Genomic DNA, 113188 nt, shown 5'->3' on the forward strand with positions numbered 1-113188 from the left:
ATGGATCTTAAAAGTGACACGGGTGTACTGTAAGAGGATGTAAGGTCAGGAAGTCTGGCATCGGCTATGGAATAATTTGGGTGGTATAAATGGCCTGTTTTGTGGCTAAGACACATGGACAAAGCAATGGGTCTGCTTGCATGAGGAGAGGATAGGATTCCTCTGACGGGCTTTCTCCAGGATGGTGTCTGCTGGGAAAGGGAAAGGCGAGCTGAATAACCTAGTCCTTTCATTTGATGTAGAATGTCTTACAGAGATTTTTAATAAAAGCCAATTCCCACTTAACATTTTAATACTGAGATTTTTCCAGGGAAGTATCCTTCTTTCAAAAGCAGGAAAGACCAGTTTTACAAGAAACACAAGTAGATGATTCTGAGCTGTGACTGCTCCACCTGAATTGGTTCATAAACATTTAACAGAGATATAAATTGATAAAGACAGGAAATGAAGGGATATATTTTTGTCTTTGGGGCAGAGATGCTCATGTCCATTGGAAATATCTTTTGGTCTGTCTTTCAAGGAATCTTTCAAATCCTGGAAGTTCAGGTTTGTCGCTGAACCATTTTGCTTTGATTTCATCTTGGATCCATTTTTATGGAAGTATCAGGTAGTACTGCTGTGTATTTTGGACAATGCCTTATGAACAATCATCACATGCACATCACAGACATCAATAGGGAAGAAACTGGATCCATTTTTATGGAAGTATCAGGTAGTACTGCTGTGTATTTTGGACAATGCCTTATGAACAATCATCACATGCACATCACAGACATCAATAGGGAAGAAACTGGCTTGTTTGTAAGAAGAGAATTTTATTCTGGCTATGTTCCTTGGACAACATTCTCCCTCTTCCTTCCATCCATAGTGTCTTTGATACTGTCCGCTGTGGTACAGGGGAGTGCATGTAGGTGGCATTATCTGTAGTTTGCAAGGTCACTTTCTTTACCCACATGAAGTGAAGTAGCCATCAATATGAATGAGACTGATTTGGAAAGGTGTGCAAGATACAAAATCTTTACCACCACGTGCTCTGTGCCCTGCTTGGATCATCTGGTGATGCAGGAGTGAGCACTGGCTCCCTCCTTTCATTGAGCAGTGAGGAGGGAAGAGGCAGTGGAGCCAGCGTCTGGCCTTGCATGCTGCAGATGCTGCTGGCCTGCACGCATACATGCTAGCTCAGGGCTCCTGTAATGCACTACTGTTCAAGGCAGTGGGTCACCATCTGCCAGAGTAGCAAGGGGCCAAGGAGGACATGGTGCTCAGATGTTTCTCAAGCACAGTTGGCCTGTTGGGCCTGCTGTGAAAGTGGGCACATACAAGAGCCCTTTGAAGTAAATGCTGAAGATGGGTGAATTGCGGTCTCTAGGTTCTGAGGTTCTCCACGCAGAAGAGCACAACCCTCTCCCCTGCCTCACCCTTCTGCCCCCAAGTTCTCATCTCCTGCCTAACTCCTCCCTTCCCTGTCATTGCATCTAAAATCAAGCTGTAAGCTTTTTCTGAACGGGGTTTATGTTTTTCTAGCTATACTGTAAACACCCAATGTTCTTTGGGTATATGGTGAGGTCACTAAGTGTGGCACAGAAATGCATCTCTAGAACAGTATGGGTCCTGCGAACTGTAGCACAGCAAGGAGTTAATTTACCTTGCCCCTCAGGCAAACAGCCCGTGCTGAACTGCATGCTGCCACAAGAAGACTGCTAGAAGTATCTGAGTTCCTTGTTTGGAAGGTAGTTGATATCTCTCCCCACTACCCTGTAGCACTGCAGTGGCAGTGTAAAGATACTCAGGGAGCTGTAAAATAGCTAGCCACAAGTGCTCTGGTATCCCTTGTGGGTTAGCTGTGTTGCATAAATATAAAAGTTTTTACTAGTAGTAAAATGTGAGTAGTATTTTCTAGAAAGCAGTCTGTGGGCAGAAAGAAATTTTGGCATTCCCCCCCCCCCCAAATCACAGTAGGTAGAAAAGAAATTGCTCTTTATTCTGCTGACTCAATTGACTTGCCCTAATAGGCTGCAGGAAGCAGGGAGGGGATAATTTAATGACTGGAAATAACAAAGGGGTGGAGCAGCTGAGCCTTGTCATAAAATCCCTATTCCTCCACCCCTAATCTGCATGAAGAGGTCCTACCAGCTGTAGGACTCCGTATCTTTTAACGTTGGATTTACATGCAACAGAGGCTGCAATGGGATCGAATTTAAGTTCAAATGAGGTAAGCCAAAGGAGTCCATAGCTGACAAAGTAGTTAAAATTGCCTGATAATCTAGTTCAGTCGATCACAGCAGACAACATGCTGTTTCTGGTACAGGGGCAATCCACGGACAGCGAGTTTGCTGCTCCTCGGATCCCATGGTTGCAAAGACTGTTCTGCTAGTCTAGCTTTATACAGAACCTTGCGGCATGTCTCTGTTTTGGAGTTATGTCTTAGGGTTAGCAATGCCGCATACTGTGCTTCCTTAGCAAATCCTTCGTGTCAAGGAAACCAGAAGATGGCACAGAATTGTTGTTATGGGGTTGGGGGGAAGTATTAGTTAACCCCTAATGACTGTTGTTAATGAGCATAGCTCTAAGTATGGTTTTAAATATGAGATTTTTAAATGCCAGCCTAAAATAAAAGTTGAAAAAGCTGTAGTTTAGTTTTGTCTTTTAACTCTTCCTTGTATTGTTTTTTCTAGACTCTTACCAGCACCTCAGCGCAAGCAGTGAGAGCGGTAGGTAGTTATTAGATGGCCCTTCATTAAATGCTGTCCAGTGCTGAATATAGATCGCAAGGAAAAATGTTAGGAATTCAATGGCTTAGGGGAAAAACGCACTGGGATATTTACTGAACACTGAAAGGCTGAGCCGCAACTTTGGTTATATAGATGAAATATTGCCTTGTTTCTCAGTAAACTGTCAAGTCTGACCTCTGTTTCTGATGCTTATGATGCCGCCAGTAAATGTTGCACTATATCTGGGCATGTTCATGTTTACCCCCCACTTTCATATTTTGATTTCTTTGCATGAAAAACCCACTTGTCTTGTGCATCGTTGTTTCATAGGAAAGATGTGTTTAAGTGGATCTTTCAATTATTTTTGCTGCTTTTATGTTCCTTGTCTTTTTTCTTTTCATTAGAATGCTCTGCCGTAGAATTTGAAATTCACTATGCAATACTGTGTTTAAAAGTACAATGTCAGAACAAGTAAAGCTGTGGAATAAACATATTAAGTTCTGTCTTCTGACATGCCTGATCTCCTTAGCCTGGTAGGAGTTCGAGTGATGCCAAATGAGAACCTTTCTGAATGAACAAGAATGTGAAAAAGAGCAACAGGATATTTTGCAAAGACTGAGCTGAGGGCCAGCTCTTCATTCAGACGAATGAAAACCTCCCAGGCAATTAGCAGACACTCATATGAATGAGTATTAGAATAATGGAAAATGTCAGATAAGGCATTATGCCCCAGGGAGTGGGAACAGTGGCAGTGACAACAGGATGGGGCTGTCCTGGGATATTTTAAATGGGTTCAGTGCTGCCGGTAGCTGTAGCAGGCTCTCTGGGGATGTGCAGTAGGAAGGTGAGCTCTTGCCCCCGCTTCGGTGACTATTGTGGTTTCTCAGCATGGTTTGTTCTGAGTTTTGGTTCTGTGTGGTCCTACCATGGGGATTGCTGCCGTATGAGCTCTCCCCAACACCAGTGATTCGTCCTTGCCTCATGAAGGTTTGCTGTTATTGACAGTATCTCATGTCTGTGCCTGAGAGCCGTTAGGTGCCTTCTCTGTTCAGCTGAAGTGAAATGCTATGATACAGCAAAGACTCTGCAGAATTTTTTCAGAAATACCTCTTAAAAATGATACTTTAGGGCTCTGGGTACGGTCCCCAAATCCTAATCAAGTGTGGTAGTATCATCAAATTGTAATTGTCACTCCTGTAAATTCAGCCTGCATTTAGAAAATCAAGCTGTGTTTTGGGTTTTTTTTCCCCCCTACTGCTTTTTTCATTGTTAATGGGTCTCTAGGCACAAGACCTTTTGCAGTTCACTGGCCTTAAATTGTACCGCCTGTCTAAAAAAAGGAACTTGGAGTGGCAGAATTGACCTGAATATAGTAAATACAATGTACAGTAAGACCCAGAGTCCTATCTTTTGGTATTGATTCTTCAAGGCTGACAGAAACAGAAATGACTAAGAACCTGACTCTTTCTTTTTTTTCTTTTTTTCTTTCTTTTTTTTTTTTTTTTTAAACCATGGAATTCTGTAGTGATGACAATAAATACATAAACATAGTATATTTAATTTTTTTTTAAATGTTACTCCATAGTTTAAGGGAACCACAGTTTTTGTTATCAGAGACAGTTTCAGGGCAACTCATGCAATATGTATGATTTAAATATCCATCTAAATTAAATGGTTAGCGTAAAATATTTTATGGAAAAATCTTGGTAATGCTATTAAACTGAGAGGCCAAGAAATCACTACTTTTTTAATTACTCAAAGTACTCAAAGATTACTCATATCAAAATAATATAGGCTATCGTGGTATTGACATAAAGCCATTTTGAACTATGGAAATGTTCAATTCAGTTTCTCTTCTAATATTTTAACTTATTTTGATGTGGAACTGCAGTGGTGGAGTTGCAAATATGAAGAAAAGAAAAATCATGTGAAAACTGCAGTCTGAAGCCACAGAATTTTACATAGCTCTCAGAAAGAAATGCCTTGATTCACTGCTGTTTCATTTACATTTATTCTGGGATGACTCTAGTGAGTTCCACTGATTTAATAAGATCCAGCTGTGGAATATTTTAAAACAGATGAAATAAATATAAAACATGTAGTACAAGGAGAGTGGTTTTTATGCATCTGACCTTGCCTGAGATCAGAGACATGGTAAAATAATGAAATCCTGCCTGTCCTTGAGGCTCCAAAACTCTTTGAAGTTAATAGGTGCCACATACCTGACAGAGGTCAGAAACAAGTCTGGATCTGTGTATTATAGTTCAGTCAGTCTCTCTGACAGGACTGAGTATTTTCTTTGTAAGTCTTCATGGTTTTTAAATTAGTAGTAAGATTTTTATTCCTTTTTTGAAAAGAATACTAGGGAAAGAGTACTCTGGCCCAAATATTATATTGGACATGGTGTTTTACTTTGCTATTTCTCTTGATAAAGCTTGGAAATGTCTGTGCTTCACTCTGTTCTCCTCATGAAAAAATTGTCTATATAAGAAAGCTTTTGAAATAGTATAAGCCTGGAGTTTTACTGAAATAGAGCACTTACAGATCCCAGTTGGATAACTCTCATTCATACGGGTGAGTACTCGCATATGTGAACAGTCCCATTGACTTCACTGGGAATAGATATGTAAGGATTGCACAAATGTGCCACAGGACTTAATTGAGCTTCTATTTGACGTAAGGAGCATAGTGTGACCAGTTCCTGCATTTGTAATCTCATATGTTTAAATAGTTTCAACAGTGATTATTAAAATGCCTGGCTTGTGTTTCCGGTTTATGAGGTAACAATCATGTCTCAGCCCAAATAAACACAGCAGCTGAAAGTCGAAGTGTCCCGAACAACTGACCTCAGAGGCTTCTGGCTCCAGAATTTACTTAGCCTGCGATATGGTCATCATCAGATTAAAGGGAAAGACACAAAGTCATTGACTATTAATAGCAGATGATGCAGTTTAAGATGAGCCCCGCTACAGCTTTCGTGTGCGACTTTGAGCAAGTCACTGAGAGCAAGATCCAATAAAGCATTCACGTGTCGAGAAGTCAGGAGCTACCAGGCCTGACCTATAGGTGCCTAGTGCAGGAATGGGGTCTGTAGCCCTGCGTGAGGCACTGAGGATTGATTTCATGTGTTGGAGAGTTAGATTCACTGGAATGGGAATTGTATTTATGCAGTTCCCTGCTCAGCTGTTACAGGTAAATATGTTCAGCTAGTACAGAGAGCTGTGCACAGGAACACCAGTCTTGTATCCCAGCTCTCTGTATGCCACTTGCTCAGGAGGTACCACTATCTATCTGAAAAGCACAAGCAAAATAGAGGTCTAGACCCTTCTTTTCAAAGACCTGAGCAAAGGTTATTCATTTAAAATGGTGTCCTTTTACAATACATCCTTTATTATTACGATATATAGCATTTCCCTGGGATGGGGGATACTTCTGCTCAAGTCCATTTTTCTATATTAAGGGATGCAAGTCCCAGCTTTCCTGGGTAAAGATATCTTCTATCTCTTCTGCTGAAACAGCACTGCTGGGGACAAAAACATTCAGGAATTATTGGGTGGGAGAGCAGGGACCAAGCACAAACCTAATGGTAGGAAAAAGGTCAGTTCATCTGGCAGGGACAGACAAGCATTGGTTGTTGGTCTCTGTGCCTATGACTGCTCCTGTGTTTTACCCTGTCTGACTGAATGCACATACAAAAGCAGTCTAACTCCTGCATAGCTCTGTGTGTGATGTCTTTTCATTATTTTTGACCAAAAACTGCAATCTTTCTTCCAAAAGACATAAGCTGTTTCTTTCAGAGTGTGTTTGTCCAAGTTCTCCTTTGTAGCCATAGAGATGCTGGAGACAGCAGAGCAGGTAGAGGTGTGAAGTGCTCTTTGGGACAGCTGAAATGTCCCACAGCTGACACTTAGGGTGCTTTTAATCTGTGCTCTGTAAAGCTGGGCCCTGCAGTGAGTATGGACAGGTTGAGGTAGTGCAGAACAAATGTGCTGGTATCAGCGACTGTCTGACCCTACTGCTGGTAACTCAGGGTTGCCAACCTGTGCTGTCCTTCAGTGCTGCCTCCTCAGGCCCTTTGCTGACCCAAGGGGAAGTGTGAGAGGGATATGCCAGGGGCTACTGATGCCTCCTTAGAGGCTGTTTTCTATCTCTGCTTATCAGAGTGTTCTCCATTATCAGAGTGGTTGGGGGCTTCACTGGTGAGGATGAGGATCAGCTTCATTACACTGTGTTAGAATCCAAAGTCATATAAGGGGTGCATTTGCTTAACACTGTGCCAGGTGTTGTCAAACACTTAAAAATAAGACTTCTACTGCAGCTGAAAGATGAAGGGTCCTGCAAAATGTATAGCATGTGTGAAAGAACAGTGGCAAGGTACATTTTTAGCAAACATCAGTAGATAGTTTTCACTTTTGCTGCTTATACAGGCGCTGCATAAGCAACATAATACAACATATTAGTATAGGCCGTGGAAGTTACAAGGTATTGTAGAATTAAGGCCCCTGATGAGCCCAAGGTGTCTGATATCCAGTAGAATTAAGAGCTAATTCCCAGGATCATCTCTGGAAAACATTTTGTGGCTTTCTGTTGGGCATCAGGGCTGAAGATCAGAGATGGATCCAGAGATTCTTTGTAAGAAAAATTTACTTGCTGGTAAATCTGTTTCTGTTCTTTTAGATGGTCTCTGAGAGTTTATCCTGGTGTGCAATGGTCACTCACTTCTACCTACACAATTACTGTGGTGGCATTTGGTGTCTCAGAGACAGGATATTATATTGCAGGCAGCGGGCGTGTGAGACCTGGGGATACTGATGCCTGTGCTGCAGGGGTGTTTTTTGTGATGAATGTGGCATGGTGTTAGGAAGATCTGGTACATATCTAACTGAACGCTGAGCTTCTGTTCTCAACTGGTATGTGGTTTTGAAACCTGTTGCTTCTATTCCAGGCCTGATAAGGCTTCTGTGCCAAAAATTTATCCAGTTTTTCCAACTGCTCCAATTGGTTTGATTAAAAGATAATGACTTAACCTTAAAAATCTTGTTTTACTCATTTTCTTAGAACTTTAGGGCTACAGTATACATTAGTCTATGACTATGAACTGTAATACTCATATTCATCCCAGTGTTTTTTGTTTGTTTGTTTTTGAATTGTTGTGCAGAGACCGGTATCTCCCTTCAACTTGCTCACTGTAAAAGTACTAAGAGTGAAGAATGCCCGGAAGGCAGATCTGCGTGAGTACTTCTGCTATTATCAGATATTTCTTGTAGTTCCTCAAAGCAATGAAAATATTTGAAAGTTATTGGCCTTAAATAGTGTAGAAATACCAAGATATATTGCTGCAAGTTCACAAGAAGTATTTTTATTGTGATACTGAAGCCATGCTTTCTGCTCCTACATGTAAAGAGGCCAATTCAAGCAATGTTGATGCATTTTTTTTCCTCAGGATTTCAAACCTCACTGTATGAGACTTATTTCATAGCCCTGTGATATCAGGCCTAGCTGCTGATCAGAAGGCTGCTCATTTAACAATGAAATTTTTTGTACTTTTCAGTGAGAAACCTGAGTTTCCCTACAGAATTCCTGGGCAGAAGATAGAAGACTAATCATGCAAATGTCAAATCAGTAGTAGTGGGAAAGCTTATGAAATAACAGAAATACAAGCATGTGTGTTATATTACAACTGGAGACTTTGTAAATACACAAGAAGAAATGATAAAATTCAGTATGCCTGGAAATTTACTTAACCCAGGGTACCAAACAATTTACAAATCAGAAAAAAATATACTACCATGTACTGCTGTGAAAGTCTTGAAGAGAATTTGAGAGGAACAGTGAGGGGAAGCGAGAGAAAGATGTGCAAAATAGAGGCTGCAAGGGAAATATCACAGCTACATCATGCAACAAGACTTAACAGTGAAAGGAGCCCAAGATAGAAATCTCCCCAGTAGAGAAGTCTATAGAGTGCTAATGCTATCTGGCAGGGGAACCCCTTTTAATGACTCATGTTGTCTTTCACAGCAGCCTAGCGAGCATCAGCTTGTTGAATGAGAGCGTGGCAGCAGATTTAAAATGAAAAGCCTCAAATAGAACAGGACTCACAATGTGTGGAAAGAGCAATTTGTTCCCTGGCCAGATGTGAAGCTGTCTCACCCAGCAAAGGAACTGGTTTCATGCTGTGTTTTGAAAAGTTCCAGTCACTGGAGAGATTTTGAATGGTGAAGCCTCTGTGGAAAAGAGGCTGGAAAGGCATGAAAGAAAAAGGCAAAATAATGACAGGGAATAAGAAAATTCCAAATCTAAAGACCACAAGAACAAAATGGAAAGATGTAAAACTGAGGAGAAAATGCACAATATTTTCACCAAAACCATGCTGAACATGGCTCAAAATTGTTTCGGTAGACTCAGAGGCTGAGGTAGCACATCATGGTCTCTAAGAAAATCAACTGTAAATTTTATTTAAGGTATTAATATTTTGAGATCTTAACCAGTATGCTGGGTCAAGGGGTAAAGGGAAACTGTATCTGAAGTTGAATTTGGTGGTTGCTGGTTAGAAGAATGTGATTAGAACTTGTAGAAATAGTGCTTATCAGCGAGAGTATTTTTGAATGAATGCTCACCACCAGGGAGCAAATCTCTACTGCAGTCACTTGTGGTATTCTGTGCTACTTGCTCCTGCATCTTTTGCAATGTAATGCTAGCATAATTCTTTATTGGATACCTCTTATTTTCCAACTTTGTAGAATCTGCTATGATTTGCTGCGTACTTTATTTACTCTATAATCTTAATACTTTTTTACTCTAGAAATGACAGATAATCCAACTTCTTCTTTTAGAATATTTATAATATTATAATATTTCATTTTGAATATAGGATTCGATTTGTTAGATGAAATGAGAAAGCCTTATAAAATGTAAAGTTCTGAATTTTTTAGAGATTAAAGACCTGTCTGCATATACAGAAACATACGCTTAGTTGTGGGATTATAATTGCATGCACTGACTTTTATTTCACAAAAACCAGATGCTGGAATGCCTAAGTGGTGATTTCCATGAACCAAATACGTGATCTGAGCAGGCAGACACTGCAATTGTGTCTGCAAACCTGCATGCACAATTGTGTATGCATTTGTGTACTGCAGCAGGTTGACGGTGTATGCCTCAGTTCAGTGTGATTGCTTGTCCTTCTCCAGGACAAATTGCTCACAGTTGCTCCTTACCACAGTGAACAATAAATTCTTTCCTCCTGAAGCCTCCTGGTTTGTCTGCTACGATGTGTTACCTTACTTCCTTGTGCTCCGATCTCAGGAATAGATGAACAACTGCTTTATCTTTATCCCCTTGGCATGCAAAGTTCAGAATTTGGGGCTGGCTTCCCAGGGATTTTTTTAGAGTGGTTTTGGCAGAGAGTAACTTTCAAGCAAAAGTATTTTCTCAACAAAAAATTTATTTTCTAAGGAAACTTGACTGATTGTAAAAATATTCAGTTTTTTTGTCTGCAATAGGAAGGATATGGCAGACAAGCTTTACCTTTTCTGAGACTTTAAAATAGCATTTCCTCAAAACACCAGTGTTTTCAACTGCAGGAAAAATACCCCTTTTTTGGCTTGTTGTAATGGTCACGATATGCTTCTTGTTAGAATTCTGAGTTTAGATTTTATTCCTCTGGTTCAGCTTTCCTACTTTTTTGATTCAACTATTGTGTTTTCTATTTCAATATGTTTTTTGTATTTCCTTGTTGATGAAGTGTTTGTGCTTAATTTATTTAAATGAATCTTTCTTCTCGCATGTTGATTCTCACATTCCTATTTACCACCGAAAAATAAATATGCTTTAAAAATATTTGTTCAAAGGTAAGATTATTTTAATAGATTTAGGTATATGCCTGGAAATTTAGACTCTCTTTTGAACCCTGATACTGACTGCATGGTGGGATCTTGGGCAAGTCATTCAAGTTTTCTCCGTGTACTTATTTGCTCACTTCACAGTGGTAGTGTGAGGATTACTTCATCGATGTGTGTCACATTCTGAAAATGGAAGTTCTAGCATTAATCACCATTAATCAGTTATGTTTTCATCTGCCTACACTTGTGCCTCTGCTAAATATCTGATTGGTCTTGCTTTTCTGGTCAGTGTTGGCTCTGGGCATTTTCTGGGAGCATTTTCCTTCCCACAGTCATCACCAAGGTTTTACTGATTGTGATAGTATGATTACTACATGATAAAGGTAAAACTTGGGAAAAATATGGCTAATAGCAAAATTAAATCAGTAGCCATTTATAAAAGATAAAGAGGAAATACATGAAGAAAATTGTACTTAACAGTGTTATTACATGGTGTTACAGGCTTTGAGCATGATGCAGGCATTAATTATGAGCTGAATTATTTGGCTAGTCCTGACTCGCAAGGTTCTTGTGAGAAACAGATGACTGGTTAAGTATTACTAAGGTGAAATAGGGAGAGTATGTTTTGCATTAGATGTATGAGACAAATTCTATCTGTAGATAGGAACCTGTATTATGAATATGTAAGTCTCACTCCCTGGAGGTTCTCCCTCAAAATGTGAGGGTCAGAATATGGAAGGAGCTGATGCCTTTGGCACTTGCAGCTTCCTCTCCCAGATACGAATGAGAGCAGGGTTTTTGCAATCTGCAGGTAGGACAGTAGGAAAGAGCAGGATGAGCAGTAACTTAACATTGGTCCTGGAACTGACAAAATTTAGAAATTCTGTCTTTCTCAAAAAGTCTTTCAGAAAACAAAATGAAAGATGCAGAAGAATTTCTGTTGAAAGTTGCACGTTCCCATTTGTGATGAGGAAAACCAACCTTTTTGGCCCTGACAGGGCAGCATTTTGCTTTTTGGCAAAAATTCTTCACTTAAACCAGCTCTTGGCTAAAGGCTTCCACCTAAGATACTGAGTCTGGGGAGGAAATGCTGGAAGACTCATATCTCTCCAACCCATGTTGAAGGTTGTGAGGTGGGCTGCCTGAGCTGCAGAGGAGCCGTGCTAGGAGTGACGTGATTGCATGTGGGAGAAGGCACATACTGATAGATACTCTTATGTTTTGGCAACGTTAACTTATTCCCTCTCCCAGTCATTTGGACCATCATGAATGTATAGCTATATACAACATTGGTAGGTGTGCATGTACTGCATGTGGAATACAATATTTTTTCCAATAAGAAGTAACATTTTAAAAGGAAAATGTCTGACAAAAAGTATAAAAGTGGGAATGAGCATGACAAATATGTGAAGATGTTTTGTGTTTTCCAATGAGTGCCTCATTGTATTATTTACTCCTTAGTCTGTGTATTTTAGGAAGAAATTCCCTCTGTGTTATCCCTGTCTTATTAGGGTTAGATGTGCACACTGCAATAATCCTTTCACTTGATATATTGTCATTTTACCTTTTCTTTATACAGTCACCCTGTCAGATTGCTATGTGACACTGTGGTTGCCTACTGCCTCGACTGAAAAGGTCCGAACCAGAACCATCAAGAACAGCAAGAACCCAGTCTGGAACGAAGCTTTCTGCTATAAGATTGATCGCCGAATCAAGGTAATGAAGATAAATGCTTTTCACCATTCACCATCTCTAGATAGTGAATAGATAATGCAAGCCTACACTAAGCCAGAAAGAATTTGGTTAGTCTCCAAACACTTGAAATGCTGAAGATTCCTCAGAAAATAAGGTCACTTGCATCCCTGGTATTGATCTGTTACACTTATTTGAACATTTACTTTTTTGAAGCAGCAAGAAGCAACTAAATTCCCTGCAGACTGTCCTCACTATTCTATTCTGAGTCTTGTCATGTACAAGTAAAACCCAAAGTAAAGATCACATTAAAATCACAGTAAGGTAAGTTAGTTCTAGGTATGGTGGAAAGGAAATCTTTTAAACCTTTTTGTGTGTGTCTGTGTTTTATACATTTGGAGAGAGCCAATGGCCGTATAACAAATACAGAAACATGTAATACACCTAACTATCACAAATTTGTGAATGTTCCATATGCCCTGCTTGCCTTGTTTCATGTTCCCAAGCATGTAGTCTATCATCCCAAGTCCCAGGGCAAATTTGAGGTGAAGCTACTTTATTTTCCTGTCATCTTGTCAGAGAAATGCTCCCTTCCCCTAATAAAATTAGGCCACCTGAGCTCTGCGATAGACAAGCCCACTTCTTTTTGTATGTACAGTGATCATTAATGTAAAATTTATTACTCCCAAATCTTTCCCTTTCTTTTTTATTTTACCTGTTGCTTTTCTCCTTGTTCCCTAAAACTGCAGACTAAACATGCCTTTTCTTGAGATTTTTCTGCCTTATGGAGCTCTTTGACAGATTGGATAGAAGTCTGAGAGATTCTTAACCTCATTTTGCAGAATGTGCTGGAGCTAAAAGTCTGTGATGAAGACACGATCACCAGGGATGACGAACTCTGCACAGTTCTCTTTGACATAGATAAACTCACTGTAGGACGTACTGTTCGGGTGAAGTTTCAGCTGAATCCACAGGTGAGCAATGAAACCAGTGTGTACCAACACAGCTTCTTTTTAACACCTAAATATATCATTGTACAGTGTTTCATTATAGGAAAAATCTACTTGAAATTCCATTTTGCTGCTATTATAAGAAAGACTGTGATCTATTATAAGAAAGATCCCTGTGGTCCATTCTAGGTTTTTTTTGTGGGGTGGGGTGGAATCTGTTGTTAACAATTCAGGGTGGAATCACCTAGAAATAATTACCCCGACGGCATCATTCAGGATATTTCTGGCATGATTTGTTAGTTGTTGGTCTGAGTTCTGAATTCTCAGCTAGGAATATAAAAGTTGCTGATTTTTCTAGTACTGGGAATATAATTCTGAAAAAGGGCTGACTTAGCAGAATAGTCATTTCCCAAGTCTGTGTACTCATATAGTGCTTAGGTTTCAAAATACTGATTTCAGCAACTGTTTTGTCAATATCTGAAAGTTTAGTAACTTCAGATGGCACCATGGTTTCTTTTTTGCAAGTTATTTTATTATTCAGGGTATTTTCCAAGTGCTATCCTAAATATGTATTTTACAAATGACATATTATTGGATGTGGTGAAAGCTATTAACAGAAAGAAGTGATATAATTTTCTTTCTCTTTTGCCCTTTTTTCAGACACGTGAGGAGCTGGAGGTGGAGTTCACACTGCAGAACACGTGAGTAGAATCTTAAATTTTATATAAACTGTTATATTCAGTAGAAAAATAATCTGGAAAGTTGGTTCATCTGTGATAGTGCTTTCTCTAAAGCATTATCTAGATCTTTCCATTCAAGTCCGGTAAGTTGCCATTTGGAATTCCAGAATATGCATTTTTAGATTGTAAATATCTGAAAATGTTATTTTTACCTGGTTTGACTGCTACCTGCTGGGCACCTACTTCCTCAGGTGCCGTCTTTGCCATTAGATTAATACGTGGCTACAGTATCAGTCTTGGCTGGGAGAGGAACTAAATATTCTGCATAAAGAAAGGAACAAAGATCACTGTGGGGGCCTGAGGGCTGAGGAACCAGGAAAACTGGAGGAGCAGCATCAACTTCACTTGGTAGCCTTGAAGGTTGTTGGTGGAGCTTTGGTGTGAGGGGACATGTTAGCTTCAGCTAATTAACACTAGAGAAAACTGAGAATCTGTTATTCTAATTGAAGAGGGAGTCTGCAGAATGGTGGGTGTTCTAGTTTATCCCCATAATATACTTTATGACTGAGGAAGTTATTTGAAAGGATTTCTGTCAGCAATTTGATCTATGTTATTGAGCTGAAAATATTGTGCTGTTGGGACCTCTTTAAGGCATTTGGGACACTTCAGAAGGCCTGGCATGATAGTATATTGGCGGAGAGTTTGAATAGTGTGTTTATTCCTAACAGAAGGACAAATTAGGAATTGCTGGAGAAAAGGCAGTATCTCAGTGTTGTGAACGGAGAAAGATCTCCCAGGGTTCACAAGCAAAAAACCCCATAAAAGTTGACAAAGCAGCCCCAGAATCTCCTATTACAACTCCTGGAAAGTCACCAGTATGAATGGTTTATGCTGTTTACTGTGCTTCAAAACTGGCAGAAGGCTCTGTGCCAGCAGAATAAATGGTGCCTATCACAGCTTAAGAGTGTCTTGAAATCCAAAATGGTAATGGGGAATGGAGCTCCAGGAGATGTCCTAAATAGCCTATCTACAGTTTTTCTTTCTCTGCATGTTAGAGGATGGATTATGGAGTTGGTACTTAGAATTCTAATCTTGGTAATCCTGCTTGTTGATGAAGGAGGTCCAGGTGGGTTGTCTGGCTTGAGTATTGTGCACTGGTAGGCTTGTACACGGAGATGAATGCTGGAATCCACCTCAGGATGTGCAGGCGCTGGCTCTGTGTCAAATGGTTCTGCCGGACCTTGCAACTGGGTGGATCTTACTGGGGGCATGTTCAATAGATAAAGTTAGAGATTTAGCAACTTCTTCAGATTCTGAGCAAGAGTTTTGCTGGTCAGATGGTGGTGGGGACTGTACAAATAGAAGAACCCGTGACAGAAACATAGTCATGGGTCTGTAGCTACAATAAGAATTCTTGTGAACCTTTTTCTTTTTTCATTGATAGAATGTGGTACCTGAGTGACTAATGTAGTATTTCTTGCCTGAAGAAATCCATGCACAAAGGGAAGACATTGCTGCAACATAAGGCAGTCAGGCCAGGGAATGTAACTGTAAGGGTTCCAGCAGGTCACAAAAAAGGGAAGACTCTTCTCTAAGGAAACGGGCTTCATGTTGGAAAGTGGATAAGCATTTCTTCTCTTTTCTCACTTGCATTTCTTGCATATGTGTGACAGTGCTGTTTGGCCCATCAGCCAAGTCTGGAATACAGGTGCAAGTACAGCTGAGTTAATTAAAAATTGTTTTCTGGAGAACTTCTCATGGTGTATGATCTTGGAGGAGATTGAGAGGGTTTTTTCTCCTCAACATAGGAAAGCATGACATAAAGAATAATAAAGGGTTTGAGGACCAAAATTAGAGACCATGGCTTGCATTACTTGTGATAAGCTTGAAGGGTCATGGAAAGGTCTGAAAGTCTGCACTGAAGTAGCTGAGATGGGTCACCAGAAAGCTATGTACCAACCCTACCTCTCTTGAGTTTAACAAGCTCAGCAGATTTTGGCAAAGGAGCAGAGCCCAAGTGGACAAACACGAAATTTCACTGGTCCAGAAAGGCGAGCACTGGAAATAATATCCACTTTGGAACAAGAGCTGGCTTCTTCTCACGTTGATAGGGATACCCAGATGGAGAATTTCAATCAGGAAAAAAATGTGGACATTACACTGTGGAAAGATGGAACTGTGTTACTGACTCTGGTTCCCTATTAAGATGCTGAACTGCTGTAGTACTGTCAGAGACAAAAAATGAGACTTCTTTGCTGAAGGGAAACTGAAGAAGCCAGGCTCTGTAAATTGAGATTTGACTGTTGAAACCTGTAAGGAAAATTGATTGCTGCTGAACCAAACCCATAGAGGGGGCACTATGAAGCCCTGGGGAAAACCACTGAGGAAAAGATCTCTTCAGAAAGAAATCACCAGATATTTGGTGATCTGAGAAACAATCAGAAGACTGTTTAAGTTCCTCTTCCCATAACTCTTAAAGAAGTCATTTTAATAAATTAACCTATCATGAAGGCACTGCTGGGCTGAAGAGGAGCTGACAGAGATTAGAAATAATTTTAAGTGGGGGAGAGCCAACCATAGTGCTAACAAGGAGCACAGCTAACCACGTAGGACAGTTTCTACAAGTCTGATAGGGTGATGGGAACAATGAGAACAGAGTGTTTTTATAGGTAAATATGGCATCTTCTCTGAAAATGTAATTACAATCCCCATGACATTTTGTCTAAAGCAGTTTACTACCTTTTACTTCCCCATTCTCAGTCCTGATCCTACCGATTACCAATCAGACAACTTGCTAGATCAGCCTGTTCTTTCTTTTCAGCACTTCAGATATTATACATGAAGTGTAACCGTAGGCCAAGAGAGTTTCCTGGGTTGCACCTGCAATGGCAGCTTTGTCACTCCTGTGTTTTGTTGACCTCACTGCAAAGACTGTGTTTTGGGTTACTTTTACCGAAGTACATTAGAAATATTTGCTCCCGAATTACCAGTGGGCTGTACAAAATTTGGTTCTTGCATTCATTCCATCTTGGATTTAAGATGGAGGAAAACTGTCATTTTGATAGTTTGTTTTCCACAACTGCAAGATGAGTGCCATCCCTAGTTTTGCCTCACTCTTACACCATTGCCTGCAGTAACTACAAATGTACACCTCCTTGCTGCCACTACCTGTGGCAGGCGCTGAGAACTCGATGTTTGATCTTAATAACACAGAGAGGAAGGCATGCTCCTTCCTCCAAGTGCCTTTCCACCAGCAACTGAGCCAAGGGATTGCAAACACCTGACCAGTGTTTTATAGGCCCATAACATGAGCCCAGCTGGCATGAGAGCTGCCGCCCTTGAGCAGCAGTGACAGAAAAGGTAAGTCCGTTGTACAGAGGTTTCTGATTTGTATATTTCAGTGTTTTTTGTGTTATTTTGTGATTTTTTTTTTCAATGGTAATGTAGGCTCTCTCGCTTGTATTTCCCCTGGAAGTGTCCAGCAACAGAACGAGCCTTTACGAATTGCTGAGGGGACGGGATCCCGCTGGAGTAGGTGGCTTCGCTCGCTCAACATCCCCCTTCCCTCTGACTTTTACTGAAGCCCAGGCCCTAATACTAAGGGGCCACAAAGGGACTTCTAATGAACTAAAAGGTACTTTGAAAATCCAAGGGAGCTGGAGAGGTTCAAGAGGGCCAGGGAATTGCTGGCTCTGCTGATCATCTTTTTGGCCTCTTCCTGTCTTTCAGATGTCCCAAGTTGAAGTTCATCTGAAATAATACCTAGAAGAATGAAGGACTATTCTTATACAATCTTTCATCTCAGTTCCCCTTCCCTTTTCTTTTTTTTTTCAAATGTGAAATTGTTTAAAACAAAGCCCCACCCAAATGTAAATAGATGTACAAAAAGTTGTATGAAATTTTAATGGTCATTATTGAAATATGGCAAAAGCATGATTTTTAGAAAATAAAAATCTTTTTCTTTCTGTAGTTCTGCTGTGTTCTTTTGAAAAATTTCCCCTGTGTTTATGGGGAGCAGCAGATCATACTAGTGGTTTTGCTTGGGCACTGTTGAGAAAACTTTCAGATTGGGCTGAAGCTTGATCCGTTTGGGGGTTAGTGTACTGTTCATATTTGCGACAAGAAATCACATGGCCTGAAGGAGTTCTTAAGGCAAAAGTTTTAAGTTAAGGAAGAGCATAGCCAAAGCATCTTTGAGGCTAATACAGTTTTCTTGTTTTTCAAAAATGTTTCTCTTTCAGTGTTGAGAGACAGTGACTCTTTCTGTGATTCTTTTCTGTTTTCATAAAACAATGGTGCTTGTAGGAGATGAGAAACAAGTGACCTTGGAATAAGCTGTCTCTGTGTCTGTTTTGGACCACAGAGATTTTATGCTGTCCTTGATGTTTCTCTCTGTGTAACTTGGAACAGGAACCAAGCTGTCAGAAAGCTCAGAAAAATAGCTTACGCTCTATGCAAGCCACATAGTGTGGCTGCTTCCCACTAAGAGGAAGCTGGATCTGACGTGAAAGAATTAAAATGTATACATTTTTATCCAGAAATCTAGATTCCCTAGTACTCTGAAACAGAGCACATTTGCCTATTCTAAATATGAACTGTAATGTGAGAATCTGTGTAACTGTAACTTCCCCTATACAGTATTGACTGTTTCATTATAAGCCAGCCAAGATGCATACTGATCTAGCAAGGAAGAGAAGATGGTTCAATCTGTATCAGGTATTGTAGAGGCACAGGATGGGAAGCGATCGTCTAGGTCACCGAGTCCACCACAATCTCAGACACCCATGCAACCTATGATTAGGATCCCCAGGAACTCTGTTCCTGGTTTCCACTGCTGCAGGCTGCAACATGCTCCCGAATTCTCATAGCAAGACTGAGACCTACAGTGCAAAAGGCTGGAAACCACAAACTGCAATAGGCATGAAGGAGAGGACAGGAGTGTTAGTATATATAATGTGGGCTGTGTGATATCAGGATGTTTATTAGGGAAATTTCCAGCTAATCCAAAGAAGTGGATCTTATCCAGTGCTCCAGAGGTAGGCAAAATATTCAAAGGTCCCTGCCAATCTGAGCAGTAAGAGCTCCTCTGCACAGAGCTCAGCTTCATGTCTCTAGCCACAGCTGATTTCCAAAGCTTCAGAGAAAGGTGAATGCTTTCCCTCTTCTTAAAAGAAGTGTGCATGTCACCAGGGGGGAAAGAAAGAAATCTTTCTGGTCTGTGCTGTGACCAGCAGAAGCCTTGAGACACAGGATAATAAGGGTTTAGACCACAGTGCAGGATGTAGCCAACAGTTGGTCTTCCTTACGGCAGTAGCAGCAAGGCTGGTACCTGAACAGCTCAGCCATCAGTCTTTAAAGCCTGTATCATCCCTGCTCTTTCCAGGAGCTTACCAACCTCCTCTTGTGCAATGCTGCAAGTTCTGTAGTGTTCTTCTACCCTCTTTGAAGGTCATGCCTTCGACCTTCTCATTATCCATCTAACTATACTTTGCCGTTACCAGTAACTCAAATAATACTGCACTCTCCGGGATATTTACCTCCATAAAGAGACATCTTTTCCTGTCTCTCCACCTCAGTGTCACCAAGCTAGGAAAGCTGAGATCTTTTAATATCCACCCATGCTGTTTATCTCCTGCCCTTAATTTTTTTAATGAGGTGTTTGAGAGCTTTGACACCATGTGACATTTAATGCTACAACTTTTTGGCTATAAAAAATAAATGCAGAATTTGGGGTCTGGAAGAAATCTTGAATGATAACTAAATCCAGTTCCCTGCATGGAGGTAGGAATACTGAATACATTTTGCCCATTCCTGATAGATGTTCTTTAAACTCATTTTTAATAAACTTTCAAAAAGAGAAGATCCTACAAAATTCTTAGGTAACTGCTTCCAGTACTTAACAGTTTCTGTCACTGGGAAGTTTTTCCTGAGTATTCTTTGAAGCAATTAGCCAGTTAATTTTCTTATCTTAAAGGAGAACGTTGACTTGGAAATTAAACTTCAGACTGTTTATGAAGTTTGGAATTTTGGGAGGATTCTTTGTCATGGAAAATTTTGCAAAGTTATTTTCCTGTGAGTTTATACTGAAATCTGATAGTGTGGGGTAAATCTTCCCATGAAATGGGAAATAGAAAATACTTAAAACAATCAAGGTAGATGTAATAGTCTCCAGCTCTCCTCAGACTCAGTATGTTTCATTTTAAAAATCATTACAAGATATATTAAAGCAGGTCTGAAATACCATAGCAGAAAAAAGCCCAGCTTCATATTCTTTCATGAGAGAAGTGTGGAAAAACAGGCCACCAGGACCATCCACTAGAATTTTGCCTCCTAACAACCTTAGAGCATGTGTGAATGAGAACAAATATAAAAATTGAAAACATCAAAGTTGATGGGGAAAAATGTGTAGTGTGTTAACTCATAGACTTACATATTTATCTGAGCTATTCCAACCATGACATTTTATTTTCCATTTTATTTTTCAGTCTGGACTATCCTGACGCCATCGTTACTAACGGAGTACTAGTGGTAATGTTCATTTGTTATGATGTTTCCTATGAAATGTGCATATTTTTAACTGGAAAATTTGAGTTGTGTCCCAAAGCCAGTACTGTCAGCCACACTGTTCTACTGAGAAGAAGAGTCTGTAATTGGCATTAAGGATCATCAGTTTCCTACTGCTCCAGGGGAATGCCACTTTCTGCCAAAGGCTGGCAACAATACAGCTGTCAGCTGTCACTTTCTGCTATAAGTTTGAATTTCGTATCAATTATTCCTACATTATGCCCAGAACTAGCAGAAGCTAATGAAGAAAGTGATAAAATGCTCATAAAAAGTCCCATATCTCAAGACACCTGTTATTTTGAATAGGTCTCATCCTCATCATTTCTTTGTCTCTCACTTCCAAGTTGAAGCAGCTTGTGAGCTGTTCCTCTTTACTTTCCAGCCTGGAAAAAATACTGTGTCAGTTTTATCATCATGTCATTTAAAGAGATGATAATAGATAATAATGTTACTCATTGATGAACTGGAGGGGTTGGTTGAGAACAGAACGAATCACTCGGTGACATTCACACAATTATTTTCTGTGATTTACCCTCTCTCTTACAGGCACGTGAAGTTTCCTGTTTGGAGGTTCGAGTGGATACAGGGAAGCTGAAGCAGCAAGCCACAAGTGAGGTTATTGCTTCATTAACCTATTGTTTTTGTGTTGTGATTCAGTCATTATAACAGATGTCAAAAAATTAGTAATCTGTTGTGCATGTTGCCCTAGCTGTGTCCCATGATACTTAGTTTCACTGTGGCCCACCTTGCAGAAAGATTGTATCAGTCAAAAGTCAAATTATTTAAGTATTTGGTTCCCAGGCAAATCTTAAGTTTATGCAAAAATAATGCTATATATACTAGAATTAAAAATTTGGAATAAATTATATTAGTTATCATTGTGTTTTGCTTGCTCAAAATGGAAACTAATTAATTTGGATCTTCTTTTAAAATTATCTTATAATTACATTCCCATATAGAAATCTTCCCTGTATGCTTAATTTAGGATTGAGTATGTACAAGGTTTCTGTACATTGGATTCTGCAAGAGATTTTTTTTATTGAGTTGCTTGAGCAAAAATAATAAACTCTTGAGCTTAAATGCAAATGTCTGCATAAACTACAGATCACTGCCAAATCAGGCTTTTGTTTGTTAATTTAAGTCCTAGTAAATATAATGAGACTTTTCAACAGCCTTTTAAGTTCATTTGAATGAGCAGTACCTTGTATAAAGCTGCTTATGGGGTGAATCTTGAGAAATCATGGCTGTTTCTAGATAATTTATGAATGGAAAATTAACCATTTTGAAGCAAATGCTAACGATGGCTGAATCACATTATGGGAAGCTTTGGTCTGAAATATAACTTGGTGGGAAAGATGAGCGACCTAAAATTATACACTTGTTACCCTTAATCTTGCAAAAGAACAGCATCGGATCTCTCTGTGGATATAAAGGCTTTTCTGTGCAAGAAACACAGCCTTTGCGTTGATCAGTTGTTTCAGTTTTGGTGATACGATGATTATTGAGCAGTAGCGACAGAAGGCACACATCAGTCTGCTTGACTTTCACTTTGAAACATTTGGCTGTTATAGCAAATATGACATACAATAAAATGTGCAAGATTATATCAGAACAGCCTTGCATCAAATAAATCAATCTGCTGTTCCATTTGAATAATCCAAAACTCCTTTAAACTGACACTTCTTTAAATCTAAATCTTGGTTTTATTTATTCGTGTAAAGCATACCAAATACTATTCTGCAGTATTTCAAAAATATGTAATTTCTACATATTAGTATTTTATACAGACCCACCAAGATGTTTTATACTAGATTTTAATCTGCTTTAGACACTCAAAGTCTATTTAATCACCATGGTGTAAGGAAAACTAGACAAAAAGTGTGTAGAGTAGAGGTAGGTTTTATTTACTAGTTGTATGTGTTTGCTTGGAAGAGTTAAAATTCTCTTTTTTCTTATCTCTATATTTAGACCAGGAACTTATATTTATAGTGAAAGGATCCCATGAAGGAAGCCAGAAGATTTTGCTGGACTCCAGCCCCAGCCTTAGGATCATTGCATTTCACTGTGTCATAAATGACCAGACAAGACTGGATATCATACTGCCAGAAGAGATATGTACCTCTTTTGTACGTTATCATTAACTTTAATGAAATTAGCAGAAGAAATTAATTTAAACAATGAACTGAACTAATCCTCTGTATGGGAGAAGTTCTAGAGATGACAAATCTTTCACTTTCATTTATATCCCTACCACTTTCCGTTTTGTTTCAGCTGACAGAAAAAAATGAAACAGTGAAAAATGGAGTCCTTTCTTTGCCTCTGAATTTGGTCCCTTTGCAGAAGAAAATACCAGTAGATGAGGTGAGTGCTGTGAACCCTTTGAAACAGTTTTCCAACAGTTATCATGATTATTTTTATCCTACTAGAAATAAAGCTATTGAATGAACAAAATCACTGTGTAAAATTGTAGAAACATTCATTTAAAATGTTTTTTTAAAAAATAAAAGGCTGCTGTATTTGATTGTAAGGAAGCAGATGTTAACAGTCATTATAATAATCTGAAAATCACTGCAAACCTGCATTCCAAAATTAGTTTTAAGTGATTTCAAGGAATAAAGACGACTGACATAAGTACATGCATGCCAAAATTTCTTCTTAAATATTGAGGTAATTCTACAGTGGCTAGTAATTAAAAAAAAAAAAAAAAAAAAAAAAAAAAAAAAAAAAAGAAACCAGAATGCAAGCTAAAGTTCGTATCTTGTCGTGTATGTCTATTGTGCGTGTATGTCTATTGTGCGTGTATGTCTATTGTGCGTGTATGTCTATTGTGCGTGTATGTCTATTGTGCGTGTATGTCTATTGTGCGTGTATGTCTATTGTGCGTGTATGTCTATATATATATATGGATTAAAATCATATGTAACTTTTTCTCTGGAATGAAGTAATTCATCTGGTTCTTGGTGTTCCTCCTAAGTGTGCCTGCTGCAAGTTAGCACAATATGCAGGCTCCTTGCCCTCTAACTGCCCCAAGCAGACAGGCTCTTTAGATGAGGGAGAATTTGATTGCAGAACAGGCAATGAGACTTTGGTTCATCAAATCAAAATAATGTCCTTAGACTTTTGAATTATCATTTGAGAACCTCCTCTCACAGAATGAGCCTTGCCTGAGTTTGAAGGAATGTTTAAAAATCTGGTGGTATTTAACTTTATTTTCTTGATTTCTAGGATCAATCCTTTGACTTGTGTTTGACAGCAAGAAAATGGTAAGATAGCCTCCTCTTGTCCTAGTGTTCAGGATTGTTGTAAACTAGTTATCTAGTCTTTTTCTGTAGTCAGTGGAGAGAGAAAAACACTCCAAGAGGATGTTTTATCCTCTGCTCAGATAGGTGCCTAAGGTAAGTCCAAGTTCAAGTGTAGGTGAAGTTCAGAGCATAGGAAAAAGGGCTACTTGCTCAATCTCAGCCCAGTAACAAACTATAACACATTAACAAACAAAGTTATATTAAAATGTAAATCCAACAGAATACAGATATATATACAGAGAGAGTGAGTGAGCAAGAAAAAGTATTCTTTTGGACTTTTAAGCATCATTTTTTTTCATCTGACACTAAGAAAAAGTTGTTCACTTTTAGAAGATCAAACAAATGACCTTATTCTGTTTTCAAAATTGAACTAGGATGCACCAAATTTGCTGGAGAAACACAAGTTACTAGCATGAACCCATGAAACATTTGTGTTTGTGAGCTGTTGATGAAAACAATATTCAGAATAAAGTTTACAACCACCAGAGGGTGATGTGATCCAGAAGACTTGGACAATTTTGAGAATGCATTTCTCAGTAACAAGTACCTTTTTCCTGCAAAATCTCTGGCTTGTGTTCACATTTCTCAAGGGATAAAACTCAGCATGGCTTCCAGTGTGGAATAAATGGTGGCTTTTCTTATATATTTGTAGGATGAAGCATGTAAATGCTTATCTAGAAAACTGTTCAGCGCACAGGTAAAAGGCATCAGAAATCAGTGAAGTTCTGAGGGTGCGTAAGGACTTCTTCATACCTGATACCCAGATGGATCAGGGCTGTGCATTAAAAGTTCTTCCCAGAAGAATACATCCTTGGGGGTATTCAGAAGCTGACGGGACACGGCACTAAGCAGCTTGCTCTAGCAGACCCTGCTCAGAGCAGGGAGGTTGGACAAGGCAATCTCCAGACGTGCCTTCCAACCTTGACCCTTCTGTGATTCTGTGTGTTTGTTCCTGCTTACATGTTGGCACACCACTATGATACTTACTATGTTTGGGGCTGTAATGTAATCAAAACAAGCATCAGAAGCCAATGCGGACAGTATACTGCACAGTAAAGACTACTCACTGCACATGTCACTGCCCCGTAGTGCTATTCACCTATTTGCTTATGTTAGCAGAATTTCACCAAAGTCTGACCAGGGGTTTTGCTGTGGAGCTTGTCCTTTGGTTCGAGCTTGATCACACAGCTGATTAGGAACTCCATTTTTTAAAAATGTTAGTGAACTGCGAATGTGGATTTTAAAACCTGGTGGCATCACTTGAATTTTCCGGGATGTCCTGATGAAAAAATGGAATGGATATTGGAAAAATACCCTTGAAATTACCCCTTTATTGATCTTTCTCTGGTGTATGTGTCTTGTCTTTGTGCCTATATTCACAAGAAATCTAATAGACCTTGGAAACTTCTCTATCTTCACTACTGCTCCTTGCTGGTAATAGAAATACTATTTTTTCTTCTGTTCCTTAATCTGTGTGCAGGATTGGAAATAGCTTGCTTTGCAGATTATTTGTGGAGTTAACTGACTAACTATCCTATGTACCCTGAAATAAACTGTAAATAGCTTGTGCATTTATTTGTCCTGTGGTCTGTTCCAGCTCAGGAGACCTAGATGTGCGCTTGGGGTATAGCCTGTGCAGGGAAGAGCAGGACTTCCTGCGAAAAAGGAAGAAATACGTTGCTGCTGCTCTGAAAAAGGTTCTTCACCTGGAGGAAGATCTGAAAGACCATGAGGCAAGCCATAGAGCCCCTTGTAACAACTCCTCTCCAGTGGGCCCAGTAATTCCTCAGTAGTGCCCCGATTTAGCCAATTTCTGTTTGTTCCTGAAATTGCTCATGGGAGTCTCAGGAGGAAAGTTTATAGTGGACTCACATGGAATAACAGGGATACGCTGCTTGGGAAGTAGTGTGTCCTACCTCGTCAATAGAGGCAAGGAGGCAGTCGTGTCCTTTGTAAGGGGACTCCGAATTGAGGTAGTTAAGTTTGCACACAAACGCCTGAATAAAAGCACTCTGGGTGGTTTCTGAAGTGGAAAGGTGTTCTGTTGGGAAAACTGTCTACTAGAATAAAACTGTTGAGTGAATCTTATAGAATCATTGAGACGTATAGATAAAATAGCTGATTAAAAGTGTAGCTTTAACACCTTTTACTCCTGCCTGTATATTTCAGTCATAAGTTTTGTGACTGCTTATGACTAGTTGGATTTTGAAGACCACAAAAGTAAGAACATACCCACAGTAAGAATCCTCTTTAACAGGCTACCGAAAGGAATAGTGCTGTGGATTGTGCTTAAAAGTACATATTAAAAATTCATAGTTTGGATTTCAGAGCAGAGAATCATATATGAAATTTAGTTTTTCAAGAAAGCTGGAAGGAACACTTTTATATAGTTGTCTAAGGGTTTCCTGACACGTAGAAAAAATGGTTGTGTATTAAGACCAAAACCGCTTTTTAAAAAGTTTACTTATCCTGGTTCTCCTATTCAGTTTTTAATTTCAAAACTGTAAAAAAAAAAAAAAAAAAAAGAAAAAAAAAAGAAAAAAAAAGAAAAAAAAGCTTTTCTCCCATTTTAGTTTTCTGTTTAAATGTATAATTAGAATTGGAACTCGTACTGGAAAAGGTTAGAAAAGGTAAAACCAAAATATAACTTTTTGAAATTATTTGAGAGGTATTTTAATTAAGATTATTGGACTTTTCCTCCCTTATTATTTTATAAAATGTACTAGACTTTAAATTCTTATCAAATTTGCAGTAGGAAGACTTTTTAAAAAAAATTTTCATAATACGGGAAAAATATTTTCTTCACAGGTCTATTCATTGACTTTATGAATAGCAGGTCACTTGATGAAATTAGAAGTCAATACCTAAAAGGTACAAATAGATATACCTTTCCATGCAGCATATACACATCCATGCTACTCAAGATGTTAAGGAAGCAAATGATGTACTAGATTAGGAAAAGATTAAGATAAGAGTAGTCTCTTACACTTGAAACTTGGTGGGGGTGGGGAGGAGCCTTATCAATGAGTGTGCTTCAGGACATAAAGCAATTACTGTCCTGAGGCCAGGAAGGCTAAGGTATTGTGCACTTTGGCTGATTATAGGGTGTTATGCATTCTTCTGAAACATTAATCATCGGCAGAGCCAGAATCATGGATTTCCTAATCTACTCTGGCATCATAAATCCTGTATTTTTTATGATGGCTTCTAATAATACACTTTGAGAAGAATTCCAGGGTGATGAGGTTGATTTCCAATTATATATTAAGTAAATAGTCCCCCTTCCCCTGCTCCTTCATGTGGATAAAACATAAGCCCTCACTGTCCCCTCAATCAGGTGGTAGTAATAGAAGCCTTCTGCAACAAACACATCTTTTTTCCACAAAGCCATGTCATTGCTTATTGTTTCTATGTATCCTTTTCTATATAACCATTTACATGATTTCTGTAATAAAAAAGATTACTTGTCTCTAATATATGCATGGCTTTCATTAGCTTTTTGTCTTACTGTGTTGAAAAGGTGCCGGTGGTGGCAATCACGACGACTGGAGGCGGGACAAGATCATTAACAGCAATGTATGGCAGCCTATTGGGTCTCCAAAAACTGAATCTATTAGACTGCATTTCCTACATCAGTGGTTTATCGGGAACCACGTGGTGAGAATGATCTGGACAAGCTTTACATTCGTTCTCTTTGCTTGATAGTGTTGATTATTTGTACAGCACCATCAGTTTCTATGGCACTTCCTAAATAGAAGCATTTTGATTTTCCCCATGATCTTTTCTGTGTCCATCTAGAGCTAAGAAACAAAACATGTCAAGTAAGAGATTGATCACCACATTCATCAACTGCTTTTGTCATCACATTAACACAGCCTGTGCCTGAAATTTTCATGTAAATGCTGTATTACCTTTTCATATTTTATCAATTATACCTTAGACTGAATGCAATGAATTTGTCTTTAGACTGGAAATTGAAGAAAGATGGGAGGAAGAATTTGTGCCTGCCATTTTCTGGTGATTCTCACTTTCATTTTGGATGTAGTAGAGTGCATCTTCTGGTAAAAGACACATTTGGGACTAGTGGAATTAATTCTGTTGCAGACAGTCCAAACAATGATGCTGTGTTTGTAGGCCTTAGCCAGACTATGGCTGTTGTTGCTCATCTTAAACTGCTCTTTTCTCTGTGCGGGCATACGTCAGATGCTGTCATATGTGAAATATCCTGTAAGTATTTAATCCTGTAGATTCTAGCTAGTTCTGCTCCTCCATAGTGTAGGAGATGTGTTGGCACACCTTTAGCGCACTATAGCTAAGCTTTTACAACAAAACCAATACGAACATAGGTCACCAAAACTACTCATCTACACCTGGTTGAAAGCAAAGACAGTTTTTTGCACTGAATTACGTGCCAGTCCAAACCTTAATCTCAGGTTTATCTAAGTTATTTGCCAAAGTTCTTTCAACTTCTCTGCATGTTTGTGGAGATCTGAATATACTCCTCTGTGTTATGATTTCAAGTAGACAAAAAAGAATAATCAAACCAGGACATGCCAAAGACCCAAGCACCCTCTAGTTGTCTCTGTCTCTGCCAGTAGCCAATAATAGATGCCTGGGAAAAAATACAAAACTAGAGCAAGCTTGTGGTGACTGTTCCCTAGAATGCACCCCAGCTTCCAAGAGATGGGCTTGGCGATGACTTGTGGTGTTTTTGTATTTAATAGCTTTCTATCTCACATCTTCATCTCATACCAATTTGTTACTTCTTTTTTGTTTGTTTGTTTTTGGAGCCCACATAAACTTTCATCATCAAAAGCAGAAAACCTTGGGAGGTTTTGTTTGCTCTTGAAATGAGAAGATTTCCAGTGTGTTTAATTTCTGGTTATGATCCCCATATGAACTGCAAAAAGCAAACAGGCTGCACAAAGTTCTGTGAGGCCAGACCACAAGGTTAGTCCTCTTTCATTTTCTTCTTCTAATGTTTCTTCAGGACAATGGCAAACTTATATGAAGATGCTGACTGGTCACAAAAATATCTTCAGGAGGCAATCAAGGAAGCTCGCAAGCAAGTAACCAAATCGAAGATTCACTGTTTTTCTATGGATTGTCTGAAGTACTATTATAATGACCTGAGGGAGAGGTCTAAAGAAGGACATAATGTATCTTTCATAGACTTGTGGGGGCTTGTCATTGAGTCCATGCTACATGATAAGGTATTAAATATTACTCCTTATCCCCAGAAAAGTGATGAACTTCTGTAACTATAAAGGAGAGGAAAAACCCTGGGATGACACTCAGGACTACCAATGCGAATAATTATTTTAGTGGTCAATTAAATGCTGTATATTCAGATCCATTACTAAAACACTACTCTTGCTTCAAAATGACCTTGAAATGAAGGAGCCATGGCATTCCGGCTTCTTAAAAAAAAAAAAAAATCCTGAGAAAAAAATTATTTTGAAATGTAAACAAATCACTTCAGACATTAGATAATCTGAAACATATTCTGACTAGAAGATGTGCTTAAAAATCTTAATTTATTTCACTAGCATAATTGAAGTATGCATTTATACAGTGCCTTAGTTATAGGTTTTGCATATGGAGATGGGTCAAGTAGCAGGAAAGACCATTCTCTGAGTATGTTACCAAGGTTTAAGAAAGATTTTTAGAAATAGTGGTACTTAAGTAGCATCCTTCTGGCTTATGTTTATACAAGGATGCTTTAAATTGTCATGTGTAATACAATATATTCTTGTGTCTGCATATACTTGGAACATATATTAAAATATGATAAACTCTGTTCCTTGAGCTCCAGCCAAGTAAAGTACCTTACCTTTCATTCAGCCACATACTTCTTTCTGGGTACTGTTTTTTCCTCAATGAATCTGCAGTCAACCTCTCTGCATATCTCAAAATCTGAGACCCCTTATAGGGCGGCTGATGCTTTTGGGACGCTTCACAAGCCTGGAAAAAGCCCATGTCAGATATTTCTGACTGATGTTCATAATTCACATTATATTATTTCAAGTACGAGGTGTTTTTCACCTCACTCCATTAACCTTTTTTCTTCAAAACCAGAAAGATGAACATAGACTCTCAGATCAACGGCAGGCAGTGGATAAAGGTCAGAACCCATTGCCCATCTATGTGGCCATCAACCTCAAGTCCAACTATAGTGCCCAGGCATTTAAAGGTAATGGTTATGACTGAGATTTCTTCCTAGCTTTATGATCTAAGAAGTCTGAGCTAAGACTTAATGCAAGCAACCAGCTTCAAAAATACTTTCATTTTAATCACAGAAAAGCCTTTTTAAATTTCAAATAATCATGACTAACAAAAAAAAAAAAAAAAAAAAAAAAAAAAAAAAAAAAGAAAAGCAAACATCTTTAGTCTTTGGAGGCTGAGTTCTCAATACTGCCAGAAGCAAAAGTGTATTTATACCACAGGAGATGCTAAGCTTAAAATGTATCCTTGTCACAAAAGTATTAGAAACCTTTTAACAAAACCAGTTCTCATGATGATTCCACATGGTCCTATTTTGAACAATCACTTTGAATTTTTGGGTCTAGTGGCAGGAAAATCACCATCTTCCCTAGAGTTAGTTTTTGCAGTATTTGTTTAATATAAACAGTCAAGAGTAAATGATACCAGGCAAGTGTTAAGTGCTCTGTCACTGTTGCCCTACAGGGTACAAGTCATGCCTGAACAATATATGCTTTTGGGTAAGACTAACTGCAGGGAGCACTTGGTTTCATTCAGACCAAGGTTATTCTGCTAGAGATTGCTGTATCACTAGACTTCGCAGGCTGGGACCGCCCTCCATTGGTGTAAATGAAAAATCTTTCAACTCATTAGTACTGCAGACAATATTAATACAGCTATAGCTGGTTGCCAGTGTATTATGAGCTAGACAGTGTACTTCTTGAGATTTGTTCCTGTTCTCTAGTACTATTCTTTGTAGCAATAGTTAAAACATTATCGTCTTTGATATTCTTGCTGCTATCACTGTAGAGTGGCTGGAGTTCACTCCTTATGAAGTTGGTCTCTTGAAATACGGAGCATCTATTTGTGCAGAACATTTTGGAAGCGAATTCTTTATGGGAAGGCTGGTGAGGAGGCTCCCAGAGACTCGGATCTGCTACCTGCAAGGTGACTATTATCTAGAGGAATGTCAGCCTACCGAGGAAGCAGCTGGCACTAGTGAGCAAACGATCTGTGATGGACAGCATTGGGAAGACAGGGGCAAACAGATTGAGCAGGTGTGAGTTTGCATTAGTGAGGACACATGTAGGAACTATGCTCACAGAGATATCTATCCAGACCAAAAGGAAGTATCCAAGGGGAAGGATTGAAGGTATGTATTAATTAAAATTCTTTCAAGGCTACTCCATCATTATTTCTATACACTCTTTCACATTACAGGCATGTGGAGTAATATATTTTCCATAGATGTGATGTATGTGTGGAATTTGGCTGTTGGTTCAGAGGACTTCTGGAATAAATGGACCAGAGACAGAGTAAAAGATATTGGTAAGATTTTTTTTTTTTCTTTTTTTTTTTTTTTTTTAACCACCGGCATCTGTTGCTTTCATGTCTTCTCTCCCGGAACTGTGCACAGGCCTAATGCCTACAGAGATGTTCTCTAGGTCAGATAGAGATGAGAAAAGCAAAGCAGAGATGTCAGTTAAGAAATGTCTTTGCCTGATTTGGAAGCAACGTTGCTTCTTTGGCAAAACTTTGCCCTTTTCTAAAGGGTATATGGACAAAAACTATCTCCAGCAATTTTCAGTGGAGATATGAAGACAGTATTATACTAGGAACACATCCTAAGTGCCTAAGTTAGGAGAAGGTGTTCCTTAGCTCCTAATACAGTCCGTGGAGAAAATAGCTCCCACAGAGGTCTGCTCCTGAAAGAAGGCTATCTTTATGCAGACTAAACTGTCCTTGGAGAAAGCTCTTTCTTGCTGTTAATTGTACAGGGAGCCTGGGGTGACTGGCCTCACAGCTTAGCTAAGCATATACATTGGGGCGATATTCACATGTCTTCTGAAGATGTCCTGATCAAAGGCCAATGTAGTCCTCATAGATGTTTGGGGACTTGGCTCTCTCCTGCACCACTTATCACAATAGAAGAGGGTACGTTTTTGGGAAGCCCAGAATATGAGATAGTGCTTATTGCTCAAGAGCTTGCTGCTTGTGGGTAGTGTGTCATTTAACTGGGTAATATACCTCTATTCTGTATTTTACAGGCCTTACGGACTTATCACTATGTTTGATTTACCTTTGGGGTAGCTGTGGGTGCTGTAGTTACTGCATTGTTTGAAATATTGATTCAGAAAACTGTCTTAAACTTTGAACTTTTTTTTCCCTTCTTGCAGAGGAAGAACCCTTTCTGTCTATGAATCCTTATGAGGTAGACACACATCTGCTCACTCCTTCCTGTGCTCTGTCTGCCGCTCTGCGAGATGTCTTAACAGGACGTCCAGCCATTGCTCAGTATCCCAATTTTCTCAGGGGCTTCCAGATGCACAGCAAGTACCTGGAGAGTGAGGGATTTTCTACCTGGAAAGGCACAGTAATACAATATGTTTTTCTGAAATGTTTTGAGGAGGTTTGGGAATCCATTTAGGATTTCTAGTAAGGAGGAAGAGACGATACTGATGTCTGAAACGTCACTTCTCCCTTCTCCAGGCAGAAGCAGCAGAAGCCATATTTGAAGTCCTGTTCAATTTTCTGGGGGCATGAGGGGGTGAAATTGAATTTGGCCATCTGTGGCCTGCATTTCAGTGGCCGGGATGACCTCAGCCTGGGGAGACATGAGGGATCTCCCCTTTAGGGCCAAAGCTGCATGAAGTGTCCAGGAAGGAAGGAACAAAAGACCTGTAGTGGGTCAGTTATTCCTGTAAGTCAGTGCTGCCGGTGAGTCAACAGAAGACTGCAGGGAAAATGCAGGGGCAGAATTCTCCATTCTTCTCTCTCTAACTTTCTACAGAGAGACAGTCAATTTCCTCTTCTATTTGTTATGATAAGAAATATTTGTATTTCAGACACAGTGATAGACTCCTTCCCAAATAAACTGATGGAAACAGCAGATGATGCACTCTCCCTGGCTGATACTGGTTTTTTCATCAATACCAGCTACCCACCACTCTTGAGATCTAAGAGGAAAGTGGATGTCATCCTGCATTTAAATTACAGTGGAGGGTCACAGACATTGGTAAGAAAAGCCATGGCATCTTTGAGATCTTTTTCCTTCATGGTCTTTTGATCTCCAGCATTTGTCAATTTAAACAACTAAACTTTCCAGTACTGAAATGGGAAGAATCAAATGACTGCTGGTTTCCACCACAAGTTTGACAATGGTTATGACTCTCTATCAAAAATTCTGGCCTACATTCCGTAATGACAGCTGTCTTTCTTTTTAGTCCTCTGCCTAAACTCTGAGTCTGACACTAGATATTCTAACTAAGACAAATTGTCAAAAGAGTAAATGATAAGAAAGAGTTTTACAAAGTCATTCAGGGATTACAGAAATATTAGATAGGGTATTGATCTGTTTTAAGATAGGAATGACAGAGTTGCCAATATTACTGTAGCACCTTCTCCCTTACCAACCTCCTTAATGCATCTTTCTATTCTGTACTTATCAATCCATTATGCTGTTTTTCATGTTATAAGATGATGATGAAGTGCTTTTTATTTCTTAGTAACTAAGAAGGATATTAGAAGACAGTGATGTATATAGGCATTTTAAAATCATCAAGGTTCTTCACTGTGGTGGACCTAAGAGTTTTTAAAGAGCTGACTGAGGGTTTATCTGGACCTCTGATACTGATTTTGGTTATCCTTGAACTGAGCAAGCTACAGAGATGATGGAAAGTCCTGGCAATATTTTAAGACGTTAAATGGGAAAACCCGTATGTCTCTGAGCCTGTTTATCTCATGCTGATCTTAGAGAAATGGACTGGCTCATATGGGGCTCGACTAGTAAAGTACTACAATCAGTGTTATATATCTAAAGAGAATAATATAAAAATGAACATAGGCATATAGTAAATAGAGCTGTTAATGAATTAGGGCTTTTTCATAGATAGTAAGTTATGTTGTAAATAGGGAGTCATTATCAAACAATCACAACCATGCAGAGGACAGAGAGATTGGGACAGGGTAAATAATGAATTCAAGACAACACAGAATAATCTGGACTGACTGGTTCCTTCTCCATACTTTCAGTATATATAATTTCCTTTCCCTTCTAAACTCATTTACAGAAAACCTGGTAATTGAAATTGGGAAATCAGTCCTGTGGCTTTTGGTTCCTTTTGCAAGCTCCAAGGGCTTTCTTCTTTTGCCTAAAGTGGTGCAGAAAATAAGATAAACTGCAGTGTCTGGTGTTGTGTCCATTACTGTATGAAACTTAAGATGTTCTCAGAGGAATGTTCAAACTTCCGAGTATGAGGGTTGACGGCTGGTGTTTAGAAAATCCAGGTCTCTGGGTTTTCTTTGAATTTTGATTTTTTCTTTTCTTTTCTAATTCACCCAGCCTCTGGATCAGATTGCAGAGTACATCTCGGGGCAAGGAATCCCATTTCCCAAAATTGAGATAAGCGAGGAAGACAGGGAAAACTTAAAGGAATGCTATGTGTTTGAAGACGTCGAAAGTCCGCAAGCTCCAACAGTGCTCTTTTTCCCCTTAGTAAATGACACCTTCAAGAGATACAAAGCTCCTGGTGAGTCATCTGTGGCTAGCAACTTTAATAAAAAGCCAGTGGCTTGGTGTGTCCTCTCCATTTCGTATCTAATGGCTCACTGTCAGCTCTGCCCTTCTTTCTCATGTCAGTATTTTATCAGTCTCACTGAACTGTGAAAGCTCCAGAAGCTCTCAATTTATCTTTTGCTCAGTATCTTGTGTTTCTTTTGATGCTTCTTTTCTAGCTTGGGCAACAAAAAATCATGTTGTCCAAGGAGCAGTCAGTAATTGCTGCTGCTGAAAAGGGGTGATGGTCTCTCTTGCAGCCATTGGGGTATCCATCAGTTGGAGAATACGGTGCTCCTAGACTGCTTCTACATTCCCCTGGCAAACCATCTCATTCCCTCATATATCCCTTTTCTACCTGTAATTACTTAAATGACAGATAAGAAACACGTGCTGCAGTAAAATCTTACAGGTGAACCTCCTTGTGGTTCTTCCCCTCAGGCGTGGAAAGAAGTCCAGAGGAGATGGCTGAAGGCAATGCTGATGTCTCCAGCATCTTTTCCCCATTTACGACAAGGGAGGTGTGTTTCAGTGAAGAGAATTTTGATAAACTGGTGAAACTGACCGATTACAATGTCCTGAATAACGAAAACTTGATTATTCAGGCCTTGCGCATGGCAGTGGCACGGAGGAAGCAGCAAAAGTATTAGCCACTGTCCTCTAGCTTTACCCTTTCACATGATATTTCTTGGGTTGTCTATTTTCTAGTGAGATAAAAATGTTTGCTTGCCAGTGTTATTGCAGTATAAATTGCATCACCATGAGGACTTGCTGGACCCAACCCATTTAAACAGCTGTTCAGATGAACAGATTGGAATTTACTAGTGATTTAATCCTAAATTCAAAGCAGCAAATTCGAGTTTAGTTTTGTTACCTTGCTACTTTACCAATTGATATATATTTCTTATAAGTTAATATAGCATTGTCTAAAATGTTAATGAAATATGTAGCACATTAAAAATGTGAATCAAAACAGTATTTATGTACTTTTTCTGTCTGGCAGAATGGCAATCTCTTGAACCGGCATTCCTCTGGTAAACAGCTAATCCATTGTGTTGATCTTGCTTACCTTAAGTACTTTGATGCATCGGAGGTTGTTGTCTGATTTGATTGTCTGCCTACTATGAATTTTTTTAATCAACTGGCCTTCTTTACTGAGCTTTGAAGATAAGATTCTTCCTTAAGTTACCATCGTTGATGCAAAAATCTATAAAGTTGTCACCATCCATAAAAAAATACCCCTGGTGATCTTTGTTTCATGTCCAAGGGGTCCTTTCTGCTATTCACAGAACAATCTATATTCAGCTTAAACACTAGTCATGCTGCCGAAGTTCCCTTCTTTTCATTTTCTGCTGGAGTTGCTGCTGACGGTCCTGTCTCACCCATCTTCACCTGTCTTAATTGTTCCTGGAACAGATGGCCCTGCAATTTCTCCCTGTTTTTCAGAAGACAGAAGTGACTGCTTGCTCTTTGCACTGGGTATGACAGTTCAAGACCTTTTGAGCCCCCTTTCAGCTCTATTCTTTACAATTGTTCGACACTATCCTACAAATGGTCTTTTGTTGTTCAGGTTGTCCTGAGAGCTTCCTCACTGTGAAAAATCCTAGAGGTGCTCTGAGGGAAGACAGTTGCCCAAGGCCCTATTTGTATGGCCCTACAACAGCTACATCAGAAATTTGCTTTTTCACAGTAGCAGACCTGCACTGTAGAGCTGTGATACCAGGAAAGACTGTACACAGCAGCTCAGCAAATGCTAGGGATTATCTGGCTATTGATAATAAAGGGCTCATACTGTTGCTAAGAATTTCAGAGTCACCAGGGTGGAATTGGTGTTGAGATCAGGAGGGTCTTGATCATAATCAGATATGACTAATTTGTTTATATGGAACAAAGTTCTAAGAAATGGATGGGAGAAAAAGACTTCTGTCCTTTGGAAAAAACAGCTAATTGTGCATCCAGAGCAATTTGGGTGGTGGGAGAAAAGGAATGAGCCAAGTTTTCCACCTAGGAGCATATTCATCATGTTCATGCTACTGATGCACTTGAAAGGACATGGTGTAGCCCTGTTTCTAGGTACAGTATGGCATGTTTAAATCTAGATTCTTAGCCCTGTTTCTTGTGAGGCAATTATAATTGTGTTTCAGATTCAGAACACTAGAATTACCTCACTGGATCGCTCTCCCAGGGATATTTTTGTTTTTACTCTCACAGTTTCTAGGCTTTTTTGCTGGAAGTGAAACACAGCAGGATGGCAGCTATTTGTCTCAGTCCTTCTACAGGAGAGAAGTAACAGCAAGGCAAGAAAAAAAACCAGATAACTGGATGACAGCATTTGAGCCTGATTAACCCAGCTTTTCATCAGGGCTAATTATCCCATCTTTTAACTGTGACTAATTATAATTACTATGCTGACATAGCTATGCTGCTTCCCAAGTCAGCCATGCGGTATGTCTGCACTGTGTCCTTCTGGCCAAAACAAAACCTACCTCTCTCTCTCCCCCACCCTTAGATCACTCTCACTCTGCAGTTCTTTCCTTTATCCTCACTGATATTTCAATATCCATTATTTGAAAGAGGGCCCCAAAACTTCACACAGCCATATTCCATCAAACTTGCCTTAAGAGGCAAAACTCATCCTCCTGCTCTTCAGATTCCCTGTCACAGGCTCACACTGGAAGCTCAACCACTTTTCTGCTGAGACTGTTTTTCAAATGGTAGTTTTCAGTGCACAGATTTGGCCTGCATGCCATATATTTAGACATAAATATATTTCCATTATTTCTATGCTAAAAGACCTGAATGAACTTATCTTACTCTATGATGCTGCCATATCTGCCTTATTATTGTTCTTGTGTTAGCCACAAGTTTATCTGGAGGGTTTTTTTTTATTTCCAGATTGTTGATAAAAACAGACAAACACAAGAGGTTTACAACTGAGCTGCTTGCAGTCCTGTTGGTGGTATTTCCTTTTGAGGGTACCTTCCCTTGACTACTACTTTTTGAGATCTGTTAGATATCCATACTTAATCTGTTTAATATTTGGCTGGTATTTGTTGTGTCTAGTTCTTAAGTTAGAGTATATTCCTGTGCCAAACTTCTTATGAATTCAAATTATATCATGTCTGTGAAGTTCCCTTTACCAATTAATTCTCTTATTTCATTGCAAAGCGAAACTAGATTATTTTATGAGCACAATTTTACATTAAATAGTCGTAACAGTGAGGATGACGGTCTTTTCTTAGTGCTCTCCTACTCCGTTTACCTTTTGTGAATAGACTAGTACTCAGTTGCTTGGTACAGGGACCACCTCACACGATCCTAGAAGTGTCCAGCACAGTGAGGCATTATAAATACCAGTGGAACATAAAGAAGAATTAACACTAATTTCAGATGACACCCTCCCAAATACATTTTCTTTGAGAGCATGCACTTAGCACCTTGTTTTAGATGAACAAAGTAAAAACTTTTGAGAAAGTGAACGAGATTTTAGAACTTTTGCTTTTACAGTGGAAACTCTCTTAGTCTTGAGTGTGGAATAGGTGGCTTGAGAATTGTTTAATGCAATATTTTTCATTGAAAAAGCTCCCTGGCTGAAACAAGAAATATCTGTGTAAAACAAACAAATAAACAAAAAAACACCCATGTAGAGACCACTTTCATTGGAAGTTGATCTCAGGTCCTGAATGTGATTTCTTCTTTAGAAGGAGAAAAACCATAACAAATGCATTAACACTTCCAGGTACTTTGATAGTCACAGCACTTGTGGGATGCTCCGAATCAGACAGCAAAGCGGCTGTAGCAGGACTCCCCGGGATTCTGCAGCCACCGAGTTCACAGAGAATATATATTTGTTTCTCCCCCATTTCTGTAAAAATAACTGCCAAAGAGCTTGTTTTTCTTCCATTCCTGTATGAAAATAATTGTCAAAATCTTAGCTGATTTTCTGCTAGACAAAAATCCTGTTTCCTCGCCAAGACTTACTGCCTGAGAGCAAGATGGAAGCTGGGATGGGGAGAAGAACAGTCTTCTGGATGCGCCTGAAAGCCAAGATCCAGCTATTCCCTATAGGCTAGGAAAAGCTACAAAAATTCTTTTGTAAGCACGCTGGTTTGTTTGAATGTCCATGGCCAAAGATTGCCTGGTTGCCCACAGCCGAGCAGCCAGACACACTCTGCGCGGTGCCAGCCTGCGCCGTGCAAGGGGTTGTAGCTCGCCAGCCCTCCAGTGTGTAGAAGCCCCGGAGAAGGAACAGGGAGGCTCAGAAATGCCCGTATCTGCGAAGGGAGGATCCCTTCTGGCTCTCAATGCCCTTCTCCCTACAGCAGCGAAGAAGCCCCTCCTGCGCTGCACCAGCCCGGGCGTGTGAGGGGAGGAGGAGGAGGAGGAGGAGGAGGAGGTGGAGGAGGAGGAGGAGGCCGTTGTGCAAGTGCTGGCCACGGGGCAAGGCGGGCCCTGAGTCAGGCACTAGCACACCTGCCCGGCCTCTCCCAGCAGCTTAAAGTGCGAGGAGCTGCCTCGCGGATGCTCCTGTCCCCATCCTCCCGCCACGTTTCGTGCCTGGCTTGAGCGCGGCGAAGACCACAATGGGGGCGTTTTACAGTAGGAGCCAGGTAAGGGAGGGGAAGGGAAGGGAAGGGAAGGGAAGGGGCCCTCAGGTTAGGTGTGCAGACAGCCAGTTTGCAGCCTTTGTGGCAGAGGGAGTGATGTGGGAAGCCTGGTTATTCTGGTATCTTCAGCTCTGAGGAGATTTCTTCTTCAGCCCTGGGGCTGATAGCAAGGGGTGGCTTTTGCCTGCGTTTTGTGCCTGCTTTGTATTTTCAGGCTGCTGAACTCAAGAACTTTAATGCTCCAGTAGTTTAAGTATATTTTGAAAATTCCCAATTAAAAAAAAAGTATCTTGTTAAACATTGCTGTTGTCCTTCACTCCCATCCAAATAGATTAGGTGAGATAACTTGCTGAGAGAAAATAAAGACTCATGTCAATGAGGAAATTCTAATAGGGAAACTAATAGGAAAAAACAGAAAATGAATATCACGTGAGTTGTTAAAGATGAGCTCTCTTAGCAATTGAGGTGTTTCGGGGGCATGAGGGAATGAATGGTGACACAGAATGTACTCATATTATACACTGAACTACAGATTTGTTGCAGTGGTATTCCCTGCTTGATGGGTATATGCGCACGCTGTGTCTTATGAATATGTTTGTTCTATTGTTACAGAGGCTTGCTCTTTTTTTAAAAAAAATTTTGGTTCTTTTCAGAGATTCAAAGTATTAAAAAAGCACGTTTTCCTCTTTTCATTCATTAAAATAAAAATTACCTAGGGAACATACTGCCTCACCCTCAGCCCTCATACTTTTGATTAAGTACAATGTTTGTCTGATTGTTTACGGTGAGGGAGGATGACAAAATCAAACCAGTTTCCTGGCAGGATTGTTAAATGCCTTTTGATAACCATCTAGATTTAGGTGGCTTCCCAAGATTTCCAGGATACTTTCATGTGCCCTTTGCCTAAGGGAAGATTGGATGAGCTGAATTATTCTGAGAGAAATAATTACAGATTTGTTGCTTTCATTCTCTGCTTTGAGGCAGTTTGGTACAGGTCCCTGAAAGACATTTTTCAGGGCCTTGTCGTCTGTGAGCCAGTTCTGCTCTATGTCAAACGAAACAATGGAGTTATATGGCCACGGAGCAGCAGATGAGCTGTATCGTTACATCACAATATCGTTACTAATTCTTGCCCTGCTAGATTGTCTACTCTTAGTTGTGAAATACAGTAGATATATATGACATCCTTTGAATTGACATAGACCTAGATGAGTGCCAGTTATTTTTAATAACATAGTAAGGCTCACTGTCACGTATTTCTCTGATTGGGTTGTAAGAGTCAGTCAGACACCTCAAGTTAAGGATTTCCACAAACTTCCTCAAAATGGAAAGTGGAGGGCATCAGAGGTTTGGTCTATGACTGAAAGTGTGTTTTAAGTCTGTGGCCATACCTGGCTGTAAACCTTCAGGAGTGAAGTGGAAGAAGCGGCAAAAGGAAGAACCGCAGTCCAGAAATGTGTTAGATGATTAGTATTAAAATACTTAATCCAGTACTATCACGAATTATGTTTCTGTTCTTTCTCCTTGCATGTTAATCCCACACATTTTGTATGTTGTTCAACAGACAGAACCCTCTCCATGCAACTTGCTCACTGTAAAAATCATACAGATGAAAAATGCCAGGAAAGCAGACTTGTGTGAGTATCTTTTGTTTACTCTTAGAGCATCCACATGCTTGTAAAACTACTGGGAATTTAACGGAGTGCCACAAACGCCACAGAATATTTATAAAAGGAGAGTGTGAGAGAGGGGCAGAGAAGATGCATGACTGTGGTATGCTGAAGATGAAGTAGCATAGTTAGAGGATATTATTTATTCTTAGATCTTTGCCACTGTAACTCTGAAGTCCAGCCACCATTCTAGTCGAAAGGATGTCTGCACAGAATGCATATAATGCAGATTCAGGTCTACATAAGGAAAGGTGAAAAAAAGAAAGGCTATTTATTTTCAGGGATTGGTGCAATAAGAAGGTTAGATGGGGGAATTTATATGGTTCTTTCTTACAGTAATGTTCATTCTGTGCATCTCTGGCAATGGCACAGAATATTTTCTGTGATAGTGATTTTTCTGTGGATAGTAGATGTTTCTCATGAACTGTGAATCTTAATTCAGCCATAGAGGATGCATCTTTCAAGGCTTAGTTGAGCACTTACACTGTTAGCTGTTTTTATTCTTAGCTATTTTCACAAAAATCCCCAGAACTTGACATTTATGTGAAATCATAATACTCCAAAGCTCCATAAACTCCAAAATTATTAATACTCCATAAATATGTGAACTGAAACTACAGGAAAAAAAGCTATGAATGGCAATTATCTCCAGTCTGAGGATACGGATGGTTGTCTTGCATTTTTTCATGTGTTCAAATAGAAAGGGCCTGAACCTAGGATGTTTCTATAGGAATCAGACCAAACTAAATTTTTTTTTTCAATTAAAATCATGCAAGACTGTAGTTGTACAAAAGATGTGTATGGGCCTATCCATAACGATTTGTTTTGAGTTTTATTATAACTTCTTCAGAGCCCAAATGTTTATGAAGAAGAGTTTCTTGCTCCAATTTTTGTCAAAGAAAAGCAGGATACTTTGTTGTTGCTGAAGGTATGGAGAAGTCTTATATGTGCTTTCCCACTTGCTGACTTCTAAAGTGTGAATAAGAGGTTTGAAGTTCATTTATAGGCTGGAGAAAAATCTCCTGCTACGAGTAAAACTTCTTTGAAGGTTCTAACATGTGCTCTGAATTGAAAGAAAGAAGCATGAAAAATACTGCTATTAGATACCTCTCTCTGAATAACCATGCTCAATTAAGCCATCTGCACAATAATGAGCCTACCAAACTTCCTACCCACCTTTTTCTCATCCAGATCAATGCTTTTTATCTTTGCTTCGAAGTATTTTTATTCTGAAGGGAACTGGCCTATGTTTTGATGCTGTTCTTCCTAATGCTAGACAAGTTTTAGGAAAAGGGAGAGGTTAGTCAAATACTCAAGCATTTCTGTTTCCCAGTCCAATGCACATTCCACCAGCCTATACTGCTGCTCAAAGTAATTGTTTGAATGACAGAGATGCATTCAAAACATAGCAGAATGTGACTCAAGGTCTGAAACAGCAATAACAGACACCACACAGGCTTTCTGTGCCAAAACTGTTTTGCCTTATGCTGTTAGGCATATGCTGGATATTGCCTGCAAAACAGAGCAACAAACATTTTACGATGAACATCTGTAAGCTGTTATCCATTTGAAATGATAATATCAACCAAAATATTGAGGAAAGGATTACAAAAGAACTAAATATAATACTAATAAAAGGAAAGTTTTGTTTGTTGGGTACCTCCATCATATAGGGAAAAAAAATCCTAAGACAAGTGTCAAATATGCAGAGGAGAAAATAGCAACAGTTTTTTGATATAAAAGAAATGCTTCCCCTATAATGCAGGACGACTAGTGTTTTGGTATCCAAACTAGAATATTAGGAGATTTACAAATAGGAATCCCAGGCAACCTGTGAGCAAGTCAGCTTTTGAGACAAGGTAGCAGTTTCAGCGGATGGAAGCGTGGCTAGTAAAGATGGGGTCGTTATACTTTTGCCTTTATGGTTCACATGCCCATAACTTCCTCTGTATTACTGCCGGAGTTGAGGACTCCTCCCCTGCCCACCCCACTCCATTTGCCTTTGTACCCAGTACTTCATTGTTTGGCCTTACAAAATTCACAGGGGTCGTGGCACTGCCTTGCATACACTTAATTGCTGGATCAAGCTTAGATTGATAGCTGTTTAATTCCAGTGGCATTTGCCTTTCGCTGAACACAAAATGTGTCATTGCATTTATTGATGAATAAGTGTCATCACTGATACCACCTGTGAATTAGGTGCCTTGTTTATGCTCTCTGCATTCCCCTTTCCCACTGGGCACACCCACATGCCCGTCTGGCTCATCCGCTCTGCTGATGTTCCTGGGCCTGCAAACACTTGCCAGCTCCCAGAGGTGGGTGTGTATCCCATCTGTGTCCTGACTCCTTGATGGGCTGAGACTTGGATGTGCACCAATCCAACCCACCCTTCAACAGGGTTTCCTATGCAGAGAATTTCAGATTTCCCGCTTAGCCTGTTACAGCCCTGGGGCAACCATTGTAGCTTCAGAACAAACAAAAGGAAGTGTTTTCTCGCAGCATGTAGTTCAGCTACAAAGCTCCTCACGGTAGGATATTATGGATGCCAAAAGCTTATGTGGGTTCAAGGCATGGACAAGTTCCCAGAAGAGAAATCTGGTGAAGGTTGGCTTAGGAAGTCTCTGAACCTTAAATTGTGAGGGCTGAGAGAGTGTCATATGATGCTTGCCCTCTCCTTACACTCTTCCTAGACATCCACCAAGGGTGGGGCCATATTCTCCTAACAGCATTGATGTCCATCCCTAACAAGATCAAAGATCCTTCCCTCAGAAGGAGGGAGAGAGCAGGGCTAAAGAACAGGAAACTGGAGAGAAACAAAATAATCACGTGGAATTAAAAAATGAAGAAAAGGGGAGCATTAAAGATTAAAAAAAAAAAAAAAGTAAACATAGGGAACCTGGGGGACATGGAGCAGAGCACTTTCAAATCATCATTCGCTGCTTTCTGAAAACACCCAAGAGCCCTCAGTAGACACTGCCTGGAGGCACTGGGCTAGAAGGACGTTTGGTCTAGCCCAGTGTGGCTGATTTTATGTTCTGCATCCTTCCTTATTGATGGCCTTTTGGAAGTCCCAAGAGCGTGTGTAGCCCTTTGGCTGAGACCTTCCCCTTGGTGGGATGCTTTGATATGTTCGGTCAGCAGTCTGGTAGCAAGCTCTGGTATACATTATCAAAACTTTAATGGTTCTCAGATGCATATATGGAAACATTTGCCTGCCGTAATCTTTGAATCTTCCTAAGTTTTATGGGTCTGGAAATAGTTAAAAATATTCTTCAGTATTTGCTCAATGAAAAAAATTTTTTTTTTCTTCATTCTTATGGAAAGAAGACTATTTTTCCTTAGGCTTGTTAATTTTGGAAACTTCCAAGTTTTGGACACTTTCTATTTTATATTATGTTCATATTATTTCAGATGCAGTATTTTATAACATTATATAGTACATTTTATATATTTATTAAAAACATATGTTATAGCATTGAAATAGCAGTTCTACTCTGTATGAGCTCAGTGCATGGAAAGGTCTTTGAGATGCTGAAATGAAATATAGCCAGTGAAATACATTATTTTTTCAGGAACTATTGTCCAATGTGATACTTATTACAGGAACCCACAGACTTCCTTTGGTGTTTTGTTCTCGCACTGTTGTTATTGTTTCATTGTTATGTATTACTTATTTCACCATGATATTTAAGCAGCTGCATTTATGGACCAGGGCTCTACTGTTCTAGGTGCTGCTTGAAATCTAATCATAAAATAAGAGGATGTGGACTGATAAAGCATGGAAAGGGAGAAAATGGAAAAAAAATGTAAGTCAGCTTGTTTGGAAACATCTCAGCAGGAAACAGCATTAAAGAGCAATGTAAATGAGAGGAGTGATATTGTTTTAGGGATACTTATAGCACACTCTACCCAATGTGAAAGGCAGGGTTGGAGAAAGTCTGAAAGTTTTTTTTTTTTTTTATTGAACTTCAAGCATTAGGTGATAGACATTAATGTCATATGCTGCCTGGAGGCAGGAACTGATCTTCCAGGGCCAAATGAATTCTGATAGTCTCACTGTGAAGGGCTTTGAAAGTGAAGTATATTTTCACAGATGGTAACACCTATTCTTATAAAAAATGTTACAATAATCTAAATTACCTAATAATTTACATTCTGGAAAACAACAACACCATCCTCCCCAACCATATCTCTACTTAGCTGCAGAGTATCTGAGGAGGAAGAAAAATGCTTTTCTCAGTAGGTAATGATAGTTTATATTTCATGAGATGGATAGTTCCACGTGGGAGGTGACATGATCAAGGACATGATCTGGAAGAACTGTGTTTGTGACCACATGCTTAGTTTGAATCCTTTCAGCACAATACGAAAAACTGTATATTGACTGTCATGAAAAAATCTGCCCCCCCCAGGAGTAGTCTTAATGTGGCTGTCCAAGAGGAGAAGGCTACTTAGGTTTCTGCCCAAGTGACAGGTGAGCTGGAGGTCATGTCTGTTAGCATTAAAAAAAAAAAAAGGAGGTAGTGGGGCATTAAAATTTTTGGTCTAGCCCTGTTGAATTTGAGCTGCTTATGAGACAGATAAGACTTTAGTTTAAGCCAGAACACCTGGTGTTTCTGCCGTTGTCTAGGACATTATGTGGTACTGCAGCTATGGTATTTTTTTAGCGTGGGCCTTATTGCTGTAATGCTGTCTAATGGTAAAACACAATTAAGATCCAGTCCTGCTGCCATTCTGGAAGATAATTAGAAACTTAGTATAATAACTGGATGAAGAGACCATGCTGTCATAAATACATGCTGCCACACCTGCTTTTGACAGGATGTTGTGCAATGGTGATTCCACAGCTGACACTTCAGGCACGTTGGATGGCTGTTCACACATCATGGTCGAGGGGAGTGACAGAGGGTGTTGTTGTAAAGTCCTTCTGTATGCATCACTTTTCAGCATAATCACTCTTCTTCCGCTTCTGTAGTTAGATTTTTTTACATTTATACATCAGGATAATGACGATTTACATGCCAATGGCTAGTAATGGGAGTCTTGTACACATGAAGAGGCACTTAATGCGTACCTGATATGATGTTGCAGCACGAGTGACCAGCTACTGAGTACCAGTCCTCATGTTTGTGTGTACCTAGAGCTGATATGGTAAAATATGAGACTGAGGTATCTGAGAAATGTAGAAAAGATTCTTGGGTGTTGTAAAGTGCCTCTCTCATAACACCTTGAAATACCCCATGAACAAGAGGTAGTGAGGTTTCAGATGATACCTCTCAAGTACAAAAAGCATAATCAAACACATCGTACAGATGGGAGCAGGGAAGCACACTTGTTTAGCGACTGCGTCAAAAGTCACCCAGAGAAAGTAAGAAAGAGATCTAAAATGAGAAATCAGAGCTCTAACTCCTTTCTGACAAGTGTTTATTTCTGAAATGTATAAGCTACAGTACAGCAGCAGGCAATGATCACACAGATAGCAAAGCTCAGTCACGGGAAAAAATTGGTGCACTTGTGAAATAAAACTTTGCTCTGCACAACAGATGTAGCCTCACAACAGAGCAAATAAAGCATGTATTAGTATTTGGAGAATGTCAATAAAATAAACATTAGATCACTGACAAACAGATTGAAAAGAAGGATAGGAGAGTCTTTCCACAAACATCTTCTGATCCTCCTTCTGTGTGGACAAGAGCTAACAGCAGCTTGTGCTCATACCAATCTGGAGTTTCCAATAGTCAAGAAAGATGTTCTTAGGGACATATTCTACATACACACAAGTTTGGGAGCTATCAAAACTGTTAGAAAGGTGATTTCTATGTGTTTTGGTATTTTTTATAGTTTATATATCTTTTATATACTGAGTTTCACAACTCCCTTCAACAGACAAAGTTATTCTTATTTCAGAGATACAGGAGAAACAAAGATGACTTCAGTCTCAGGAAAGTCAGAAAAAAAACATGGGCTTTGCTGATCCTTTAGTTCCACATAAAGGAGCAAGTCATTTATTCTACGTTTCCCGAAGTCAGGTTTACCAGTAAAACTCTATGACTTCAAACATACAGGAAAAGCTGAGTGGGACAAGGCTATAGTCAGATGATGGTATGTCTGTTACACAGTGGCTGGAAACCTCGAGTAGGTGGCTTTACAAATAGAGGAAATATAATGCTAATAGAGTGATTGGCATATATGGATAAAATACCCCCTGCTATCTTCAGCACTTCCATAGGTATTCATCCATAGCTAGCAGATTGTGTTTGGTAGAGAAATCATCCTCGAGTTGCGAGTGCGGAGTGCAATGGATTAGTTAATCTTTTGATTCATGCTCACCTTCTGTTTCTTAATGGCTGACAAAAACTATTCACAGGCAGATTATTTTGACCTCATAATGAAAATGCTCACTGATGATCTAAGCATTGTGCATTTCTGCTAACCACTATTTCATCCTGAAGCCTTGGTCCTGACCATCCCTCACCTCCAGTGGAGCTCAGGTGGGAAGCCAAACTTCACAGCTGGCCTCTTAATCTGGGAAAGGAAAACTAAAATCCCAAAGCAGTCCTCCGTAACACTTAGACAAATTCAAATTCATAAGTGAACTTTATGACCTGAATGCACCTCTAATTAAAACAACAAAATGAAAGCAATGCAATCTTGTGCAAAGAAGAAGCTGTCATCTTGCTCTGTGCTGGGAAACATGGACAAGCTTCCACTTGCACATCAAGTGTTGCAAATGCCATTATTGCTCTCTTGGACCAAGGCACAGAGATAGAGGTGAAAATAGTGACATTAAGCAATGTTATTTATACAGCTTTTCTCACTAAAACTCTCCTTTAGGACAGCTGCTTCTCAAAGCAAATGTTACACAGTCGAACTGTTCAACTTTTTAATACCTTTCTTACATGTGCTTATTTTAATCCACTTTACAGTGGATTAAATGTAATCCATCTTCTCCACAGAAATATATATCTTTTCTTTTCATCTTGTTGATGAGCTTTACAGCGTGTGTGTGTGTGTGTGCTTCCTTCTTCAACTTTCCAAATGGAAAAAAGATACACGGACATAAAGGTGCCTTGACAGAAGACCTGCTATCTCTGATGGCAATGTGACTTCATGGGAACCATCAGTGCAATGAGCTCCAGCTGAAGCTAGGGTGGGAAGCCAGATGTGCTAGAAAAAGGAAAGCATACTCAAAAAATAGAAGAGACAGAACCTATAGCCAGAGAGCCATAGAAATATTAAGGAATTTCCCTGGAAAGCCCAATACATTAGGAAGGTGGCTCTGGCAGCTCCAGTCACGGTTGCCAAAGTTTGATGTTCTCTGTTCCTAAAGGAAGCTGACGAGTTCTCTGTGGGTCTGTAATGTGTGTATGCATGCCTGTGTGTGTACAGATGATTTTTCAAATTTAAACCCTTTGAAGCCTGATACAAACAGATGGGCTGACTGAGTATCTTTGGAAAGGAATGCAATGTAACTGTGTACTTTGAATGTTTATTATTTTTCCAGCAATTAACAGAAAGTAGTTCTCAAGGAGAGGAAACTGCTTGGCTTTTACAGTGAGTAAAGTTAGCTGTTTGTGTATCACTGACTTGATAGCACTTTATCTAGCATCCTGGACTACATTCTGCATATTGTCCTGCGTACAGAGCTTAAAAATTAGGTCAGTCCAACACCTTAAGGGGCACTAAATTTCGTTCACTGGTTCATTGCTTTCACACCTTCCCTCTCTTAAACAGTTACCCAGTCCGATTGCTATGTGAGCTTGAGCCTGCCGACAGCTTCAGTCCAGCATTTCCGCACCAAGACAATTCATAACAGCAAGAACCCGACCTGGAACGAAACCTTCCACTTCACCATTCAGAGCCAGGTTAAGGTAGGAACGGTGACTCTCCTGCCACCCGTCGCTGTTCGCTCTCTAGGTACTTTCTGACTATTGGGCTGCAGACGGCTACTGAGATGTTTCTTTCTCTGCCCACGAGTAAGCCTTTCTTACCAGATATTAAATGTAACGTATGGCACTTCCATACTGCAGGTACTTCTGAATTCACTTGCAAAATATTCACACTATCTCAGTGCAGTTTAAATATTATTTAGCTATTTGAACAGTTGACAGGGCTTGTAGAGGGCGACTGCAAAATCTCTATTTTACTGTTTCCTTTGCTTTCATTCTTGAACTTTTTTCCCCAATTTCTCCAGCTAAAATGAACTATCTGTAGGATTTTGTTTGTTAAACCTTATACAGCTTTTGTTTTGTTTTGTTTTGTTTTTTGTTCCCAGAACATTCTGGAGCTGAAAGTCTGTGATGAAGACAATGTAACTCAAGATGACCATCTCCTTACTGTTTTCTTTGATGTCTCCAAAATCCAGCTTGGAGAAAACATTCAGATATGTTTTCAGCTGAATCCACAGGTGTGGATAAAAATCAAAGACATAGCTAAAAGGATGTGGTCAAGTGAGAATACGGTTATCTCAGCTTTCCTCTCACTGGTATACGTGCCTTTCTTATTGTGCATTCAGCCCCATGAGCGTATCCATCAGTTTCAGAGGTTGATGTCCATGATTGCTTTTGTCATTACAATAAATTTTGGATACTCTCTCCATAGATAGAGTTGGCCAACAGTATCAGATACAGATAAGCCTTGTTGCCGTCTTTGATGTCAAAATGTCGAGAGTTTACCCCAATAGTTTTAGACTCCTTTCCAACTGGAGCTAGTGGTTCTGAGCTGTGGGTTATGTTCTACTAACATACAAATACTGATCTGCAGTTATATACCACAAAGTTAATTTTCCTGAGTGAGTTTTTTGGAAGGTTTTGATTTTATAGGGTTGAGGCAATTTTATAGTGAAGTTTTAAGGACAGTGTTTAGGCATACAAATAGTTACTTTACTTGAGTGAGCGCTTATTTGTTTTGATATCTGTTTTTTTGGAAAGGTTTGCTCTCTGTGTTATTTTTTCCTTAGTGTTCACCCTAGAAGGCTAACAAAAAGAACAGCTTGAATTGACTAATATAACAGACTGGAACTGAGAGTAGCGGTTTTAAAACAGGGTTTTCTAGACATCACATCTAGAAAAATGGAAGTGTCTCACTGTACATTAATAAAAATACTCTCTGCAAAATTAAAAAGCAGTAGCAGGCAGGACTAATTTTAAAGATTCTCTCTGAAGTGATGACACTAACCGACCAGTTTCTCTTTGTTTCCTTGTAATGTGAAATTTTGGAATGATCCATCGGGTCAGTTCTAACATTTCAGGGCACACCTTAGATTGTGAGAGGTCTGACCACACTGATGAAAAGGGAAAAGCCTTGTTCTGGGGCAGGTGTATGGGTAGAACATCTGGAAGCTGAAATGTGTTGGAGGTCAGTGCAAAAAGTATGTGTGAGGAGGGAGGAAGCAGCAGGGCATGGAGAGGAAGGCACTGTGGAAAAGCAGAATCGGAGGACTGGGAAACTTAAAGAAAGAAAAGCACCCAGACAAGAAGGGCTGGACTGAAGATTAGAAGTCACAGGGACAAAGAGGTAACTGGGTAAGTGGAGAAGCATTTCCGAGGCTGGACAGAAAGAAGCGTGGACCTCCAGAGCAGGTGGAGTAGCAATGGAGCAGTGGTGAAAAAAACAGATTTGAAGAGAAAAACACAGTTGAACAAGCAATAGAGCAAGGACCTGTAGGAGGCTGGGCAGTGGTAGCTATGAAAGAAATGGAGCTGCACAATGTTGAAACAGGATGGATAGGTCTGAAGCTCTGAGGAAGGATATGAGAGACAAAGAAATATAAGCCAGGAGGGGTAGTGGGGAAGAGAGAAGGAGAACTGGGCATAATGGGAACAGTGGTATAGACAACGCGCTTGACACGTGGCAGAGGCAGGAATGTGTCCTACTGCCACAGGGGAGACCAGGGGCAATGAGAGAACGCGAAGGTGCACACAGCTGCCACTGTGGGGGAAGGAGAGTTGGACTGAGCCCTGCAAAGGGGAAAAAACTCAGGGAGGGAGTTACAAAAGATGAAGGTGAGGACCATGCACGCAATGAGGCTGCAAGCCTGGGCTCTGCCACACCAAAGCACATCTTCCAAAACACCTTGGACTTTATATGCCCAGACATGCCACAACATTAGTGTGCCACCAGGCCTCTTTGCACAAGCGGTGGGTGGGGTAGTGAGAGGGGAAGTAACACGTGGATGTGCCAGAGGAAGTTAGTCTTGCTTATGCTGAGAATTAACGTGGATCACTGGGAGCTTATGGAAGGGGGAAGGGAAAGAGAAACTGCAAGTGAATGACCAGTGAAATAGTGAGAGATGAACCTATAACTGGAGAAGGAGAGAACAGCTGATAAGAGGCCTTGCAGTATGTATTACATTTGGCCTATAAGGTCTAAACTAGCAGTCAACTACTATAATGGATACAACATGGATAAACCTAAATAAAATGAAATCCATTGCATATGCAGTAAAAAGAGGTGGTAACTACTTTATAGAAGGTCCATGAACACCAAGGATTCCTGCACCCTGTAAGGTACGACTTCCTAGAAAAATCAATGTGCAGTGGTTTCATTTATTTTCTTTCCCAGGGAGAAGAGGAGCTGGAGGTTGAATTCACAATGGAGAGCAGGTGAGTAAGGTCAAATATGTGATTGATGGAAATGATAAGTCAGTGGCAAGATGTTATGGATACAAAACATCTGTGTATACTTGTGTACCCCTAATACTGTAATAGTTTGACTGAAATAGGTGGATAACCTGGGCGTTCAGGCAATGCTTATGCCTGGCATTTAACAGTGAAGCGGTTGACAGTGCATGGTGTGTATTTATCCATACTGGGCATTCAGATACACTGACAAGCAAGCCCAGACACTGGCTGAAGCACAGAAATGTCTCCTGATTGCTACCACTCCGCAGGCCATATTGGGCGTCCTACATAGAAGGAAGTTTTAAGAAGTTTTAAAACCCCTCTTGCTCCTTACTGTGTGGTCACAGATATTCCCTTTGCTATAAAAATGTGGGAAAATGATATTTTGAATTTGTTTTAATTGTGGGAATAGATTAAAAAAAATTTTTTTACTGTGTTTCTATGCTGACTATACAGTTAATGGAGAGAATGGGCATGTAAATCAGTCCTAGTGCTGCTGTTGATTTTTAAGGTAAATGGTAATCCTTTTTCCTTTTTTATTAATGGCATGTTGGATGAATTCACCAGCTTTCAGCTGTAGCTCCCCAGGTCTGAATCTGAGCAATATGGGACAATAGTGTAATTTTGCCATCTCTGTGTAACTTTGCTTCAAATGTGTCAGAAAAGGATCCTGTCTAACATAGTGAGGAGCTTCTCTGTTCAGCAGATCTCCAGAAACAGAGCAGCCCAGGTTTACAGTTCAGACTCCAAGGCTGTGAGAGGCAAATTGGATTGAATATCCAGCTAGAATTTCTTCGGCTGTTTGCCTGTGCTGTCAGTCCAAAGACTTTTAAAAATAAAGATAAGGAAATAATATAGAAGAGTTTAAAAGAAAGAAAGAAAGAAAGTGCTAGTTGTGAATTGATCATTTTTCATTTTGTCTTTTAGTCCGGATCCTCCTGAAAACATTGCTACTAATGGAGTTTTAGTGGTAATTTTTATTTCATAATCTTTTCCTTGCTCTATAGCCGTGCATATTACATAGCTAGTGCTACAGGTATCAGGCAGTTGCTCTATACCGTGGCACAAAGGCATCAGCCGAAGGACAGGCTAAACCCGGCGAGCCGCCTCGGCGCTGCCTTTCCCGCACGGTTCCCCCCAGAGCCTCATGCTGGGGGAGGCTGCAGCTGGAAAAGCCATAACCTGCCGCGAGCGCTCAGCGCGTCCCAGGCTGCCTGCTGGTGCTGGGGCCGGGAGGAGCTGGGCTTGGCAAGGAGACCCGCGGCCCTTCCCTGCCGGGGTGCGAGCCACGCCAGCCGGGAGCCGAGAGTGCTGCCCCTGCGGACATCCCTTCCCTCCGGGCTGCTCCTTCAGCAGGTCCTCTCTGGGCTGCTCTCCCCAGCGGCTGCAAGCAGATCCTTTCTCCTCTTGTCTCATCTCTAGAAAATCTGTTATTCCCCTCGTGGAAGCTCAAGGACTCTTCTGGTTTCTTAGGCGCGTGCGGGTGCCTGGGCATGGCTGTGCCCACCGCTGGGCCGGGCAGAGCCCCGCCTGCGCCCCGCAGCCAGCCAGCGCTGCACCCACACTCGGTGCCGCAGGAACCGCCTGGGCAGCGGCACCTGGGGCAGCGCAAGCCTTTCTCTGCTTTCCCTCCTTGTGTCTTGCAGTCCCGTGAGGTCTCCTGTCTGGAAGTGCAGGTGAACGGCGGGAGGCTGCGGAAGGAGCATCCAGGTTAGCATTTCACTGACTCGCAGAGCTAGACTGGAGGCCGTTACATAGCAAAAACATTCAGCGTTTTACCTTTGAAGGTCCTGATTTAAAATTATTTTAAATGCAAGAAAAACTCTCACTGAATTCAAAAGACTCTGGAGGGGGCTGTAACTGGTCAAAAATATATTGATTATTACAGAATGGAGGGTGAATGCATCTTCTGGTTTCTGCACAATATACTTTCTGCTATAATAGCATCTTGTCAGATGCTTATAACTTCGCAAAATATTTATCCATGAAATTGAAATTTTCTAATTTCAATTTCATGCTCCCTTAACTGGAACAAAATCTTGTTGTTCCTTGATGTTTCTGGGTCAGAAACCAAGAAAATAGGCAGGATGAAGGCTGAGCCTCTTTTCTCAATGTAACTTTTAAAAAAATTCTTTAGGTGTAACAATACAGAACATGCTACTAGGTGAAACATGAGACGCATCATGTTGCCAAAAATCCTTGTTGCACATTTTAAGCAGTGTATCACTACCTGTTGAGCCTGCACTTGTAGATCTACATATTTCCTATACAATTTTTAAGACATTCACGCTCTGGCATCTCCTGATGGCCCCAATCCAGCAAACTGCTTAAGCGCATGGATGCTTGAACTCAATTGCCATGGTTAAGGAGTCTGGTGGACTGGGACCTAAAATGTTTGAGTGAAGTAATCCTTTTGAAGGCTGACATTTATATCATTAAGTATGTGGATTTACAGGGTATATTTGTTTTCAAACCCAGATTTATATCATTGTATATAAGGACCGTTTTTCAATTCCCTAAAGAGAGGTATCTGGGGGGTTATGATGTGAGGGCCAAAGAAACCACTAGACATTATTTTTGTAAATACTAGAAATTATTTTTAAAAATTACATGTTAAAATAAAGGTAAAGATGATGCAGGGGATGAGATTTTACTGATTCCAAAGAGAACTGTGTTCTGCTATGGAAAAAAGAGTCTGCTGAGGGGAAAAAAATACAATCAATCAGTTATAAATAGTTATGTAATGAATAGAGCAGAGGTCTCAGCAATGACAGAGTATATGGTACTGCAGGGGTATTATACTCATTGCAACAGTTACTATACAGCACTTTCTGTACAAAAGCTCTAAAGCCGAAGCCCAGACACTCGGATGAGTGAATCTATTTATTTATATATCCTATAATCTGGATACCAAAATGAAGTTGTTACTTAAGAAAAAGATATATTACTTCGTTGTGCAAGCCAAGGAGGGACATTTTTGTAATGTAAATTGCTTTTTTTTTTTGAAGCGTTTTAGTTTGAAACTCCTTTGTAGCCCAGAGCATAGGTTACTTGCAGCCTGTGCTGAATAACCTTGACCTCTGCAGAATTTGGTGAGTCCTGGTGGAGTTCAGATACTCACTAGATGGGGATCTAGTCAATGTTTTGTTATAGCTATGAAGAGCAGGTAGTAATATGAAGTGTCTTTGAGTATTATTAGCTTATAAGGTGGCAAAGATTGTTTGTGGGAGTGTGACAATATTTGTTCTGTCATCTCTCAGAAAGAAAATTTGCGTTAACTGTGGATGGGTCCTACGAAGGAACGCAGACCCATACTCTGAGCTCCTGCCTTTTTCCTGCTTCTCCTGCCACATTCCACTATATCAAGTATAATCAGTCAGCACTAAATGTGGCACTGCCGCAGCGGAGACAGCTCAGCAGGGTATGTGACCAGAGCTAAGATGCAGATGGCTCTGTGCTGTGCATTTCTGTGGGGACGTCTAAGACCTGTATGTGTGCAGGTCTGTGTGTATGCAGGGAAGTAGTAAGTACATGTATGTAGGTGAGGCAGGGGAGACAGCTTTTATTCCCCCCCCCCCCCCCGCTTTTGTACAATGATTAACTTCTCCCATTATTTTTAACTTTCTTTTCCAGTCTATATCAAGTCAAAATGAAAGAGATATGAATGAATCTGTGACTCTAGCTCTGACCTCGCTTCCTATACAAGAGAAAATAGCAATAGCAGAGGTGAGAATCTCTCTCAATAAAAATCAGCCCAAGACACATTCAGTTCTGTGTGCAATATGATGACTTTTATGCTTCAGTGATTCAACTCCAGTCAGCCATGATGTATTCTACAGTATATGGTATGAATGACACTCTCTGCCAATGCAACTATACAATATTTCTTTCTTTTTTTTTTTTTTAATTTTATTCTGTGTGTGGTTCCAGGCATGCAGTTAAATGCTATTCTGAATTTAAACTAAATAATCTCCTCAGGACATTTTTATGACGCTCATCAATGCAGTATGTGAGCTAACATTAATGAATATAACACTTAAGTATTTGCAAAGGGTGAGCCTGAAACAGAAGATACAATGGAAATGTACGTATGCCTGTAGTTCACACCACCAGCTTTCAATGAGCTTCCCAGAAAACTGCAAGCAAACTAAACAACCATCCATGGAAAGTTTAGGTGACCTAAATCCACGTGACTTAGGTGAATTGCCCAGTTCTATTCAACTTAGATTGCATTGGAGCCCATTATTTATCTAATAACCAAAATCACCACAGGTGAGATTCTGCAGCTCTGTTGCTGGTTGCAAAGCTAATAAAACTCAGTCTGCAGATAGAGCGTGGGAAGAAGATGCAAGATTAATAATCTGAGGATGCTTACACTGTTTGTGTTGCAATTTTCAGGACAGGACATTTGACTTGTACGCAAAGGCAAATGAATGGTAAGTGGGTCTCTCACATGGCCTAATCCTGTAATTGAGATGTTTGTACCCCTACAAAGCCCATGGGAAATCAGCAGGGGGCTGTGCATGCTCAGTCGTAAACTGAGTTGTGTTAATCTTTTGATTACAGGCTTTTGTTAGCCAAGTTCTTCTTTTTCAGTCATGGAGAATTAAATCATGGTTCCCTTTTCCTCACATTTTCCAAACTGTTAGTTCTGTAAGTAGAGCTCACTTTGTGTGTGCTGCTATGCCCCCAGATGGAGAGAGCAGGCCCACACAGAAATTACATTTCTGTATAACACAAACAAAGGGAAACCAAGGCACGGTAGCTGTCATCCTAATGAACTGCAACACCTACTGACAGTGGTTATCCTGTTATATGCATATCTGCTAGACACTGTCGAAATTTGGAAGATCAATTATATGATCAAACAAAACAAACTGTCTGAAGTATCTTCATCTCATTTTAGTAAACATTAACCCAGTACACATCTCTCATTCTGCATTTATTTAGGACCTTTAATTCCATGATACCAGAGGTATGTTGCAGAAACATCATTACAACACCAGGACAATCTGTCACGCTCTGCTCTGCATGCTCACTTGCAGTCTTGGTAGCAGTAACACCAATTAACAGAGACCTGTCCGTGATGTTGCTCTTTCTCATTTTCTACATTATCCTGTCCATGAACCAGTCTGTGACACACACAAACTCAGCTGGAGCTGACCACAGCAAGTAATAATATGTAATATTTTTGCCCTGGTCTCAGGACTCAGGGTCTGCTTTTCAGGCCAAGAAATCTAGACGCCCGCCTGGGGTTTGACCTGTGCGCTGATGAGCAGAATTTTCTGCAAAACCGGAAGAAGGTGGTTGCTGCTGCGCTGAAGAATGTCCTTCACCTGGAGGAAGACCTGCAAGAGCACGAGGTCGCTGGGAAAGGCACCATTAGGGGATTTTTCTTTCTACTTTCCCTTGGGCCAGGAGATGAGAGCAGGCATGATCTCTCCCTGTGAGCCCCCTCCATTCGGTCCTCTGTCAGCAGCTCCTTTTGCCAAATGCTGTTTGCAGCCAGCGTGATCTCAGCCTTAAAGACCACTGTTCTGTCTAGATGAGCAAATTCTCTGTTTTCAGCTTGGCTTTCAAGTGATGAATCATTTGAAAGAACTTCAAATCAAGGAGTTTGGCCACATTTTTCTCAAAAACCCTTCTAGAAGTGGCAAAATCTTTCACTGTATTCTACAGGGATGTCAAGCAACTTATGGTTTTTTCTAAGTGCTCCATGTTATTTATGGAGCAATGTCACTTTTCCTCTATGTATTTCATTTTCATTTTCATCTGGATCTTTCTATTGCATGGTTTTCTTTTTTTGACATGAATTGCCTTGATGTAACTTTTCAGCCTGTGCTTTCTGCCCTTTTTTGCGTTGAACAGGTGCCTATAGTGGCTGTGACAACAGCAGGATGTGGGATAAGAGCACTCACTGCCATGTATGGCAGCATTTTGGGTCTTCAAAAGTTGCATGTTCTGGACTGTGTTTCATACATCAGTGGCTCATCTGGCACAACATGGTGAGAAGTGATTTTGTAAAGATTTTATCTATGGGAATGTGGACTTGGAAATTCAATACTCTTTCATGGAGCCAGAAGCTCACATTCCTAATTATGCCCTCCATTCATATACATACATACATACATATGTATACATGCATACACGTACATAAACACACACACACAGAGATGTGTGTGTTTATATACACAATATACACAATTTTTGATACTATTTTGTGTATCTTATTGCATTAAGCAAAACTAATGCTTCGTCTAGGGTTTTAGATCTCAGCAAGTGAGGGGTCTCTTGAGATATTGCTTTTGTCTCTGGCCTTTAAGTGCCAGGGTCAGCCATGGAAGACATATAATAAGTACATCATATATTCTGTGTCATCGAAGTAATTTATCCTAATTAAATGAGGACACTTTATTGGAAATGTGAAAATAAATCCTATGCAAAATGAGCCTTTATGGTTTTTGGACAGAAGCAGCATAAACAGTTGGTGGAGCTGCATGCCTTGGGTCTCAGATCAACTGATTTTAATTGACTGCCTTTAGACTTGCATCTCTGTTCAAGGTAGGCTCAAAGGAAAGGAGTGACCTAAAGATTAGAAACAAAAAAAGTGCCCAAAGCTCTGCAAAGTATATCCTATGAATTTCAAAATAATCAACTTCATTGCTTTCCCTTCCCATTTTATTTCCTGCCTGCAGGACCATGACAAAATTGTATGAAGATGCTGATTGGTCACGTAAAGATCTTGGAGAAATAATTACTGAAGCTCGGAAGCAAGCAGCCAAATGCAAGATGGATGCTTTTTGCTTGAGAAGTCTGAGGAACTATTACAAAGAGCTGAGCCAAAGGACCCAAGCAGGACACAAGACATCTTTCATTGATCTGTGGGGACTTATGATTGAATCCATGTTAAATGATGGGGTAATGTCTATACATATTTGCTCTCAGAAATTTGGTGACCTGATCTTTGTGGCCACTAGGAGAAATTAAAATCCTAGGAAGAGGCAGCAGGATAATAACATTATAGAGATTTTTGCACAGTGCAATTCCATATGGTTGGCAGGAAATCAGTACATGACATGTAGCACCCACTTATTTACATTAATAACTGGGAGACACAGTGTGTCAATCTAGGTAGAAATTCAGATAAACGATATCCCACATTCAAACGCTATGGTAAGTTGATGTGTTTATGGAACTGATTATCAGTTAACCCTTTTTTTTTTAAATCCAGAAATGCCACCACAGACTTTCTGATCAACGACAGGCAGTGAATCAGGGTCAGAACCCGCTGCCAATCTACCTTGCTCTCAACGTCAAGGACAAAGTTACTACCAAAGATTTTAGAGGTAACGTTTCAATTCCAAGAAGAGAGCTGAGTTCATGTCTAAGGAGATACAGTCTGAGTACAGATCCTGTAAATAATGGAGGATGGTTCTAAACTCTCACTCCAAGCCTGGAAAAGTCCTATTCAGAGATATAAACAATTATTGGGTGCCATAGGATAGATAGCAATAGATTACTGTTTTGTTAGCCTTTTTTTGTAAGATTGCCTGACATGTAAGTCTGGATGTTTAGTTAGTATCTTCAGACTAAACACACTGTAGGTCCATGGCGCTGTGAAAGAAGGGCAATCCTAGAGTCCTTAAGCTGATTCGCTAACGCTTTGTTGAGTTCCCTCAATGTATGTTTTTCATGGTCAACTGGCAGTAAAAGCAATCGAAACTAAACCGCGTTTGAGTTCACCTCCCATGAGAAGAATTTTTCACTTCCCAGATAAAAAGGAATCTGAATTTAATTTTTTCCTTAGCCATTAAGTTGTTCTTTCACCAGCTTGGAGAAAGTGTGACAGCTGCTTAAATTGTCAGCAGGATCTGAGAGGTGGCTCTGTCAGTAGGGTTTGCTTAGCGTATGTGCTAAATCAGGTTGCCGGCAAGAGCTGAAGCCTGAAATGTTTATTCAACATCTGTTTACTTTACTATTTTTAGCAGCATGTCTTCTTGGCTGCTGGAGCTAACTTTATGAATGTGTTGGCAGAGTGGGTGGAGTTCACCCCGTATGAGGTGGGCTTCCTGAAATACGGCACCTTCATTCGGGCAGAGGATTTTGGCAGCGAGTTCTTCATGGGTCGCCTGATGAAGAAGCTCCCCGAATCCCGAATCTGCTTCATGCAAGGTGACTCACTAGTCTGAGGAAATGACAAATATTTAGTATGAACACAATGATTCTGGACAGTAGTCCCTAGCAAGCTGTTGTTCTGCATGTGGCAGCAGAAGTACAGAATCATGTCAGAAATGGTTCAGTATCTCATTCAGCTAAAATTCAGAACGTCTCCTGAGACTTGCTAATCTCCCCAGTTAGCTGAGATGGTTTTATAATTTGAGCTAAGATAAAGTGAAGCTAAAATGGCAAGTTTTTGCACACCTTCAGAAGGGCTTTAGAAAGCATTGTTATTTCCCTTAGCTTGCAAAACATTTTGGAAGTTGGAAATCTATGAGACTTTGCAGAAGGTGAAGAAAATTTTGAGAAGAAATAAATGTGACAAAAAGGAGGGGATCATAGAAAGAGTTGTCTGAAATATTTCTCTATGGAAGGAAAAAGGAGATGAAAATGGGAAAATGACAATGTATTATTTGTCAAAAAATGTACATGTTCCAGATGTTGGAAGGGAAAATAATTTGAAATTTCTTCTGAAATAGATTCATTTTGAACCAACTCTACCACTGAAATAAATGTCTGAGCTTATGCAAACATTGGAGAGAAATGTGAAAAAAGTTAAAGAGCTGTGGAAGGAGCAAAAGGCAGTTCTTTGTGTAAAGCACTTGCTTGTGTTTACCTCAGTACTCCTTATTACACTTGTCCCACTTTTTAGGAATGTGGAGTAGTATCTTCTCCAAAAACCTCTTGGATGCCTGGCATGCAGCTGACAATTCAGAGGATTTCTGGCACAGATGGACACAAAACAAAGTGACTGAAATAGGTAAATCTAAAGTACGTCTTGACTTATGGTCTCCCTCTTCCAGGCCCCTGTGATTTGATAACTACACACACTTCTCATTTTCTGAGTTTTTCTGTCAGTCCTATGCTCTCAGCCTCAGGATAGAGGAGGCACTAGGAAAATCAAGTGACTTGATTTTTCTGAGTAGCAATTACTTTGCTTAATCTGACACCAGCATTAGTGAGAATCTTATTAGAAGTTTAGGCACCACCAGACAGACCTTGATGGAAAGGTGATAGGGCTGGATATGTGTAAAGCAGTCTCCAAAGTGTTGTGTCTAAAGACTTGGAAAGAAGAGCTTCTGTTAAGGCTTCATGTCACCTCTACTTGTTAGCACGGAGGGAAGTTTGAGAATTTCTTTTTCCAATTTCTATTCCTTCTGCATAGTGCATCACTCTCTCAAAAGTCTTATTGAGCTGAAAGGCTTAGTAGAGGTCAAGGAAGTCAGCAGAGTTGAGCTTTATTACACCAAAAGAGAAAGGAAACTCCATGGAAAGAACGTTCCCTGCAAATATCCTGCCCAACAGCACCTTCATGTTAAAATTCAAGCAATATCAGTGATTTGATGATGAAAAGCCTTAGGCAACGTATCTGTGGAATGTTTTTTGCAACAAAAAAAAAATGTTCAGGTTTATAGGAATAATTTGCAAGCCTGTGTTGAACTGAGCTGGCCAATACCCGGACCAAACTGAACACACTGTTTTTTAAAAGTCAAAATACTTAATTTCCACCTGAAACACTTACCTTTTTATTTTCAGTATAAGCTTTGAATTTCAAATTTAACCTAAATGAAATTCCAAAAGCATTAACCCACTCAAATACATAAATAAAGTGATTTTTCCTGCTTTTTGTTTGCTTGGAAAAGTAAATTATTTTAATGTGGACCCAAATGATTTTGTTTCATGAGAAAAATGATCCTTCAGTCAGATATGGCAAATCAGGGCTTTAGAAAACAAAGTTTACATTATATTAATATAATATAAATATTATAACTATATAAATATATAAGTATGTATATTTGTATTAATATAAACAGAGTTTATATTTTGTCAAGGGATTCACTAGAATTCACTGCAGACCATAGGAAAAAAATAATGCATTACTGAAACACAAGTATTTAAACAAATGGGATAACATATTTGATACTTAATTCCTTTTTCATTTGACTTTGAATGTAGTGTTTGCATGCAATGTAGTTAAACATAACTAAACACTATACTATAATGGTGACCAAACATTTAGCTATAAAGACACCCTCTTCAAATGCTCTGTCTTTCCTGTTATGTGGAGATGGAAAAAAACATTCTTATGGGTCCAGAAGAATATCCAGAAATGATCTACAGAGGCAATAAATTATTCTATGAACCTGACCTGTGGATAGTCCACAATCAGCTTCACAAAGAGAAATGAACTAATCTGTCACATTATCATTTGTTCCTCATGGAAAGCAAACATTGTGGCAGTACCATTTAGGTTTATCCTCACTTTTTATTTCAAAAATTTTTGTAGCCCTGGATCAAAAGCCATTTGCTGTCTATTGCTGATATTCAGCAGGTTTTGGATTCAACCCTTAAAAAAGTGATGGCTGAGATGTTTAAATACATGATTACTACTGGTACAGAAGATGACCCTTTCTCCTCTTAGTGCCTGGCCTCCTTTTTGTGCCTGGCCTCCTCTTAATTATGATGATAACTTAATTGCATGTAATTTTTGCCATATATTTTAGAGGAACAACCAGACTTGCCTGAGAGACCATACGAGATGGCAACGTACATGTACACTCCTGCAAGCGGCCTTTCCACAGCTCTCCGGGATATTCTAACGGATCGCCCTGCTGTGTCGAAATATCACAATTTCCTGAAGGGCTTCCAGATGCACAATGAATACATCCAGCATGAGCATTTCTCTAAATGGAAAGGTATAGTGCTTCTGTTCACTTGTTGCGGTGGTCCACCCCTAAGGGCTCCAATTTAGTGCAGGAGATTTACATGTCTTGAAGAGAATTTAACACATTTTATGGTTAATTATTATTAATTGCTGAGAAGAGAGGTGAGGGAGAGTGAAGGAACACCCTACATCTTTCACTTTCAATAATACAATTGTTTGATTAATTTTTGAATTGTGTGGTACTGCAAGTCCTTATTGGGATGAAAAATACTGAGGCGGGGTTCCATATGTATGGAAAAGCTGCCTCAGATTTAGTGCAGTTCATAGGTTTGGAAAGACTGACAAAAAACTGAGCGGAGAGGCTGATTGCCTTTGCCTTTGCGACCTGGCTAGGGGAAAAGTGACACAGGAGCTGGTGGCACAGGAAGCCAGTTGTGCTGGAGGAGTTGCAACCAGACATGATTTCTCAGCTGGGACATACAGGAGTCCCAGGGTAAAGAGAGACTGGGCAGTGACAGTAGAGTTGTAATTCGATGATCCTCCTTCATAGCTATATGAAATTTAGGTCTTAGCCGTATAGGAGGGAGAGGGCCTTGGCCTTCCATTTAGACACCAGGGTGTCATGCTGTGGAAAAACATACTTTTATAAGGTGAGCACTGTATCATAAAGCAAAAAGAAAATCCTGCAAGGGAGGGAAATTCACCTTCCTTTAGCTTTCTACCTTGACAGATGTCTTTCTGCAATTTGCTGATAACTCCAAATCTTATACTTTTTTAGACACCTTGCTAGACACCTCCCCTAATGACCTGAGAGGCAACTCAGAGCACTTGGAGTTGGTAGATGCCGCTTTCTTCTTTGAAACCAGCTGCCCACCACTTGTGAGACCGGAGAGGAAAGTGGATGTCATCTTACACTTAAATTACACCAGTGGATCGCAAACTTTGGTGAGAGCAATCAAAATTTTATTTGTTTAATAAAGACTTTGCTTTCTTTAGCATTTAGATAGCTGTCTGTAAAACTTTTTTAGTAGAACTTAGTAACATGGTGTTTCCAAGCCATAGAAGAAGAAGAGAAATTCCCAGAGGGGAAAATGTTTGTATTTTTCTCAAACTACTTTTGAAATAGCCATAAGTGGAATGATTGGAGTGCTGTGCTTCGCTGGCGAAGTACAGAACAGCACAGTGAATTTATGGTTGAGTTGCAACTTCCATTACAGTTTTATATAAGATTTTAAAGCACAAATATAGCTGAAAAAATGTTGGCTGTGATTCAGTTGCTGACTTTAACATGCATTTGCTTTAAATGTAAAAAATTTGATTTGTCCTTTTATTTGTGTATGTGGTTTTGCGGCTGCTCAGAAACAAACTTTTGAGTGAAGAAGTCCTTCCCTTTTATTGAAAAAAATGAATAAATAAAAGTTCCCTCCTTATATAGTGGGCTCATAGCAAGAGATCAAATGCATTTGCTATATTTACAGAAATCTGATTTGGTTAAAATTGTTATATAGACTTTGGAAGTGGTAGTCAACTCAAATACCACTGCATAAAAACACATATTTGGACTTCCACTTGGGGCTACAGTTGCTCACATTCTTGCCTGCTTTGCAGCAGTATAGGCTATTTTGCGTAACTTGGAATGAATTTCTGGGCTTCAAAAGCAGCTTGATCTTTGCATCTTTTTATTTCTTATGTTACTCCTGTTTGGCCATGACCCAGCCTCTGGAACAGGCTTGTAGATACTTCTCCGAGCAGGGATTTCCATTTCCCAAAGTTGTGCTGCAGGAAGATGAGAAGAAGAATCTAAAGGAGTGCTACGTGTTTGATGATGCAGAGACCCCAGGAGCTCCTATACTGCTTTATTTCCCATTGGTGAATGACACCTTCCAAAGATTTATAGCACCTGGTAAGTTAGCAGTATTCAGCTATTTTATTCATCCAATGAACTTTTTCCACTCTCTGAGTGCTTTTTTTATCCCAATACATTTTTTTTCCTTTGATTGCTTGTTCCTACATTGCAAAAACAGGATGACACAAACTGTTTGCAAAATCAGATCAAATCTGCTGTATAATTTTAGCTACCAGTCAGTACAATTCAGCGAAAGAAGAAATGTGTTCCTCAAGTAGAGGAGTAGGAGCTAATTTCTTCTTGAAATCTCCAAAAGTTTACTTTATGATGTAGCACAAAGGTTATTTCTCAGGTTATGTATTTTTATAACATAGTTAGATGTAGAGAAAATTACCTTTGTAGTGTAGAACGGTTCTGTAGAGAGCTACTGTGCATTCTACTTGGGCTGTTCATTGTGTTGATTGTATATCCTGAAAAATCAAAGCAATAGGATGTTAACTAAGGACTTCATAAACACTGTCACAGTGTCCCTTTGGACCAGTATTTTCACTGGATGAGAAACTGCTTTTTTTTTTTTTAGGATAATTTCCAAAGCTACTAATATTCTGCTTCCTCCTATATATCTCTGTTCCTTTTGCCATTGTAGCATATGAGTTTATGAGCTGTATATATACTGCTCATAAATCTGCAGGGTAAGACTTGAAGCATCTGTGAACACTCGAAGAATGACATGCTGTGACTGACAGTAGAAGGTGTTAATTTCAGTGGGATCTCTTTTAGTGCCAACTTCTTTTTTTGTTAGTTTTTTTCTGGCTTGTTGAAAAGTTGATTTTTCAGAGATCAAAATATGGCACATGTCTTCATAGCAACCACATTTGTGATCTCTCTATTCTTGACATAGTCTATCAGAGTACAGTAATTCCCTGGGACTGTACAAACACCTCAGCAATGAGATATACTGCCTCTTTTCCTTCAACAGGCATGTCACGTAGCACTGCGGAGATGGACCTGGGCAAGGTTGATATCTCCAGTTTCTGCTCTCCGTACTCGACTCGGGAGGTCTCGCTGAAAGCAGAAGATTTCAACAAGCTCCTGAAGCTGACTAATTACAACATCATGAATAATGAGAACATGATTCTTCAGGCCTTGCGCACAGCAGTGGCGCGGAAGAAACAAGCTCAGAGCCAGCCAGTGTCACAAGCACAGTCCTCTGCTTGAAGAGCATTTTTCTCCCTCTTACCAAGTGTTTATCATGACAGGCCAGAATGATATATCAAATGCGTTAGCTACTTAACTGTTCTTGGTGGGTACCATCTCTTTCTATCAAAGTAGCCTTCCAATGAAGACAGCTTGAAGAATTCACCTTAAAGTTGTATGATTCAGTTTAGTGAGCAGTTGCTTTTTGATCAGTAATTGCAATATCAAATGGACTCGTCTATGTTGTTAACCACATCTCACTGTGATGCACAAAATGCAAATATTCAGCTGTGTGTGATAAGAAAATAGTTTTGTCTCCCTCCCTGCAATCTCTTACGGTCTTGGTGGCTACTATTTTTTCATCTGCAAAATACTGTGTCATTTTGCTGGGACCCTTGGTAGCAAATCCATGAAGCCCTCTTCAGATGCAGAACGTGGCGACCATACAGTATCAATCAAAATAATTTTATTTGGTTTTAATAACCTGAATTAAATGATGTTCTATCTTTAAAAAAGTTCTGTTTCCCAGGTGCTTTTTTGTCATGAACTGCCATGTCCTATCAAGGATATTGAATATTTCAGACTTTTGTCATGCTGGATGACAGGGATGTATGGATGGTGCACTTTTGTTCTTCAGTGACATCTATTCTTATTAATTACATTAAACATATATATTTGTTTTAAAGGACCATTGCTGTTTCTGCTCACAGTCAACTGTGTTCTGTTTCATACCATATGTGCGTGTGCTGCAGTTACCTATATGAAGAGCAATTTTGCTTCAGCAATTCTGGAACGTGTTCAGTGCAGTGAATCTAAATATTACTGAAACAAATAGCATGTGAGGGGGTATTGCAAGATGTATTGTGATTGCACACAAAGAAGCACACTAAAGAAATGGAATAAGATACCAGTAGTCTGTTCACAGCATTGTAGTTGTTAAATAACCATATAATGTAAAATATAGCTGCTAGGTATGTTGCTATAAGATGATGTGATTGCCACAGTCTAACTACTTGTTTACCCAGTACACTGAAGTGCAGTGGCTTTGGGGAAAGAGCTGATTTACATAGCATAATGCAAAATGTAACAGCACTCAAATGTCAGTGCTGTTACCAAAGACTAGCAGAAGAGATGCCCAAAGCATTTTTGGGGAATATACTAAATGATATGTGCACACATCTGAGAGATAAAGGGGACTTGGTAAAGAAAGCATAGGTAACAGGCAGCACGCCTCTTCAAGTTGTATAGAGACCAGTCTGTAACTCAGGAGACAATTGTATTTCATTCCCAAGAAGCAAGAGTCTTGTCCACCAAAGCACTGATGTTGATAAACTAACATGGATATATAACTGAATGTAGATGTATTGTAGAATAAATGTATTACATTTCTTCCTCTCCCCCTAATGAGAAATTTCATAAGTAAGTCCAATTCCTCTTTTGACCGTTCTTCAGATATTATTAAAAATATTAACTTTAAAAAAGAATAGTTCAGGTGTTCTGGAGCTGGTTTTTTTTTTTTTTTTTTTTTTTTTTGGATAGGAAGGGAGAAGAGAATCTACTTAAACATGATAAAGGTCAAGAAAAGTCCAGCAGAGTTAGAAGTGTGGCTTTTGTATCTGGTGTGAATTATTCTTATAGGCAAATTACTGGAGAATGACAGTCTTTTATAGAACTAGAGCTGGTTAAGAAGTTGCTTTTAGCTCTCTTTTTGGTGGCTCCCTCCAGCTCAATGCTGTCCAGCACTAACTGTGGAGGAAACTCCAACAGCATCCAAGAGTTCCCCTGGGGCAAGAAAGGTGATAGAGGGCTGGAGGTTGGTCCATCTTCCTTCTTTCCTTGAGGTATTCAAGAGGTACTTGCTTCTCAGCTGTCTTTTGGGAGGCTGGCCACTCCCTTCCTCCCTTTCCACCTCAATCAGGCTCTCCTCAGTGATGTTTGGTTAGAGTATTTCTTTTTTTCTGTAGGCAGACATCATCTTTCCAAGGTCTTGATGCTACCATACCCCTTCATTATTGAGCCAAATATCCCCAAGGGTCTCCAAGCTCAGAAGTCATCAGTTCAGCCACTATGGAAGCTAATAGAACAGTCTGAGTTTATCCACTTCCAACTCAGGTTTTTTGTTTTGGGACAAATAGCCAAGTCTGCTTGTCCAGTTTGCGATCTTTTTCCCAGAAGCAACACCAACAGGAATGTTGTCACCCTGTGTCATTTCAGGAACATCTCTTTAATCAGAGGTGTTTAATCAGGGGTGGTGAGTGTAGTTTCCTAATGCGAAGAAATGACTTAATGACTAAAGTCATGTGCGTACTGCCTTATACTCTGTAGCATACAAACCTCTGCATAGTGTGCTTGCCATTCTCTTCTTACTCATAACATTACAGGCTTCTGAATTACAAAAGCAATGTGATTAGCCAAGGCATTTTTAGTCATCTCTTCTGCGTAATGATTGGCTGGCTGAGACTTAGAGTAGCAATTTTTCAGGCTTTTTCCTGAGAGAGAAGGAAGTTGATCCTCGGCTTCATTACAGTTTAGCAAGGACCTTTGAATTATTTAGTCAGATTTTCTGTAAAATTCTGTCTATAGAATTTTACTTGGTTTACCCCTTTATCGAAGCTGGTAATGCTTATTTCTTACTGCACAGTGTTGGATGACTTGGTTTTGGGCAGGAGCGCTGCAGACAGGAATAGAAAAAAATAGGATTGAAAAAATGTTAATATGATGCTGAAGGCCTCTTGACAGGTGGAATGGTTTTGAATTTTCAATGAAAAGTTGTAAGGCCAGAACTGGCTGTTTTTATTACGCATTTTCCTCATGTGTAGAATGGGAAGACAGTGCATGAACTGTGAGAACAGCATCAACTCCAGCAGTTCTCAGTAAGTCATTTCATATCTGAGACCGCTGGGCATGTTAGTAACCGGATCTGTGGAAGGGGTTATTCACCTGCTCATCTGCTGTTGCACAGTCTTCTGCCAGGAAATGAAAAAACTTGGCCTCATTTTTATATCACAGTTTAATGACACTGAACATATAGATAGCAGCATTTGAGAGGAATCAATGTATGCTTTGATTTGCCTTTTTTTTTTTTTTTCTTCTATGACCAAGTTTTGTGTTTGTGAGACGGTTCTGAAAGTAGGAGAAAATTACAGCCAAACTTATAAATATGCAAGTATATGTGGGGAAAATCTAAAAGCCAGTAACCTCCTTCCCGCACAAGAAAAGGAAACAAGAAAAGAAACGTGGTTGAAGTGGAGGTCTTTCAAAGTTATTTTCTCTGCAGTCCTTTTGGCTGTTGATTGGACTGCTACAGAACTACTGTTTTCCTTCACCCTACATGTAACTGTTATTATTTCCTCTGATTTGTGAATCTTTTAGACTACAAGTTCATAGGTATCCATGCATAAGCACTATGTGTTACCATTCTTATCTTCCTTTGCTAATAACTCTTAGTACCTTGGCATGTACAGTCTTCCCCCAACACACCTCTGGTGTGTAGCTAGCAGCTAACTTCAGCAAAATCCTCCCCTAGCCACCAGCTTGTCTCTTCATACTTTCCCTTGCAGGCAATGAAGAAGGTGGGGCATGTGAAAGCCACTTGCTCCTCAGCAGGCACCTCCTTAAAGTTTGCAGAGGTGCTTCATGAGTCACTGCCAGCTGTTGCATCTAATACCATCCAAGTCTCTGTCTGACTTATTTGCCACTGGAAGCACGATGGGATCATACTGGAGTGCTCATGAGGTAAGAAAGATGGAGGAAATTCAGACCATAGCTTATTAGAAGCTAAAGATAACCTGACTGTGATTCTGGTGCCAAGAGGAGGACTTGGGAACTGTTAGTCCAGCTTGATATATGTATGTATGTATGTATGTCAGACAGACTGATCACTTCTGTGATGTCAGTTGCCCTGCAGAGGCATTGTGCAAACGCAGGGAAGTTCAGCTGTAGGAGGTGATCCACAGGGAGGTCGTGAAGCAGTCTGAGGTGCCTCACAGGAGCTTGATGAGGACTTGGGCTGAATCTGTGATTTGGTGCAGACATTATACATGTTGATCTTGAAGAAGGCTCTTCATCAGCATAGCATTTGCCAGCTATGAGTACTGTCATAGACTGCGCCCTTGTAGCTGTACTAGCAGCCACCTGGTAGTGGAGTACATAGGAAAGTCACTGATCAACAACAACTAATAATCATAGTCACAAAGATTGTTCTAGTTCAACATTTGTGCGTAGCTGATACCCAAGAAGAGCTTGATCTGTCCTTATCCAGTGTGTTTGAGAATGTTTTGGGTCCTCAAGGAACAGAACCAGGCAGGAAAAGCCCTAAAACTCGCTCTGGAGCTCCAGGGAATCTCATGCACTGCCTCTTCTCTGCTCTGAAACTAACTTTCAACCATGGGCAAATTATTTAATCACTTCATGCCTCCCTTCCCCAGCTGTGAAACAGAGGTTAGAGAGCTTCTCTGTCTTAGAGGGATGTGTGATATCATATGTGTGCGTTGATGTCTGTGAGGTGCTCAGAGATCAAATGTGGGACCCCCACAGCTTAACAAATAAATGGAATGAATGTCTAACCAGACTGCTTAAAGAAGCACTAAGGATCTACAGGGTCATCCTTTCAAAAGGAGGAGGGCACTATTGAGCAAAACGTAGCAATGACCTTAGTGTGGAAACTTGTGTGCACAAAGCAAGGAATGGGGCCATGCTGTCTGCTAGCCCTCCTGCCCCCCAGCGTGTTAGTGATGGAGGACAGGAGAATTATTCCAGCCAGAATCTGGATCCAGATAGAAGACATTAAAATATGTCTCTCTTTTGGAGTGAGACATGAAATATGGATTCAGGTCTGCCTGAGAGAGGAGCTTGTATCTAACTTCTCAGTTGGGTCGATTCCTGAGTGGAAAAAGAAGAGGAACAACATAATCTCACTAGAGGGATTTAATGGAGTCAATTTTTCTAGGCAAAGAGTGAGAGAGGGATCAGGTAATTGCTTCCAATGAAGCAATAGCTAAAATTGCAAGTTGTAAAATTTGCAAGTTGCAAGAATTAAGAATTTGTTTGGATTGTGTCTAGTTATTTGTCTTTCTTTCTATGTTTGACATTTCAACCAATGATTTTTCTGTAAATATCTAAAATCTGGTATGGATGGGGGAGTTCATTAACATCTCTTCATAAACTATTTTATTCTGTGTAAAGATTCTGCTGCATTTGTTCTGGTAGTACCTCACTCAGTGAATAGTTTCATTTATCTCCATGTGACTAGACATGATGCTTTTCAACATAATCAAGACATTGAAATCTGCAGCATTGTGAGCACCTAAATTACCAAAGATTGTTTCTGCTTCCTAGTAGTTCTTTATATCCCCTTCATTCTCCTCTTCCTCACCAAAATATCTAAGCACCTCACATCATTCATGTATTTGTTCTCCACCATTTCTGGGAGCTGCCAAAAATTTGTTCCCAAGAAAAATTTTAAATGGAAAATTGGATTTTTAATTAAATAAAATTAGCTGAAGAAAGTATTTGCTTTCCATGGGAAATTCCAGCTCTTCATCAGAATTAATAGCCTCTTCTGCCTTTGTCTACAAATGTTTAAAGAACGGGCTTCTCAAGCACGCTCGCTTTTTGTGAGCTCACTTTTTCAGCTACATTACTAATAAATGATACTTTTAAATTAAAAATGTCCTGTAAGGTAATGCAAGCATCAATTTTATTTAAAACTGTTTTACTATGTTTTTTCTCCGATCAATGGCATCCATAGACAGAGAAATATTTCCTCTTTCTCTGTCTCTTTTTATAACTCTGTAAGGTCATGGTTTGAATTTCAAAGCAGTGCAAGTAGTGCATATTTCAGTATTGCTGCACTGCTTTGAAAATTACAATGTGCACTTTCGGAGGGCATATTACATAAAGCACAAGGGATTTTATATTCATACAGGTAATCATTTTGTCATTTTCTTGCAGGATGAAGAATGTCCGTGCAGCTCCCTCTCCGTAAAAATCATAAGAATGAGAAATCTGAGAAAGGCAGATCCGCGTGAGTATCAGTCATTCCTTGCAGTTCACAGTAGTTCAGTTCTGAAAGCAGTGAGTGTAACAGAGCACTGTAACTTGTACCTGTGTATATAGAGTCACTGTGGTTTCCAAAATTGGTGCATATTTGAATCTGGACCATTCTCAGAGTACATTTTGTATCAACAACATCTTTCAGTTTATAGAAGTGTAACTGCTAATGGCAATATCAAAAGTCTACTGTGGTATACTGCCAAGTATCTTAACTAAACTGGTAACAAACTTCAGCCCTAATGTGGCTGAGCAAATTCAGCTGCTAATGCTGAGTTACAGTTTTTGATGCACTGCAATGCAGGCTTCTGCTTCTGAGTGAAAAGGCAAACACTGATGTTGAGGGGCTTCTAGAGGCGACTGGTTAACACTGGAACTATATAATATTGCCTTTTGTACTTGCCCGCAGGACCTTTTCTACAAACAGCAGAAACACATGCAGGCACTTTTGTAATTGCTTAAAAAAAAAAAAAAAAGGCATTATATAGCTTATTGTCATACCTGTTTTTGTCAAGTATTTAGTGAACCTGCTTTGAAATACCAGACTTCCAAGGCAAAACCAGTAAGACCGAAATATTTCTGGGGTCTTGGTGGAGTGGGTGAAAGTAGGGTGAAGAAAGAAAATCTCAGTGGCTACTCAGGTAGGAGAAAATAAGCTGGACACATATGGATTCAGGACAACTGAAATATCTGTCAAAGAGAGGAAGGACAAGATGGGAGAGGAAACGAATATGTATGTTTACATGTTGAATAATATCAACTGAACTGAGCAAACTCTTCAGTTTTTGCTTTTCTACTGTTCAGCCTACCACAGGAATATTGCTTTTGCTAGAGAAGAACACATCTGAAGAGAAGAACGAAAAGTTGATTCAGTTCCCTCTGTATTTTTTTCAGTTCAAGCCTAGCTGTTTTCTGGCATAAATGACAGCAGCCCAAAGGGGGGGCATCTAAATTACCCTGACAGTCAATAGCCTCAAGAGAGTCACCTGCTTTTTTCCAACCCAAGCTCCTTGTACTAGACGTGTGCGGGCTCTCGCTCTGTGAAATGTTCCGGCTGCTCACAGCCGTGGTGGAGCCCTGCCGCAGCAGCTCCGCGTGTTGGAGTGGAAAGGCAGCTGCCACGCAGGGAGCAATCTGACCACCTTGTTCCTCTCAGAGGAACTGAAACACTATTTCTGAGCTTCCCAGAGAAAGCTCCAAATGTGGGAATGCTCAGAGCCTGTGCCACACTGCAGCAAATTTTTTTTTCTTGCTTGAGGGGAGAATAGATGACCAAATATCTGCCTCTGGTCTTAAAACCAGGGATGTTCATTTCTTTCTCAGTGTTTCATAATGCTTGGGAATGGTAGATTTTATATTCTTCAGTTCCAAGAAACTCAAAGAAAATCAAAGGTTGTTACATATAAACCAGGTCTTTATCCTGAATCTTCATTTTCAACAGATGTTTGACTATATCCCTGGAGACTTGCTTCCAAAGCCAGATGTGGGGGAAGGTCTCTGCTAGTGAGAGCTAGTAGCAGCAGGCCCCAGAGGCCAGTGTCTGAGAGGAGGGACGGGTCCACTCCCCATCCCAGCTGCCTTTGTGATATCATGCAAGACTATCGCATGTCCCAGTTCTCCCTCTGAGAATTGGGAGCAAGTTACCAGTGACACAGCAAAGAGGCAGTGAGGTTTTACCAGCAAAGTGCCTTTGTGCTCTCTCAGAGCACTTAATTTTAGTGGGGATATGCCAGGTGAGAAACACGTCACAAGAACCGAGATTATGCAAGCAGTGTTACAGTTAATTAGAAAAACAGCTTGAGAGTGTAACAGTAATCCATTGGTGGTGGTGGCCATTGGACTCTTGACAGAAATGTTGTGCAGGGAGGCTTTAATACCTAAATGATGAGAGAAATCCTCAGAGGAAGAGATCCAAATACAATCTTCAAAAGTCTCTGCCACGGAAGAGAGAGGCATTGGCATGTACAGCAAAGTTCATTTTGTAATTTATGTCTAGTTCATAATGGTTCTGGCTGAAGTGAATTTACTGGAAGTGAGACAAGTGAGGACTTTGAAAGCAAATTGGAGGATCCCGATATGCATTTCATTGCACATTACAGGGGAAGCTATAAGTCTGCATAACAGCCAGAGATGACATCCTAGTGCCACTGAAATAAGAGGAGTTTTCTCTGCGACTTCCAGGACTGATTATTTAGGCAGGGTTGTCATAGTCCTCTGTGCAGCATACAAGACTGTACCTGCTGTCTTGCTCTGGGAGATAGTAAAAGCCTTCTCTGAACTCACGGCTCTGCCCTCTTGCGATCAGGGAGAACTTGAATTCCTGAGTAGTTCCTGTTCAGTTCATTTAATACAGTATACACTCAGCATCCCTTCATGGCATCTCTGTACTGCCTACTACGCCCTAGTGCACATGGTGATCTCCACTGAACTGAATTCATGCTCTTGCCTTTTGCCAGGAGCCATTTATTACCTGTACAGATATGACGGAATGAATAAAAATGAAAGGCAGAAAGGAATCAGGTGCAATACAATTAGGAACAAAAAGTTTTAAAGAATAGATTAATCTGAGTGTAGCAACAATGATTTAAGAAAAAAGTCAAGACAGCTATTTAAAATATACAAAACTAATGATTAAAACAACTAATTACAAGTGTGAAATATAACTGTTTTATTCTCCTTTTCCTAAAATATATTTAAGCTTAATGTATTTCATATACTTACAAGTATTTGAATAAATATATGAATTAGATGACCGATATATTTCCACAGAAAACATTTTCTTCAAAAAATCACTTTTGAGGAAAGACTAGTCCTAGGAAAGTAAATATCTACAAAAAATACAGATATATAGGCCTGGAGTTGTTTTGAGAGAAAGAGATGATGAGAGAAAGTTGAAAGATGGCATAGAACTAGTTCTAACTGTAAAGAGTCGTCAGTGCTTTGTTGGAGTCAGGGTCTGATTAGACCAAGCTGTGGTTTTTGGAATGCTGCCTGTCAAATATGAGTATGGTTTGCTTTTCTTCAGCTGTGGCATTGCAAAGTTAAGGGAGAGTTAGCATCCTCCTTTGTACAGGTCTGCTACCTACAATCCACACGTTCTTGGATTTTGCATGTGTCATATATAATATAGGACTTAGTTTTTATGTTATACAACATCTGTAGCAATCATCTATAATCATGCTCTCCAAACCTTTTCCCTTTGTGTTGGATAAAGGGTTTCATTTGTACTTGGTGGTAGCATAATAACAAGAATTAGGCTACCGATGTCTGTTGAAATCCGATATGGATATGGCTTAATGCTTATTCATTCATCGAAGTAGTACATCTTATTGCCCAGGCACAGCTGTTGCCACTTCTGAGCATGTTTAAGTTTGGCTAGAGTTTCCCTATTAAAAGTTGTAAGAATAATGATACCAGGTCAGTCCAAAGGTTTGTCTAGCTCAGCAGTCTCCAGAACTGGCCTTTGGTAATTGCTTTTGAACAGAGCTAACACAAGGTGATACTTCTCCCTGCCATACTGTCCCGAGAGATCTGTGGCTCGTGAGGTCTGTGGCTCAGAGATCTGGCTCCAGAGTCAAAAGTGATGTCTGCATTTAATAGACATGCCCGAAATGCTTGGCACTTGGAGGCCACTGATGGATTTTACTTTGGTGCATTTCAGCTCACTGTGCATTTGACAGAAACCCAGATGCTCTTCCTCACTCTCACAGGAAAATACCAAGCCCTCTATCAGGATGCTTTTCTTTGCAGAGGTCTATGTACTTACATTGTTGATTAAACAGTTATTGACATTCCCTTTTGCTCTTTCCCTTGCATGGGCAGCAGAAATGCCCGCTTGAGAAAAGCTGGTCCTTTTCAGGCTACCCTGAAAAGGCCTTTTCTGCACGTTAGCTGGGGTTCTCTCTTGCACAAGGACAAAGATTTCCTTGTATTTCTCCAAAAATGGCTAACAATGGATGGTTGGCAGCTGAGCAGCTATAACCATCTCTTGCTTTTTAACTACAAAAGGTTTGTCACTGTCACAATCCTTCATAGACGCATACACAGTTCCAGCAAAACCTGGAATCACCGCGTGGACAGTGCTATTTCTTTGTGACTGTACAGGACGGTGCGTGGAGAGTTTGGAGAGAAGTGTTCAATTGGTTGTAGTCTGAACGTTGTCATCTGCCCAGGCTGGCTTGAGGCACATGCAAAACAGGGAGCTGTGGCACATTTCTAGGGGCAGCTACCTGGCCATGGCCCTGTTTCCACCAGGCAAGGAAGAGCTGGCCTTACTGTTGCTGCTGCCACTGAGAGAAGAGTTAGCTGCCAGCTGCAGCCAAGACAGAAGATCCTCCTGTCCCAGCAGTGTCAAAGCAGAAGGAACAAGCCATGCTCTCAGGATGCTTGGCCTCCCTGCATTCCCATTGCAGTGCACAAGGACATGAGAATGGCTGCACTCGATCAGCCCAAAGGCCGCTGCTGCCCAGTGTTTTAGAGTGGTCCAATGAAACAAAATTTCTGCCTTTGCCATGGCTGAGAGAAATTCTAGGATGAGGTCCCTTAAGAAGGAGCATTGCCACCTTTGCAAGACATCTCATGTGTGTTCCTTATGCTACTGGATGCTAAGACAGGCTGCACTTTCATTAACAGAGGGAAATCCTAAAAGAAGCTGAAGAGAAGCATTTGACAATAGGAATCTGAGCAAAGAGAAATAGTGATGTGGATAATTACAAAGTTTGCAACAAGGCCTGTCAACAGTGATTTCCTAACTGGTTTAGAAAACAAAACAAGCACATATAAAAGCAATTGTTCATTACCAGAAACTCCTCCCTGTGATGTCATACCCTGAAGCAAGACTTTTCTTACTGTAATTGTAAGCTGTTTAGATCAGGATCAAGGTCTAATTGCATAACTACTAGAGCGCCTGGCAAAATGGAGGACTGGTCTTAATGTTTATCATAACAAAGTCATAACTATAGTTAATAATATGAATAACAAATGAATGAGTAATCTCAGTGAATGTTATATGAATCAGCTTTGCAGCTGCAGTTGTTAGCAACCTCTGTTCCTTTCTGTCCAGCCTTCTCTTTGGTTTCAGCTACTCACGTTATTCAAGTCTACTCTCATTTTTCCTCAATTCATTGCTACCGTCTAAATACATGCAAAAAGCACAGTTTCCCTCAGATCACCCATTTTCTGTTCTTGAGTCTAAGAGAATATTTCTAGGTCTTTTTCTCTCCTTTTCCTCAATCCTTAACAGGCTGTTGGCACAAACTCCAAGATGGAGTGCATTATATAGATAGTATCAGGTGTGAAAAGCATGTGCTGTGCCTTCATAGCATCATAAGCTGCCACTAAAATGGGCTATATGTGTATAACATTTATATACAATCCTGTGGTTCACTAATGTGTTGTTATTTGTTTAGGGATCTTGGTCAGGGCACTTCCTTGAAGCTGTTGAAATGATTCCATCCATCTCTAGTGCTAAGTTTCAGCGGATTGCAAGGAGGCACACATGCATCTTCTTATAGCACTGCTGGACTTCTGTATACTCTGCGTGTGAGAGAATAGAAAGCTGTTTTGGTGGTTAAAGGTATTATGTGGGATGTTCCCCCGTGCCTTGCTGCAGACTCTTGGTGTTACCTTGGACAAGATGAGTTTTCTCAGAGCCTTAGCAACTCATGTTTGAAACAAGGAATACAACAAGGGCATTGGGGGGCTCACAGTGACATTAGGAGAAAAAACTCATTGCTGACTGAAGGACTGGTTATAGGAGTTGTTTTGTTACCTTAGATAAATGGCTCAGGCTTGTCTCTGTCTCAAAGGCAAAAGGTAGAAGTAGCTACCATGCTGTAGCACTGTATCAGTGTAGGTGGTATTGAACCTGTTGTCCTTCACTGGATAGGGATGATCTCAAAAGCCTTTCATGGTGGTGCTGTGTGTTCTTAGTAGACTTTATTATGCTTCTAGGTCAGAGGAGACTTCTAGTGAATGAGGAGTTGAAACAGGTCTTAAAATGTTTTATAAATTCTTAAAATGTCAAAACCTGTTTTAAAACAACAGGTTTGAAAAGGGTGGAGGCAATGGAAATGAACAAGGAAGAAGTGTGGGTGGAGAAGAGAAGCTGGGATAAGCAGGAGGTAATGGCAGAGATCGAGAATCGCTTGGTGGCTTGAGATCCACTGCACATCCATGTAGAGGTTCACAGCCCTTTACTCCTCCTCTGCTGTGTGGCTTGCAGAGCTAAATAGCTGTGGCAGTCTGCTCAGGATGTGACTCTCCAGTTTGTGCTCGGAAAGGGCCAGCAAACCTGGATGGCTGTTATTGCAAAAGCTGAGACATAAATAACACAGCATGATACTAACACACAGTTTCTTTCAAACATACCTAGGCAACTTCAGCAGTTGTGAACAGATAATAATGATGAAGCATGTGTTTTGATTTCTGAATAGACATTCTGTATTTACAAATTTCTTGGGACTAAGTCGTGTCACGCCTTCTCACCACTTACGAAACTAAGGTTAGCATTGCCTTTTCCTGTGTGTACAGTTTCCCACATCCTCTTAGAAGTTATTGTGCCTTATTATTTAATGTCCTTGATGGGGACCATATTTTTCCTCTATATCCTGCTTACTATTGCATGTGTTGAATTTAAGACTGAAGTGTGCTTTACTGGATCCTGAACACTAACCACAAATGAAATATCAACAGGTCTGTGTCTACAGTGCTGTTATTTACCATGCGGGACATCCAAAGAACTTCATAAAAAACATAAAGACTAATGCAAAAATTCACTCCTTGCAGGACTTGCTTTAAGATTTTTGGGGTAGTCCTTTGATCAGGAGAAGAAGCTACAATTTCTCATCTTCAATATTTTAATGTGAAAAATACATTTAAAATAAACTTTTTTCACTGATTCCCAACAGATTTTCCCATGAAAACTGAAAAGCCTGTAGAATCTATTTTAATTCTGTCCTAGTTGTTCCAGCGTCATAAAGACAACAGTATCTGAAGATCATCTAGTTGTGCATCAAGAAGTGTGACTGACATCCGTAATCAGTAATTCATTCTTTGGGCAGAGTGCAGATTTTTGTTTTATGCATCTGTGCTTTTTTAGTATTCTTTCACATGTGTCTAGAGGAGATGAAGTACATGGCAGAGGTGAGCCTTAGACTAAAAAGCGATGTCATGAGGCTTGTGGTATGTCTTAGTCCCTGTGAAAGCTTATTCTGAAGACTCAGAGCAGTGCCAGGGAAAGCCCTACCCACAGGCAAGTTTCACAGAGCTTGAGGACCTTTATCAATGATGGTCTTCAGAGAGGAGCTTCAGGCAACCTTTTTACTGAATTGAGGTCTTGATTACCTTGTAGATAAGGGCCAAGAACCCAGATGTGATTGGCTGTTATGTAGGAGGCCAATGTAAAGAGCATAGGATAGTTTTGATGTGGCTGAGGTAGTCTGCATTGCTGAAAAGACATACGTGAGTGTTGCAGGAGACTATGGCTTCTCTCCCAGGTTCTTTGTGTTGCTGCATTCTCAGTAGGAGGTAATAAAGTGCATTATCCACTGGCCAAGGTTAGAAACCTTCACTCACAAATGTTGGTGCTGGTGCTTCTATCATATTCTGCTATTAGATTGGGAATCTTTTTGAAGGTCTGCCTGGCAAAGGTATCCATCATTTCCTGTTTATTCATGACCAGTCTTTGCCACCTTTCTTTTAAGCGTTCCCTTTCAGTTAAAGAATTGAATCTAGACAGGAGGTGTTTGTGGGTGTAAATGCTCTTTGCAAGTCAGATAACCTTTCTTAAAGAATTCATCCATTCTTATTCACAGGAAAGTTGCTGCAGACACCTAGATCAATTTCAGACTCATCAAGGATTCCAGCCAGAAATGTTAGCTCATTTAATTCCACTGTGAAAATAGGATTAGTTGTAATCTTCTGATAAAAAAACAGTCTGGAGGCTGTGTCTTTCTCTGTGGTTTACTTTGATACAAATGAAGCTGTTGATGGCCTCTTTGTGGAAAAGACAGATATAAAATCTGAAGACTTAGCTGCCAGAAGCAAAGCACATGTTGGGAATACATCCAAATCATAACATTTATGTCAGGATGAACAATGCTATAATCTAAGCTTTTAATGCAGACTGGACAAAGCCCCTATAAAATAAAACAAAACAATCAAACTCTACACTCCATGTATGTTACACCTTGTAGGTCCAAAATTTAGTTCATAAAATGGTGGCTGACATTTACATACTTTGGGCTGAAATCTCAGGCACACAGAGACCTATTTACGTTGTGGAGTAAACATCCTTGCTTATAACTAGTTGTCCCAGTGTGTTATGGAGTTCCTCTTATCAAACTAGCTGATCGGCATTGTGAGTGGTGTCTTTAATTTCTTATTAATTAGTATAAGCTATCATATGAAGGAGCCTTCTAGTGAGGCAATGAGGTGACTTATTGCACGCTAATTTTATTACTTAATTACAATGATATCCCCTATTATTTCTATGCTGTTTCCTCAGACATAACTCTTCTACCCCTGCCACAAAAAACAAAGAACTTTTATATATATATATATATATATATATATATATTTATTTATTTATTTAAGTGTACAGGATATATAAGCAGCTCCTGTGGATTATCAGTGCTGACTACTTCCTGTAAGTGAGACTTTGGCATATACTTAACTTCACTCATAATATTTGCAAATTCTTTCCAGTTTTGCTTTATTCCAAACCCAGAGAAAGAAGGACACCTCATGGCAGTCAGCTGACCTTGTTCTCATTATCATATTGAGCTACATCTTGTTGGTAGCTTCCCATTCAGTTTCAAATTTCACTAGAAAGAAAAGAGATGTAGGAGAGATGTCCATGCCATAAATGTTATTTATTCAGCAGAAAAGCATTGCTTTCAAAATTCTGAATCTAAATTGAAAAATTCAGATTGGAATTGCACTGCAGTGCACTATCAGTGCTGCAGCTTAGCCTCAGTTGCTGCACAAGGCTGCACATCACATGAAGCACTGCTGCTTCTTTTTCAGAAAAATCCTGGAAGAGAATTGGGGGAAAATACCATAACTACCTTTTCGTATAAAGCACATTAATGGCATTTTTGACTCAAAATACTGATGCTTAAAAGAAAAATATACTAGTTTTAGCTCAGCTTGAAGAACATTTTTATTTTTATTCCTTTATTTGATGAAAGGTCAACATTATCCCAAGAGAGAAAACTTAGGAGTGTTAATGTGACGATTCAGCTACTTCTGCTATTTTGTTCCCACCGCTATTTTCTTTGAAATGTGAGGCAGTTCTATGCATTGCTTCTAGCTTGACTTCCATGATGTTTCCCTCTAACAACAGTTTCTTTTGATGCCCTGCAGTTCTAACTACCCACCATGTCTGCCTCAGCAGGGTCAACTTTCGGGAAAGACCTAATTTGCTGTTAGTTTATTTTTAAATGGAAACAGAGTATCTTTCTAAAACTTATTCTCAAATGATCGATGTGAGATTGCACCACAAATTGCAGGAAGAGGGGCTGAGGTAGAAAGAAGGAAGTCTGATCTCATAATAATACCTCCTGGAATTAAAATGTATGACTTTTTGGTTCCTAATGTCTGACTCTGTGACAGTAGTGAATCACTGGCAATGCTTATGAAAAGTCTAAAAATGGGTGTACCTGCAAAAATCCATGGTTTATAGTTGCAATTTGCCAAAAGAGAGCATATAAAAGGGTGATCTAATAACACCTTTGCTTCTGTTATTATGCACAGATCTCGCAAGAACTACATGTACCCATAATGGTAATGGGTAGTTAGGTAACATAATTTATCCCCTGTTGCTTCACAAAGGAGTTGGGGTGGGGAGGAGAAATTGTAGCACAGCTGTCTTGTGGATATTTCTGCATTGTATTGTATTGCTTTTTGTATTATTTTCTTTTGATGATTTAAAATACTGAGATAGTACGTAGAGGCACTAGGTATAGATCTAAACCCTGTTACTTGGATGCTGCATGTGTTTGAAAAGAGAAGATGGCAAATTTTCCAGTGACCTTCCAGTCTTATTTTATATGTGTAAATGAAGGAGGTTTGCAATTGCTCTGGAGGTAGCGAGGCCTGTCAGCACCCATGGATTATCTGGGAACCTACCACTTGGCCTGGTGCACAGTGTAAGAATTTCTATATCATATTCTGTCCTGACAGTCAAGGCTGCCAGGGAGGCTGGTTAGCTGGTTCCTATGTCATATAATTGTTGTGCCTTGATTATTCTGTTTACTGCCTTCCAGCATAAACATAGACATCATGTAGCAGCAAGTCCAGATTCCATATAATACCTTTGAAGGTTCACCTGGGCTAGTCCTCTTTTCCTGAAGCAGGCACAAGTCTACCTTTTCTATCACTGTTTGACACGTATTTGGATAGCAATATCCTCTGAAATGAGACACCCAGAAAATTTATAGAATCTCTCTCACTGGAGCTAACTCTTTTACAGCTGGAGCTGGTTTTTTAGTATCTGTCTCTGTTTATTTCCCTGCTGTCACGGGACACCTGCAGATCTACTGATCATTGTCATCTTTGTTACAATCATTCAAGCATTAGAGGACAGAGTATTACCATGCCCTTTGTCAGTCTTTTTTTTTTTTTTTTTTTTTTTTTTTTTTTTTTTTTTTAATGATCAAACCCAGTTCTTCAATTCTTCCAGCTCCTGCTTATATTTCAGGCTGTCTAAGCCAGTTCTCTTTAATCTGGATGTGTTTAATTTCAATAGCTGACAAAATTACAACCTTTAACAGTGGTTAAAGTGGGAGGAAGAGAATGGAAGCGAGCTGACAGAAGGCACTGTGCACCCACTTGGTCCTATCCAGAGCTCTGAGTGTATGCAAAGAAATCTCAGTGACAAAGATTATCTCCTGCACTTACCTTTGGCATTGAGTATTTGGGATCTGGTCCAAAAATTATCTAAATCTGTTTTGTGCAGATAAGTTATCGGATAATCCCTACAACAGCACAGTTTGTTGGCATAATTTGTTATTCTTCAGGCAATGGTCTGGCTGCAATTGGCTGTTTTCAGATTCAAACTTCGTTGTGCCTATCTGCATTCTTTTCTTGGGCTATGTTGAGGATCAGGCCTCACCAGCTACTGAGTAACCTGCTGTTACGTATGGATTATCAAGTTGTGGGACTTTGGTTTGCTCTTATTAATGGTGAACAGACTTGTTATAGACTGGACTGACTTCTCAAGTTTGCTGTAGGTTTGTTGTGTTCAGAGAGGGTTAAGGATTGAATTAAGATTTCACCACAGTCCTATCTAGATGCTAGCTTACAAGTCCCAAGTTTAGAGCTGGCTTCTCTGATACTCTGAAATTATTAAATACCTGTCTTTATAAACAGGATTCTTAGGTAATACTTAAGACAAAGAGGTATCACAGAGCATGAATGAATTGTCTGAAAACACAAATTTATTAATTGTCAATAACTAGCAGGTATGTTACTGAAGAAATAGCTAGTCCAGTTTTTATCTGCTTCTCTGACACTGTCTGAGGATGTAACTATGCCAAGTCAATACTTTCTTTTTTGACGGTTAAAAGTCAATGGAGGACAAAGAATTGTAGAAAATATTGTTGCAAAAAAGCTAAAGAAATGATTTTATAACCTCCTTGACCAACAAATTGTTACCTAAAGGTACACTGCACATGGTCTGTATTTTAAAGTTGTGGTAGTAAGTCTAAAAATAGCATAATATTACATAAAAAGAAAAAGGGAGGTTTGCATTTGTCATGTTAAAGTCATTTTTTCCCTTCTGTGGAAAGTAAGGGGTAAACTATCAAATGCATGCTGAAAGACTGGAAGATGTTTCATGGTCAGATTCTATCGGAAGAGTTAAAAGATAAACCATGCATAAAATGGTTCCAGACACACTTTAAGCCATACCTATTCACAAAAGTAACACTGCAAGTTTAAAGAAAGTGTGGAATGAGAATCAAGGGACTGGTAGAGAAAGAAAAACGTAATTACTGATAAAGCACTCCCTTCTTGTGGGTCCTGTGAAAATAATAATAATAGTAGTTATTATTTCTATGTTTTTAACCATGCGAGGTCAAAGCAGATTACAAAAAGGGGAAGTATCATTATTGCAGCTTTATAGATGTGGAAATGCAGATAGAGAATCAAGATAAATTCAAGTGGAAGCAGTCGGCCAAGGTGACTTAGCAGGCTGGAGCAGAGCTGGGATCAGAGCCAATATGCCATGAGACCTTTTCCAGCAGATTACCCACTGACCGCCTGTTGGAAGATGTAGTCTGTTCCCTCATTACAAGGACTGGGCTACAGCTGTGTGTGGGCAGCAGACCAAAATGGACAGACTTCTGTTCCCCTCTTAAGAGCTAAGGACAGTTAGCCAGTTGTTTTCAGTATGATTTCTTTTTTGAGAGTACTGATCAGAAAAGGCTCAGAGTTAATTAAATTGTTTGCTCTTTAAAAAAGTTTTCATAAAATGTCAAACTTTTTCTTCACCATTACAGAGATCTGTTGATTTGCTTTGAATATGGGACATGTAAATAATGTATTTTTGTTAAATAAAACTATCTCTGCATTTTTTTTTCTTATCAGCTCCCCTTACTGCTGTAACTTCTTTGAATCTCCATTTAGGACCAGAGCTTCCACCTCATCACCAGAACAAGTAGTAGTGCTGTTGAGTAATGTGGGAGAAGTTATATGAAAAACAATATTTCCTTTATGCAGCTTACTGTCTATACAGTGCTATACGCCTATGCTCTAAGATTTTAATGGAAATTTTTTAGTTACAATATTTTTTTTAAATGCAGTTAGTCAAACCGATTGCTATGTAAGCCTCTCCTTGCCCACTGCTTCTTCTGAGACTGTCCGGACTAAAACCATCAAGAACTGCAAAGATCCAGTGTGGAATGAAACATTTTGCTTCAGGATCCAGAGCCAAGTAAAAGTAAGGTGCAGAGTGCATTTGTTTTTCTTTTGGGGCAGAGATCTCATTGTACTATCAGTATCTAGGGTACCTAGACAATACACAGGTGTGAAGGATCTGGGTATGGGATGTGGAGTAAGATGCAGTAGAAATTTAAATTTTATTTTGAGCTCAAGTCACCAGGATGTTCCACATCTATTCATAAAATGTCCCATCACTTTTTTCACTTCTTTTTTGCAATTTTTTTTAAGATTAAAAGTAAGAATTTCAGAGTAAATTGAACTGTATAAAAGACACATATGAGCTAACTAGTAGAAGAATCACAGTGCTGTACTTTTTCACTAGTCCTTTAGAACTACCTTGAGTAAGAAAAGCAATTTAAAGATTGCAAGAGAAAAGCAGCTGAGCTTTTACCTTGACACAGAAATGTGAGAGTTTAAGCAGCTTTGTAAGTCCCACCAATCACTCCCTTCAAAAAGCAGCACCTACATCTGCTCTTCCTCTCGTTGTTTCAGAGTCCAAGTAACCACAAAGATAAGTGATAGATTCTAAATCAGACTTACTTCAGGCCTGGGACAATCAAACCCTGCTTTATGACTTGCATCCTTAATTTCCTGGTGCTAGTGACAGGGAGGGACAAGAGCACCACTACCAGGTGCCAAAGCAGCAGGCCAATTCCCTGGCTCTCTTGTACATCAGTGGACTACTCCAACAGGGCATTCTGTGTGTTGCTATGCCAAAGAGTCTTCAGTGAACAGTTCTTCTTTCCTTTGGCTATAAAATTTGTCCACACTACAAGCCCTCAAATTCACTTAGTTTCATAAAGTTAGGTGGTGTTTATCCTCTTCAGCACAGCTTTCAACCTTAAAATGTCCACCATTCTGTGGTGTATGGCCAGCGTTTTCCTTGCAAACCTAAAAAATTCCAACTTCTTTCAAAATAGCGCTGAGGCACAAGTTCACTGGGCCCTGCAGGCTTTGCATGAAGGCATAAAGGCAAGCTACAACACTGCCACATGGGAGCAAACACCCACTGACTGATCTGTAACTTGCACCAGAACGCTCTCGTCTTGCAATGCCTTAGGGCTGACAGGCAAAATTGTGATACCAAACGTAACAGATGAAAAATATCTTGGAGCCAGTGGCCACAGGAAGCTGCTCAAACTGGTCCCTGTTGGAATAGCATCTGGGAAGACCACATGTTTACTTTGAAACCGGAAGTAACTCTGCACCAGGGGACAAGATACATGGCATTAGCTTCAATAATTTCAGTGTAGCAACAGCAGTGGTACTGTAGTTGCTGTGGCTTTAGTGTGTGCTGCACAAAATGTGTCCTGGGGATTCAGGACAACCAAACCATTCTGGTGTGTCTGCCACTGCAGCCTCACTAAGTTAAACCTCTCACAGACTTCTTCACATACACTGCAATTACACTGCTTGTTATACTGTGAGGGCAGTTGGAGTCTGCTGGTCTGGTTATTTTCTCCTTGCCTGTCATGTGTATAGTTCAGATATTCCTCTCACCAAAACATGGGAGCTAGAGCTCAGTAAAATCACTTAATACACTATCGCTTTGGAAAAGAACAAAATCTTGACACTTGGGTATGTTCAGCTGGTTCCTATCAGGAGCTGAAACGTTTATTGAAATGCATCTGTTTCGATGAACTTCTGAAAAATACTATCAGCGAAGATGGGCTTCCTGGGACTGCCACCCTGAGGCAGCTCTCCCTCTGGTGCATGAGGGCTTCCAGCCATGCTGCCGTGGAGCTGGGAGCCTGGGTGTCCTTGGAGGTCCCGCTCTGGTAGATGCTTGGTGCCCAGTGCTACTGCTATGGTGAGGTGCTGACACCTGGAGGGTCTTGGCTTGAGCCCTTGTTTTAGGCTTTGAGGTTCCTAGCACAGCCATGCTTTCAGCTAGTACATTTTCAAGGCAAATGCTGACCTAAATTCTGCAGCAAATAATTAGGCTTTATATACCCTCTTTCAAGAGTCATTAGAAGCAACGAATTGCCCAGAGAGCCCTTTCTGCTTCCCATGCAATGACTGCGTGGTGCAGCGTCTGACCTACCTTAGTGAGTCAGCATGCCACATACGTCATTCCTGGCTAGCTCTGAGTAAGTTAGGGATTTTAAATCAGTCAGTCACTAAGAAAAAAAGTCAATTAGTTTAGCCAAATAATGACAGCCTGTAACAGAATCACAGCTAGGAAAATTGATCTGCTATTCAGCATAAGCATTCCTTCTACAAATCACAAATTATCACTTTTAAGCACATCCCCTCCATCACCTTCTCTAATCCTTTGTAAGCTACTTATGCCTGGCATATTTTGTATATTTCTATCTTGTCATTCTTAATCATCTCCAAACTAATATAACGGCTTTTTAAAATCTCTTTCCTTTTCCTCTGAAATTATGTTCTACAGCTTATTGACCTAACTGCAGTGGCTGCTTTTCTCTGATTCTTGTCAGTAGGTTTCTGTTAATGAGTTTGGTGGGCATGAATCTTGTATTCCATTCCCTGCCAGCACTGAACAGATAATTTTATTTGTCTGAACCATGATGTGCTGCATTTACATATATGCCCTTAAATGGCAGCAGCCTTTCTGTCTTCTGACAGCAAACTGCAGACTCAGGTTTACTACTGCTTGCCATCCATCACTTACTAGTTTCTTCCGGAAATGAAAGATGTCAAAATTACCCTGAATATTTGGATTCTGGATGACCTTTTTTTAAGTACTTGTCTACTTTAAGTCACTTATCTACTCAGTTGTCTATCCAGTTTAGTTATGGTTCTTCCTGTGATTTAATCCTGAATTTTTAAGGCAACAAAGCTCATGTGATCACTCTTTTTGTGCACGTGTTTGTGTGTGAGACAACGTACAGTTCTGTTTGCATGTCCTTAGCAAGCACTGAACCACTGGCAAGTTTCAGTTAAATCTGACAGATAGGTAGCAGTCTCTGAGATAAGAGTTTTCATTTTAAAAAGCTGCTGGCTATATGGAGAGACACCCACTTTCCCCACTGAGAAAAATAGCCGTTAACACTAAGCTGCTTAGCCATTCTGTTAGGCACCTCTAAGCCAGCCAGCGTACATATAGCTACAACCTGGCCACAGGATGTGCTGTTCCAGGTAGGTGATACAGGAGGGAGAAGAGGAGCACTGTGTGGTAGGAGGAAGGAACTGAAGGTTTGAGAGATGCAGGATATAAATCCAATGGAAACAAGCCTTTGTTCTGCTGCCTTCTGGGTACTTTTTTCACCACTTCAGCAAAAACATAGCAGTTTCCATAGACTATGTGGTGAATATCGCCATGTGATCTGTTTAATATTTTACAGGACATAATTATGTAATCAAGCAATAATTATATGACTCTTCCTTAATGTATTTTAATCACTGCTTGTATCTGAGGATCTGTATTCTGCAGCTAGCAATAAAGTCCTTACCACTGGATAGTTTCCTACAGATTACAGAAAAGTGGTGACTTCAAACCAAATTAGAGGTCAAACCTTGTTTCTCAATACAGATACTGCATATTCAAAGACTTTACTAGCCTCTGTCATTTAAAACTGCTCTACAGACGCAAATCAGTGACAAAATCAGCTATACAGGGTTCAGAACATATTTCTTCAGGTCTGTGTAGATGAATATTTTGGACTTGCGTTCTCATTTCTCTCCATTCTTTCTCTGTCTTCCTTAATATGCTGGTCATGTCTTGCTGTTCCTTCAGCCACAAGGGCTCAAAATAGAAATGTTCCTGATTCTCTATCTCTGTTCCCAGAACATCCTGGAGATGAAAGTCTATGATGAAAATGCAGTCACTAAAGATGACCTCCTCTTTGCTATCCTCTTCGATGTAGCTAAAATCCAGCTTGGAGAAACTGCTTACTTGACTTTTCAGCTAAATCCACAGGTGAGGAATAAAACTGCCTTGGCCACAAGAAGGATACATATTTTTGGTATTACTTCCTAAATAAGTTCTTGTAGAGCAACTGTAAGTGGAAGGGTTTATTTCCAGTGGTACTTCATGCACTTTGTAAAGTACCCTCCAAACCTTTCTCAGCAGAAAGCACTCCTTACCTTGGACTTCATCCTGAAAGTTTTGACTAGCTCCTTAAACCTCTTAGCAGAGTTTTTGATACCAGAGTTCCCTTTTGTCTCTTTCCTGACTCTGATACTTTTGTTAGAGGTAGTAGACCCCATAGCCATTGCACAGAGAGTCTCTGACAGAATTTCTTTTCCTGAGCCCAGCAGATATGAGTTCAGGCACACTCTAGCACAGCTTTTGGAATACTTACTTTTAATACTAATACTTTTTGTCATGTAGTTTTTTCATGTATACCTGAATATAACACAAAGATCCATGCTGAGATGATAAAACCTGTAGGTGGCCCATTACCGTAACTATCTCATCACTTCAGTGTACCTGAACACATATATGATGACTTTAGCATGGGCTTTGGGTTTCCAGGTTAGATGTTTTGTATATGTATATTGTTTCACAGGCTTTTCTTATGGGATATGCTATGGCATTCAGCTTGCATAGAGGTACTATTGGCAGGAAATCTATTAATTTGTCTGATAACCAATCAACACAGTATCACTGTTAGGGGAGTCCTTTCGATCAGAACTGAGAAGGCCCTGTGTTATCCAAGAGTAATGTTCCCCAGAAAAGTCAAAGCTTTAGACAGCGTTTTGAGCCAGCAGCCATTGCAGGCAGAGGGCTGGGCTTTACCTAAGTGACCATTTTACTCTGCCACACAACTGAATGGACAAGTGCAAACAATTGCTGTCCATCAGCTGAGAGCTGACATTTACCAGTGTAGGGAAAATATAACTTCCAAAATCACTCTGACTCATTTGCTTTCACTCATCCCAGCATATGATAAAAGAGGAGGGAAATTGGATTTTAAAAGCTATTTCAGGAGCCAGAATAATCAGTGACGAGATTAGCTGGTGAGAAAGAAAATGGCTTCAAATGCTCAGAATTAATTCATCTTTTACAGACACAAGAGGTGCTGGAGGTGGAGTTTGCATTAGAGAGCATGTGAGTAAAAACTCTATGGGACTGAAGAACTGTACTCTGTAAAAGCAAGCAGTCATAAATACAGGTAGGGTTTAATGTGATATAGTTTAAAACAATAAGTATCACAGCAACAACAGGTGTTTATTAAGTTAGTTGCATATTAGCAGAAACACTGTGCTCCTTATCTACCAAGAATCATCCTGTATACTAATCTTCCCCAACATTTCCTGGAGAAGGAAGGGAAGAAGAAGGAGGAGGGAGAAGTGTAACAAGAACTGCAACCACAATGCTTATTATTACTATTCATTACAATTACCTTTAACAAAAATAAGGAAGCCACATCTCAGATATCTCCTTTGAAAACAAGAATGCATTTAAAAATCAGTGACTTATTGGAGACACTACTGGACAAGGCAGCCTGCAAGGAAAGTGTTATTCCTGCTGTTCATTTAAAGTTGCATTTAGCTCAGCTTAGTTCTGATTACATTTTTTTTTCTGTTTTTCAGTCCGGTTCCTCCTGAAAAGCTTGTCAGTAATGGTGTATTAGTGGTAATTTTTAATTGCTTCTATTTCTCTTCTACCTTATGTTCATTTTCATACTGGAGGTGGGATCAGTGGATCTGGGAGATGCCCCAACACCTCACTGCAGATAGAGCTGAAGGAGAGGTAGACAATTGGATGCTGTGTTTGCCCCAGCCACCATCACACTGTGGGCCTGGGATGCCCACAAAACTGTCCTCCATCACCAGCCGACAGCGAGCCCCTTGGCTGAGAGGAAGGTGCTGCCCCATTGACTCTCTGTGTCTGTATCATCCCCTGCAGGGACTTCTCTTAGCAAGCCCATCACAGCCACCATGTTTTCCCCACTTCTACATGATGATATAGAAGTAGCTCTCTTGAATGCTCCTGACTGACTGTTTAGAGGAGGTAGCAGGAGACTGCGAAACTTCACCAAATGCAGCTGTCTGCAAGGAGACCCTTGTGATCTGGCTGACCCACCATCCCACCCTCGTGAGGCCCACCCTCTGCATGCTCCTATTCCTTCCCTGGTTGTTTCCCCTCCCTTCTCAACCCTGGAAAACCTTAGGATAGACCACAGCACTGCTGCCGTTTTTCTTTCAGCTAAAATCCCAGCATGTCTTCAGAGTGCCTATGTTATTCTCTTATCAGCCTAAGTAAACTAAAGGTGGACAGTTTTCTGGATCCCAGGAAGCCCTGGTGGCAAGGCATAGATAGCAAGGAAGTGACTCAGATGTGGCATGTTTTGTATACTTAATTCTTTAATCATTCATCCCTGCTACAGTCTCGTGAAATTTCCTGCTTGGAAGTCCAGGTGGACAATAGATGGATGAAGAAAGAAGCTTCAGGTTAGACCTCAAACTAGAAAGAAGAAATCTTTTTTTTAATAGTAAATTTTTTAAAAAAGCATAACTTTCAATTTTTGATTTTTTAATGTCAAGAAAAGTGCTACAAGGAAGGAAACACAGTGACTGTGGGTTTTGAACCCTGTGAAGTAGAAACAACTTGGATGTTTCAGAGCTTCTCATTTTCTGTCATTTTCTCATCCTGTAATTTCCCTATTTTGTTCTTTTAGTCAGAGCAAAGGAATTGCATGGTTAGGAATACGTATGGGACCACAGATCCGGCAACTGTACAATGTATGTCTGTCTGTGCTGACCAACTATGAAAACCGGACTTCAAAATTAGACCATGAAACTTATTAGTACTGTAAAATAGAATTTAATAAATTTTTCTATATCAATAATTTACTTTCTGCTGAATCTTCCTTCATTGCTGACTTTCTGCAAGGGCTTCTTCTGCTGCTACGTGAGCTCTTCATCTCTTTTTCTTTTTCTGTAATGCTCTTTGTTTGGATAATTATTATTTAGAATCTGGAACCTTTTTGCATAGTTAATGGCTTGTATGTAAAAACAGCTTCTAAGTGATTGCTTAATGTTCTGTTTCTGTAATCATAATCATTAGTTTCTCCATATGCGTGTTTTTTTGTTTTTTTGTTTTTGTTTTTTTTTTTAGAAAAAGACTTCTTATTTACAGTGAAAGGATCCTATGAAGAGAGGCAGAAACTTTCACTGCGCTCTCCCCTCAAGCCTGAAGAGCCCATTGTGTTCCATTATGTCAAGTACAGTCAATCAGAACTACGCCTTGCACTACCAGAAAAGAAGTCACGTTTCTGCTTGGTATGTTATCATTAGCTTAAGTAAGCACAATAAACTGATGATTTTCCATACTTACAAGAAACTTCAGTGAGGCAATTGGAAAGAATTTGTATTTTTAACTAAAAATCATCTTGCACGATCTTCTGCACTGGAAGAGCACAATACCCCCTAAAACACCTAAGTATCAGATGCCAGCTTGGAAACTGCTGGATATTGACCCTGTCTGAAAAAAAAAATAGGTTTGTGATAGTGTTTTTTTGTGGTGTGTATATTAAATATTTTTCTACGTTATAATATATTTTTCAGTGTACGTCAGGTGAGGAGAAAAGAGACAGCGATGCATCCCTTACTATTCCTCTGGATTCACTTCCCTTCAAGGAGAAAGTAGCAGTAGCCAAGGTGATTGATGCCAACTTTTTAGAATAAATCTGAAGATATGATCCGAAGAGTGATGGTCTTGAGCTAAATGGATGGCTGTGAAGTAGAGGTTTAGATATATAACTGCTAGTCCCTCTCATCTATACTCCACTGGGAATTAGAAAACTATGCCAAAATAATAACAGGCTATGCTGGGGGTGTGAAGGAATCTAGGAAGGGTATAGTGCCTTTAAGATACTCTAGCTATATTATGATGATTATCCTATGAAATAGATTATATTAAATAATGGTTTAATTAAAACTTGCACACAATATAGCAGACCATTCTCAGAATTTATGGCTTGTTTGATGATGTATGTGAGATGCTGGCAATATATGATCCTCAGGCCTGGCTGTTTCTTCCTACAGTACATGCTACAGTATGCTGCCTCTCATAAGTTTTTATAGGACAGGAATTCCCAAGGCTGGTATTGCCACAGAGGCCCCGCGTTATTGAACCACAATCTCCGCAGGTCCTGAGCAACATGGAGGAATTTTACACTTTTGGAATTATTTCCCAGTAAAAATACATTCATAGTGTGGCTAGAAGTGATTTCTTCTGTTCGTGAGCTGGTACTTAGATGGGATAAGTTTACATTTATAAATAGAGTGTTATAGACCTGTAAATTCTCATCTGAATTGAGTAGAAACAAAAATCAAACCCCCAAACATCCCAAACCAAATATTTACCAAAATGGGGGTATTTGACATATTTGTTATGTTATTCAACACAATTCAATATATACTTCCGTGGCTTTGGAGGATGTTGTGAACCCCTGGATATTGCCACATAGTGATAGTTTAGGCTCACCTGCACCTATTAAGGATTTCCTGACCTTATGTTAAGATGAATGTCTGTTCTGGCACCTGGTATGGTGCTGTGGTCTGTTTGTGAAGGGGTGAACTCCCTCTACATCCACGGGTGCTTCCGCTGCTCCAAATCGCAGCCTGACATTTGAAAGAGGGATTTTTGTGATCGCCTGGAGGTCTAACGCAGTTCAAACACTCAGGCAAGACAGGGTGCAGCTTGATGGAGTCAGTGACGGTGGTGGTTGCTGTATACAGCTCTGTATACCTAAAATAGCCGAAACTTTAGGATAAAATATTTGAGTGAAAATAAGGTGCACTTGTAGAATTTTTTAAAATTATATGGATTTTCTGATTGTTTTGGCTTTGGGGCTACAGTAGTGCTCTCAGGAAAAGTGAAGGGCTTCAACCCTGACTTAAAGGAAAAGATAATGCATAAAATCATCTCCAGTACTTATATTGTGTTTTTCAGGATGAAACAATCAATTTACATGTGAAGTCAAACGACTGGTAAGAAAACCTCTCTTTGGGTTTAGTGGTTGTGAATAAAGATGTTGGCCAGGTTTGTTGTCGTCTTACTTCTTTCTATATCTAAAGGAGATAGTACTTAGTCATTGGTTTTATTTACCTAGAGGAGTGTTAGTTATCTGTGACTAGAAGCTAGATGTTTCTAACTATGCTGGTTGAAATTTTCCATTATCTGTGTTATTGCAGCAGTTCAGGTTTGATGGGGAGAATATTCTTTTCCGGATGCAAAATCCCTGGACCTCAAGCTTATAAAAATATGCATTTATTCTGAACTTTAAAAAAATTCAGAATATTTTTATATATACAGCTTGGAGGCCTTCTGGCAACAAACTGTAAATATTCCACTGTTAATAGTATCTGTATATAGATTGCAGTATTTGTTAGACAGTTCTTGAAAATCAGCATAGAAGTAAACAGTATTTCCACTTTTTCCATAAGATTTTACAATTTTTTTTGGCTCTCAGCCTCTTCTCCACCTTGTCTATGCTCTCTGCTGATGTGCCTCTGTGGGGCTGTAAGACTGGCTTTTCTTAGTCTAGTTATGGAGTTAAAGACTTGCAAGTACAGGTCCAGATGTTAATTGATCACATAACTAGGCTTTACTTACTGTTTCACCCTGGACTATGTTTAAGGACAAAAAAATTAGATGTTCGCTTGGCATTTGATCTATGTGCGGAGGAAAAAAATTTCCTACAGAAACGGAAGAAGTTTGTGGCTTCTGCTCTTAAAAAAGCCCTTTGTTTAGAGCAAGACCTACAGGACCATGAGGTACGTGGAGCACCATTCGGTTTGGATTGTGCTGTGTAAATGGAATGTGTTATGTTTGTAGCTGTTAGTATATTGTTCCTTAATCAGCACTGAGGTATTCAGTGTCCCACGTTAAGCATCCAAAATGTTTAGATGAAACAATAGGAGAGCAGGAGTAGTATTAAAACTGCTTGCTATACCAGTTTACTGAGAAAATAACCATGAACCAGTGTTTTTTTCTCTGCCTTATTTCCTTTTCATCTGTGACTTACAGTCCTACTCTCTTACTTGAGCATTCAGTCACCAAGGCCCCAAATAAGATATTTTATAATATCAGATTTTGGGGGGAAAACCTAGCACTTAGTGATATGTAACACTGATAAGAACTTTTCTTACCGAACACTTTCTTGTGATGCTCATCACGTCAGCTATATTGTCACTATGACAGCACAGAGACATTCACATTCTTCTGTCAGCTATCTGACTTGGAGCAATTGTCTTTAGAAATCATACATCATTCTGGATAACCCTGATACATCAGTTTTCATTTGAAATTTAAGATAAGCATAGATCTCAGAATATAAGAAACCCCAGCTCCTTCAAAAACAAATCTGAGTCTCAAACTCCATTTTACAGTTTAGAATCCAAGTAAAAGAAATATTCCAGTCTTTCAAAATGTCACTTTGATTTTTATGTTTATACCTTAGAATCACCTTAGTTTTTTATGACACTCATAACAGAAAAAAATACTGTGCTCCTTCCAAGAAGACATTCCCTAGGGTCCAGAGAGGAAAACAAGAGGGGGCAGGAGGCACAAGATACCTCAGAATTTAGCACTGTTTAAGTGCAGTTCAGGGTTTTTAGCACTGTAATCCAAATCAGGTTTCCATGCAATTAGGCTTTGTGGTTCATCACTGTGATTAAGTACTTTAGGTATTTAATGGCAGATATAATCCAGTCATTGCAACTGACTTATAAGAGAGAATGAGATCTTCTGGTTCTCAAAACAGAGCTCTCATCAGATGATGTTCCAGCTAAGGAAAATGCAGTCTAATACTCATGTGCCTTGAAACAAGAAGTTTTGAGCTGTTTCAATAAGTCAGCATGTAACAATTTAGAAGCTGGAATCTTTTCATCAAAAATGTCAAAACTAGAAAATTGCCATTTAAAAAAAAAATTTCTGTGCAAAATACCAGCATTTCATTTCTTCCTCCCTTACTTTGGGAAATACTGAAATGTCAGACTGTCTTGTAGGACAGGAATTCTGTAATTTACTCAGCTCTAATCCGATGTGCTGATGTAAGCTAAGTTGTTGCTTACCAACTGCTTGTGTTGATATGTAAACAGGTACCAGTCATAGCAGTCATGACAACAGGGGGTGGCACCCGGGCACTGACATCTTTGTTAGGCAACCTGTTGGGCCTTCAGAAGCTGGATCTCTTAGACGCTATTTCATACATCACTGGGTCATCCGGCTCAACATGGTAAGAATACCCTGAACAAAGCTGTCATTTGTCACCTCTGTAGTTTGCTCTATGAAGAGATTTATTGTCTTCATTTTGGTAAAAGAAAGCGTACTTTTTTAGTGTCAGGCTGTTTTGTTGTTGCATTGGGATAGCTTCTGAAACTAGGATCACATTGTAAAATATTTCACTTGTTTTTATTATGTTGGAGTTTTCAATTTCTATTCCAAAATTGACTCTATCCTAATTTTCACCTGCCTAATATTTGATAGTTAACTCACAGTGTTTAGCATGTTGATTTAGTTAAATGCAGTAACTTACTTATTCATACATGACAGATTTTCTAGAATCCCTAGGAATCCTTATATAGCCACACTGAGAGGTTCAAATAAAGACAAACAAGCCTGCCACAACAGTTATTTTATTTCCTCAAGTTCAGGGAATTTTTAAAGCCCAGCATGAAAAGCAAGATGAGGTTTCTCCCTGGCCACATCATCAGCAGGAGAGGGGAACAGTGAAATGATGGAGCTGCTCCCTCAAAGCCTAAGCCAGCATATGGCCTGGCATTGCTAATGAGGAAGAGCTTATTCCCTGGCCCCTTGCTTCATCTCTAGAATCTTTCCTGGAAGCTGATGTGTGATTTGAGTGACCCTGGTGGCAAATCGTAGCTAGGTGTGCAAAGTCTGTGATACCCAGATTGCATGGAGGGGTTTTTTACAAGTCTTCAAGTTTCGCTAGGGATTTGGAGGTCCTCTAAATCCGAAAATCTTTTCTCCTCCTTGATAAACTGAGCCCAAAAGGTGTTTTCAATGGATCTCAAGTAGTTCACCTGATGTAGTCCTTAAATCCAAGCCTAAGAAGTGAATGTATATGTGAGGATATGATCATGTATTTCCTTTCTTTTCCCTAGGACCTTGTCACATTTGTATCAGAGCACTGACTGGTCACACAAGGATCTGTCTGGACCAATTAGTGAAATCCGGAGGCACATGACCAAGTGCAAGCTGAGTTGCTTTTCCTTGGAAAGTTTTAAGTACTATGACAAGGAACTAAAGCTGCGGAAGCAAGAGGGATACCAGATCTCTAGTGTTGATTTGTGGGGACTTCTACTGGAAAAAGCATTAAATGATGGGGTACTGTGCCTCTATTTTCCCTGTCTGTTACTGAACACTATTGTACTGAAAATGAAACTCTAGGGACAGGTGCTGACCTACGAGTATGCCAGCGTTATCCAGGCAGATGATTTCTCCTGACTAACAGGGATTTGACCCCATGTGTCTCAGCACATAATTACCAGCTCCGAAGGTGCTCAGTAGAGCAGGGAACCTATATCTCCTTCTACCTGTATGAGTATTTGAGCTCCTAACAGCAGAGTTCTGCTCTTGCTTTCTTTTTCTCTTTTTCTCTCTATAAGAAATTAAATAATCCATACAAAATGCGTGCACTTACTGAGAGGAAAGAGAGCCTGTTGTACCACAGAATGTCCTACAGCTCATCAGTAACCTAATGAGCTTATGTGGATGTGTAAATGTTTAGATCATTTTTTTGTTAAAAAAATGTATGGACAGAAAATGAGTGAAGAGAATAAGAAAATGTAACTGGAAACAAATATTTATTATTCTTTAATCTTACAAGCCCAGACACAATGAATGAGAGATTCTTATTTACATACTTTGTCTTTTTTTGGTCAATTCACAGAAAAATGACCATAAACTTTCAGATGAGCGACAAGCATTGGATCAAGGTCAGAATCCTCTACCTATCTACATGATCCTCAACATCAAAGAAGATTACAGCCTTGCAGAGGTTAAAGGTGATGGCAGAACTGAGTTGTATCTGAGCTCAGCTGATGTATGAATGACTTGCATTATCAGTTAATAAAGGCCCTGCATTCCCTTGTACTTCAGAACTCCAGAACTCCTGTCCTCTTCCTCTTTCAATTTCTTTTATGCCCAGACTCTCTGAGGAACCCAGCTTCTGTGGGTAGGAGAAATCTGGGTAAGGCTCTTTAGGACAGCCAAGAAACGCCCAGGTCAGAGCCTTGTTTCCACATGTAGAGAAACTTAAGCCAATTGTTTTTGGTATAAACGTCATTTCTGTCTTATCTGGAGAGGGTCTTTGGAAAGGTCTGTATGAAAACCTTAAGGAAACATTGCTTCAGTGAGTGGCTGAAACTAGATGAATGATAACTCATTGCCCTGATGAAAACCAGTCTGTTGATAAGGCTTGTCCTGCAATTGCTTCCTTGTCATTTCAGAGCTCTGCCTGAAAGGAGGTAGGGATGAGATTCAGATTTAAAAGTCCATTTTGTGTCTCTGCTTGCAGAATGGGTGGAGTTCACCCCTTATGAGGTGGGATTCTTAAAATATGGAGCCTTCATTCACACAGAGGATTTTGGCAGTGACTTCTTCATGGGTCACCTGAGGAAGAAGCTCCCTGAATCTAGGATCTGCTTCATGCAAGGTGATATACTCACTTAGGAAAATTTGGATTGCGTAAAAATGTATTTGCTATAATACAGTTTCTGCACACTGCAACCAGTGCCCTGCAGCATGCAGCACTGAAATATAACGTACATGTTGTTCCTAACTTTGACTGAGTTCCTCAGATAGTGACTGGAGATAGGCTAACTGGGTAGAAATGTGTTCAAAGAAAGTTTCACATAATGCTATTCACTTCTGCTTTTCAGGTGATTCTTAAGTCTGAAGTTTCAGGGCTGTTTAAGAGTGTCTTTTAAAAAAAAAAAAAACAGCTCAGCAGCAGTTTCATATGGCAAATATTTGTATATTGAAACTGGAATCCTAAATCCAAATTTGTCTATGAATGGGTCTATTCTAAAACAAAAAGCAATATTATTGCTGAGTTTGTTATAAAATACAGCAATTTTGAGTAGTTTCCCAATTGTTAATAATATTTTTGCAAGTTTAATAGTGTTCTAAATTCTTTGCAATTTTGCTAGCATGATGAAATCAATGAGTTTTGCCACCCTTATCTCAGTAAAGTGGGTGGCTCCCAATAATGGATGAAAGACAGCTTTGAGGTTTTTATGTAATTAGTCTCAATTTAATTTTACATAATGCTAGGATTCTCTACCACACCCTTTAATATCCTGGTTCTCTGGAGTTAAGTTGTCTGTAGAAGAGTCCTTAAACTCTGAATAGTAGATTCATTACACGTAAATAAGCATGATACACTACAGGACACCAAGGATACCAGCAATATCCATGTCCAGTAAGAAAATGGTTTTTTCTTACTAGCTGAAAAACCTGTATAACCAGCAACATGGTGTGGTATTCCTTATTTGGTATGCAGAGAACTTGTACTCCTCAATGTATGATGCAAAAGGAGTCCAGAGTCATATTAGTACAATCATGAGAAAATATCTGGGTATGAAGAACAGAACCTTGTGTTTAACCATACAGACAGCTAATTCTCGGAACTTTAATGGCTATGCTTGGAGCTTTTAGTCATGTGATGAGTTAAGAAAGAGGTGACTTAGGAAGAATACTGTAGACAGCTATAAAATCCTGAATCAAGTGGAGAAAGTGAACAGAGAATCTAAATTCCCTATGTCTTCCTGTACGAGAATAAGGGGCACAGAGTGATGCAGTGGGAATTGGGTCCAGACCAAACAGAGTGAAATCATAGGATTCATTGGCAGGAGGTGTCATAGGAGCCACAAGTATAAATTGGTCCAAAAGGAGGAGGACAAATTCAGAGAAGGTAAGGCCATTGGTGTCTCTGAAACATAATAGCTGAGTGCAAGAACTAGCACTGGAAGTACCAAATCCAAAAGATTTGTGAGATGCTGGGAGAGTACAGTAAGGAAGAAATCCCTTTATACTTGCCATTTTCTCATTTTCTTCCCTTAAGCACCCTCTGCTGACCACCGTAAGTAGGAAGTAGATCATGGAGCTAGGTGGGACTACTGAGCCACTCTTCTGAGAACTCGTACCTCAGTTGCAGTTTTGCAATGGTGATGGTGTGGTCTAGGCATACTCAAGGTGGTCTGTTAGCAAAGAACCCAGCACCCCCAGTCTGGGCTCAGTCCTGATCCCAGTACCTGAATTTGGCAGGTGACCCCAAAGATACAGATGTATTTTTAGAAAGGACAAGATGGACAGTTAGAGTAACATTGCCACCTAGTGATATAACATACAAGTGCCCTCTTGATTTGCAATTAAAATGTACTATCAGCTATAGCGTGATGGTTTAAGGATACAAATGAGGTGTCATTTGGTGGAAGAGGTAATATGTTTTATGAGAGCAGTGGCTAGAGTTGGAAAGAATGGATGAACTTTTGGGGATACAAGACCTTCGGCTTTACAGAAGAAAGCCTGGGGTGCCTGAAAGCTTGTCTGTTTTTTCCATCTCTGTCAGCCTAGAAGAAGATGTTGCCTCTCCTTACAGTTCTTCAGCTAATACAGGTACCAGGAGGAGACAGTGAGAGAGATCTGGGCAACACTGTTATATTATCATGACTGAGTCATGGGGGGACACCAGCGTTTGGAAGATGTTAAAAATACTATACTCCTAGGGCCAGGGGAGCAGGAGTGATGGAGTAAGAAGACACCAAACGAAGACAGGAGAAATGGGGGTAGTTCTATTTTCACTTCAGGCCTGCACAATAGCTTCTCAAACTGCAGGGAACTGAGATTGTGTTTATGAAAACTGGCCAGCAGTTTTCTCCAAATGAACTCTGACTGCGCAGCTAAGTGTGGAGAGAGTCCCTATCTGATTTCTTAATCATACATTTCTAATATTTCTCAAGCAAGTCCCATTCCTACTATCATGAAGCAGAAGACCCTTGTTTTCTTGTCCACTCCACAAATAAGCTAGGTTTAAAAGGGAAATGTATTTCTATTATTAAATTAAGGAATGCATAATTATTGCGTTGTGGAATTCAAATTATTGCATCTTTTGCAATGTATGGCTTTTGCAAAGCTTTCACTGGTACAGATTTTCAAGGCAAAACTCACCACTGCCATAGCTGGCAGAGTTCTTCTGAAGGCCATGACAGAGCTGTGGAAAAAAATACGTTTCAAGCTCCAGGAGGCTTTTGGAGATTTCTGCACTGGGGAGACATTTTTAAATGTTAGAACAAAAGTGGAAAAAGAACTGTGGGAATGAGAAAAAGCAAGGAGAGGGAAATGAGTCTCACTCAAAATATCATGTGGCAAGGGAAAACTTAACAGGGACACTGAAGATCTCTTTTCTTAGGGGTCTACCCTGCACACAGTCCCAAAGTATGCTCTAGCTGCTTGAGTCTTGGCTTTTCAGGGGCAACCTCCAAACCTTTTGACTTTGTAAATGGTTGCATACATTATATTTTGTAGACCAAACCCTCACTTTTTGTGGAATGGCCTAGTTTTGCTCTCTGATGACTATTTTTTGTAGGACGGGCATATGCAGGCTAGAAAATCTTGGTTTGCAATATACCGATACAGATGTATGTGGCAATGAATTATAGTAGCTAAAGGCTTTATGCAATGGTTAAAACCATTTAGATTCTTCTCTAAAGACAAAATGTAAAAGAAATCACTGTGGATTTTGGTGAGAGATTGGAAAACTTGAAGCTTTCCTAGACTTGTTGCAAGAGTTAAAAGGTTTTTTTTAAAAAAAATCTGTAGAAAAAGCAAAGAGATGTTGTCCATTAAAATGGTTCCAAAGTGGTCTCTCTCTTCTTTACCATTACACAGGCCTGTGGAGCAATGTCTTCTCCTACAACCTGTTGGATGCCTGGCATTTGTCAGATCCTTCAGAAAGATTCTCACTGAGGTGCACCCAACCCAGAGCTGTTGATGTTGGTTGGTTATATTTCTATTTCTATTTTATCTGCTGTCTTATGAATCTTTAAATGACTATTATGTTCAGACACAAATAGTGTGAAATCTTCATGAAGGCTTTTTATATCTTAAAGCTAGGGCCAATACTGCACTGCTCCTTTTTTACTCTTAGCTGTCACATTGCTAGTGATTTGTAATTGGGTTTCTGCTCTCATATCTGAACTCATTCTCAGCAACATTATTTCTATTAGTCTCCTTTGGATGAATTTATGCAGGTGATGATTTGCGACCAAATATAAAACTACTGAAATTTTTAAACCAGATTATCTTTGTCAGAGGCCTTTCAGTGAACCTACATGTTGTTGCAAACATCTCAGTGCTGTGATCTCTGTCTGCCTTAGCAGATCACATGTTTTGAGTATTGCTGTTACAGAGTTGGAAATATCAATTATCTTGAACTGCGTTTTGTTTTTGTTTTTGATCTGGCTACCCATTTTTTGATTTGGATACCCATTTATGTTCCTTGGAAGTGTTGTGTTTGAATGTTAATAACAAGTTTGATTTACGTGCTCTTCTTCACTTCCTCCAGAGAGGAGTTGCAGAACAGTGAGCTCAATCAATGCCTTTGATAAAAGGTCTTAGGTCCTCATCCCCAACCCAATAAATTGCCATTTAGCACAGTCCTTTTTCTCTGCTCCTTTTCCAGGTGTCTAAATCTCTTGACAGCATTTTTGTTTAAACTAATCTTGGAAGAAATAGGTCCAAATTCTCAGCCTCCGCTAATTTACACACAGAGAATCCAACTATGACTTCTATCAAACAGTAGATCACTTTTTCCAGCTTTAAGAAGTTTGTTTCCACTCTCATTTTGTTTTCTAGGGAATATGCCTTACTGAATGTTGATTCTCTTCTTGTTCCTACTTTGAGATTGATATGATTATATGTTGCCATGTTTTATCAGGAACTTCTCTCCTTTAGCTAATGTTAGATGCCTTTGGTATTGCAATTATTACAAAGAACTGCATCAAGACAATAATTTGTTCATATCCTCTACCAATCAGCAGAACAAGAGCCTTTTCTACCAGCAAGGAACATTGAGTTGGAGACTTACTTGGTGACCCCTGAATGTGGCATCATGAGTATTGTTCGGCAGTTCTTGACAGAGCGGGTGATGGTTTCAAAGTTCTTCAACTTCCTAAAGGGATTCCAGATGCACAATGAATACCTACAGAGCAAAAGCTTTTGTATATGGAAAGGTAATAACCCCTGAATTTTAATTTTGCCTGGTTAGGTGGTTTGACATTTTTATTAGTGAAAAGAAGGTAGAAGATGATCAGGCTTTAATCTTCACTTGGGAAAAATAAATTCAATGTAACTAATTAAATGTCATCCAGTCAAATCAGCTGGACAGAGCTGAACATGCTTAACAGAAATGACTTTTTAGATCTCAGTCACTTTTTCCGCTGGACCTCAAGTGAATTTGCAAAACAATTCAAATTCTGGCACAGCTCTGTTTTTACTGAAATTAGAATTTAAATAGGTACTCCAAGAAGTCCCTTTGTTCCTGAGAAGGGTAACTATTGCTAGTCAAGGATGGGGGAAGAGCTGCATGAGAAGGGAAAGAGCTTGTCTTTTTACCTTGGACAAGATCTCTTTTATTCTGAGTCAAGGTTGAGCTTCAGTAAAGCAGCAAGGTCTTGGAAGAGCAAAAGCAATGGGAAGACAAGTCATGTTTTATTCCTCTTTTGTTAGCCAGCCAGCAGATCTATTACTTCTTCAGTATCACTTATCATAAGAAATATTTCCTTTTAGATACCGTGCTAGACAATTTCCCCAACCAGCTGACAGAAACAGCAGAGTTCCTGTGCCTAGCGGACACAGCTGGATACATCGATATCAGCTACCCACCACTCATGAGGCCAGAGAGGAAAGTGGATGTTGTCCTACACTTAAACTATTCTTCTGGATCACAGACGTTGGTGCGAGGGCTACTCTGTTTTCTCCAGTAATAACCACTGTCTTTTAGCCCTTTTTAATTCCTAAGGAGTCACAGTAGTTTATATAGAAGAAACTTACTATAGGAGAAAAAAAATCTTGGCTGACAGTTCCAGTTTCTACATGTCTAGATCTCATGGTGATGCTAATATACCATGGTAAATTCCCTAAAGAGAACAAAAATAGTATCTATTTTCTAAAGTTTTTATTTTAATTAAAGCTGTGATAGATAATTGGCTATCTCCTAGACCCATGTGCTACTGGGACCGCAATATAGCTGGCTACATTCTCTCTACCGAGTTTTTTTCTGGAACCAGTACCACCACTTAGGAACTCGTTTTGTTTCTGTCTTGTGATATCTAAAGATAGACACATGCAGTTGGATTAGAAGTAATTTGTCCAGCTGTCTTTAGTACAGGAACTTGTTATTTTTTCAAAGTCGTGGAGAAGAATGTCCTTTGATGTCATATTTACTGTTTCAAATACCAGCTAACAACTTGGCCTAGAATTCCTGTTGCTAGACATGGATGGGACAGAGCTTCTTGAAGACTAGGGATGAGTTTTCATAAGTGCCAACCAGATTCAGGAGCAAATGTCCTGTTTTCCAAAGTGGCTGACACATCTGCAAAATGAAACTAACATTTCAGTCAAGAAGATGTTTGTGCCATGATACCTACATCACTTTTTATAGCAAACTTTAGGCATCTGAGACAGTTGGGGCTTTTGAATATTTCATGCCAAGTTAACAAGATGTTTGTACCTTTGTGAATCTGTATTTAAAAATGTAACACTTCAGATTCCTGGCCTTTCTGCTGATTTTAGGATTTTTTCCAATAGTGGGCCTGTTTCTGTGCACTAACCAGCTGGGCCAATCCCTGTCTGCAGCTATGAACATTTTATTCATCTTGCAGATAGTTGCTGAGGAGGAGGTAGGACAGCAGTCAGGAGTTGAAGTTAGAGGCTGGGTCTTGAAATGTTATTCTTTTAATAACTAATAGTTAATATCTCACAAAAGAGACAAAGACCAGAAGAAACACTGATAGTGAGCACGGCTCCCTGATCTTTGCGGGGAAGCCTTTGACGGATGTGTAGAGCAATGAAGAAAGTTGGGGGGGTAGCATTTCTGACTCCTTTTTTTCTGTCTAAACACAGCCTTTGGAAGAAGCCTCTAAGTACTTCTCAAAACAGGGAATCCCGTTTCCCAAAATTCACCTGAGTGATGAAGAAAAGAATAATCTAAAGGAGTGTTATATCTTTGAAGACAGAGAGACCCCTGAGGCGCCGATAGTGGTATTTTTCCCACTGGTGAATGACACGTTCAGAAAGTACAAAGAGCCGGGTAAGCTGCGGGAGCAGCCGGTCACCCTGCTGCTGCCGGATGGGAGGCCGGGGACTGCCTGGGCCGTGTGCCGGCAGCGCCGGGCCCCCCTTCCCACCCTGGGCCTTGCTTCCTCGGGGCGGGAGGAAGCCCGGAGGCACGGGCCGGCGCAGAGCGGCCTGGTGCTGCGCCGGGGTGCCCCGTCCTCCGGGCAGTGGGAGCAAGCGCAAGGCCTGCTGAGGCCTGCGCGGCTCCTGAGGGACGGTCGCTTGGTTTCCCTCTCTTGTGCTCAACCGTTGGTCCCGTTTGCCCTCCACCCAGCTACAGGCCCTGGGAGAGTCGGACCTGGCGGGGCCTTTCCCCCATCTTTACCCTTCTCCCTGTCGTACCCCAGCGTCCCCTGAGCGACGGGGAGCTCAGCCGTGCACGGTGCGGTCTGCTCCGGGCCGGCGCGACGCAGCTCAGGACAGCCCAGCCACAGGCGCACGTCTGTTTACGAGGCCACCGGGCCCCTCCAGAGGCCACCGGGTCCCTCCAGAGGCCACGGCCCCTCTGCACCAGCCTGGAGCAGAAAGACTAGAGCCCACCTGAAAGATGAGGGGGAGCTTAATCTCTCGGCACAATTGCCAGAGAGAAACCTCCCTTTTTGCTAAAACAAACCATGACTTAAAAAAGTGCTGGGTCCACAGAAGTGTCCTAGTAACGGTCTGTCTTTACTTGGCAGGGGTGGAACGCAGCCCGGCTGAGACGGCACAGGGTAACGTGGACGTTTCCAGCCTTTTCTCCCCTTACTGTATAAACAATTTTACCTACACGGAGGAGGAATTTGACAAGTTGGTAAAACTGACCAGCTACAACATTCAGAACAACAAACATTTGATTCTTCAGGCTTTGAATTCAGCGATAGAACAGAAAAAGCAACAGAAAAAATAAATGCCATTCCAAGTTTCAGAAAGATACTCGGATCATTTTTTTCCATGCAGAAGAAACAAAAACCTGTTTGTCAATGAACAATACAGACTTGGGAAAGTACTAAGATTGTTCTTAGCTTGTGGTTCCTCTCTACCAAGCTGCAAGCCAAGATACACCAATTAAACAAAATAATGATTAGCCTTGTAGGTGCTTATTTAATTGGATTTTCACTGTTGAACATTTTATAAGTTTTCATGTATATATATATACACACACACACACGTATATATATACAGACATATATATACACATGTGTATGTGTATATACACACTAAACGAAGAGTTGCTAGGAAATATAGGACATATTGACAAGCTTTTAAGTACATGCATGGAGGACAGCAATGCAAATTCTTTTAAAATTTACTGCATTGGTAAAAGTTACATGTAAAGTGCAGATAAATAAACTACAGATATTTTACTTATTCTAAACTTAGTGCAAACAGAAAAATAGGTAATAAACCTGGACAGTTTTAAAGAAATAGAGAAAAGTATATTGTATTTTTTATTATTTCATGTCAGCATGAAATTTAGTTGCAAATACCATGCAAAACTATACATAGAAGTTATAGAAAAGAGAGTTCATGTGGAAAGTATGTGTTTTTCTGTACTTTTAAATTTACAAATTTTATTTTGGTTTGGAAAATCCCCTAGAAGTGACTGTTCCAAACTCTGATGTGAGTCAAGATCAGCTCTTACAGTGCATGTGTAAGTACCTAACCTGGGGTTGTGCTTTTCTGTAAGGACCCATGGCTCCAGCTCAGCATCTACTTCCCATTAATTTCAACAAGTTTAGTAGTAGTTCCTGTTATTATAATGTAGGGATGCTATGAGCATAATAACATTAAAAACTGGAAGACATTCAGATTTTATGGTAATGGAGCAAGCTAAGTGTTCTATGCTGATATCTAATTTACATTGACGGGCAATTATATAACTTTTTCAGTTCCTAAATGTTTACAAGCAACACAAGCACTTTTCATTGAGCTCATTTTTGAGCTGAAGACCAAAATAATTATTTGCTTTATGAAGGATTTTAATAACATAAATACTCTGTAAAACTGTTTCATTACAACAGAGATGTTGATCTAAAAAAATAAAATGTTTCAGTCAGTATCATCTACCCTTAATTACTTCAAATTTGAATGAAACTCATTAACTTGTCTATGTTGAAGTAACATGTATTAGCACACACACAGCTATGAGTGGTACATTATGAATTATGCAATCATAGTGAAAATAGAAAATAAATCCTTAAACAAAATCCTAAATGAAATGTGAAGTTCTAAAAGGTTGAAAATTTCTCTTCTCTCTGGCTATCATCTCCTGTTTCTCTCTTTTTCTTCTAGCATTCCTCCATGACTTGAAGCCCTCATCTTCAGACTCCTACACTCATCTTCAATGCCTTTACCTTCCTTAGCCATGATGTGTCCTTCCCCCAGCTCTCTTTTCCAGGCTCTCACACCTCCATGCAATTTGCAGCTCTGGTTTAAATCTCCAGTGTACTAAAATGGCTGTTTACTTGATTGTGTTCATCAAGCACTCCTCTCCTTGTGATCTCTGCTGCTGAATCACACAGTCCCTTTCCACATTGCCTCTCCTCTGGTCGAGACTCACACATAAACATGAAGAGCCATTGCAGCTCTGAACTCCTTTTCAGGCTTCCCAGTTTATCATTATGGCAAATCCATTTTGTGGGACATGTGTTTGCTACTTTTCCCATCTGCTCCTTTTCCAGCTGTAGTTTCGGGCATCTTCAAGAGCTGCAAATGAACTTCCTTTCCATGCCTTCCAAGGCCTTTAATGAGGCCAAGTTTGAAGAGGTCTGCCTCTCTTTTTCCATTCCTGCCCTTAACTAATTCCCTATTACTTCACTTGCTGGTGATTTGATTTGATTTGATTTGATTTGATTTGATTTGATTTTAATTCATTCTGAGCATGCCATTATGGTGTCCTCTGCTTTGCTGTACCAGTCCCTTAGGTGCCATTCCCGCTTCAAGGCAATCTAACCAGATCCACAAGCTAGCTCCTAGCAGTGTTTCTGGTATGGCTGGATCTCTTGGACAAGAACTGGATCTTCCCGTCAATTCTCTTCTTGTAATCCTCAAACATCCCATGACTTTCTTCTTGCAGATACATGTCTGCAGCCTGCTCCCTCACCTGACCCGCAGCCGCCTGAGTCATACAATGAGGTCCTCAGTGTGACACTAGAAAACACCTGTTTGTCCTACATCATTGTAGACCCTGAATAAAGTCTGACTTGATCCTCTGTCTAGCACTCCTTGGGCACTGAGGGCCTTCACCCAGAGATCCCACAGACAATGATCCTGAGTTGGGGGAGGACACGGGCCCCATCTTGCCATACGCAGTAAAGGCCTGTTGTACTGTCCCAGTGCCCCCAGCTCCTGCCTGTGCTATGTGCTCAGCCGCCCTTCAGCATGCTCCAGCTTGTGTGCTGCATCCCAGCAGAGAAAGGCATGCTGACCCTGCAGCAAGTATGCGAAACGCTGTGACAAGACAGCCTCACTTAACATTCTGCCACCTCCTGGCTTTCCTTCTCGGCGAGGAGAGGGGTAGAATAGACATTCAGGGGAATTTGTTCCATCATGTCTGAGATATTGTAGAGGTTGCTCTGGGTGACAGTAATGGCCTGTTCTTCTGAATCCCATCTAGTCAGCGCTCTTGTTCCACATTTAGCAGAGGGTTTTTTTTTTTTTTTTTTTTTTTAATGACTTAGGGGGTTGGATAATTTATTGGCTTCAGCTTGCTTTTTATCTTTAAATTTATTAATTAATTACACAGACCACTTACAGAATATCCTGGTCTTCAGTTCTGCTTGCAAGCAAGTGTGGAAACTTTGTTTGGTGTTGTCTTCTGGTGTTTTTTTTGTTCTGGTTCAGCTGCTAATTGGTTGTGCTCAGCCTCTGGGCTGTACTAAAGCACTGAAGGAATGTAGGTGATGTAGGTGACAGCTACAGATGTGAACTTTTAAAAGCCCTTTTGGTTTTGGAGATTGGGAGTGTCCCTTTTTACAGGAAATAGGAGTAATTTCATGGAATGATCCCTTCAAGGCAGGCTGCAAACAAGAGAAGAAGGAGTATTGTAAAAATCCAGGCCCTTACTATATTACAAATATTAGCCTCAATAGGGGTAACATAATTTTTCTTAACTACTTTAAAAGGCAAAACTCTTGGTAGCTGTGCTGGTAGGAACTATAAACATTAACATAGTGACCTCCTTAATTCTAATGAGTATGTTTTGCATTTTTTCTGTCTCTGGCTTTTATTCTTACCTATTCATTATCTGTAGGTAAGTAAAGGGATTACCATGCAGTTGCATCTTTGCCCCAGCCCTTATGATTATCACAAAGATGCATCAAGAATTGGGCAGCTCAGTGTGGTGAGTCAGCCTATAAGAACCTAAGAAAAGCAGCAGCGGGAATTTTGAACCCACTTGCAAGGCATGAGGGTACTTGGATAGTAATGTTGAATAAGTGCTGCTGATGAAGCAGAAACTAATGGCATTCTCCGAGTACTTTAGCCACAGTATTACTTTGTCTGCTGTGGTGGGCAGCACCATTTTATACTGTTTTAGTTACTTAGTTAATTATTACAGTCTGAGTGAAACGAGCTATTCATTTCTGAGACTACCGGTTGTTTCACGTGAATGACAGGAAATGTGTCTGCCACAGAGAATGTGAGAAAATATGGATGATAGAGCAAGATTCCCTTCTGAGAAACCCTATGCCAAAACTTATTTCAATCTAAAGTTCAGCTATATATGTACAATATCCCATCATCCTACTAGAGTAATAAGCCTCAGAGGAGGCCACCAGGGCCTCATTTCTGGCAGGACTGGTTTCCTCATGCCCTGATCTTGGTATGCTGGTCAACAGGTAAGAATGGGTGACATATGTGTCTTTTATGCCATTGAACATTTGTACCTTCGAGCTCCTCCTGAATGTCATTTTCTTGCAGAGTTCCTACCAAAACATAGCATGCCCTCTGAATCCATACAGCACCTCCCAAAACCTCTCCCACCCTTCCAGCTCTTCATATCAAAACTCTGGGATATCTTCTTATGTCTACAATTTCTTTCTCTTTGGTTCCTGAGGCTCCTTGGTTGCTTTTCTCTCTCTTTGATTGCTTATTTTAGTTCTATCACCTTTTCTCCACACAGTTGCGTGTCTCACCTGAGCATTGTGACATGATCCTAGCTACTCTAATCGTTGTAGCTTTTCATGCTGATTCCAAATATGACCAAACTCATATTGTTCAGATTTGAAGCTTCTGGAGGTACTATTGCAGTGTGGAAGAGACATCAGAGAAGAAGAGGAAAGATAAAGAAAACAGGTTAAAAGGCAAGGGAGGGACAACTGGAAGAAAGAAAAATTGTTGTGTAATCTCTGAGAGAAAGTGAAAAGAGAATTACTGCTGTGTGGTATTGAGATGGACAAAGGAAGGGAATGGGTATTTTAGGAATTCAAGAAGTTAATAAGAAAGGAAATCTGGAAAGAAATGCAAAGAAGAAAATGAAGAGGAAATCAGGAACAAAAAGAGAGTGGAGACAAATATTTAAAACAAGGTAAAGGCATCTCCCTCCTCTGCTTTCTTCAAAGCAGTCTTGGTAGGCTGTTCCCTTGAAAAGAATAACAAGCAAAACCCCTAATCCAGAAAACATGATGATATTAAATCCTACTGCTGAGATTCTGACTATAATTCTCTCATTTTGTGCCACACAGATTCTTAATGTACACATTGTGAGTGCTTTCTAACTCCCAGCTTTCTCCTGTTTTGGCTAAGTCTCCCAGGTTAACTTTCTGATGACTAGTCCTACTCACTGGGAAAAGACGGTCACCCGCACCCCAGAAGCAGCACTTCTGTTGTCAGCTGCTGCTTACTGGATCTTCCTCCCTTTCAGCTAATGACCTGTAAATCAGCTGTAAATGAAATGTTTGCTCCCCTCCTACTTCCTTTCTTCTAGTGAGGTAATAGAGTATCCTTAGAAGCTGATAACTATCAGGTAAGTAGCTGCATGTTTCTACGTATAATAGTGTATGCTTTTAAATCTTAAGCAATTAATAGTTGTTTCTTTACTTTTGCAATTTCTGCTACTGCTCAGCTGGCTGACAACCACGATTATTCCAACTAGTCTTGAAACCAACCCCTTTTCCAAACTCCTTGACCTGTAGTTGTTTCCGTTTGTTATCTACTTTGTAAATGTACGATGCAGTTTATTTTTGAGAGTTGACAGATGATATAATACCTCACACAGACCAGGGTCCACACTTCTCTCGGTATGATTATCATATCCTCACAGGAATATATTACAGTATTTTTTTAAGTCTTTGGTTAAAGGCTTGTTTTAACATTTATTTCTCAGAAAATTCCTGCTTGTCTTTAACAAGAGTAAAGACAACAGATAGCATTAGAGCTCCTGTCTCCTCTCCTCCAAATTTCCTTCCTTCACTAACCTCACAACTGATGGACTAAGACATTGCTATTCCTGTGGGAAAAGCCAGAGTGCTCATCTGACTCTGCTCTCTAAATGTATAGAGAGCTGGGCACGGTGAGGTGGTCACAGCCAGTCCAGGCTATATTTCTAGTTTGCCAGGATAACCCCAGGCTGATTTCTCCTGGCCTATTCAAAGACTAAGCAAGCAAGGCATTTAAATCAATACAGGCTATCAACAGCTCTGGTCAAGCCCAAGAAGGTGCAAAAAGAAATTAAAGACACAACTTGTTAAAACCATAAAAAGTTCCCCATGGAGTTCCATTTCTCCACAGCATACCTGTGCAGTCACAAGTAATACAGAGACCTCTGCCAAGTGATTAATTCTTCTCTGAGCTATGTAGTATGTGTGATTAAGAAGCCTGAGTATTAGAGAGACTAGAAGCACTAAAAGAACAAAGTAGTGTGCTGTTTGCTGTCAGGACAACTGTAAAGGAAATAGATTATTTGCTTTATCTGTCTTTAAATTACTGAAATATGAAATGTAAAGAAATAAAATAATAGCACTTGGAGACTCTGCTTTTTATTCTATAAATCGAGACCCTCCAGCTTTGTACGTTCAGATTTTAAATTAGAGCACATTATTTCAATTGTTAATGACAGCCTCAGAGTTTTCTTTTGTATGATGTTTCTTGCAGAGACAGTCGGGTGGGAGCAGAATAACCTCGGCTTAGCTGAAAGCCACATAAATCCTTTCAGATGGTTGAGTATGCATATAACTGGGTAATTAACTCCACAGACATGGACATCTGTGTGCAGAATCTGCATATGCTCCTCCATTTTCCTCGAGGATACGGATTCTCAACTTTCTTAAGATTCATCACCTTTAGAGGGGTTTCTGAATGAACATCATCACTTATTATAATGTTTCTCTGGACTAAAGAGCCTTGGGAAAGCTGGCCGGGTCTAATAACTGTACTGGTATTTTCAGCATCCCATGTCAGGTCTTCCAAGGTCAGATAGGTCTTCTTTTCTGGGGAGGCTAAAAAAAAATCAGATGATTGTTCTCCAAATTCAGCTGTAAGAAGAGTTTTCAAGGATACAGCTCAGAGTGTCCATGACCTGAGGCCAAAAGATGCTCTTGCACTTCAAGTGTGGGCAGAACTACTTCTCATGCTGGAAATACAGATGCTATGACACAGCCTACTGTTACCGGAGCTGCTAGTTTGTTATTCATTTGTTTTTCTGTGTTTGAAGATAGTAATTTCCACTGTGTATGCACAGAGATGTTGATGCACTCCTCTGTTCATACTCTTTGGTTGAACAAAATCTCTGTAAAATGAAGCTGAAACACTAGACACTGTATTCAATTAATTTATTTCACTTGATATGGGCTTCCTACAATTGCTCTGTAAAATTCAATTGACTTTTTCTGGAAAAATGTACAAAAATGTAACTCCTATCTGCTCTGCACAGTCATTATACATTTCCTTGCCTTTTGTCTAGTATAAGGTGCTTTCAGACGCAGTAGTAGCCCTGGGTAATGCTCATAGCCATAGTCACTGTCCTCAGCAGCTCTCTGGTAACCCCTGCAACTGTTCATTCCTTTCTCCCCTGTCGTCCTATCAGTCACGTGCAATATGGGACTCCTAGTCCATGTTGCTTACTTACCACCCTACCTACTGCTTGTCTTCACAAACCAAAGATGCAGCTGTATGTCCTTACCTCCCCACACCTTAGCTCTCACTCCCTGTACTGAACAAGAAATATGAGCCATCCCACGAGCAGCCGGGAGCTACTGGTCCATGCAATAACCAGCCAGCTGGTGGAGATGGCACTTTCCAGAGGGAGGTTATCTTGTGGCAGAGGTCAATGCCTCTTTGCAAGCAGTGATGTTCAGGTGTCGCTGACTATATGGAGGTTTTCGTGAAGGTGGAAAGGTGGGGGCCTGTGCACAGGTGGGTCACTGGTGATTATTTACACACAGGTACTTTTTCCATGGCTCAGTTTCCCTCACAGAGCTACACAGGACCTGCCGTGACTTACAGCTTGATGCAGTCCATGTATGGCAGGTGGGAATGCTCTGGATAGGTCCAGATAGCTGTGCCCTTCATGTTTCTCCTTCTCTGCTCTGCAGAGCAGTGTGGATTATCGTTCATCACGAGGAAAGCTGGCTGCAGGGTGGTGGCATTCGAATGCCGCTGGGTAGGCACAG

The 113188-nt window shown here is 40.0% G+C and overlaps 3 protein-coding genes across 4 annotated transcripts; all 3 read left to right on the top strand.

Moving 5' to 3' along the window:
* Window positions 1-2081: 2081 nt before the first annotated feature.
* On the top strand, window positions 2082-35474 carry LOC112980620 (cytosolic phospholipase A2 epsilon-like). 2 transcript variants are annotated; one of them, XM_026095600.2, is made up of 21 exons: window positions 2082-2212; window positions 2676-2711; window positions 7870-7942; window positions 12132-12268; window positions 13087-13218; window positions 13855-13895; window positions 20360-20402; window positions 20985-21048; window positions 22407-22564; window positions 22710-22799; window positions 23664-23701; window positions 25338-25473; window positions 27261-27397; window positions 28731-28953; window positions 29819-29933; window positions 30752-30889; window positions 31163-31270; window positions 32119-32310; window positions 32788-32957; window positions 34284-34470; window positions 34938-35474. In XM_026095600.2, exons 1-21 carry the CDS (start codon window positions 2186-2188, stop codon window positions 35144-35146), a joined length of 2454 nt encoding a protein of 817 aa, XP_025951385.1. In that variant the 5' UTR covers window positions 2082-2185; the 3' UTR covers window positions 35147-35474. The 2 variants fall into 2 exon arrangements, with proteins under 2 accessions (XP_025951385.1, XP_064368662.1); XM_064512592.1 differs by having other exon boundaries at window positions 27261-27316.
* A 3469-nt stretch (window positions 35475-38943) lies between these two features.
* Window positions 38944-66005, top strand: LOC112980619 (cytosolic phospholipase A2 epsilon-like). The gene is made up of 20 exons (XM_026095599.2): window positions 38944-39106; window positions 40668-40740; window positions 48508-48644; window positions 49049-49180; window positions 51337-51377; window positions 52323-52365; window positions 53042-53105; window positions 54656-54816; window positions 55029-55121; window positions 55794-55831; window positions 56602-56758; window positions 57264-57400; window positions 58091-58313; window positions 58627-58741; window positions 59430-59567; window positions 60265-60372; window positions 62117-62308; window positions 63056-63222; window positions 63994-64180; window positions 65103-66005. The coding sequence occupies exons 1-20, from the start codon at window positions 39080-39082 to the stop codon at window positions 65339-65341; spliced, it is 2472 nt and encodes an 823-aa protein (XP_025951384.2). The 5' UTR covers window positions 38944-39079; the 3' UTR covers window positions 65342-66005.
* A 2952-nt stretch (window positions 66006-68957) lies between these two features.
* Window positions 68958-106741, top strand: LOC112980634 (cytosolic phospholipase A2 epsilon-like). Its single transcript, XM_026095636.2, has 20 exons — window positions 68958-69055; window positions 71273-71345; window positions 84178-84314; window positions 88071-88202; window positions 89296-89336; window positions 89822-89864; window positions 90619-90682; window positions 91350-91513; window positions 91799-91891; window positions 93189-93226; window positions 93877-94012; window positions 95339-95475; window positions 96365-96587; window positions 97153-97267; window positions 97780-97917; window positions 101154-101261; window positions 102302-102496; window positions 103053-103219; window positions 104388-104574; window positions 105278-106741. Exons 1-20 carry the CDS (start codon window positions 69029-69031, stop codon window positions 105484-105486), a joined length of 2427 nt encoding a protein of 808 aa, XP_025951421.1. The 5' UTR covers window positions 68958-69028; the 3' UTR covers window positions 105487-106741.
* The last annotated feature ends 6447 nt before the right edge of the window (window positions 106742-113188 follow it).

Source organism: Dromaius novaehollandiae, chromosome 5 (genome assembly GCF_036370855.1).
Source record: "Dromaius novaehollandiae isolate bDroNov1 chromosome 5, bDroNov1.hap1, whole genome shotgun sequence".
Classification (NCBI taxonomy): Eukaryota; Metazoa; Chordata; class Aves; order Casuariiformes; family Dromaiidae; genus Dromaius; species Dromaius novaehollandiae.

What these genes read in the sequence shown, in the direction of transcription:
- LOC112980620 (XM_026095600.2), top strand. Translation starts at nt 2,186, where the DNA reads ATGGGATCGAATTTAAGTTCAAATGAG. An exon ending in AGATTGATCGCCGAATCAAG is followed by an intron (nt 12,269 to 13,086) that starts GTAATGAAGATA and finishes CTCATTTTGCAG; the next exon opens with AATGTGCTGGAGCTAAAAGT. An exon ending in GGGATTTTCTACCTGGAAAG is followed by an intron (nt 32,311 to 32,787) that starts GCACAGTAATAC and finishes TTTGTATTTCAG; the next exon opens with ACACAGTGATAGACTCCTTC.
- LOC112980619 (XM_026095599.2), top strand. Translation starts at nt 39,080, where the DNA reads ATGGGGGCGTTTTACAGTAGGAGCCAG. An exon ending in GTTTTCAGCTGAATCCACAG is followed by an intron (nt 49,181 to 51,336) that starts GTGTGGATAAAA and finishes TTTCTTTCCCAG; the next exon opens with GGAGAAGAGGAGCTGGAGGT. An exon ending in TACTACCAAAGATTTTAGAG is followed by an intron (nt 58,742 to 59,429) that starts GTAACGTTTCAA and finishes ATGTGTTGGCAG; the next exon opens with AGTGGGTGGAGTTCACCCCG.
- LOC112980634 (XM_026095636.2), top strand. Translation starts at nt 69,029, where the DNA reads ATGGGATCATACTGGAGTGCTCATGAG. An exon ending in GGATCCAGAGCCAAGTAAAA is followed by an intron (nt 84,315 to 88,070) that starts GTAAGGTGCAGA and finishes CTCTGTTCCCAG; the next exon opens with AACATCCTGGAGATGAAAGT. An exon ending in AAGCTTTTGTATATGGAAAG is followed by an intron (nt 102,497 to 103,052) that starts GTAATAACCCCT and finishes ATTTCCTTTTAG; the next exon opens with ATACCGTGCTAGACAATTTC.